The sequence below is a fragment of the Stegostoma tigrinum genome, chromosome 29, assembly GCF_030684315.1.
Source record: "Stegostoma tigrinum isolate sSteTig4 chromosome 29, sSteTig4.hap1, whole genome shotgun sequence".
In the NCBI taxonomy this organism is placed as follows: domain Eukaryota; kingdom Metazoa; phylum Chordata; class Chondrichthyes; order Orectolobiformes; family Stegostomatidae; genus Stegostoma; species Stegostoma tigrinum.
Genome location: NC_081382.1, coordinates 26029706 through 26160539, shown reverse-complemented (window position 1 = coordinate 26160539; position 130834 = coordinate 26029706). Strand labels below are relative to the sequence as shown.

The following is a 130834-nucleotide window of genomic DNA, read 5'->3' as shown; positions in this document are numbered from 1 at the left end:
GAATAAATTATAATTATTGACATTCATTTTCACACAGTGTGCAATAATGTTCATCACAATTGCTTTTTTCTTGCTCATGACTGTCAGAAAGGTAAGTTATCCCTCCTGATTCTTCTCAAACTGACCACACCATCTACCTCCAACATCTCCACCTTTGTTGAGCTGGCTGGATTACATTTGTCCAGTTCCATTTTTATCTATATAATTGTAGCCAGAGAATCAGCTGAAATGGATTGTCTTACTGCTCATGCATCATTAACCCAAAAGGAACTATCTATGGCCTCCTCCTATATTTAATATATGAATGCTCTAGTATGAGACAATTCAAACAGCTTATCAGGTTTCAGATGTTAGTGCAAACATAGAACATAGAACAGTACAGCACAGTACAGGCCCTTTGGCCCACGATGTAGTGCCGAACTGTTACCCTAATCCTAAGGTCCATCTAACCTCCACCCCTACCTTATATTGTCATCCATATGCCTATTTAATAGCCACTTAAATGCCCCTAATGAGGCCGACTCCACGACCCTCTCCGGCAATGCATTCCATGCACCTACCATTCTCTGAGTAAAGAACGTACCTCTAACATCTCCTCTATATCTATCTCCACTCACTTTAAAACTATACCCCCTCATAATAGCTACCTCCACCCTAGGAAAAAGTCCCTGGCTGTCCACTCTATCTATACCTCTGTTCATTTTGTACATGTCTATCAAGTCACCTCTCATCCTTCGTCATTCTAAAGAGAAAAGCCCTAGCTCCCTTAATCTTTCCTCGTAAGACCTTCCCTCCATTCCAGGCAACATCCTAGTAAATCTCCTTTGCACCTTTTCCAATGCTTTCACATCTTTCCTGTAATGAGACGACCAGAACTGGACACAATACTCCAGATGTGGCCGAACCTGGCTTTTGTATGACTGTATATTGTACTTTGTATATTGAACTGTCATCAATATCATCACCATCTCCCTTGAACCTCCCATTATTTCTATGTTGTGCAGGAGGAGCAGAAACTTGCTTCAAGGAAATATTGGGGAGATCAAAGTCTAAGTCTTTGTCTCCTGAGACAAACCCCAGCCATCAGCTCCATTGCCCTCCCTGACAATTGTCTGTGACTTTAACAGATTGCTTACAACATTGGTGTCATACTTGGCTCGAAGACGATCTTCTAACCACATCCTGTGCCATCACAAAAACCCACCTATTTCACCTCTGTAGCATTGCTCAACTTTGCCTTACCACAAATCATCTGTTGCTGAGATCCCCATCCACAACTTTGTTATTTCTAGATTTGAATGTGCTATTGCAATGTTAGCTGACATCTTATATATTGTCCTATGTAGTATTGAGGTTATTCAAACCTTTGCTGTCAGTGTCCTTACCTACCCTAAGTTCTGGTGACCCATCACCTTGGTGTTCGCTGACATACGTTGATGTCTGATAGTGTAGAGATTGGGTTTACAGAAAACCCAATGAGCCCCCAAGGATTGTTGTAGTGTAACCATGGCCTCAGTACTCATGTAACTGAGATATTGCCTAAAATTTAGGACAAAAGCAACTCTAAACAGAGATGCCTGCTGCCTTATCATCATGCATACGTTGTTAATAAATGTTATTTAAAGAAACACCTTGAGGTATGGCCTGAGCTTCCCTGAAAAACAGACAAAATCATACTAAAGCAGTAAACACCACTTCTATTTTAAATGTTTAATTTACATTTTACATTTTTTTATGTTCTGACCATTTCCTATCTCTGTAATCTCCTGTAGCCCTACTAATCCTCCAAGTTATCCGAGTTCCTCCAATTCTGCCCTCGTAAACACTCCAAATTTTACCATTAGTTGCTATGCGTTCAGCTGAAAGGCCAAAATCTCTGGGACTCTCCTCCTTAACTTTCTCTTTTTCTTCCTCTAATACATTTCTTAGAATGATTTGGATGTGAACATAGGAGGCATGGTTAGTAAGTTAGCAGATGACATCAACATTGGTGGTATAGTGAACAGTGACAAAGGTTATCAAAGAGTACAATAAGTTCTTGGTCAACTGGGCCAATGGTCTGAGGAGAGGCAGATGGAGTTTAATTCAGATAAATGTGAGATGTTGCAGTTGGTAAGACAAACCAGGGCAACACTTACACAGTTAATGGTAAGGCCCTGAGAAGTGTTGTCGAATAGAGAGGCCTAGGTGCAGGTATATCGTTCCTTGACAATGGTACCAAAGGTAGACTGGGTGGTAAAGAAGACATTTGGCACATTTGCCTACATCAGTCAGAGCAATGAGTTCTGGAGTTGAATCGTCACATTACAGCTGTAGAAAACGTTGATAAGGCCAAATTTGGAGTTACTGTATACAATTCTGATCACCCTGCTATAAGAAAGAAGTTATTAGGCTGGAAAGAGCACACAAAGGATGTACAAGCATGTTACCGAGACTGAAGTGTTTGATTTATAAGGAGAGGCTGGACAGCCTGGGACTTTTCTCCCTCGGGTGATCTTAAAGAGGTTTATAAAATCATGAGGGATATAGGTAAGGTGAATAGCAAAGATTTTTCCTCATGGTAGGGTGTTCCAAAACTAGAGGGCATAGGTTTAAGGTGAGAGGGTAAAGATTTAAATAGGACCTGAGGGCAATTTCTTCACACAGTGTGTGGTGCATACATTGGAACAATTTGCCAGAAGGACTGGTAGAGGTAGGAACAATTATAACATCTAAAATACATTTTGACAGGTGCATGGATAGGAAAGGTTTAGAGGTATATTAGTCAAACACAAGCAAATAGGACTAGTTCAGTTTAGGAAACCTGGTCGGTACCGACAAGTTAGGCCGAAGGGTCTGTTTCCCTGCTGCATGACCCTATGACTCTACATTGATCAAACTTTTGGTCATTTGTTCTGATAACTTCTTATGTGGCTCAATATCAAGTTTTGTTTGACACCCAAGTTGTGAAATGCTTTGGGATGTTTTGCTCCATCAAATACACAGAAATGGAAGTTGATGTTGATATTGTCTCAAGTTTTTTGGTTTAGGTGTTTGTTAAACCCCTACTCAAGCATTCTGATGCTGTCCTTTATGGCTGCCTCAGTCTGAATTCACGCCAATGGCTTATAAGTTGCCATATTTATGGCAAAAAGATTTCCTGACAGTCCATGGTGTTTTTTAAAGCATGTTGAAATTGAGTGCTTTTTAATTGCAAATCAGTTGGATAGGGATGACTTGTAATAAACATTACACAAAGATCATGCAGGCTTTCTGAAGAAAAAAGCTTTTTCAATGTAATTACCTCAACAGATGGATTTGGGAGGGAAGAACTGTCTTTACTGCATTATTTGACCCTTATTATTCACTTTCAAAGCTTTCAGCATGTATTTCTTGTGCAGATGATTAGGTTTCCAGCAGAGTTTGACTTTTGGCACTGTAATAAAATAGCCTCTTGAATGTATGATAGTGTAGGTAGGTGGTCTGGCCCTGTACCCAGGAGGATCAGCTTGATCTCGCTGTCTGCAGACTTCAGCAAAATGATAAGTATTTCCTTATTAAACCTCTGAAAACTGCTTATGCCAAATTATGTCATATTGTTGATGTTGCTGCTTGTCTGAGCCAGACTAAGAGTAGGAAAAACATTACAGGACAAAATCAAGGAAATATTCTTAAACACAAACAAAAAAAAATCAAGATTTTTAAGGATCACTTGGATGAATCTCTTCACTGTAATATTTAACATGGAGCCAGAAACTAACAAGTAGAAAAGTCAGGAAAAACATTCCAATGGAATTATCCACAGTGATTTTTATAATGCTAAGTGCTTTACTATTAAGTTCTAAATTTTGTAGATCTTCAAATGAAGGAAGGTATTTAATGGAGATAGGTGTTCTCTCCAATTGACTCGTACACATTGTCAATGCTATGAATCACATGACAGTACTTTCAACATCAGATTTATTTTGTCAGAGTCACCACATAGATTAATCTACACTCAAATAAAAGCAATGTGTTGCAGATACAGGATATCTAGAATGAAAATAGAATGTGAGAGAAACTCAGCATAGGTGGAAAGAGAAAGAGAGTTAACATTTCAAGTCCAATATGACTTTTCTTTGGTACACTGAACTAACATACACTGGTAATTTTCATATCAGCTCAATAGGAAGGCAAAACTTCACATTTTAAGGTCAGAAGTACTTCCCATTGGAATGTATAATGAGTTAGTTTTGTTGCAGAAATGCTGTTAAGGCTATTAGCATTCAACATTACTTATGTGGAAATTGGACAGCAAAATCGAGTAACAATAATGTGGAATCCTGCAGTTAGACTCACTGTTCAAATACTTCGAACGGCAATGAAATTCTGCACTTCAGAACTGGGAACTCAACACGCCAGAAAACAATCTGGATTGTCTACTCCATTGTATATACCCTATTAACAGCATGATTAAGTTTTGATTATTGTGAAACAACCTCTCTGGCACTGAGAGTCAACTGCCATAATTGTAGGATTACACTCATTCAGATTTTAGATCTGCTTGGAGCTTTTGAAAAAAAATAGAAAATAATTTTACATAATTTTTTTATTTTGATTTTTTTATGTCTCTGTCTTAATATCTACTTTCTTTCCCTCTCTATATTTTGCTTTCTGTACCCAATTCAGCATTGAATTAAATATTCTAACAATCAGTTTCTTTTTCAAACTCTTAGGTGTTCATTCATAATTTCTTAAACTGATCAGTTAAGGAGATGCATTGTTGCTTCAACTGTTGAAGTGGCTTACAAATGCTCTTTAAATACACTAAAGTATTTTTAGTTTTTACACTGGAATTTACTGCTGGTTAAATCAGGTTTAAAAATCTAAGGATAAGTGCAGGTGAAAAACTACCTTCTTCATCATCTCAAAAGCCAGAACTGGTGATAAAATAAACTGGGGAAGATTCACTGAGGAGATGTTAACTAAACAGCTATGGTTTCAGATTCAACTATAACTCAAGTACTGAGAGTACTTTTTAAACTGCGTATTCTTCTTCATCTTATTATACCAGACCCTGTCACATTCTTAAAACTCATTCATGTGTTTGTGTGTGTGCTGTTTTCTTTCTTGGATATATTGGTAATAAAATTCTTCCTTTATTTTACGTCAGAAAAACTTGCAATTGGGTCCTTGATTCTGATTCAGTGAGTACATTTTAATTAAAATGTGATATATGTGTGCAAAAGATCACACGGTATTATTGAAAAAATATTTTAAAAATCCTCTGGGCCAACATTCTTAGCAAGTATCAACAAAAAATGATTAACTGCCTCTTTAACTAATTTTATTCTTTGTGCGAAATGACAACTACTATGCAATAATTGACGATGAAATACTCTGGAATGCAATGACATTGTGAAAAATTACAAGAAGTGTATAGGCAGGATAAATATACATGATGTAACATGCTTTCAATTTATAGTAATTGAGCTCCGTTCAATTCACAAACTTAGTGAAATCATGAAATACAGATAGTCCTTGAAATCGACTTCAAAGTGCTGTTCAAAGTAAACTGTATTCTATGATCTCTAGGATAGGAGCACTTTACTATCTTCTTTATATTAACATATAATATATAATAGTCAATAGTTCATTCAGTCAGTGCGCTTATACTTTGCATGAAATGCAGAACATGTGACATCTGTTTGGTTGAAAGTGTTACATTACACCAATTTAGACATTAATTAACACAACCCGTATAGTACCACGTGCTGTGAAAAGTGACACTGTTTCAAACCAGTATCCTCCTCTCCACAAGTTGGCAGAGGCAAGTTGGTCTTATAATTTCAGTCAATTCAGCGTTTGCAGAATTTGTGATCTCAGTGTGCTGCTACAACCAGGTGTGCAGGGCAGAAATTGCTCCTTTCTTCTCAAAACCTTCCCTGCGGTTCGTTGCTCAAAGACTTTTATTTATTTTTAACATGCAGATATATCACATTTTAATTAAAATGTACTCACTGAATCAGAATCAAGGGCCCAATTGCAAGTTTTTCTGGAGTAAAATGAAGGAAGAATTTTATTACCAATATACCAAAGAAAGAAAACAGCACACACACAAACACATGAATGAGGTTTAAGTGACAGGGTCTGGTATGATAAGATGATGAAGAATACGCAGTTTAAAAAGTACTCTCAGTACTTGAGTTATAGTTGAATCTGAAACCACAGCTGTTTAGTTAACATCTCCTCAGTGAATCTTCTCCAGTTTATTTTATCACCAGTTCTGGCTTTTGAGATGATGAGAAGGAAGTAGGAAGAGAGAGAACGTTTTCTGGAACTTGCTGACATCAATCCATTTTCTTCCTCACTGACTGCTCTGCTGCCAAGCAATTACTGGAATTCGTTTTATTTCCAACTCTGGTTTTGTTGTTTTTCCAAGCTAAAAAATTGCAGGCAATGCTTTCATGTACAATAAGTGTAACATATCAAATGAAATTAAAACAGTAGATGCAAGTTTCTTGACACCTGACTGAGTTGACTTGCTTAAATGTCTTTAGGTAAAGTTTTTTTTAGTTCAGATGATTTTGTTCATTCCATGTTGGTCTTCTGAACACGCCTCAATTTGTTGTTAGGTGATCACTGCAGCCGTTTTACGTTCATGTTTCTTCCTTGTTTCAAATCCGTTTTGGTCCAGGATGGTCTCTGATATTAAAATTGGATGATGGAATTTGAAAACTCATAGCCGACTTTTTATGTCTATTGTCATGAGTTCACATATACATAGGCTGTCAGCTGGAATTGCTGATGGAAACAGCAGTTTGCATTCAATAAATTCGGCAGTCTGCTCATACTGATTGACGTAATTTGTGTTTCTAAGAATTGGAGGTAATTTGTTTGAAAAACTTGGTTTTCTATAATATTAACATAGCAATTAAAACTCATCCCATGATAGATGTATAAAATATGATTTTTCTGTGATTTATGAAGAACCCCAATTGTAGAGATATGACTTTTGGGGAAATTACAAATTAATAAGATGAATTGTTGCTGTAATTGGTGACTGTTCTTAAATTTTTTACTGCATTCTTAAAATTATTTTAGAAGACTTGTTGAAAGCAAACATGCTGGAAATGAACATTTCCAGGATCACTATACAACTTTACGTTCATATGTAGAATATCTGCTGGTAAAATAATCACCTTCATTTTCTTAAATATTGAAATTGTTACCGTACTAAACACAAATTCTGTAAGCAGCAAGATTTGGAGCTGGTCGAAAGGATCATTCGAACTCTCACACATATACATAAACAGTGCAGAATGATTAATGACATGTCAAAATTAATCCCATTGTGACCCGGCAAACATTTTCATAACCTTCTTAAAATTATGGCAGTATTACAAATTAGCTCACCAATTTTATAATGTAGCAAGTAATGATATAAAAAAAAGCATGATATTTAACATAGCCAGTGATTTTTCTGCTATTGGTCATTTGATCTGTCTTTGTTTGGAACCTCTTACTTTAAGTTTCAGGATGTTTTGATAGATTAGATTATAGACACATTCATTTCTTCCCAATAAAAAGATCTAATTGAATACAACCAAGTGTCATATCTTCCTTCCCATTTAAACTAAGGTAAGCTACTACAGGTTAAAGTTCAAATTGTGAAAATTAGGGATGAAGGAGGGTGATAAGGCAGCTAACATGTTAGTAAGACATTCCTTTCTTAGATTATTTTCCTTTCATAAACATAAGACTCTATAAATTTGGTTGTATAGAATTGCTGCAATTGTTACATTTCTAATAAAATGCCCAAAGGAGTGTAGAAACAACTTCAATACAAGTTTCAAAAGGGAATTGGATGAATATTTGAAAGAAAAAAGGAATTGTGGGGTTATGAGTAAAGATCAGAGAAGTGGAATAAATGGATGACACTTCAAAGAACTGGCACAGAAATTGTAGATTGTCTGACATCTTTGCTCTATAATTGTGTTAATCTTAAGTGAACATGAGAACTTGGAAAATGTTCAGGTCACATGTATTATACAAAAGAATTATGAGTACTCCTGTTTCAACTGATTTATGGAATTCTCATTTGACAGAATATTAGTTTAATGTTTGACAGATGGTGCTTAATGTTGTCTGCTCCTATCTTGGGTAGGGATATGGCCACTTCCTTCTCCCTATGCTGAATAAATTCTAATGAGCAATGGAATCTGTGTGAACTGAAGCTGATGTGTAAAATGTGTCTCGAATTGATTGATCATGTCCATGGTTCTCAAGTTTCTCAAGTTAGAACAGCCATGATCACAATTCTATTAGGTTCAATTGTTTTCTTGCTTAAATGAGAACCTGAAAGAAGACACATTTTTAACACTTTGCTTTAGCTTTAACTAAAAATAACTTTATTTTCTTATATTTATAGGGCAGGCTTAGGATTCTAACATGCTTTCTGAACTCAGTGGAAAATATATCGCAGAGTAATTTCACACTGCATTATACCACAAGATGCAGGGTTTTCCTGAACAACATCTATGCACTGAGTTCATCTTTCTAACCATTTTGCAGTTTATTAGTACAGTGAAGCTATGACTAGAATCACTGTTTTGTATTCAATTATTTTCCTATATAGATCAGGAATTGATTGTTCAACATCTAAACATACAATGCAGTGAAGATTAATGGGAATTGAAAAGAGGATTGAGAAGCCTTTCAATTCAGCAGAGGACAACTAGAAAAGAAGTAAGAGGTGGGGGGGTGGGGTAAGCTAGCTAGTAACATAAAAAGAGATTGCAAGAATCTCTTTAGATATATAAAAGATAAAAGAAAGGAAATAGTAAACATTGTACCACTGGAAAATAAGGCTTGAGAAGTAGCAATGGGGAAAAGAAATGGTGGAGGAACTGAATAGGTATTTTGCATCTGTTTTTATGGTGGAAGGCACGACTAGCATAGTAGAACTTTATGAGAGTCGGGGAAGACGTGAAGAAGAAAGTGCTGAGGAAGCTGAAAGATCTGAAGGTGGATAAATCACCCGGACCAGACAGACTACACCCCAGCGTTCTGAAGGAGACAGTTCAGGATATGGTGTTGGCAAAGGTGGTGATCTTTCAGGAATCACTGGAATGAGGGAGGGCCCTAGATGGCAGGAAAATAGCTAATGGCACACTGCTATTTCAGAAGTGAGGGAGGTAGAAGACTGGAAATTATAAGCTAGTTAGCCTGACCTTGGCTGTTGGTAAGATTTTAGTGTCTATTAGTTAAGAATGAGATTGTGGAGTACTTGAAAGTGTGTGATAAAAATAAAGCCAAGTCAGCACGGCCTTGTCAAAGGATGTCATGTCTGACAAAGCATGGAAACGGACCCTTCAGTCCAACTCATCTTCAACAACAAGGCATCCCAATCTAGTCCCATTTACCAGCATTTGGCCTATATTCCTCTAAACACTTCCAATTCATATCCCCATCCAGATACCTTTGTAATTATACCCGCCTCCATTATTTCCTTTGACCACTCATTCTTACAAGCCCCACCCTCTGTGTAAAAATGTTACCCTTAGGTTCTTTTTTAAAATCTTTCCCCTCTCACTTAAAACCTATATCCTCGAGTTCTGGATTCCCACATGCTAAGAAAACAACCTTGACTATTCACCCTATCCATGCCCCTCAAGGTTTTATAAACCTCTAAAAGGTCACCCCTCAGCCTCCGACGTTCCAAGGGAAAACAACCCAGTCTATTCAGCCTCTCCCCTTAACTCAAACCCTCCAGCCATGGCAACATCCTTGTAAATCTTTTCTGCACCCTCTCAAGTTTAACAACATCCTTCCCATAGAAGGGCAACCAGAATTGTATGCAGTATTCTAAAAGTGGCCTCACCAATGTACTGTACAGCCACAACATTCCATCTCTTATATTCAATGTTCTGACAATGAAGTCAAGCATATCAAACACTTTCTTCATTAACCTGTCAACCTGTGAATCCACTTTCAAGGAATTATGTGCTTGCAGCCCTAAGTCTCTTTGTTCAGCAACACTACTTGGGTTTCCAGAAGGCTTTTGAGAAGGTGCCACACAGGGGGCTGACAAATAAAAAAACCCATAGTGTCAGGGAAAAGATGCTGGTACGGATAGAGGATTAGTTGACTGGCAGAAGGCAGAGAGTAGGGGTAAAGAGGTCTTTTTAAAGTTGACAGCTGGTGACTTAGCGGACTTCCGCAGGGGTCAGTGTTGGGACTACAACAATTCATGTAATACATTAATGATCTGGAGGCAGGAACTTCAGGGCATCATTGTTAAGTTCGTTGATGATACAAAGATAGATGGAGGGACAGATAATGTTGAGGAGGTGAGTGGGTTGTAGAAGGACTTGAGTGTGTGAGAGTAGGCAAAGAAGTGACAGATGAAATACAGTAAGGGAAAGTGAGGTAATGCACTTTGGTAGGAAGAATAAAAATGGAGACTTTTTTCTAAATGGGGAAAGTCTTCAGAAATCTGAAGTGCAAAGGGACTTAGGAGACTTGGTTCAGGATTCTCTTAAGGTTAGCATACAGGTTTAGTTGGCAGTTAGGAAGGTACATTCAATGTTAGTATTCATTTTGAGAGGTCAAGAATACAAGAGCAGAGATATACTGCTGAGGCTGTATAAGATTTGGTCAGACCACACCTGGAATATTGGGAGTAGTACTGGGCCCCATTCCTAAGGAACGATGTGCTAGACCTGAAGGGGTCCAAAGGAAGTTTACAAGAATGATCCCATGATGAACAGCTTGTCATATGGGGAGCATTTGAGGACTCTAGGCCTGTGCTCAATGGAGTATGGAAGATTGAGGGTTTCTCACTGAAACTTAAAGACTACTGAGAGGCCTGGAGACAGTGGATGCAGAGAAGATGTTTCCATGAGTAGGAGGGACTCTGATCCGAGGGCACACCCTCAGAGGGAAGGGACAACCTTTTAGAGCTGAGGTGAGGAGAAATTTCTTCAGCCAGACAGTGATGGATCTATGGAACCCATTCTGCAGAAAACTGTGGAGGTCAAGTCATTGAGTGTGTTTAAGTCAGAGATAGATAGCTTTTGATTAGGAAAGTGATCAAAGGTTACAGAAGGAGGCAGGAGAATGGGGTTGTGAAACATATCAGCTGTGGTCAAATGGCAGAGCAGACTTAATGGGTGAATGCCCTAATTCTGCTCCAATACTTATGGTCTTGTCATCTATTTCTTTACTGCATGTCAGTAAGTTATCGTTATAGCACAGATCTTAGTGTTTTTATTTCCATTAACTATCAGCTAATAGGTCCTCTGGAATCTTGCATGTAGAAGGTGGAATGCTGAAGTTGGGGGAGGACCTCAAACTCCATGCAATTTGCTGACTCTTATGTTTTTTTAATTCACCCGTGGATATGGACGTCACTGGCTGGTCTGTCCCTAGTGGACCTTGAGAAGGTGGTGGTGAGCTGCCTTCTTAAACTGCTGCAGTCCATGTACTGTGGGTTAACTCATAATGTCCATAGGGAGGGAATTCCAGGATTTTGATCCAGCAACAGTCAAGGGATAATGATATAGTTCCAAGTCAGGGCGGTGTAGCTTGGAGGGAGATTTGAAGGCCATGGTGTTTCTGTGTATCTGCTGCCCTTGTCCTTCTAGGTGAAAGTGCTTGTGGGTTTGGAAAGGGCTGCCTAAGGATCTTTGGTGAACCTCTGCAGTACATCTTAGATAGTACATACTGCTACTACTGAATGTCAGTGGGGCAGGATATGGATTGTTGGAAATGTGGTGCCAATCGAATAGGCTGCTTTGTCTTGGATGTTGTCAAGTTTCTTGAGTGTTGTTGGAACTGCACCCATCCAGGCAAGTGGAGAATATTCCTTCACACCCCTGTCTTACAGCTTGTAGCTGATGGACTGGCTTTGTGGAGCAGGAGATGAGCTTGTCATTGCAGTATTCCTAGCCTATGGCCTGTTCTGTAGCCAATGTATTTACATGGCATGTCCAGTTGAGTTTCTAGTCAATGGCTGTTGATAGTGGGGTATTCAGTGATGCCAACACCATTGAATATCAAGGGCAGAGGTGGGTTGTCTCTTACTGGAGATGGTCATTACCTGGCACTAATGTGGTGTGAATGTTACTCATTATTCATCAGTCCAAGCTTGGATATTGTCCTGACCTTGATGCATTTGAACATGGATTGCTTCAATATTGGAGGAGTCACAAATGGTATTGAATATTGTACAGTTATTGGTGAACATCCTAATGTCTGACCTTATGATGCAGCGAAGGTCATTGATGAAGCAGCTGAGGATGTTCGGGCCTACAACATGTCCCTGCAAAAACTCCTGCAGAAATGTAGGAGCTGAGATGACTGACCTCCAGCAACCACAACCAGCCCAGTTCGTCCCCTCCCCCCACTGCACCACACAACCAGCCCAGCTCTTCCCCTCCACCCACTGCATCCCAAAACCAGTCCAACCTGTCTCTGCCTCCCTAACCTGTTCTTCCTCTCACCCATCCCTTCCTCCCACCCCAAGCCGCACCCCCATCTACCTACTAACCTCATCCCACCTCCTTGACCTGTCCGTCTTCCCTGGACTGATCTATCCCCTCCCTACCTCCCCACCTATACTCTCTCCACCTATCTTCTTTTCTCTCCATCTTCGGTCCGCTTCCCCCTCTCTCCCTATTTATTCCAGAACCCTCACCCCATCCCCCTCTCTGATGAAGGGTCTAGGCCCGAAACGTCAGCTTTTGTGCTCCTGAGATGCTGCTGGGCCTGCTGTGTTCATCCAGCCTCACATTTTATTATCTCATTTTCCTGTGTGTTAGGTATGGCTCCAAACAGCGGAGAATTTGCCTCCAATTCTTATTGATTCCAGTTTTGCTAGGGCTCCTTAATGCCACACTCAGTTGAATGCAACCTTGGGCTGTCGCTTTCATCTCACCTCTGGAATTCAGCTCTTTTGTCCATATTTGAACCAAGGCTGTAATGAGGTCAGGAGTTGAATGGTCCTCAAACTGGGAATCACTGAGAAGGTTATTGCTGAGCAGGAGCTGCTTGATAGCACTGTTGATGACAATCACTTTACTGATGTCTAAGAGTAGACTGATGGGGCAATAATTGGCTGAGTTTGACTGGCTTTTGCATACAGGAGAGATGCACAGTGGTGCAATGGTTAGCACTGCTGCCTCACAGCAACAGGTACCTGGGTTCATTTCCAGTCTTGAGGGACTGTGTAGATTTTGCACATTCTCCCCATGTCTGCATGGGCTTCCTTCAGGTGTTCTGGTTCCCTCCCACAGTCTAAGGATGTGCATGTTAAGTGGATTGGCCATGCTAAATTGCCCCATGGTATCCAAGGATGTCCAGGCTAAGTGGATTAGCCATGGTAAATGTGGGATTGCAGGGACAGGGGCTTTGTCTGGGTGGAATGTTCTTTGAAGGTTTGGTGTAGACTTGATGTGCTAAATGGCCTCCTTCTGCACTGTAGAGTTTCTATGAATCTAGGACATACCTAGCCACATTGTTGGGTAAAAGCCAGTGTTGCAATTACGTTGGATCAGCTTGGCTAGAGAAGTAGCAAGTTCTGGAGACAAGTCTTCAGTACTGCTGCAGAATGTTATCAAGACACACAGCCCTTTGCAGTATTCACTGCCTCCAGCTGTTTCTTCATATCATGTGAAGTGATCCAAATTGCCTGAAGACTGGTATCTGTGATGCTGAGGACTACTGGAAGATGCCAAGTTGGATCAGCCACTTCCCACGTCTAGCTAAAGATTGCTGAAAATGATTTAACCTTATCTTTTGCAGTAAAGTGTTGGGATCTTCCATAATTGAGGATGATGATATTTGTGAGGTCTCCCCCTCCAGTGAGTTGTTTAATTGTCCCTCACCATTCACGACTGGATGTGGCAGGACTGCAGAACTTAGATCTGAGTTGTTGGTTACGGAATTGCTTAGCCCTTGCACATATGTTGTTTGGCACACAAATAGTCATGTTTCACTAGGCTGACATTTCATTTATCGGTTTGCCTGATGCTGCTCTTGGCATGCCCTCCTGCACTATCTGTTGAACCAGGGTTGATCCCCTGGCTTGATGGTAGTGGTTGAGTGGGGGAAAAGCTGAGAAACAGGCTTGCAGATTGTGATGGAGTCAAATTCTGCTGCTGTTGATGGCCCATAAAGACTCATGGATGCTTAGCCTTGTGTTGCTAGATCTGTGTAAAGTCTGTCCCATTTAGCATGATGACAGTACCACACAACATAATGGAGCAGATTCTCATAGTGAAGGACATCTCAACAAGGACTGATACTGTCGTGGACAGATGTACCTGCAGCTGGAAGATTGGTAAGGATGAAGCCAAATAGGTTTTTCCCTCTTGTTGGTTCCCCCACCACTTGCTGTTGACCAAATCAAACAGCTATGTCCTTTAGGATTTAATCAGCTCGATCAATAGTACTGCTGCCAAGTGACTCTTAGTGGTGGACATTGAAAGCCCCACCTGCAGGCTTGGGCTTGTGGTAAGACAGGACATGTCCAGGGATGGTGATAGTGGTATTTGGGACATTAGCTGTAATGCATGATTCCATGAGAATGGCAATATATTTTGCACACCTGCCACCCTCAGTGCTTCCTCCAAGTGTTGTTCAACATGGAGAAGAGGGAGGTTGATGGATGCCTGTGTTTAACCTGAAGCCATGAGATTTTATCCTGGAGTCAATGTTGAGGCTCCCAGGCCAACTCCTTCCTGATTGATTACCACTGTACCCGCACCTCTGCAGGCTTGGGCTTGTGGTAAGACAGGACATGTCCAGGGATAGTGATAGTGGTATTTGGGACATTATCTGTAATGCATGATTCCATGAGGATGGCAATATAAGGCCATTGCTCAACCAGTCTGTGAGACAGCTCTCCCAATTTTGTCACTAGCTCCTAAGCATCAGTAAGAAGGAGTTTGCTGGCTCAACAGAGCTGTTTCTGCCTTTGTCTTTTCTTGTGCCTAATTCATTGCCATGTGGTCCATCAGTTTCATTTCTATGTTGATAATGATCCAACCGAGTGGCTTGCTGGAGTAATTCAGAGGGCAATTGAGAGTTGACAACATTACTGTGGGTCTGGAGAGATAGAGTCAGTCAGACCAGTTGAGGATGGTAGAGTTCCTTCCGTGAAGGACATTAGTTGGGTTTTTCTGACAATAAACAATGATTTCATGGACATCGGTAGATTCTTAATATTATTTTTGAATGCAAATTCTGCCATCTGCTGCGGCAGGATTGAACCTGGGTCCCCAGAAAATTATCTGAATTTCTGGATTAATAGTCTGGCAAAACCTCCTTTTGAAGTAAGACAGGAATGATTTGGATGTCCAATAGCAATAACTTTTTTTATGCTTGTACACCAATGAAATCTTAAATCATCTTCCAATTTGTCAATATATTCATTATTATGTTTGAAACATTGTTACATAGACTTATATTGAATTTTAAAATGTGTAAGTCATGAACAATGTTTCAACAACACTCAGGAAGCTCAGCACTATCTAGGCCAAAATAGCTCAATTAATTGATGTCCTATCCACCAAATTAGACATTAATTTTGTCCATAATCAATGCACAGTATCAGCAGTACACACTATATACAAGATATACCATGGCAATTTGCTAAGGTTCCTTCAATAACACCTCCTAAACCTCCAACCTCATATAGAAGGAAAGTGCATCAAGTGTATGGGGAAAACTGCAAGATTTCCTCTAAGCCACATGCCATCCTAATTTGAACTATATCATCAGTCCTTTACTGTCCATGGATTAAAGTCCTTGTAAAATCAAAATACTGTAAATGCTGGAGATCTGAGACCAAAACAAGGATGGAGAAACTCAGGAGGTTAGGTATCAGTTGCGGAGAAAGAAACAAAGTTAATGTTTCGAGTCCAATGACACTTTTAAATCTCAATGGCTCACCAGTACAATTCACTCTAAATTTTTTTTTATATCTTCTGTGCAGATCTCTGAAATCTGCACACGGCAGCAACTTCTGGAACTCAAAGTCAATGCTATGATCTGCATCAGCACACTGATAGCTATGCATGGAACATTGGAATGACTGCACACACACACAGCCATGCAGCTTAGAGGGAATGTTGCTCACGATCACATTCTCAAGGACAATCAAGGGATAGGCAACAAAATATTGGTCTGAACAGGAACACCCACACCACATGAAAAAATTGTAAAGAGAGTTGTTATTCTCTTCCACTAGTATATTGCATTAGCAAAGATGCACCACTGCACCTGGTTGATGAGAATACTTCTGCCTTTACAAATACATTTTGGAATGTGAATCAATGCTTCTACTTGGCTGTGGGGTGTAAACAGACTCCAAGTGGGATTAGTATCACAAATATACATGTCTGAGCTGGAAGCTGTGACAGCTGGGTTATGATAACACACAGTCCAAATATGTAATCTGTCATAATTCACTTGAAGTGAGTATTCAATTTTGGATCCACAACAAATCACAGTAAAATGTAACAGAAGAGTAACTCGATAATGGCTGTGATGCCTGAGAATGACTGAAGCTCATAGGAGGACACAGAGAGCCAGCAGCAGTCGTTTTACATTTTCTATCACTAATCCATGCACCTGGTAAATACTGTAGCAAATGGGAAAATTCTGCAGATGATACAGAAGCTATGGAATTCCAGAATTCCATAGTCATTGGATTTTTGCAGATTGTGTGATTTTGAGAGCTTTCTAATCTTTGCACCAGCTTTTTCTCATTGATTTGGAATATTTCATTCCGTACATCTTGGTAGGAGCAAGTAAATGTCCTTCACAAAAGCAGCATAGGTTGTTTTTAGATCCAAAAGCTGGGTTATCTCCCAATCCTTATTTCTCCCTTATCTTTGATAAGCTTATTGTATCCTTCTGTTCTGTTGAGCCAACAAATGCTAGCATATCCTTCAGTTTTCACCCTGCCCTTCCAAGAGTTGATGGAGAGACGGCCATCACTTCCACAGAGTTCCAGTCCTTGCTAGTGAAATAAAATTCAGCAATTTCAATCTATTTAAATTGAATCTCTACAGAAAGCTAATTGGTACTAATTTAGAAATTTCATTAAAGTGGAATTGGGACATGTAAGAATTCTGGACTGTATTTTCTCACCTTCAGGCAAAATGATTTTTTTGAGTGGGATTCAAGACACTTGAATCCACAGTCCACAGCAACTTTCCTCATGACATCTTCAGCTCTTCAACTTGTTGATTCTGCAACTGGCATCCATCTTGTGGAATCACATGGTAAAAGAGGTTGGAGGGTTGCCACTGTCAAAATGTTGCAATGTTCAGGCTGCTGGTGCCGTATTTGAAACACAGCCCCACTGTCCCTCCGATGTCCACATCAAATGTATACCTCATCAGACCTGCCTGACTGACCCTACTTACCTGTCTCCTAAGGGCTTGATTGTTGCTGCTGCTCTGACCCTTCTGCAGTCCAGCGGGGTCTACAACTTGCAGAGGCACTGATTGTACTGAAGAGCTAGTGACCACCTCAATCTCCTTTAAAATGCTATTTAAAGGCGCGAGAACCTTAACAGGCTGTTACCTGCCTGACTGGCTTTTAATTCCATTGTAGCTCCAGGAACTGGCTGTGGTTTTATGGCTAGTGGATAGGGCTACCACTGTGGTGATTAAAATGAACCCATACTTCCATATCTGTGAATCGTCAGTTTTTAAATGAATGTGCTCTGTTAAAGTGATGTTCACGTTCGTAATCTGCTCGCCCTCTCAAAATATGCTGTATCATTTTCTCCCATTATCTTGTACTTTCATCTCTTTTTTGATACTTAAAATGTAATTCTAAGTGAGCATGGTGATATAGAATTGTTTATACTAGTGATTTCCCCACATTATATGTTCTGAAGGGCAGGCAATCAAATTCAGTGGAACTAATCCTCATCCTTTCCACTGTTCTTTATATCCTGTTATCTTGTTCTGCGGAGGCAGAAGCTTGATTATTGGTCTGCATTCATCACGAGTGTTGCATGGGGTCTGTGTAATCCTCTTTACTAAGAGTAAATACCTTCTTAGCTGTGATTTTTGCAAGAATGAAAATACAGGCTACTGAAACTTCAAAAATAAAGTATAGGAAGTAGTCAAATATAGACTCAAATGTTTCAATGATTCGTTTCAATTACTTTACTTCATTGGGTTTTCTTTGCTGTTAACAAAAGGTAATGATGGCAGTTTATGGAATGAAACAGAAGCAAAAGTAGATTATCTTTGAATATGCTGTCACTTGCTAAATGAAATAGCTGAAAATAAACCTAAATGAATGATGAACTTTCTCATTAAAAAAAATGCATACTGATTTGTCAAGACCAGTTTATTTAAAAAAAACTCCCTCAGTTTGAAACATATTGACCTTTATAACTAAGCAAACATTTTCTACCGCATCTGCTAATTTTTTAACTTAAGAAATTATATGGTAAAAAATGATGTAGAGCATTTTAATTAAGTAATGCACAGTAGTTCTTCCTCTTAGTAATTTTTCAGAAATAGGATTTGTTCTTAAAGCAGTTTAATATATGAACTTGCCAAATAAAATACCATTTAGCATCAGATGAATTGCTTGACAGAATGTAGTGGCTGTATGGATTCGAGATTCTAAAATGGCAGATCAAGCAGAATTAGAAATAGGGTTTTTTTTCTAAAAATGTGCTCTTTCCTTGACTTCTAATGCTTTGGGGAAAAGAAAGGTCAATTATGCTAATCCAAAAGTAAAGCTGTCCAAAGCAAAGGTTTTAAAGAAAGCCAAAATGTAACAGCCTCCCTCATTAATGTTCTAAAGTGTTTGCTAGGAGATCTGAAATGCCAGCATGGAATGCTACTCCCTTCTACGTTCGTCTTCTCTGCAGAGAACAGCCTTGCCTACACTCAGCACTGTCTGCCAGTGGTGGGACTGTAAGGGTGGGTGGGGGGAGAAGAAAAGACAAATTATTTGTCACCTTGTCCCTTGACTTGACAATTTTAAGATAAGAATGAATGAATCTATTGGTCATAGAATTTAAGTGTTTATACATTTTATCAACCTAAGTTTTGGTGTATACTTTCTGGTGAGAAATCTCCTGCTATTTATTATTTGTTCACTTTTCTTTTGAAGACTTGGGAAGTTTATTCTGTATAGCAGTCACTTTTGTTTATTTTTTCTTGGCAGATCCCGTGTGTGTTAAAAGAACAATTGGGAAATTGAGTAATATTTTTGGATGTGCTTGAAACAACTGCAGATTTAATGTCTTATGTTAAATGTTTTATGTGCATTGGTGCTGATTGAGTGAGCTCAAGCTGATGATTCCAAGATATATCTATTCAGCAGATAAACAGAAATGATTATTGCAAACTTATTTTATATATCCACATTAGTGCTAATAATTGTGTTCTTTGATTTTTTTTGGATTACCAGTTTTGCATTCAGCAGATTTAAAAAAAAATTCAAATGGGAGCAAAAACAGAAATTGCTGGAAACTCTCAGCAGATGTGGAGAGCATTCAGAGTTAACGTTTCAGGTCCAGTGACCATTCTTTAGAACTGGAGATGGGAGAATGTTCTTGGTGTCAAAAAAGAAAGAACGTGCATTTATTTGGTACCTTTAACGAACAGGAGCACTACAGCCAATGTAACCATTTGAGGTTTAGTCAATATTATAATGCAAAAACCTAGGGTGGCTTTCCATTCCAGGAATTGGTAACTCAATATTAGGGCCAGTTCCAGGTCCCAACTCTGCATGGGGTGTTCCTAATTCCTAAAAGCTCAATTTTTAAAATGTCAGCCAATTAATGGCTGGGAGTGGGCTTGCTGTTTAAGGATGACAGCAGGCTCCCATAGATGGCAGGAATGTCTTTCAATACTGACACAATAGCAGTTCCAAAGGTCTAGGTTGGAGACTCCAATTCATTATGGACAGAAAGAGGAAGCCTCATGGTAGACAGGCACTCTGAAGAAAACTTCTGTTTCATATACGTTTAGGTTGATACAAATGAAATTGAAGGGTAGAACATATAGAGTTTTAATGGAGACTTGTTGCTCATGCTGTTCAAGGAAACTGAATCATGTGATATTACATCAGTTACTGTGATGACATATGTTTCAGCATAAACATATATTCAATTGATTATGTTTAAATAAAAATGTAAGCAGTTATGTTAGGTTTGAGTAGTGGTGTATCCCTTACAGATTAATTTATGGACCATCTTTTCCCTGCCCATATACAATCATGATGCACAGACTGTATTTTGTCCAAGGTACAAAAGTTTTCATGCTAACTAGAAATGACAGAGGCATTAACAGACCTTTTAATTGGCCTCAGTTGGCTACCCAGCGCTTGTGCGTGGATAGCCATACTGACCACAAACCAACCTCTTTAGAATTGGCAGTTTCCCTTGTGATAGTTCAGCTATCATTAATCTCGCTGTGATCACAGGGGTAACACAATGTAAGAGCATTAAGACAGGCAAGGACACCACAAAACAGCAACTGACAGAATATACAAGGGTAATTTTTGAGTTTTGATGGAATTTTGGCTGTTTCATTGGATAAAGCAATGGAATGGTTGTCTTGTGATGAGATCAATTTTGCATTTTGTCGTCAAGGGAATGTTTTTATGGGATATATCTGAGGGATGATGAGGTTTGGAACACGAGGAAATTCTGGATTGTGTTCACAGGAACTGATTTCAACTTAATTACAATGTCAGACTGGAATATGGATGTGCTGGCTATTTCCTGCTTTCCCTCTCCTTGTTCTGTGATGGTCACTGAATTACCAGTGGCAAAACACTGCCCTTATGATAGTCTTGATGTGGACAATGGAGCATCATAAATCTATATCTTCTCTCCAGTGACCACAGGAAGACTCCTCCAGATTACTGAAGCACGAGAATCATGCTTCAGCCTGCCAGTTCATGCATGGCAGCATGTCTCTCACTGCCAATGTGCTGACAATATGTAGTTGGATTACAATGGGAGCCAGTCTTAAAATGGCAAATCTTTGTTGCCTAGCAGCCACTTTTGGTTTTACCTGATGACTGAAAATTAATAGATCAGTCGGTTGGTGCTAAACAAACACATCATGTCTGCTGATATAACAAGGCGTGGAGCTGGATGAACACAGCTGGCCAAGCAACATCAGCGGAGCAAGAAGGCTGAGGTTTTGGGCCTAGGCCCTTCTTCAGAAATTCAGACCTTTCTAAAGAAGGGTCTAAGCCCAAAATGTCAGCTTTCCTGCTCCTCTGATGCTGCTTGGCCAGCTGTGTTCATCCAGCTCCATGCCTTGTTATACCAGATTCTTCAGCAGCTGTAGTTCCTGCTTTCTGAAACATCATGTCTGCTGCCAGGGTGTGGAGTTTGGCAAGGAAGATTTGAGTGTGGTCACATACCAATTGCACGTTAAGTGATTTGCAACCTTTATTTCATTACCAATAAAAATGTATAAGGCATTTTAATGAGCCAATTCAATCTCCTGGAATGGCTTGCCTGTACACATAACTTTGCTGAATCCCCACTGCCAACATCTCAGGAATAAGCATTGACCAGAAACCAACTGGATGAGCCTTAAAAATACTGTGGCTACAACAGCAGCTCAGAGGCTAGGAATTCTGCAATGAGTAACTCACCTTCAGAATACACAAACTGTCCAGCATCTACATGATACTGATCAGGACTGCGTGAATGAGTGCAGCTTCAAAAATACTCAAGATCTCTGATGCCATTCTAAAAAAAAGCAACACACTGGCAACGCAACTACATTCCCTCCCTCCACCACTGACATAAAATAGCAGCAGTGTGTGCCATCTATAAGCAATCAACCAAAGCTCCTTAGACAGCATCTTCCAAACCCATGATCACTATTATGTAGAAGGACAAAAATAACAGATGTCTGGAATCATCACTGTTTGCAAGTTTCCTCTCCAAACCACTCAGCATGCTAACTTGGAAATATATTACTATTCCTTCAGCTGGGTCAATATCCTTTCCTAACAGCATTATGTGTATGCCTGCAATAAATGGACAAAATGCAGCTCACCACCACCTTCTCAACAGCAACTAGGGAATGGCAATAAATTTAGACCCAGTATGCAATGCCCACATTCCATGAATGAAAGAATTATAAAAAACCCTCATTACTTATTTTTAAAATAAAATACTGATAGGTGTAAATGAAATGCAAAATTGATGAAATAGAAACAAAATTCTTCCATGCATCTCCAAACATTTTCTTAATTCTCAGCTACTGTCTGAATTAACTTTTCAGAGAAATTAAACGAACTGCATATTGCACAAATGCATTTTTAACTAAAATGATTAAGCTCCATGACAGAACACTATGCTCTCTCTGGTCATGAGCTTGGAGATGGACAGGGCATTTAATTAGGCAGAATGATAATATACCTGAACACTGCTGCCTGTTCATCTCCACCTCTAAACAAATTATAGGCAGAAGGATCCTGTAAAATCCCATTCAGCTGCCAACTGAAAGCCTTAATTGACCATTAAGGACATCAGCCCATCACCACAGAATTAACACAGCTGCAGGCTACTTAACTTTGTTTAAATTCATTAATCAACTGTGGTGAGGACCTGATTGAGGGACTCGATGCTGGTGAAAGGGTAGGGAGTGAAAGCTGCTGAGAGCAAACCCCGCACCGCACCCCACCCCACCCCACCCCACCCCCTGGCTCTTATTGCTGAAATCCTCTTCCCATGACTCTTATCTTGTGAAATTAGCCATGTCCAATTCAACATTATATCTGTGACTTGGGTCATTCAGTAATCCTGGGGTTCTTGTGCCAGTTCTTCTAGCAACACCCATTCCCTCCCCAGCAGCGGGGAGGTTGGCAACTCTTGGTAAATCATTTCCATCAGGATTTTGATTTTTTTTTAGGAGAAGGCCTATTTGTTAGTTTTGACATTCCTGATTTACTTATGGGTTGGTAAGCTTGACTGAAAAGAGTGAATCTTTTACCCTTCCAACCAACAGGTGAGAGTCCTGACATTTCAGTAAGATTACACTCATTGTGTTGACAAACAGTCACAATTCACCGTTGTTTTGGAATTTCTCGTAAGCTAATTGTACACAGAAAAGCAAAGCAATGGCTTTTTCATTAAAAGCACAGTAGAACTGAAGTTGTTAAATGATGACTATCTTTTGAATTCTTCTATCCTTTTCTGCAGGCACCACACAAAACTGACTCTCTTTAGAATAACTAACTAAAATATTCTGGGAAGCTTGAACTATTTTTGTTCATTGGGCATCATGCATATTTCTCCCATGAACATTTGGTCAATTATTTATTATGCATTGGTTTGTGCACAAATAAATGCATAGAGGTCTGTAGAAGGTTGCCAATATGTTTGGAGCATGTTATATGAATGATGTGTCATATTTGTAGCCCTTTATTACTGCTTTACTATTTTAAGCCAACTACCTCACTGTGTATCTATGGTTAGATGTACAAGAATAACATTCAGATTTCAACATGATGACTATGGTTACAGAGTATGTGAAATAAAGTATTGATAAATGACTATTTCAGACCTCCACAGCAGAGAAGTATGCTGATGAATACTGCATATCCAAATGCTTACCTCACTTTAAAACTTATTGGATTAGAACACTATTTACTGTTGATTGATGTTGCCCTGCAATATTGTGTAACAATCATGGGTCACAAGTGTTGGACTTTGCCATTTGACAAAACATTGGGGCTAACTAACATAATATGACAACTTTCTTGTTGGTTTTATTCTATTTTGGAATCTATTCAGTACAATATATAAAACTGTGTAGATAATTATTATGATCTCAGTCTGAAGTTGTTAATTCAATGTAATTGCAGAAGTCTGGTACACAGTCTAATGAACACCAACTTCTGATGGTGCACAGCTTACTGTTCTCATTAAAAGAAAATAGTGAATCCTGTGCACACAGTACCATGGTTGTGAACAACTAAAATGTTTAATGTTTAATGTTTTAAATAAGTTTAGCGAACCTTCTATCACATGGCTTCTGAACCTGGGATTAAATCATCCCATTGTATCATCATAATTCTGAATTTCTGAGGTAATCAAAAATCAACAAATATGTTGCAGTTAAAGATATTAGTCATTAACAACACAACATAATCGTATGATTTTTCAGGGCTTAATGGAATTTACAGTTCCCTAAAGAAAAGAAATTTGACAGTGACAAAATACTTCACATCAGAATTTGTGTACCAATTTTTATTTGGCTTCTTCAGATTAAATTGGATAGAAATACTCAATCAATATGAATTGCTTGAAATAATTTCTAAAACTGACAAACTGCATGTACAATGCAGAGTTTAAAGCATAGCACACAATAGCTGTAATCTTCCTACCAGCTGCATTAAAGCCAAGCATCAAGGTCAATTCTTGGCTAAAGCAAGCTGTGATAATGTGGTTGTTAACCTGAGCTTGCTTTTCGAAGTAGTTAATTTGGCTGATATTAACAGAATCTCAAAAGCAGGTCGAATGTATTCGACACAATTATCTTTCACGAGAGTCTATTAGCAGGGTCAAACTGGAAAAGAACAGTATCCGGAGAACTGTTGCAGCTTCCAGACTATTCATAACGGTAACTTAAAGCTCATTACATTCTAATTGGGAAATGGTGGTGTAATTAAAACGAACTGGAAAAGACTGGCACCAGTTCAATTTTGAACAATTTTTTGGTTCCAATTTCAGTTGTGTGCCAAAGCATGACCATGACTGCCAACTATCATCTGCTTAAGATACTCATGTAGCACTTAAATCTACTTCTCCAAGCTTATTTTTGGGTCTGCATGTTAGTCACAAGATAAATGATTAAAACAATACTTGTAAATGGTTCTGAATGGATTCTTTGAAACACCACATCCTTGTCATGATATCAAGGCTGCAGACATCTATGAAATGAATTATTCCTCACTTAATAAATTGTCATGTTTGTTCCTGATTTGGTAGTGATCTTAACTTTTTATAAATAACCTTTACTACACAACAATGCTCCTATACTTTCCTAGACCACAACATAAACCACTGGTTCATTATGCCTGTGATAACTCTCTGCAACAGCTGTCCAAATAATTTTGCTGCTCTTTGACCATAACCGTATGAATATTTCCTTGTCAAGTGTATGTCCAATGGTTTCTTATATTTACTGTTGAGTCTACTTCTACCAATTTTCCTGGGAGTGAATTCCAGATCATTATGAATCACTCTATAAAATAATTTCTCTTCAAACCAAAACTGGTCCTTTTGTCAATTATCTTAAATGTGCAAATTCCAGTTATTGATTCTCCTGCAAGTGGAAAGATTTCCCCTTCCTATAAAAACCCCTCAAACTTAAAAATCTTCATTAATTTCTTCCTTAATCATCCCTTAACTTCCTATGTAATCATCAGATTTTTAAAAGGAAGCACTATTGTTTGGTATGTGACAGCTTATTTTGGACCATTTGTACACTTGAAACACATGGTTTATGCTGAATATTCTGAAGTCCGGCCAAGAAGTTAGTTTGGTCAATGACAACATAGCGTTGTGGTTTCCATGTACTGGATCCAAAAGTATTTGATTTTTCTCTGTCATTCTTTCTGCAGGCAATAAGAGTAAGATTTTCGTTAGCATTTGACTGTGAACTGTCAACATGTCTCTCCTGGACACTCTGGTCCTCATCGAGTTCAGTTTCCAAGTCATGTATTGTTAATTCAACCGCTGAATGGTTGAAATGATTGTGCTTTGGTTGTGTTTGGTTTAGTCTGTTCTGGGGATGCTCTGATATTTCAGAATACTCATTTTGTTCTATAGAATAAACAGTAACTATCGGAACAGGAACACTCTTTCTTGCGCAGGTTAATCTTCTTTGCATCTGATCCCGGAGCCCACTACCAGGAGCAGATGCCCAGGCAGAATCTTTAACCCTGATTCCATTCTTATCTTCTTGCTTTGGTTTAGTACTTTTGCAATTTTGTTCTCTGTTTAAAACTCCATTGGTTATGTCAGGATCCTGTGAAACATCTGCAGATGGTTCCCTGTGAGATAAGTTAAAACAAAGATTTCTCAAATGTCAAAATACCAGCTTTATCACTATTCTATTCTTTTTCCAGCAATTTTCATTTACACTTATGTTATAGATATGATCCTGAACAGATGCATGCTTTGCTAAAATTTCTGAAAGGATAAAAGCTTAATTTGTCATTAGTGAAGTACATAACCATTCATATTACAAAGGCAAGGTCTCAAGTTCAATTTGTGCTGTGTGCTGAGTTAAGCTTTTATACATCAGAATGAAGATTGGGTGATAACTGGATCACATAACTCTGGACTTAGGAAGAGGCAGAATAGGGAGCCAGCATTTATGCTTCTGATTGCTATTCAATGCCATCAACCTTTCCATTACAAATTTGCTTATGTGAATTTTGCATGAGAACAGACTCAGTCATAAGAGCTTAGTGTTGACGGACTACTTGACTCTAGAAGCTCTTATGGCTGAAGCTGTACTCATGCAATAAAATACATAGATATCTACACTTCTTCACATGAAAAATAATTATTTTGCTAAGGTATAATGCTGCTGCCAGTACCCCTGGAACTAGCATGAATTTCACTTCTTCAGGAGAAGGCATGTATTTGTCCAGGTTTCATTTTGCTACATGTCCCTATAGATTAATACAGTGGATAAAATACATTTGCATTTTCAAAAGACTTTTGATTAAATACTACACAGTGGAATCATGACTAAGGTTAGAACAGGAAAGTTTGCAAAATACACAGCAGTTGTTAAAAGTAGCTATTCAAATTGGTGAGTAGATGTGTTCGACAAGGATCAGGGGACCAAGGCCGGGACCACGAGTTCATGATTTATATTAATGACTTAGACACAAGAATCCAAAGTGCATTTTCAAAATTTACAGCTACACTGAGCAGGGTTGTGCAGTTAATACAAAACAGGAATGTAACAAAATACAGGAAGATATTAAAGATTACAGAATAGACAATTAGGTGACAAATGAATTTCTTACTGGTAAGGGTGAGGTAAAGGTTAAAGATTTTAAAGGAAATAACATTTTGTACAAGTCTGAAGTGGCTAGAGAGGAAGGGATTGTGAAATATAGATGTACAAGTCATTGAGCAGATGAATAATTCAATGTTTAAAAATTGACTTCTCTGCAACTAGAAGACTGCTATAGCGTTTAGTTTGAGTAGCAATTAATTTTTAACATTTCAATTGATTTCACATTGAATGTTAACAGCTATTTTTCATTTTGCAAGTTTGTTCGAATGTTTTGCGACACAATATAATGGAATTGGTATTTTAAATTTAAAAAGGACTTTTATTATCATAAAATTTGTTTTTAAGAATGTGATATGACTTTTATCTAATTTCAAAATGGTTATCTCTTTTGCTTTACTTAAAAGGTTTTAACTAAAACACCAAACTACAGATATTTCTGTTAGATAAAACTGCACTTTAATTTTATCAGAACATTTTTGTTGATCTATCCAAAACAGTAAATGGGCCATATCATTTTGAAATGGTTTTCACTTTTAGAGATACATTTTAGTGCAGGAAATAGATATTGGAAAGTGTGGACAGGAAAACAACAAAATGTTATATTGCACTTACGTACTTACATCTAGGAAACCTGCAATAACTGATTATCTGATTTTTGTAACGTGTTAGTCATAACATTATCTTTTCATGCTGCCAGCTGTCAGGCATTCATACTTCAAATATAAAACAGGCATTCTCAACTTAAGGACAATAATATTTCTCAAATGCATGACACCCAAACAAATATTTTTCAGTTAATGCTACAATTTTTAACTTTGAGTTTTGGTGTATCTGACCTTGTACAAGTAGTCAGCTGCTGGATTCTGAGTATTATAAATCAGTTTTATAGGTTGCATTTCAGCATTATGGGCTATTGACTATCAAATATTTCATAACATTGTTTGATCAGCATTGAACTGTACTTTAGGTTCTTTCCAGCAAAATTGCAAAGGTAAGGACTAAGAATGGTTTACAGGCCAATAACATGCAAAGGCCATTATCCTTCTATTTTCTTTCTCCCCTAATCAAATTTGCATATTCCAAATCAGTGTTTCATGTTCTTTCAACACTCATGTTTGAAGATATGTCCTGGCATTAGAGTACAAAGTACTTCAACTTTGGCAGTTCAACATCATTTCAGGAAAAACAAGATAAAAATAAAAATTGGGGAATTACTCCCAATTGTTTTGCATGCATTGTCAATTGTGCTGAGCCTCAAGATAATTTTGTGGAAAACTTGGCATTTAGAAACTGTTAAATAGTTACTTGCAGTTAACATGTAGATGACCAGCATTTCCTCTCTTTGATCAAAATAAGACTAAGTATACACTTCCTTCTAGCTTGCTACTGAGAAACTTATGTTAAATAAAGGCCTTCATTCAGGGGATTCTGGATTTAACAACAAAAAAATTATCTTATTCTAATATTGCCAAACAGATTTAATTCATACAAAGATGTTGCATGAGCCAGTATGCTCCATTTTGTGTGCAAAACACATGAAATTTTAAAAAATGTCAACATGACTTCAAATTTAGTTTTATTTCAAATTTTCTGATATGACTTAAGATTGAGCTTGATGCTTAATTTAGAAATATTATACATGTGGGAAGATAGAATTTTGAATAAAGAATTTGTTTGAAAAATGATTAAAAAATAGTGACAGTTGTTATAGTGACTATTTGTAGTTACCTTTACTAATAGTGACATTCTGCAAAATTCCAATAAAGTAGTTACACAAGTATCAGTTGAAGTAATTTACCATTAATTATTTTTAACTAACCCTCATGTGAAAATTACTTTCAGTTTAAACATGATATTTAACTTGAATATTCAAGTCAACTCCAGTATTGCATCGAGATTATTATAAATCTTGTACTCCCAGAAATCGTTATTAATTTCAATATATCTTCCTTGAATCTACATCCTTCAGCATACTGCTTAAAACAAATTAAATATTAAATTGCTAGGTTTCCCGCTGAGCAATGTTAATACTAGATGTTATCATGTTACGTGTTTGCTCTATTTTTGTGTAATGATATCTACCTACTTGGAATATATATTATCAATATGTTCTTGTATGCTCATTGATACACTCTCTCTCCAGCTGTAATGTACTATAATCTACAGAGAACAAGGGTCAGAACTACTCCATATTAGAAAACTATCACCATAGGTTGAACAATAGTCTACAATACTGAAGAAAAATATTTTTCTCATTGCATCTGTGCTGGCATGTCAATAAAACACTCCAACCTAATTTTACTGCCTTGCTCTCTCCTCTTCGCCCTATAATTCTTTCTGTTTCAACTATTTATCATCCACTTGGTCTTCACTATCTTTATTGCTCCCTATGACAAAGTATTACATGTTGACACTTTTCTCTGTGTCAATCAATTCCTCTTATCCTACTCATTTTCTTGATGATAATGTTAAATTGGCAATCCATCATTACTGATTCCCTAAACAATATATTTCTAAATAGGAATTAGGAATCCAAATCAATTGGAGATAATCCCAATACGTCAAGCTTCATATTCATAGTTTTCATTCCTGGTATTATCCTGTAATTTACGATCTCAATGAAATTCCTGTAAAATACCACCAAGATTGTACTTGGCCTATCACCTTATACAAAGTTTAAAAATTATTTTTTAAGTCTAGGCCTCTGTTTCGTGCATTTTAACATCTTTTGTTTCAGCATGTACTACCAGCTTTATTCTTTTTATTCCCTCAGAACATACATGAAATAACACTTCTGAATGTTTAACAATCAACTAACACTGTTTTTCACCTAACACTTATCCTTTATTGTCCTCTTCATTGTCTGCCAAAACTCCTAACTTTAGTATTGTTTGCAGTTTGAACTTTGTGATCTCTTAGCTCGAGTCTTAATCGGGTTTACTGATGCCAAAAACAAATGTGGATCCAGCTCTGAATGTTTAGTATTTCATTTTCAAGCTTTGAGTATTTGTTTTACTTCGACCAACTAAATTTCGCTGTTGCCACGTTTCCTCTCATAGCAAAACTTGTAATCAGAATCTCTGGTATGCATTCTCTAGCTTCTTTTCATAGACTGGTGTGCCTTGGGACTTACTGTCTTATTGATCTGAATTCTATAAGTTTTTTTTTACTAGAACTGGTTCCTTTTCTTTAATTGTAAGTTGGCGACACTGCCGTACCAGGATTGTGCAACTGAGCCATAGCTGCCATGTTGGCTTCCACCATAACATAGGTGGAGGCCTCCTGATGTCTCAGTGCTGCAGTTGAAGATTACGTGGCGGTCATAATATTCCTGGCCACTGGCCTATCAGCTCAAGTTGCTGGCACGTAGGTAAAGATAGCTGCTACTGTGGATGCAGTTTGCAATGTTACATAAGAACATAAGAACTGGGAGCAGGAGTAGGCCCCTCGAGCCTGCCCCGCCATTTAATAAGTTCATGGCTAATCTTTTTGAGACTCGGCTCCACTTACCTGCCCACTCACCATGATGCTTAATTCCTTTACTGTTCAAAAATTTATTTGGCCTTGCGTTAAAAACATTCGGTAAGGTAGCTTCAACAACTTCACTGGGCAGGGAATTCCACAGATTCACAACCCTTTGGGTGAAGAAGTTCCTCCTGGCCTCAGTCCTACATCTGCTTCCCTTTATTTTGAGGCAATGCCCTCTAGTCCTAGTTTCACTTGCTAGTGGAAACAACATTCCTGCCTCCACTTTATCTATTCCCTTCATAATCTTTTATGTTTCTGTAAGATCTCCCCTCATTCTGAATTCCAATGAGCATAATCCCAGTCTACTCGGCCTCTCCTCATAATCCAACCCTCTCAACTTTGGAATCAACCGAGTGAATCTCCTCTGCACTCGCTCCAGTGCTAGTATATCTTTTCTCAAGTAAGGAGATCAAAACTGCACACAGTACTCCTGGTTTGGACTCACCAGGACCCTATACAGCTGCAGCATTGCCTCTGTTTTTAAACTCCCTTGAGCAATGGCAGACAAAATTCCATTTTCCTTTTTAATTAGCTGCTACACCTGCAATCCTACATTCAGTGATTCATGCACAAGGACACCCAAGTCCCTCTGCGCAGCAGCATGCTTCAATTTTTTTTACCATTTAAAACACAGCCAATTTTGCTGTTATTCCTACCAGAATGGATGACCTCACACTTCTCAACATTGTACTCCATCTGCCAGACCTTTGCCCGCTCACTTAGACTATCTATATCCCTCTGCAGACTTCAGTGACTTCTGCACACTTTGCTCTACCACTGATGTACCCTTTCACCTTTTGTCTTTCCTCCTCTATGCATGCCTCTGATCTTCCTGATGCTTCTATGGAAATTGATTTTGTCACTTTGATGCTGCTAGCTCCCATGTCAACGAATCTTATGGTATAGAGTGCAAGGACAATGATAGCCATTGGGAGGACTATCTTCACCCTGGATTGAGCCTCCAGTTTATCATGAAGAAAGTGACACAACTCTATCATGACTGCTTTGTGCAACACACTCTCGTTCAGTATTGTTCCTGGCTCATTGTTAGGCTGGAGTGATGCATCTGGAAATTCCTCGCTGATAAGGTTTTTTTCTGGAGATCCCTCATTCTTTACAGAGCTTCCCCTCACTGCCTCCTCCTTGGCATGCCATGCTTGTGTTATAGTGTATGGTACTGCAACTACTACCTATGTACCAATGTAAAGCATTACTTTCTGCGTTCGAGGTCTGCCTCAGAATTCCCCAAATTTTGCCTGAGCCAAAGCAAGTCAAAAAGTAACTGGTTGCAACCTGCTGAGTGGCCCTTTAAAGAACGCCAGAAAACGGCCCATATTGGATCGGGCTTTGCATGTTAAAAATACAATTATCTTGCTCTTTCAACGCCTTTGGGTACGTGCAGAGAATGCACCTGCAAACTATTACGCCTGTTCAGTAATGCTGTGTAGGATGTAGCCAGTGGTAATGTATGCATAATAAAACATCACGTAAACTTTTGTAGCAGAAATACACAAATGAATTTCATACCTTTACAACTTGCACTTGCATCTTCATTTATAAAAAACTGATACAAAACATGCACTAAATATATCAATCACTCCTTTTTAACCTCAACCGTGAGGCTTCCTCCACTGCCTGTGCTTAGGCCTGCCCTATTTCTATATTACTTGCTAGATTTTTATTAAAACTCTTATTATCTGCTTCTAAAATTATCCACTAGTGTTTTTCCGTTTTTTTTGGCCCTTTTGTAATTTCCTTTTACACCATCACTACAGTCATTTTAAATATATATTCATTGTATTTGTTAGCACTTTTAGTTGTAGTTTTGACAGACACTTTTTTTAAAAATGCTGGATTTTTAAAAATATTTTTGTACTTGGGTCAGATTACTCTACCTCACTGAATTTTTGCCTTTATGATCCAGCACCTTAGCTTTAGTTATTCTCCTCTGGTTTACATTAAACTTACTTTATGATTATTGCTTCTCAATTCAGACAAAGAAAATATCCCTGTGGTGAATCAATTTTAAGCCTTCGTTAAAATTACTAGAGATCTCACTGTAAAATTTGGGTGTATTGCATGTGTTTTGTTTGTTGAGAGATATGGAACTTGTTAACATCCTGAGAGAGAGAGATTGATGCGTTATCTCTATGCCACCAAAATCCCTGTTATGAAGCTGTAGTTCATTAGTTCTACCAGTTAGAGGGTAACAGACTGGAGAAGATGTCCTCTTATTTTGGAAGGTCTGACCTACACTGTTCTCCTCTTCTACCAAAGTAGACAGATATTCAAGTCTCTATCAAGTTTGAAAGGCTTGGCAATTCCTATTGTTTGCTACTAGCTGTCATGTCCATCGAGCTGACCACAAATTCTGTGGTGAATTGTAGAATAGAAAATACCAGCGATGGTCAGCTACACGTTGTGGAATACATTTCTTCACCCTCCCTGCAAAGCTAGAGAAAGTGCCCAGGAAGACTGCCAAAATTCACACATCAGTTGCATCTCCAATGTTTTCCATTTCATGGCTGGACACCAGGGTTGCACACAGTTCTGTCCTACTTAACAGAGCTTAGAAAGGATAGAACCTTCTGGAGTGTATTCTCCTCTGCTGTGCATATCATCATGATCTGCTCATGTTCCTGTGTCATTATGCTTGAAGGATGCCTGACTGTCTAATTCACTGATAAGGTTACTTATTACACCAATCTCTGCACTGATTTCTACAATGGATGCAACATTTGACAGTGCATCCTTGGTTGGGATTAGTTCCTCTGAGGAGCCTGTGTCCTCCATAGGCAATGGTTTGTATTCTTAATGTGAAGGATCTGAAGGATAGAAAGATAGGTAGAGTTAATCATGATGATTTTCTTAAAAAATGATGCTTGGAAGACTTGATTATATTGCTAGAGGAAAAGTATTGTCAGCTTACTGTGCTATTAGTTTTTTAGTAATGAAAGAGTTTAAGGTTAGATCAGTCAATCTGCTTGATTTTAAGCTGCAATCTCACTATCATCAATGTCTGTCAGTGTTATATAGGTCATTTAATATCAACGCTCCATTTCTACTAGGATCGTAGCAATATATGTTGTCTTTCACCAGTGCTGTGTCTCCCTTCTATTTTGTTTTCTCTTCTGGAAAAATTGCTTGGACACCATTATATGTGATGGCAGGAGATGTTGACCACTTGCAATGATTAATTAGTGTAAATTGAGGAAGGCTGTCAAGAGTAGAGGCAGACTGTAAAACTTAGGTGAGAAATTAATTCAGAGCAGCAGTGAAGAGGAATATGGAACACTTTTTAGGTACGAGGTATGTGGTATTGTTAGATGTGATTGGCGAGTGCATGAGGTAGTGTGAGGACTGGAATGAATGGTATAGGAGGGACAAGAGGGAAATAAAGTAGACTTATTACAAGAAATGGTAAAGAAGAATCTGTACCAAGCTTTCCTGAAGTCACTGAATCATTTTGAAGACTGGATCCAAGTCCTCAGTGTTATATTCCAGCTGCTGACTTTCTCTACACTCTAAACCCACATTCTAGTGGTGGAAACAGAACCAGTTTTCCAATTTAACTGGAATAATTCTGTTCTAGCCCTGACTGCAGCTTACAGATTAGTGCTAAGAGAATCTGTGGTCTACAAGTTTTTATTGCAGGTATGTGAAAGCTTTCCATGAGTAATGGCAATTCTTCAGGTTTCAGTCCTAGCTTACATCAGCATCCCTTGCTGTCAATGCATTGATACTTTAAGTTGAGCCTGGGGTCTCCGCAAAAATGTATATGTGGGCAGGATACCCACAGATGTGTTAACAATCTGGGAAACCCTGAAGCCTAATAAATAGAAAAAAAACTTTCCCATTAAAATCAACTAGGCATTTCTAGTTTTTCCCCACTTTAATCATAAAAAGCTCTATTTCCGTCTCCCCTTTAACATTTGATTTTCAATTTATCTAGGAAATTAGCTGATGTAGCCATATCTGATTACATGTAAACATACAAATAGCAGGGGTAGGCCTTTCAGACAATTGGATCATGGCTGATCTGACTGGAACCTCATTCTCATTTTTGCCTACCTGCATTTCATCTCCTTGTTTAACAAGAATCTGTCTATCTTTGCTTAAAAATATTCAAGGACTCACCTTCACTTATCTTTACAGGAGTTCCAAACACTCATAGCTCTCTGAGAGAAACAAATCACCAATTTCTATGCTAAATGGGTGGCTCCTGATTGTTTGAAACAGTGACCCTTACCTCTCATAATCTTTACATTTTCAATCAGGTCACCTATTAATATTCTAAACTTCAGTGGCTAGAAGTCTATCCCCTGTCCAAGCCTTCATCAAAAGAACCCAAAAATTCCACTTTTCATTTGAGTAAACAAACCTCATTTGAACTGCTTCACTGCATTTACATCCTTCCTGAAATAGTGCGCTCTCTCTGCACCGTATAGTTGACGTATAAACTCAATATTTTTGTTTCCAATTCCCCTCACGATAAATGATAACATTTTATCAGCTTTTCTAATTATTTGTTGTACTTGCATTCTAAATTTGCGATTCGTGCAGTAGCACAAACAGATTTGCATCTGAGCTCCGCAATCTCTCACCATTTAGATGAAATGCTTATCTTTTATTCTTCCTGCCAAAAAGGATAATTTTACAATTTCCAACATCATTTTTCAAAGAGTCAGATGTACAGCATACAAATAGGCCCCTCAGTCCAATTCATCTCTTCTGACCAAATATCCTAAATTAATCTAGTCTAGCATTTGACCATATGTCTCAAAATCCTTCCTATTCATATCATCCAGATGCCTTTTAAATGCTGTAATTGAACCAGTTTCCACCACCACCTCCGGCAGCTCATTCCACACATACACCACCTGCATGTAAAAGTTGCCCCTTAGGTCCCTTTTTAAATCTTTCTGCTCTTACTTTAAACCTATGCTGTCTATTTTTGGACTCCCCTACCCTGGAGAAAAGACCTTGGCTATTCACCCATGCATGCCCCTCATGATTTTATATACTTCTATAAGGTCACTTCTTGGCCTCTGATGTCCCAGCCTATTTGGCCTCTCCCTATAACTCAAACCCCATTTGATAGATATTTGCCTAATCACTGAATTATATAGCTTTTTATATGCTTATGTACTCTTCACAACTTACTTTTGTGCTTATCAGCAAACATAGCAACCATATCCCCCTTCCCTTCATCCAGGTCACTTATACACCGTTCATTTCACATTGCTAACCTGAAAAAGACCAACCTATGTCTACACTGCTTCCTGCTAGCCATCCAATTTTCTAACTGTGGCAAGATGCTATCCCACACCCAAGCTTTTGTTTTCTTTTCCTTTTAAAATCCTAGGATGAGGTCCACCAAGACTTGGGCACTTGTCAGCCTGCAGTGCCAACAGTTTGTTTAGCACCACTTCTCCTTTTCCATTTACTGATTTATCACTATTTCTGATGTTATTTGTAACTTCTCTTGATTTCCTTTGAAGAATGTACATAGTAATTATCTGCAACTGTGTACAATTAGATTTAACATGCAAAACAATGTAGAATGCATGACATGATGTTTTAAATGTGATTTGCCATTTAAATTGGTTTTGATAACCAGCAGGGAAACATACCTGTCTTGAATGTCAGAACAGATTATAGGCAAGAAGTGAATTTTTGTCAAGTCAAATCTGCTAGTCTATGAATGTCATAATGGTGTTACTGTAATTAACTCTCTAAGAATGTATCATAATGGAACTACTATTTAATGCCAAGGGGTACTGGTATAACAGTTGTTCCTTGTATTCTTTGCAAATACAGAAAATATGCTGGAAGATGTATTTGCTTCTTTCCTGGTGATAATTTATATTATGTGGTCCATTAAAATGTAGCATACAATTGAATTCACAACATGTAGATGAATGAGATATGTTAAAACTTTCACTTCAACTGTGCTTGGGAGAGCTTAAACCGTTAGCTATTATACAAGTATCAATACAATAGGGATCTATCTCAAAAAGGATATTTCTTTCTAACTTAGGTTTTCAGACTGCACTTCCAAATTTATTTTTTAGTTAGCTGATGATCACAATAAAGAACATTAAAACAAATAGGTACAATATAACCAAGTGTCACAGCAGATTATTTGGGTGCAGCACTTTGGAGAAAATCAAATTTCAGATGAAAGGTTAAATCAAGACTTTGTCTTGAGGTGGGCATTAAAAGATCTCAACACCACTTTGAAGTACAGCAGAAGAATACAGCCAGTTTCCAATTCAACATTTATTGCTAAATCAAATTTACTATACAGTCATTTATTTCACAAATTTGGGGACCCAGCTGTGACCAAGTTGGCTCCTGTGTTGCCCTTACACCAGGAAATATACTTCATACATGCCTAATTGTGTCTTAAACACTTTGAGAAGTTTTTGGAATGTGAAGGGAATATACATTCCTTTATCTCTTTTATTTGCAAACAAAAAACTTGCTAAGACAACAAGGTGGGGTGGATAAGCAGCAGGAAAGACACCCAGCTGGAAAAAACTCCTCAAATCCATCAATTAAAAATGATGGTTGAAACACAGGGTGATCAAGTGTTGTGACACTTGGTAGTATGGTAAAAGCTGAAAGAGGAAGGTTTTTTCCTAAAAAAAAGTAATAAGATTTACCTAGCGGTTGTGAACTCCTCCTCCTCTTGAATGTCATGGGTAGGCAAGTAAAAGTGAAGCGTTTCACGGTTATTTATTTCCGTTTTCTGAAATTCTGAATCAAATGTCACTGATGAAGCAGCTGTTTCACACGGCATTACTAATACAACTTCTTTCCTTGAAACATGGTCTTCGGCGTCATGTTTAGTACGTCTATTATCTCCTAATAAAATTGAACCAATGTATCAATTTTGGTCTGGACTTGTAGAACTATAGACTTCCCCTTGTGATATGAAAATAAGAGGATGAAGGATTATAATCAGAATTGAAGCAGGATTTGTGCTGTAACCACTGGTTATCAAAATGGATACTCTTAATTCTTTAGTTGTACCTCCACTAAATGAAAATTTGATTTCTCTCGCTGTCTTTCTAGATTATTCTGATATAAAGAGGTAAGAATCATCAATCCTAGAATGTTTTACTTCAAATAGTGAAAAGGATTGAATGATTTCTAATTAGTTGTCAGAGGAACTTGTTCCACCTTTCAATCAGATTTACGATTGATTTGCACTATATCTACAATCCATTTTCCAATGTCTTAATAAAAATCTATTGACTTCAGTCTTAAAGCTTTTATTTGACTCAGCATTTACTTCCTTTTGGAGGAAGAACCTCACAGTCACTATTTTGAGTGTAAAATAGCATCCTAATTTCACTCCGAATGTTAATCGCAAGATTATGTCCTCTTATTCTGAAATGCTTCCATTTCGTAAACTCAAGGGAACAGAACAAAACTTCTAATTTAACCCCTGAAGCCTTGGTAACATTTCTAGAAAGCATGTACAGTAGTCCCTGCCAAGGCAGAAATAAAATTCCTAAAATATTGTGGTCAGAACTGAACGCAATACTTCAGATGTACCATTTTTTTTTAGAAAAAGGGGAAAAAATGGTACATCTGAAGTATTGCTTTCAGTTCTGACCACAATATTTTAGGAATTTTATTTGAAAAGTTCATTACCGGGCAATTTACTGATCCTGTGCTCTAAGTGAAAAGCTGTGCAAAGCTTAAAATGCATCAGAAAAGTGGCACTACAGTTCTGCAGCTGTCTGTCTGTAGGAATCATGTTTGTCTTGATCACTAGTCAAGCTGGGAATTGGAAATCAATTTAATAATGTATTAAAACCTTCAAATATCCTATTATATACATTCCAGTTTTACATCTTGATTTGTTTCCTCTATGGTCAGCAAGTATCCAAGAAACTGGCTGTCAGCAAACACTGCCTTTGCATTTTGACACTTGTACAAGAGAACAAACAATAGTGATGTAAATGCAAGATTTTCATTAAGATATTGTATGAAGATTGTCAGTAGGATAGTTTGGTGTTGACTCTACAGAAAACAATCAGCCTTTTAATCACAAAGGATGGGGTTTACCAGCTCAATGCAGATGATTAGGAACATGGGGTTAGGCGAGGTTATGCTGCAACTCGATAAAAGTCTGGTTAGACCACACTTGGAATATTTTGTTCAGTTCTGGTCCCCTCATTATAAGAAAGATGCGGAAGCTTCAGAGAGTGCAGAGGAGATTTATCAGGATGCTGCCTGGGCTGGCGGGTAGGTCTTATAAGGAAAGATTAAGGGAGTTAGGTCTTCTTTCATTGGAGTGAAGAAGGATGAAAAGTGGCTTAATAGAGGTGTACAAGATGGTAAGAGGCAGAGATAGTGGATAGTCAGAGTCTTTTTCCTAGGGCGGAAGTGACTATTATGAGACTGCATAATTTTTAAGGTAATTGGAGGAAGGTATAGGGGAGATGTCCGAGGTAGGCTCTTTACACAGTGGTGGGTGCATGGAATGCGCTGCCAGCAGCGGTGATAGTCAGATTCTTTAGAGACTTAGAAGCGACTCTTGGATAGGCACTTGGAGGATAGTAAAATGTAGGGTATAGTGGGTAGCTTGATCTCAGTAGGATAATAGGTCAGCACAACATCGTGGGCTGAAGGGCCTGGACTGTGTTGTACTGTTCTATGTTCTTTGAAAGGGATGGTAACATGGCAGTGCAAGATGTAGGAAGTGGAGTTCAAAGTCTTGTCACTGACAGCCCTTAATTTCCTGAGGATGAAGCACACGGGGTTCTGGCCGTTATTGTGAACCCCATATTCTGTTGTTGCTGCAAAGTTCACCCTCTGATCTGTGAAGCCTAATGGTTTGGCCATAGCACAACTCCAATTCTTATAGTGTCTGTGGGAGGGCATTTCAACATTTGGCAATTGTTCAGAAAGGCAGGCCCACAATGTTCATTTGGATATCTGTCCTGCTAATATACCACAGTAATAATTTTATCACTTCTGCAGGGTTGGGTTATTTGTTTGGTTCCAAAAGTGATTAATGGCAGGTTCCTGTAAAATCGTGAAGGGAGCTTCTTTCTAAAAAAAAATTTAAATGTTCTGCAGTGGAATATAGAGTGTGAGTTTGTTAAAGTAAAGCTTCCGATTTGTTTTGAGTCAATGTTGGTAGCAGATACCAACAGTTAATATGCTTTTTGTTATTGATATTCGCTCTAAAGCATCAGTTATTTGAAAATATTGGAGATTTATCCTGGTTCTTGTTCTTTTTCTCTCTAGGCTGGATAATAATGATGTGACTGATTCTGGCAACAAGGATCTCGGTTCACTCACCATAAATCAATCTCTACGCCTTTTCCTGTGTTACAATATGGTAAACGTAACTGAAATAATTCCCAATTGAACATATTACTGGGAAATGAGAGATAATGGGGACTGCAGATGCTGGAGATTCCAAGATAATAAAATGTGAGGCTGGATGAACACAGCAGGCCAAGCAGCATCTCAGGAGCACAAAAGCTGACGTTTCGGGCCTAGACCCTTCATCAGAGAGGGGGATGGGGGGAGGGAACTGGAATAAATAGGGAGAGAGGGGGAGGCGGACCGAAGATGGAGAGTAAAGAAGATAGGTGGAGAGAGTGTAGGTGGGGAGGTAGGGAGGGGATAGGTCAGTCCAGGGAAGACGGACAGGTCAAGGAGGTGGGATGAGGTTAGTAGGTAGCGGGGGGTGCGGCTTGGGGTGGGAGGAAGGGATGGGTGAGAGGAAGAACCGGTTAGGGAGGCAGAGACCGGTTGGACTGGTTTTGGGATGCAGTGGGTGGGGGGGAAGAGCTGGGCTGGTTGTGTGGTGCAGTGGGGGGAGGGGACGAACTGGGCTGGTTGAGGGATGCAGTAGGGGAAGGGGAGATTTTGAAACTGGTGAAGTCCACATTGATACCATATGGCTGCAGGGTTCCCAGGCGGAATATGAGTTGCTGTTCCTGCAACCTTCGGGTGGCATCATTGTGGCAGTGCAGGAGGCCCATGATGGACATGTCATCAAGAGAATGGGAGGGGGAGTGGAAATGGTTTGCGACTGGGAGGTGCAGTTGTTTTTTGCGAACTGAGCGGAGGTGTTCTGCAAAGCGGTCCCCAAGCCTCCGCTTGGTTTCCCCAATGTAGAGGAAGCCGCACCGGGTACAGTGGATGCAGTATACCACATTGGTAGATGTGCAGGTGAACCTCTGCTTGATGTGGAATGTCATCTTGGGGCCTGGGATGGGGGTGAGGGAGGAGGTGTGGGGGCAAGTGTAGCATTTCCTGCGGTTGCAGGGGAAGGTGCCGGGTGTGGTGGGGTTGGAGGGCAGTGTGGAGCGAACAAGGGAGTCGCGGAGAGAGTGGTCTCTCCGGAAAGCAGACAGGGGAGGGGATGGAAAAATGTCTTGGGTGGTGGGGTCGGATTGTAAATGGCGGAAGTGTCGGAGGATAATGCGTTGTATCCGGAGGTTGGTAGGGTGGTGTGTGAGAACGAGGGGGATCCTCTTGGGGCGGTTGTGGCGGGGGCGGGGTGTGAGGGATGTGTCGCGGGAAATGCGGGAGACGCGGTCAAGGGCGTTCTCGATCACCGTGGGGGGAAAGTTGCGGTCCTTAAAGAACTTGGACATCTGGGATGTGCGGGAGTGGAATGTCTTGTCGTGGGAGCAGATGCGGCGGAGGCGGAGGAATTGGGAATAGGGGATGGAATTTTTGCAGGAGGGTGGGTGGGAGGAGGTGTATTCTAGGTAGCTGTGGGAGTCGGTGGGCTTGAAGTGGACATCAGTTACAAGCTGGTTGCCTGAGATGGAATGCGCAGTACACTGTTCAGGGCCACTCTTTACTCACCTTATTTATTTAAAACCACATTAATTGACTTCAACATAGTTTTGAATGATTATACATACACAATATACTGTTCATCAATAATCTGCTGAATAAGTTTTTCTAGTTCATCAGCTAAACTTTTAAATATTGATTTCAGATTCATTCTTGGGTGAATATAGGTTATGGCATGAACAGTTCTGCTACTTATTTGATCCAGAAGCCTTACTTCATTGCATGTTCCGCATTTGGAAGTTGGGGGTTTGGGAGACATGGCCAAGCAGAACAAAAGCAAGAAAGAGAAAATCTCTATTAAAATGTTTCTTTTTGAGGTGAAGCATATAGACTGTCCCATTCGGATCGAAGGAATCCAACCGGTGACTATTAGGCAAGCATATACTTGTTCATTCTTACAGCTTGTGCATTGAAGAAAAACAAAATCCAATATAATTGAGACATTCAGAACATGGATTTTTGTAATCTGAATTCTGGGAATAATTTGCAGCAGACAACTTTACTGCTCTACCATATTCGTTCAAGGGATTTAAGCCTAAACAGGGCTTGAATCTTTATTAAAAGAAACTTTGTCATTACAGCCACTGTGTAGAAAATTCAACATTTAGTTAAATGTATGAATTAATAAAATCTAACTTAAAGCATGATTCCCATGGTAACCACACTTTCTGGCAAATAGACTTTTAAAATAAATGTTACATTGGTGGTATTACCTGTAATATAAAACATACTCTCAACTGGCATTTTGTCTTTTGGATTTGTTGATCTGGAAAGGTATCTTCGAGATTCTGTTGTTAGTGTACATTGCTTCTTTATTGATGCTGACATGGAATTTGCATTACCCCTTATAATTAAAACAAATGGATAGAAATTATTTATCAGGTTTTAAAAATCATATGTTGCCTTCCAACAGAGGTAAGTTGTATTCATCTGTGGTTAAATGTACATACTTGCTTTAAAACTGCCACCAATGCCACTGTTAACCAGGTGCAAAAGCAACTCGATGGTAACCCAATAAACCTATCTTTTGTGTTTTATTTGTCCCTGTGAAAATAAATATAATCTCTACCAATTCATGATTTCATGCACAAAAACAAGTGTCATCAATTGTTGGAGAGTGTCAGTGATTTTTGTTTTTACATTTCTTGATTTAGATTTAACTGTACATGTTTCCATGTTTCAGTCACTTTAAAGCAGAAAGAAACTTGACAAGTAAGTACCGTTAAGTTACGAACACTTATAAATACTTGCTAGAAAACAGAATGCACTCCTATTGTTATTGTTTCCAAGAGGGTGCAGCCATCACTGAGACACAGCAATCCTTCCCAACAAATGTTGTTCAATTTCCCATCCTGCAGAAGTGGTGAGAAAGGGAGCAAATTGGATGAGTTGGCCCTGGAAAGATACCTGCTTCCTTCTTGGCACCTCACTAAGTGCTGGGTACGAAGGTTCATTGGGGATTTTCTTGACACACCAACAATTGAGGCTGTTAATGATTGATTTAATAGTCCATTAAGGACTTCAATTTCCTGAGAAATTTCCCAAGTGGCTGGTTTCTCAACTGTGTAGCCAAGGCAAAGTTCTGTGCGTTTTAGAAGGGAAGAACTCCATTTACTCAAATCTGGAGGCATTGGTAAGGGAATATGAGGTAGCCTCTGAAAGCAACTGCACTGCTCTTGCTTCTGATTCCCCTGATTTGTCTCTGTCTCTCTCTGTGACCTGTACCTTGTGAGAAAAAGAAACAGACCTATCATCTTGGCATTAGATTTTCTGAGGTGTAGACTTCACTCAGTTTATAGAATCCAGAAGTTACCAGTGTCTTACTGGCAGCACACTTTGGTGAGCTGGGACCTCACTGTCAGGGCTGTAATTCACCAAAATTCCTGCCAGTCAGCACCTAAGATGACTGGCATGTGATTTGGCAAGCTTTGTTAGCAGTGGATATGCCAAGTTAGTCGATACCTAACCATCCAGTTCTCATACCATTACTTTGAAGAAGGAAAAATCACATGCAAATATAAAATGCATAGAGAATGTATGCCAATTTGAGATTAGAAAAAAATGCAATATCAGTCCTCTTTTGGGAAGCTTGCAGAGTGTAAGCCCTTCATTCTTTCCCCCAGCAATTGTTAGACTTTTACCCAAGAAAAGCAAACTAACTATATGAAAATCAAACAAGTTAGAAGTATTCCCTCCCATCCGACCCTTCCAGCCCCAAAGTTCAACAAAGATTGATCCCTACGTGGACAGAACCTTTTATAGAATCCAGCCAACAATTGTACCTGTTTAATGTGAATGCAATTTTTTGACACACCCCTTTACCTGCCTTTAATATTTGGTTCCTGAAAAGATATCCTTAAGTGAAATCATCTTCATTGTTAATCTGTTTAAGCGATTTCCCCATTGTCCTGAAATGGTCTGTTTTTGGTTTTGAATATGTAAATAAAGGTTATACTAACTGTGATCAAATTTGCTTAAACCAAAGAGTTTTACTTTTGCATTACCCTGGTGATGTGTGAGGTAACTCTTCTCACATGGTCGATGCATTGTTTTTAACCCAATCATGTATTATATTCATGAGTTTTTATTCTAGGTGGCTTGGTCATTGCCATTTTCCTATTTCTCACTGACTTACAGACAGGCAGTAAAAGTGTAGAGGTAGCAAAAACTGCAGACGCTTGAGTCAGGCTAACAGTGTAGAACTGGAGGATCGCAGCAGGCCAAGCAGCACTAAAATGGCAGAAAAGTTGACATTTCAGGTCCTGAACTGAAATGTCAACTTCCCTGCTCCTCTGCTGCCTGTCTTGCTATGTTCCTCCAGTTCCATGCTGTTATCAGTAAAAGTGTAGGTTTGCCAAGCTGGAGGGCATGCAAGCAATTCTGTAAATTGTTCATCTAGCACCATATAACATGTCTAAGCTGTTCGTGGTTGCTTATCTAGTCAGTAATAATCTTTTACTTACAGGGTTATCTGGAACTACGGAAAGATCACATTATTTGGTGATGGACATGTGCCTGAAGATTTCAGGAATGAACAAATAAATAGGGCAATCACTTACGATATCCTAGATTACTCTAACCCCACAAAATTAACTGAAATTCTCCTCTTTCTGTTTTGGTGTAGGCAATGGCAAGAAAAGTGAGAAAATGTAGGGAGAATGAAAAATTCAGAAGTTCACCATTGAGAAAATGTTTGAGATTATCTTCCTCAGCCTTAAATGATGATTTCAAAACCTTGAAACTGCATGGTCAGTACGTTATTTCTGTTAATTTGCAGGTCATTAAAACCATTTCTCTTTAAATGGTACTTTCAATTTTCCTCACATTCTCCAAGAATTTAGCTGACATTTCGGGCCTAGACCCCCCTCCAGAGGGGGGGGGGGATGGGGAGAGGGTTCTGGAATAAATAGGGAGAGAGGGGGAGGCAGACCGAAGATGGAGAGAAGAAGATAGGTGGGGAGGTAGGTAGGAGATAGGTCAGTCCAGGGAAGATGGACAGGTCAAGGTGGGATGAAGTTAGTCGATAGGAAATGGAGGTGCCGCTTGAGGTGGAAGAAATAGGTGAGAGGAAGAACAGGTTAGGGAAGCAGGGACAAGCTGGGCTGGTTTTGGGATGCAGTGGGGGAAGGGGAGATTTTGAAGCTTGTGAAGTCCCACCTGAAGGTTGCAGGAACAGCAACTCATATTCCGCTTGGGAACCCTGCAGCCCAATGGTATCAACATGGACTTCACAAGCTTCAAAAGCTCCCCTTCCACCACTGCATCCCAAAATCAGCCCAGCTTGTCCCCACCTCCCTAACCTGTTCTTCCCTTCACCCATCCCTTCCTCCCACCTCAAGCCGCACCTCCATTTCTTACCTACTAACATCATCCCGCCTCCTTGACATGTCCATCTTCCCTGGACTGACCTATCCCCTGCTCTCCTCTCCACCTATCTTCTCTATCCATCTTTGGTCCGCCTCCCCCTCTCTGCCTATCTATTCCAGAACCCTCTCCCCATCCCTGCCCCCCCCCCCCCCCCCCCCCCCCGCCCCCGAAGGGTCTGGGCCCGAAATATCAGCTTTTGTGCTCCTGAGATGCTGCTTGGCCTGCTGTGTTTATCCAGCTTCACACTTTGTTATCTTGGGTATCCAGTGGCGGCAGCTCTTTTAATACCTGTTCTGTCCATCAGCCAAACTATTCCTTTACAGCCAAGTCCCTGATGTGTCATGGCCACCATCCTCATTGACCATCTGTCCCATGCAAATTGGCATTTACAAACACCAGCCTCAGTGCATCGTGATACTTTCTCAGGCCAAATCAACACCTTTCAACACTTGAACACTTTGTCACTGCCTTATTTCAAAAGTAATGTCACTGTAATCCAGAAAGACAGACTAATGTCCTGGGGAAATAATTGTGAAGCCTAGAATGAAAATGGTGAGACTTGAATTCAATGAAATAATATGGAATAAAACCTGGCCGATTTGGCGACCATGTAACCACATACGATGAGTGTAAAAATTCATCTTGTTCACTAATATCCTTTCCGAAAGGAAATTTGCTACCCCCTTCTGGTTGGTCTGGCCGACATGAGACTAAAGGCCTACAGTAATGCAGTTTTGACTCTTAACATCCCTATGGGCAATTATGAATGGCCAATAAATGCTGGCCGAGCAGGGCTTACATTCCATGGATGCATTTTAAAAGAGCAACTTTGGAGCTCAGACATCTGCACCTTGTGTGATTCTGCCAGATAACTTTGTGTGTCAAGACACAGACATCACCACAGAAGATGAATCTTGTGACTCTTAGCTTGCTTTCTTAGCAGTTACTCACTTACATTTACTTGGCTGCCTGCTTCCATATTCTTCAAATTGGCTTTCCAGGGTTCACCCACTGACTCCAACATTGTTTGGATTGCAACGTGGGTCAAGACTATCTTGGTCAAATGGCTTGGCCTCCTGCAGCAGTAAGAAGGATTGCTCTCCTTTTCCACCAGGCTGTCTACTAGCGACTACAGGACCCTGTCTGTGAAGAAGGGAGCAAGTTTTCCTCTCCTCTGGTCACCAAAGTACAGGAAGATAACAAAATGTGAAGCTGTCTGTCTTCTGTGGACTGACCTATCCCCTCCCTACCTCCCCATCTATACTCTCCTCTCCACCTATCTTCTTTTCTCTTCATCTTCAGTCCGCCTCCCCCTCTCCCTATTTATTCCAGAACCCTCTCTGATGAAGGGTCTAGGCCTGAAACATCAGCTTTTGTGCTCCTGAGATGCTGCTTGGCCTGCTGTGTTCATCTAGCCTCACCCTTTGTTACCTTGGATTCTCCAGCATCTGCCGTTCCCATTATCACAGCAGAGGAAGAATGTGATTGTAATCAACAGAATCACCAGGATGTTGTCTGGGATGCAGCACTTCAGCTATAAAGAGGGTGGCTCAACTTGGGTTGTTTTCTTTTGGAGCAAAAATTGAAGGGGGACCCTGAAGGAGATGTGCAAGATTGAGGGACGTGGACAGAATGAATGGAAAGCAGCTGGTCCCCTTTGTTGAAAAGTCAACAACAAGGGGCCATAAATTTTAAAGTGAAAGACAGGAGGTTTAGAGTGGATTTGACGAAAAACTTTATCACCCAGAGGGTAGTGGAGGTCTGGAATACACTGCTTGGGAGGGTAGTTGAGGCAGGAAATCTCAGACTTTTAAAAGGTACTTGGATGAGCATTTGGGGCCTATGGACTTGAAAGTTATGACACTGTGGGAAGGATGAATGTAGGTTGTAACATATTTTTGACAGTACAGACTTGATAAGCTGAAGGGCCTCTTCTGTATGATACGAATCTATGACTATTCCTACTTGCAGTGTCTTTAGTAGTGTGCAGCTGGCCTTTATATATAGTCAACAGAAATGTAAATGATGATGGAAAGTCGTAGTAGTAGGAATTTCTGTCTCTCCTGCCTTGTGATTCCCTGAGAAAGGGCCCTTACAGCCCAGTTGCTTAATTAATGAGGTGAAGAGCAGAAAGTTGCATGATAAAAGTTTGAGTCATGAATCTGTCAATAAAATACTTAAATTCAAAAATTCTCCCCAGTGTTATACCATGGATTATACCTAAAGAGTTTTACATTTCATTTTCACAAAATAGGTTGACTACATTGATCACTTACCATGCTGTTACTTTACCTAAATTTAGTTGAGAAGAATGAGGAGGCTGTTTAAGAGATGGGTTTTGATGTGCTTTAATGTCATACTTGTTCTTAATGGCAACTTTAAAGACTGTTGGCTTGAGCGGTTCCAAGCTGTGCACACATGTTACCGAAGAATCTAACTGGTTCTATAAAGGGAAAGAAAATTTCCTACTAAGTCCTGCTAATACTGGAAGTCAAACAATACCAGGTTATAATCCTACTAACCTCATCCCACCTCCTTGACCTGTCCGTCTTCCCTGGACTGACCTATCCCCTCCCTACCTCTCCACCTATCTTCTTTACTCTCCATCTTCGGTCCGCCTCCCCCTCTCTCCCTATTTATTCCAGTTCCCTCCCCCCATCCCCCTCTCTGATGAAGGGTCTAGGCCCGAAACGTCAGCTTTTGTGCTCCTGAGATGCTGCTTGGCCTGCTGTGTTCATCCAGCCTCACATTTTATTATCTTGGAATCTCCAGCATCTGCAGTTCCCATTATCCCAGGTTATAATCCAACAGGTTTATTTGAAATCACAAGCTTTGCGAGTGCTGCAAAGGTGAAGTGGATGCAAATTATACCTGCCTGAATGTTCTGAAGTTTTGCTGCCTGACCAACATTTAACTGGCATTTTTCCATTTTATATAATCCAATGCTACACTCAAACCAAAATGATGGGTTTTCAAATTGGCACAATGAATATTAAAATATAATTTTGCCATAAAATTCTATTTTTAGCTTGTTTTCATATGTCTGTGGTGAAGATGGTAAGAATCATAGGGATAGGGCGTTTTCATGATACTCAACTTATTCTTCTGTCATTAATTAAAGTTTTTTTTATTTTTATTACAAAAAACCACAACAATGTTTAGTCTTATGCAGAAAGCATTTCTTCAGAAGCTGCACTTTTTTAATGAAAAACACAGACAATGAAACCAAATTTACTGTTTTTACAGATTAAAGCTGACGCTTCAAGGCAAACTAGTGAATGAGCAGACATATAGTATGCTAGGAGCAGTATTTAGGTACATCAAAAATGAGGTGCCCACTTGGTGAAGCTATAATACTACAAACAGTAGAAGTAGCAAGCTTTTGACAGACCCTAAATGATCCCATAACCAGCAGACTAGATCAAAGCTCTGCAGTTCTGACAGATCCAGTTGTAAATGGTAATGGACAGTTGGACAACTTTCAGGAGGAAGCTCTTGAAAACATTCCCGTCATTCATGATGTGAGAGTTAAGCAAGTACGAAATCAAAAATAATATTTGCAAAGTCTTCACCCTGAAGTGCTAAGTGAGTGAGTGATTCATTTTGGTCCCCACCGCACTTTGCACCCCCCTCCTGAGGTCTCAGTATCACAAATACCAGTCTTCAAACACTTTGCTTTGAGATATTAAGAAACAGCTGAAGGCGCTAGATACAAAGTCTGTAGCCCTGACAATAACCAGCTGTAAAACTAAATTATGTGCTCTAGAACTAGCCACTCCCCTCATCAAACTGTTCCAATACAGCTAAACCTGGCAATGTGGAAAATTTGAGCATGTATGTCTTGTCTAGAAAAAGCATATCAAGTCTAAAGCAGTCAATTACAGCCTCGTTAGTCAACTCCCAATTATAACAAAGGAGAGGAAATGATATTCACAGCACTGTCAATCTGCATTTGCTCAAGACTAACTTGGCTCATTTATGCTCCTTTTTGGCTCCATCTGAGAGACTGAGCTCCAGACTTCATTACAGCCTTGCTCTACACGTGGACAGAAGAGCTGAACTACACAGGTGAAGCAAGAATGAATGCTCTTGATATCAAACCAGCAATTGGCCGGGTCTGTAATTGAGGGACCCAGGCAAAATTGATGACAATGGGAGTGGGAGAAAGCTTCTCCCTGGCTGAAGTTAGACCAGGCACAAAAAGAGATGGTTAAAGTTGTTGTAGGCTGATTATCTAAGTTCAACAATATTACCCTGACGTGACAATAAGAACTGCTGACTGATGAAGTCTGAGGTAACGCAGTATGGAGCTGGAGGAATGCAGCAGGCCAGACATCACGAGAGGAGCAGGAAAGCTGATTTTTCAGGTTGGGATCCTTCTTCAGAAATGGGGGAGGGGAAGGGGTTCTGAAATAAATAGTGGGGGGGGGGGGGGTGCTGGGCTGGGAAAGGTAGGTGGGATGGTAATAGCAGGTAGGTAGTGGTGGGGATTGGCCAATGAGGTGGAAGCAGCAGATAGGTGGGCGCATCCTGATTCATTTCTTCCAGTAATGTCCTAGGCTCAACAATCTTCAACAGTGCATCACTTAGGCTTTCTCTACAGTAAAGTCGGAAGCAGGAATATTCAATGATAATTGCACAGTTTTCAGCCCTATTGATAGAGCTGTCACTGTCTGGTTGACATTCAGCTGCACAACTATCGATTGAAATTCTGACCATAGCTATCCTGGGGTTCTCATCAACCAGAAACTGAACTGGACTATTTGTATAAATATTATTGCCACAATAGGAGATCAGAGGTTATGAATTGTGTGACAAGTAACTCCCCTCCTAACTAGAATTTCCTCTACTTACCTTAGTGGCTGTGCGGGCCTTCAAGGCCCCTAAACCATAGTGACTTCTGGAAATCAATGCTGTGATCGACATACGGACACCGATCACCGTGTGTGGAACACTGGAGTGGCTGCATACGAATGTAGCCACAAACTTTAGAGGGAATGTTGCTTCTAACTACTCAAAACCAATTCAACATTGATAAGTGACAAGTCAATGTTATGACAAATGCTGGTGATCACAGCAGGTCAGGCAGCATCCATGGAGAGGGAGCAAGCTAACATTTCAAGTTCAGATGATTCTTCATCAGAGCTTCTCTTCATCTGCTTGGATGAGTGCAGCTCCAACAACACTAGAGAAGCTTAACACCATCCACGACAAAGTAATTCATTTGATCAGCACTCCACACACCATCTTAAACATTCACTCCCTCCACCACCAGTGTACAGAGGCAGTAGTCTGTATCAAGCATGAGAGTGGTATAGATTTATAACATCTTATAGCAGATGTTTTATTAATTGGCACCTGTGGGACCAGGTGTTTGCCAATTGATCAAATATTCTGGATAATCAAGAGGTCCACATAATCAATGTAAAAACACACACTAAGTTAGAGATATGTAATTCAGGGGTACATACATCACTGTTATACTTTATTTGCAACATAAACTACTTAAATAATAATGCAACTTTGCCTTAAATAAAACTTACTGGCAGAGAGGCTTCTCAATCTCACCTTCACCTGATGACTCGAATATCATGGCAGATCGTGGTATTCAAGGAGAAAATGAACCAACTGTTGATATTTCACGTGACCATTCAATGGAACAAATAATATTTATGTGGAGACAAATGAACTAAAAGCTATAATAATAGATTTTGGTCTTAATTCTGTGAAAGTGAATTCTTCTTTTTAAAAGAGACGCTATTTTTGAACAGGAAGTTCAAATCTCATTTCAAAGATAGCATGTGGCTTAAACTTTTTAACACAGAGGGTGGTACACATATGGAATGAGCTGCCATAGGAAGGTACATTAACAACATTTATAAGGTATTTGGACGAATACACAGATAGGAAAGAGTTTTGAGAAGATTTGTAGCTCAGGTTGAGGTTCTGGATGTGAGTTTGCTCGCTGAACTGGAAGGTTAGTTTTCAGACGTTTCGTCACTTTTTTTTATTTGAAAAAATATACTTTATTCATAAGATGTACAAAAAATAAAACATTTATACACCTACCCAGTCATGCAAGCCGCTCCAGGTTACCCAGGGGGTACGTACACCAACTAAAGGAAAAAAAACAAACAAAGAAGAAAAAAAAACAAAACAAAGAAAATACCCTGGCAGTCGTCACCCCTCACAGTCCCAATTGGCCCCCTGACCAGTTGGGGAAGGCGCCGGCTGGGCCCAGTTACCAGATAGGGCCCTTTTTTCTATTCTGGACGAGGGGTTTCATACGGTGGTCTTTCCCCACCGCGCCTTGGGGGCGGCTGCCCCAAGCTTTAGCGCGTCCTCAGCACGTAGTCCTGGACCTTGGAGTGCGCCAGCCTGCAACACTCGGTCGGGGTCAGTTCTTTCAGCTGGCAGACCAGCAAGTTGCGGGCAGACCAAAGAGCGTCTTTCACCGCATTGATGGTGCTCCAGGTGCAGTTGATGTTGGTCTCGGTGTGCGTCCCGGGAAACAACCCATACAGCACGGAGTCCCGTGTCACGGAGCTGCTTGGGATGAACCTCGACAAATACCACTGCATCCCCCTCCAGACAACCTGCGCATAGGCACACTCCAGAAGGAGGTGATCTGTCCTCCCCGCAGCCACCTTGAGGGTAGCATGTGGTGGCGCAGAGATTCTGGGCATGCATAAAGGATCTCACTGGCAATGTCCTTGTGCTTGTTGGAAAGTTCTGGCGATGAGGTATTCTGCCAAACGACTTTGGCAGTCTGCGTGGGGAACCACACGACGGGATCCACCCACTACTTTTCCCGAAGGGTCTCGAGGATGCTATGTGCTGACCACTGCCTGATGGCCTTGTGGTCAAAGGTGTTTCCTTTCAAAAATTTCTCCACGAAGGACAGGTGGTACAGGACGGTCCAACTACTCGGAGCGGCAATGAGGCCAGGCCCATCCTTCGCAACACCGGGGACAGGTAGAACCTCAGTAAGTAGTGACACTTGGTGTTTGCATGCTGAGGACCTATGCACAGCTTGATGCAGCCGCACACAAAGGTAGCCATCAGGGCGAGGGTGGCGTTCAGTACGCCCTTCCCCCATTTTCCAGGTCTTTGTACATGGTGTCCCTGCAGACCCGGTCCATCCTCGACCCCCAAATGAAGTGGAAGATGGCCCGGGTGACCGCAGTGGCGCAGGTCCAGGGAATAGGCCAGGCCTGTGCCACATACAACAGTACCGAAAGACCCTCACACCTGCCAACCAGGTTCTTACCCGCGATGGAGAGGGACCGGAGCGTCCACCTGCCCAGCTTCTGCTTCAGTTTGGTGATACGCTCCTCCCAAGACTTAGTGCACACCCCAGCTCCAACAAACCAAACACCCAGCACCTTCAGGTAGTCTGTCCTGACGGTGAAGGGAATGAAGGAGCGGTCGTCCCAGTTTGCCAAAGAACATGGCCTCGCTCTTACCCCTATTGACTTTGGCACCCGAGGCCAGTTCAAACTGGCCGCAGATGTCCAACAGCCTACTCACTGACCGACGATCGGTGCAGAAGACGGCGACGTCGTCCATGTACAGGGAGGTCTTGACCTGAAGGCCTCCGCTGCCTGGGATAGTCACGCCCTACAGGCTCACGTCCTTCCTGATGGATGCGGCGAAGGGCTGTATGCAGCACACGAACAAGGCAGGAGAGAGCGGGCAGCCCTGCCTGACTCCAGATCTGACGGGAAAACTGTCTGATTCCCACCCGTTGATCGAGACTGTGCTAACGATGTTGGTGTAGAGCAGCCGGGTCCAATTGCGCATGCCCTCCCCGAACCCCAATTTGGCGAGGACGTCCCTCATGTAAGCATGAGAGACACTGTCGAAGGCCTTCTACTGCTCCAGGCTGACGAGGCAGGTGTCCACCCGCCTGTCCTGTACGTAGGCGATCGTATCCTTGATGAGCGCGAGGCTCTCAGCGATCTTCCTGCCCGGCACAGCACAGGTTTGGTCAGGGTGAATCACCGACTCCAGGACAGACCTGACCCGGTTGGCTATGACCTTGGCCAGGATTTTGTAGTCCACGTTCAATAGTGAAATGGGACGCCAATTCTTAATTTCTTCCCTCTCCCCCTTCCCCTTGTAAATGAGGGTGATGATGTCCTTCCTCATGGACTTGCACATTTCCCCTGCCCGAAGCGCACTATCGTACACCCCCAGCAGGTCCTGGCCGACCAGGTCCCACAGAGCGGAATACAGCTCGACCGGTAGGCGGTCGCTCCCGTGAGTCTCATTCCTCTCCAAGGACTTGAGGGCTCTGGTCAGCTCGTCCGGGGATATCAGCCGGTCCAGCCACTCCTTCGTGCCGTCGTCTAAGACCTCCGTGATAGACGACAGGAACGACTCGGAGGCCGTGCTGTCGGTGGGCTTCGTGTCATACAGTCCGGCATAGAAGGATCTGCTGGTCCTCAAAATGTCGGGCCGAGATGACGTCACCGAGCCGTCGTCCTCCTTCAGCCGGCTAGGCACAGAGCTCTCTCTGTGCACCTTCTGAAAGAAGAAACGCGAGCACGCCTCGTCCTGCTCCACAGAGCGGACCCTGGACCGGAAGATTATCCTTGAGGCCTCCGCGGCGAAGAGCGAGGCTTGCTGGCCCCTCACTTCGCGGAGGTCCTCAGTGACATAGACCCCCATCAACTGCAGAAGGAGCAGGTTCTGCACCCTTTTCTGGAGTCGCGACAGCTTTCCCTGCCTCTCTCTCACCTTCCGAACACCCTTGAGGACAAAGAACCTCTTGATGTTCTCCTTCACCGTCTCCCACCAGTCGCCCGGAGACTCCAAAGAGGGGTTTCACGGTTCTCCAACCGGCGTACTCCCTCTTAAGCTCCTCGACGTTCTCTGGGGTCAACAGAGTCGTGTTGAGCTTCCACGTCCCCCTGCCGGCCAGCTGGTCGTCCTGTAAGTGACAGTCGGCCAGCAGGAAGCAGTGGTCAGAGAAGAACACCGGCTCGACGCCGGTGGACCTGACCGAGAACGCCCGTGACACAAACAGGAAGTCTATCCTTGAGCGAATAGACCCGTCTGGCCGCGACCAGGTGTATCTCCACTACGCTCCATCTTCAGGGTGCTGAAGACGTCGAGCAGCTTGGCGTCCTTCACTGTGCCCATCAGGAATCTGGACGTGACGTCCAGTTGACTTCCCCCTACCCGCTGTCCCCACGCCGGATCTTCCATCTAAATCGATGATGCAGTTGAAGTCTCCACCCAGGATGACCGGCCTGGACGTAGCCAGCAGGGGTGGAAGCTGCTGCAGGACTGCCAACCGCTCACTCCGTACCGCTAGGGGGTACACGTTGATCAGTCTCAGGGGAGCGTTCCTGTAGGTGACGTCAGCCACTAGGAGGCACCCCCCCCCCACCACCTCCTGAACTTGAGAGATGGTGAAGTCGCACCCCCGCAGCAGAATAGCCAGGCCAGAGGAGCGACAGTCGTTACCCCCCGACCAGATCGAAGTCCCACAGGTCCAGGCGCCGGACCATTTCCCGTACCTGCTGAGGTGCGGTATCCCGCACTCATGCAGAAACAGGAGGTCCGCCTTGATGGTGGTCAGGTAGGCCAACGTGGATACACATCTTGCGGTGGACTTGACACTGCACACATTAATGCTCGCAACTCGTACCCCCATTGTGGGCAGTGACCGCAGTACCCTCCCCAAGTCCAAGATCCAGCCCCTCCATCTGTCCCTTCATGCCCATTGCCCGGGCTAACTGCTGGACGCTCTCCGGGCTGAGGAAACCGTCCGTGCTGCCTTCCGGGTGCCATCCCCCCCATCGGGGGTACGGAGGCAGGAGGGTCCGGCTCTGGGTCAGGCTGGGGACGCGCTGTTTCCTCCTTCCTGCCTGGAAGTTCCGAGGGGCCCTCCAGTGCCCCAGCGGCACGTGACTGGGTGTCGGAGGGAGCCTCAGGACGCCTCCCGTCACCTGGAAGCGTGGTGCTGCTTTCCTTCTCCCTGGAGATCTTTAACTTCTGCTTCAGGCGGGCCCTCTCCGAATCCCCCCTCGTCAGAGGGCCTCTTATAGCCCCCCGTAGCTGCCTCTTCCCACCTGATGATGGTTGCAGTTCCTGGGCCCGCCAACGGACCTTCCTCCTCACTTTCCGGACTGTCGTCCACTCCCCTGGGTCGCCTGTCGCCGCCTCCATCGACTCCGGGTTGTTGGTGGGGTGCGGAGCCTGCAGGGGCGCTGTGCTGGCCTTGGGCCCTCCTGCACGACCTGCCCCTCCTGCACACTAGTGGGGTCCTTGCAGGACCCTGGTGCCTTCCTCTCCTCCGGGGGGGCTGGCCCCGCATTGCCCCTGCCAGCGACCAGGGCGTAGGTGGTTCCCCGCCGCGGGCATGCCCTATAGAGGTGGCCCGCTTCCCCGCGAAGGTTGCAGCTTTTCTCTTGTGGGCAATCCTTTGCAAGGTGTCCCTCCTCCCTGCAGTTCCTGCAGATGGTGGCTTTGCAGTTGGCCGCCACGTGACCTGACCTACCACAAGCATGGCAGACTTTAGGTTGCCCTGCGTAGGTCAGATAGCCCTTGCTCCCGCCGATCGCGAAGCTGGACGGTGGGTGTACGACGTTCCCGTCCGCGCCCATCCTCAGCATCACCTTGACCTGCCTCTTATTGGTCCAGATGCCAAAGGGGTCCATGATGTCAGTTAGGTCCCCTTCCACCTTCACGTACCTTCCAAGGAAGGTCAGGACATCAACTGCTGGCACATGCGGGTTGTACATGTGTAGAGTCACCATACGGCTCCTCTGCTCTGGCATCACAAACAGCGGGACGGCGGTCAATACAGAGAGGGGGCCCTCACCTCCTTTCTCCTTGAAAACCTCCAGGAAGTGCTCGCAAAGCTTGGCACTCCTGAAGGTCACATCGTAAAAACCTCCTCCGGGGAATTCCTGCAGGCAGTAAATGTCCGCAGCAGCGAACCTGCAACAGTCCAACAGGACCCTCTTCACGAAGAAGGTGCGGTCCACAGGTGCACCTTCATCCACCTTCTTTACGGAAACACGGATGGTGTTCTGGACCCCCTGACCTGGGGCACGGGCACTTGCCGCAGCCATCATTGCAGGTTGGCTGCTCCCCTGAACCAGCGTTAGGCCGAAGCCAGCATTAAGATCCACTGGTTGCAAGGGTGCACAGCCAACCCGACGTCTTCCTTTCACCTCCAACACAGCACTCTTCTCCTCTCAGTCCACAAGAGAGTGGGTCTTTATTTTGTTCCAGATGTAAGCTGGTTCACTGAGCTTGAAGGTTTGTTCCCAGATGTTTCGTCACCATTCTAGGTAACATCAACAGTGAGCCTCCGATGAAGCGCTGGTGTTATGTCCCGCTTTCTATTTATCTGTTTTGGTTTCCTTGGGTTGGTGATGTCATTTCCTGTTCTTTTTCTCAGAGGATGGTAGATGGGCTCCAAATCAATGTGTTTGTTGATGGCGTTCCGGTTGGAATGCCATGCTTCCAGGAATTGATTATGTTACCTAGAATGGTGATGAAATGTCTGAAAACTAACCTTCCAGCTCAGCGAGCAAACTCACATCCAGAGATAGGAAAGATTTAGAAGGATATGGGCCAAGTGCAGGGAAATGGGATTAGCGTGGATGGACATTTTGGTCGGCATGGGTCAAAGGGCCAGTCTTTGTGCTGTAGGGCTCTATGACTGTATGACAAAATAGCTCCCTTAATTGGCACCACATTCACAAGCAGTGATTCCTTTTACTACCGATCAAATGGTAGCAGCATATAGAAGATGAACAAAATGCAGTGCAGAAAATCACCAAGCTTTTCGACAGCACCTTTTTACCTTGACGCACTACCATCTACAAGGATAAGGAAGATATATGGGAACTCCACTACTAGCAATTTCCCTCCAAGCACTCACCACCCTCACTTGGAAATTTATCACCATCCTCTTTGTGTTTTCTAACTAAGTATCAGCAATTAATGCTGGCTGAGCAAGCAATTCCAAATCCTATGCATAAAGAAAAAAAAGTATCACTCCTATCTTAACTCTTTAATTTCTTACTTAAATGACAAGGTTGCAAGCATTTCCTTTCTGTGACTTTCTTACCTTCATCAAAGGTGATTCTCTCTATTACTATCTGTTACTTTTGATTATTCCACGAAGAAACCCAGATACTGGCTACTTCATTGACTTTTACCAACTGAACTTCAAGAAATCCTATGTTTACGTGAATTGTGTAAGACTTAAAGTTTTTGAGAAGATTTGTAGCTTGGGTTGCGGATGAGGTTGTAAATGCTCGCTGAGCTGGTGGGTTTGGTTGCAAATGTTTTGTCACCTTGCTAGGTAACATCATCAATGCTCCTCTGGTGAAGCGGCAATATTCTATCCCACTTGTTATTTAAATGTCACGGTTTGCTGGAGTGGTTGTTATTACTTTTGGTTCTGTTTGTTGATGGAATGCTAGTTGGAAGACCCTGTGTACAAACCACTGAGAAAAGAACAGGAAGTAATACCAACCACCCCAACAAACCTAGGCATATCAATAACGAGCGGGACAGAACACCATAAGACCATAAGACATAGGAGTGGAAGTAAGGCCATTTGGCCCATCAAGTCCACTCCGCCATTTAAATCATGGCTGATAGGCATTTCAACACCACTTCCCTGCACTCTCCCCGTAGCCCTTAATTCCTTTTGAGATCAAGAATTTGTCGATCTCTGCCTTGAAGGTATCCAGCGTCCCGGCCTCCACTGCACTCTGCGGCAATGAATTTCACAAGCCCATCACTCTCTGGCTGAGAAATGTCGTCTCATTTCAGTTTTAAATTTACCCCCTCTAATTTTAAGGGTGTGCCCACGGTTCCTAGTCTCCCCGCCTAATGGAAACAACTTCCTAGTGTCCACCCCATCTAAACCATACATTATCTTGTAAGTTTCTATTAGATCTCCACTCAACCTTCTAAACTCTAATGAATACAATCCCAGGTTCCTTAGCCATTCATCATACGCTAAACCTACCATTCCAGGGATCATCCATGTGCCATGAGGCAGCAGTGCTAACCACCAAGTCACTGTGCTGCCCTTAATCCTCAATAGAAGCTAACGCACTGACACCTTCCAACAGATGGCGTTAGACCTAACTAGCCACCAAAAGACACAACCAATTCTCACTTGACTCACTACACATGGGGAACAAGGGACATGAATTCAACTGGGACAACACAGCCATAATCTCACAAACCAAACAGTGACATGCCAGGGAATTCCTAGAAGCCTGGTATTTCAACCAGAGCTCCACCAAAAAATACACTGCTTTGTCAACAGGGTCAAATTCAATATGAAACATAACGTGAAGTAATACCAATCATCCCAGCAAACTGAGACATACAAATAACAAGCAGGACAGAACACTGAAGCTTCACCAAATGCGCACAGACGATGTTACCTAATAGGGTGATGAAACGTTTGCAACCAAGCCCAACAGCTCAGTGACCACGTCTACAACCTCAGTTTTAAGGCTTTTTTCTTACTCTGAAGGCCTAGATGGCCAAAAAGATAAGCTGCCCTTCTGCTATCACAAAACTGTTCTACACAACTGAAACCAGTTGCAGCCAATGACATCCATAATTGCATATGCCAAATAGTGACACACCATGGAATTCCAGTGGAGCCGCTATTCCTACCAAAACTCAATTGGCAAACATTTTGAATTAGATCCTGTGTACAAACCACTGAGAAACAGAACTGAAATACCAACCACCCCAGTAAATCGAGGCATATAAATGACAAGCGGGGACAGAACAGTGACGCTTGACTGGACGGCATTGATGATGTTACCTAGCAGAGTGACGAAACATTTGCATCCAAACCTACCAGCTCGGCGAACATGTCTACAACCTCATCTACAACCCGAGATACAAATCTTCTCAAACTTTAAGACTTAAAAACTGCTTATATGGTTTAAGTTGACATAGGTTTTCTTAAAGTTCAGTTAATAAAAATCAATGAAGTAGCTAGTATCTGGGTATCCTATTGGAGTAATAGAAAATAATGGACAGTAATAGAGAGAATCACCTCTAATGAATATAAAAAAGTCATGGAAATGAAATGCTTGTAACCTTGCCAGTTAAGTAAGAAATTAAAGAGTTAAGATAGAAGTGACACACTTTTTCTTTATTCATAGGATATGGGTGTGTTGGCTCAGCCAGCATTTATTGCTGATAGTTAGAACACACAAAGAGAATGGTCACAAATTTCCAAGTCAGGGTGGTGACTGCTTGGACGGAAGTTGCAAAAAGTGGAGGTTACCATATGGTAGTGCCTCAGGATTAGAAGGTGCTGTTTAAAAGCTTGGTGAATTTCTGCAGTGCACCTTGTTCATTTTCTACGCGCTCCTGCCACTGTGCATCGGTAGTGAAGGGACTCAATGCCTGTGAATGTGGTGCCCACATAAGAGGGCTGTTTTGTCATAGGGGCATAGAGTCCTGCAGAATAGAGACAGGGCCTTTGGCCCAAACTGGCCCATGCTGACCAAAGTGTCAATCCATGCTACTCCCATTTCCCTGCACTTGACCCATGTCCTTCTAAACTTTTCTTATCTGTGTATTTGTCCAAAAGCCTTTAAATGTTGTTAATGTACCTGCCTCAATCATTTCTGCTGGCAACACATTCCAAATGCGTACTACCTTTTGTGGAAGAAACGTTGGCCCTCAGGTTCCTATGCATTCTTTACCCTCTTACCTTAAACTGATGTCCTCTCGTCCTCGATTTCCTAACCCTGGGAAAAAGACTGAGTGCATTCACCCTATCCATGCCTCTCATGATCTTATACATTTCTATTAGATACTTCCTCAGTCTCCTATGCTCTAAAGAAAAAAGTCCTAGGTGGTCCAACCTCTCTCTATAACTCGGTCCCTTGAGTCCTGGCAACATTCTTGTTAAACTTCTTCACTCTTTCCAGTTTAATAATATCCTTCCAATAGCAAGGCCAAATCTGAACACAATACTCCAAGTGCGGCCTCACCAATATGCTGTACAACTGCAACTCGATGCCCAATTTCTGTATTCAGTGCCATGACTGATGAAGGCCGATGTGCCAAAAGCCTTTTTCACTGACTGTCTACCTGTGACTTCACTTTCAGAGAACCATGCACCTGAACTCCAAGGTACCTCTGTTCCACTTCTTAAGGCCCTGCCATTCACTGTGAAACTCCAACCTTGATTTGACTTTCCAAAATGCAAAACCTCACATTTATCTGTATTAAACTCCATTTGCCATTTCTTGGCCCACTTCCCCCGCTAATCAAGATCTTCCTGCAATTTCTGATAGCCTTCCTCACTCTCCACAATACTGCCTATTTGGATTTGACCGACTGTGGCATCAAGGAGCCCTAGCAAAACTGGAATCAATGGGTATCAGGGGCCAAATGCTCTGGTGGTTGGAGTCATATCTGATACATAGGAAGATGGTCATGGTTATGGGATGTTAATCATCTCAGCTCCAGAACATCTCTGCAGGAGTTCCTCAGGGTAGTGTGTGAGGTCCAACCATCTTCAGCTGCTTCATCAATGACCTTCCCTCCATCATATGGTCAGAAGTGCTGATGTTCGCCAATGATTATGCAATGTTCAGCACCATTCATGACTCCTCAGATACTGAAGCAGTCCATGTTAACATGCAACAAGATCTGGATAATGTCCAGGGTTGGGCTGACAAATGACAGGTGACATTCATGCCACACAAATGCCAGGCTATGACCATCACCAATAAGAGACAATCTAACTACTGCCCCTTGACATTCAATGGTATTACCATCACGAAATCCCCCATTATCAACATCCTGGTGGTTACCATTGCCCAGAAACTCCTTGGACTCACCACATTATCAGAGTGGCTACAAGATCAGGCAAAAAAACTGGGAATACTGTGGCGAGTAATTCACTTTCTGACTCCTCAAAGACTGTCCACCGTCTACAAGGCACAAGTCAGGAGTGTGATGGAATACTCCCCAGTTGACTGGATGAGTGCAGCTCCAACAAAACTCAAGAAGCTTGACACCATCCAGGGTAAAGCAGCCTGCTTGACTGGCACTACACCCACAAACATTCACTCCCTCCGCCACTGGCTCTCAGTAGCAGCAGTGTGTACCATCTACAAGATGCACTGCAGAAATTCACCAAAGCTGCTAGACAACACCTGTCCATCTAGAAGGACAAGGTCGGCAGATATTTGGGTCAAGTGCAAGGAAATGGGAGTAGCGTGGATTGACACTTTGGTCGGCATGCACCTCCAAGTTCTCCTCCAAGTCACTCACCGTCCTGACTTGGAAATATATCGCCGTTCCTTCACTGTCGCTGGGTCAAAATCCTGGAATTCCTTCCCTAATAGCATTGTGGGTCAACCCACAGCTGGAGGAGTGCAGCGGTTCAATGAGGCTGCTCACCAGCACCTTCTCAAGGGCAACTACGGATGGGCAAGAAATGCTGGCCAGCCAGTGACGCCCACATCCCACAAATGAATAACAAAAAAAAATTGTCCTGGATTTTTGTCAAGCTTCTTCACTGGGATTGTATGTCCTTAAAGGAAAAGATTATTTTTCGTTCCAAATTGTCTTTTATATGTACTGTGTATATTATGTACATATAAATTTCTTTCCTGTAATAAACTATGTTCTTTTGTTAAGATGAGATTTACAGTATCATATAAACATGTTCAGAAACTGGCAACCATAGTAACCAAACTTCAAAACTAAAATATATGATGGAATAAGAGATAATGGGAACTGCAGATGCTGGAGAATCCAAGATAACAAAGTGTGAAGATGGATGAACACAGCAGGCCAAGCAGCATCTCAGGAGCACAAAAGCTGACGTTTCAGGCCTAGACCCTTCATCCCTCTGATGAAGGGTCTAGACCCGAAACGTCAGCTTTTGTGCTCCTGAGATGCTGCTTGGCCTGCTGTGTTCATCCAGCTTCACACTTTGTTATATGATGGAATAAGCCAGGTTTCACTCTGAGATATGACTTGTCTAATATTACCATAAGCTGGAATCATGATATAGGATATGCTGTGACAATGTATCAAGCCTTCTTCAATTGCAAATATCAATTTCACAACATCTGCCACCTAGAAGGCCGAGCAGCAGATGTATAGGAACATCACCACCTGTCGGGGCCATGACGATTTGTTATTTTTCACTACCCTTTTAAAACAAAAAATAAAAGTTAATTCAGACTGATTGGGAATTTCCCAAAGATGCTTGTATCCTAAAGTGTTGAAGGTGTTTGATTTTAAAATTAGAAATTAACTTCACTGTTGTTTACGTCTGGCAGGATACTAGCACGCCATGTTGTGCGTGCAGGAGGACTATACCGAGCTCATTGTTCATGGTGTAAACAACATTTCAGGTTGTTTTGATATATATTCTGCAAGGTTAGGTCACACAAATGCACTTAATAATCTCGCCAAGTCACTCAAAGGGGAATATGCATTCAGTCTCAGGAAGGATTCACACCATTGATGTGGTTGCCCATTGAAATGATAGGTAAAGGGTGCTTTTGACTTTCTTTTTAGCTCTTGCGAAGTCTGGGGAAGTACCGTGGTGAGAATTGAAGGAGGTTCAATATCATGATAATGGGAACTGCAGATGCTGGAGAATCCAAGATAACAAAGTGTGTAGCTGGATGAACACAGCAGGCCAAACAGCATCTCAGGAGCACAAAAGCTGACGTTTCGGGCCTAGACCCTTCTTCAGAGTGTATTGGTGCCTGGTTGGTTTTAGATGCTTGTGTTGCTGCATCCTGATAGGAGGTCAGAGGAATTTTGTGACCTGTCCTCACTGAGGCTGCTATAGGTGAGGGACCTGGATCTGCAATACCACAATAAGATTTCTGTAGCTTTCTTTGGTAGTTCTGTAGCTGAGGCTACAGAAATGGGAGCTTTTGTGGAAAGGGAGGAAGAAGAAGGCTTTCTTTGAAGGCCCTATCCATCAAAGGGCTTCAGGAGCTTGTCTCATACCGCTGCCTCAGCTAGGAGCAAAGTTTGAGACACTTGTGGTTCGCCAGAGGTGGTCACAAAACAATTCCACTTTCGTCAAAACATTCCAGTTTTTGTCACTGATCGCACTAGCCAAAAGATGATGGAGGTTCAGTGTGCCATGGCACCTTCTCCTTATATTCATAAAGAATTAGGAGTGAGCACATTTTTGCCATTGGTGTGAAAAGCTATCCACACGTTATTCCCTCACATGAACAGGGGGGATTACAAAGACTTCCACTTCATTACGGTGTAGTTGGTGTGTGACCACGCCCAGTCCAAGATGGTGAAAGGCACTATATCAATGCAAGTCAACATACAAGACTAAAGTGCTGGTAGTAGGAAAACTACCAATTTTTATTGAGAATGGGGATTAAAGAGGAAGGATTGGAGCCGCGTGCGAACTACCCTATTTCCGGGGGCTCGCATATACCTGTGTTTGCTGCGCTGCTGGATTCCCCCGAACTCTTCGGTAGTTCAGTAAAGTCCTCCGTCTCTGATTAATATCTGTGCATTTTTCCATCAGATTTTTCTCTCGAGGGAAAACTGTTTACATTTATCCAGCCGAGCTCTTGCAGCTCGAATAGCTGATTCCTCCCATATGGCTCGTTTACAGAATTCGCGCGAGCGTGTTCCATCGTCATGGCAACCATGCTCGCGCTTATTAACGGACTCACGGCTTCGCTCGATGTTTACTCCAAACAGAAGCGTTCGCTTTGTCGTATGCAAAATGACCTGCGCATTTCTTGACCTGGCGATTTGTGTACCGAATATGTAAGTTTTCAATTTAAAACTGATACAGAAAATATGTTTGGGTGAACTTGCTTTCACTGCTACGATAGAAACCCTCTACCCTCCACATTTTTTTGATCCATTAGCTAAATCTTTTCAGTATCATCAAATCTGTGCCGCAAAAGACCACCGGAATTTTCAAGTAGATATGTGAAAGTAGGACTATAATTATACTCGTGTGTATAAATAAATTCTGGTTCAGCCATGATGTCCATATCCCATGACTGAATTTTAAAAATTAGATTTGAAGACCTGCCCGAAAATGCGATTAGGAGATTGAAAAAAGTAAATCTCCAAAAAAAATCATTCTAAGGTCTTTCATATTAAACCGCAAGAGCATCAATATTCTGGAAATTTAATCCCAGCCCTTATTTATCTTATAAATTTTTTGTATACTGAGAATGTCTTGCACCAGAGTATTTGTATGTAAGTGCATTTTACGTAAGGAACTTGAAGCAAAAATACCCCATTGACTGGTCCACCTGCTTTAATGCCTTGATTCAATGCTGAGATATCAGAGAAAATGTTTTAGAATTAGACATTTTTAGAATTAATGTTAGATTTTATTGTCACATGTACTCAAGTACAGGAATAGTGCAAAGTGTACAGTCTCCATGTCCAGCACCAACCCTCCAAAGAGCATCCCATCCAGACCCAACCCTCTACCCTGACACTGCATTTCCCATGGTTAATGCACCTAACCTACACATCCCTGGACACAATGGGACAATTTAGTATGACCAATCTATTCAACCTGCACATCGTAGGGCAATGGGGGAAACTAGAACGCCTACTGGAAACCCATGTAGACACAGGGAGAACATACAAGCTCTACACAGACAGCTGCCCAAAGGTGGATTTGAACTTGGGCCTCATCAGTCTGAGGCAGTAGTGCTAACCACTGAGCTATTGTGCCAACCAAAGCTCAAATTACTCTGGAAAGGCAAAATACCTCAAAAATTGAACAATAAGTTACACAAGTAGACCAAGTTGCTACTGTGTATTGGTATTTTTGAGTGGTAATTTCTATTAGTAGGGTACTGTTAAGAAATTCTGCCTACACACTACTGAGCAATGTTGTGAATGAGTTTTAGTGTCAATGTGTTCCAGTTGGGAAGCCAGTATGTGACAGTTGGCTGATTGAATCAAACAACATGTACTTTCAGTTGTTTGTGGTAGGCTGAATACAGACCATACTCATGACTTCATGTGAGATCTTTTTAGGTAATGTCTGGAAATAAAATCTTCTTTTAGTGTTGTGCCCTATTCTTTCTAGACTGCACATAACTGTCAATGCTTCAACAAAATGGTAATTCTTCATTTGTTAGTCGAGATGATAATTGGTAGGCTGATCAACTGTGGCAGGCAACCCAATTCCTTCGCTTCCACCACGTCTGCTCGCAAGATGGGGTGATCCACTCCTGAACATCCCAAATAACCTCTTATTTCAAGGACCACAATTTCCCCACTTCAGTGGTTGAAAATGCTCTTGACCGCATTGCTTGCATTTTCTACACCTCTGCGCTCACATCCCCTCCCTGCAACAAAACAAAGATAGAATCACTCTTGTCCCCATGTATCACCCCACTAACCTCCGGTTTCAATGTATCATTCTCCGCCATTCCGCAGCTGCATTCTGACCCCACAATCAAGGATATATTTTCATCCCCACCCCTATCTGCCTTCCGTAGGGACCACGCTCTCTGCGACTGCACAGTTCCCACTAGCCCCACCACCCTGGCACCTTCCCCGGCAACCGCAGGAAGTGCTACACCTGCTCCTACACCTGCCCCCTCACCTCTAACCAAGGAACCAAAAAGCCTTCCACATCACTTGCACATCTGCTAATGCAGTCTACTGCATCCACTGCTCCCGATGTGGCTACAACTAGTAGTCATTACCGAAAGAAGCAAAATATATAATTGTTGCTGTTTTTTAAATTACCTGAATTCGAGGTTCAAATTAAATTATGTCATGGCTGATGTCTTTACAAATCAAGCTGGCTATGTAACTTATCAATAAAAACTTGATATTAGATGTGATTCTATAATTGGGCGCAACTAACTGAACATTGTTGAGTGTACCAATAGCTGTACTGACAAACAATTTAAGATAATCAATTGAACCCTGTAACTTTACATTAGACTACGTAATTTGGCATGATGTTTGACTTTATGATGACTGAGCTTGCAGCACGGTAGCTCAGTGGTTGGCACCGTGATTTCACAATGCCAGGGACCTGGGTTTGATTCCAGCCTTGGGCGACTGTCTGTGTGGAGTTTGCACATTCTCCCTGTGTCTGCATGGGCTTCATCCCATGGTCCTAAGACGTGCAGGGTATGTGGATTGGCCATGCGAAATTACCTGTAGTGTCCAGGGATGTTTAGCGTAGGTGGGTTAGACATGGGGAAATGCAGGGGTAAGGGAATAGGTCTGGGTGGAATGCTCTTCCAAAGGGTGGTGAGGAGTTGTTGAGCTGAATGGCCTGTTTCCAGACTGTAGGGATTCATTTTCTTCTTTGCACCAAGAGTGCCTATTTCCAGCTCTCAAACATTCCTCTAGTTCTACTTCTGCCTCAGCTCATCTGCACCTGAAACACTCAACTATCCTTTCATTAACTCTAGACTTGATAGTTCTAGTACACTCTCGGCTGACGGACCATGATATGCCCTCCACAATGACCTCCATCATCCAAAAAGGTAATCCAAAATGCTGCTGCCCTTGTACTTAGTTTCACTGAATCCATTCTTTAATCACCCTGGCCTTGCTGACTTCCACTAGCTCCTACTTAACCTGCTGGTGGATTGTAGTAAATCCATTAGACTGATAATTCAGTGACTGAGGCTATTACTCTGGAAACATATGGTGAAATTTAAATTCACACAATAAATGTGAATTATAAAGTCAGATTTATGTCGAACATGAAACCATTTTTGAAGTTTGGGAATGAGGTCAGTGTGGACTAGTTGGATTGAAGTGTCTTCTTCCATGCTGCATAACTGTATGACAATGATTGTTACATACAGTGATTTGATATGATTTGATTTATCTATTGTCACGTGTATTTTGTTACAAAAGTGAAAAATGTTGCATTGTGTCACCACTCTCTGGCGCCATCTTAAAATACAGAAAAATAAACCAAAATGTAGAATTTAAAAGCAGAAAAATAAAGAAAATGTGTTTGGCTTTACAGTCCTTCTTGTTAAGTGCTCTGGAATGGGCTTGGTGGCCAGGCATGAGTATCCTAAGCAAGATAACAAAGTGTGGAGCTGGATGAACACAGCAGGCCAAGCAGCATCTTAGGAGCACAAAAGCTGACGTTTCGGGCTGAGACCTTTCATCAGAAAAGGGGGATGGGGAGAGGGTTCTGAAATAAATAGGGAGGGGGGGGAGGCAGATCGAAGGTGGATAGAGGAAAAGGTAGGTGGAGAGGACACAGACAAGTTAAAGGGACAGGGACTGAGCCTGTAGAGGTGAGTATAGGTGGGGAGGTAGGGAGGGGATAGGTCAATCCGGGGAGTACAGACAGGTCAAGGGGGCGGGATGAGGTTAGGAGGTAGGGATTGGAGGTGCGGCTTGAGGTGGGAAGAGGGGATAGGTGAGAGGAAGAACAGGTTAGGGAGGCGGGGATGAGCTGGGCTGGTTTTGGGATGTGGTAGGGGTAGGGGAGATTTTGAAGCTTGTAAAATCCACATTGACACCATTGGGCTGCAGGGTTCCCAAGCGGAATAGGAGTGTTTCTGTAACCTTCGGGTGGCATTGTTGTGGCACTGCAGGAGGCCCAGGATGGACATGTCGTCTAAGGAATGCAAGGGGGAGTTGATATGGTTCGCAACCGGGAATTCCCCCTTGCATTCCTTAGACCATTCGCGAACTATTTCAACTCCCCCTTGCATTCCTTAGAAACTGCACCTCCCAGTTGCGAACAATTTCAACAGTGCCACAGCAATGCTACCCGAAGGTTGCAGGAACAGCAACTCATATCAGCATCCCAAAACCAGCCCAGCTTGACCCCGCCTCCCTAACCTGTTCTTCCTCTCACCTGTCCCCTCCTCCATCCTCAAGCCACACCTCCATTTCCTACCTCCTAACCTCATCCCGCCCCCTTGACCTGTCTGTCCTCCCCGATTGACCTGTCCCCTCCCTACCTCCTTACCTATACTCACCTCTACAGGCTCAATCCCCGCCCCTTTAACTCGTCTGTCTCCTCTCCACCTATTTTCTCCTCTATCCGCCTTCGATCTGCCTCCCCCTCTCTCCCTATTTATTTCAGAACCCTCTCCCCATCCCCCTTTTCTGATGAAGGGTCTCGGCGCAAAACATCAGCTTTTGTGCTCCTAAGATGCTGCTTGGCCTTCTGTGTTCATCCAGCTCCACACTTTGTTTTCTCAGATTCTCCAGCATCTGCAGTTCTCATTATGCATGAGTATCCTATCCAGTCCTGATGAAGTTCTTGGCCCGAAAAGTCGACTTCCTGTTCCCCTGATGCTGCGTGATCTGCTGTGTTCCTCCAGCTCCACATTCTATTGACTCTGACTCCAGCGTCTGCAGTTCTTGCTATCTCTGAATGACTTATAACCCCACTGCAAAGCCTTTTCCAGGGATGGCCACCTTGAAGAATTTGTCCTCCTCCCTTTGGAAATACCTCAGCCAGAGTCCAGATGAAGGGTCTAGGCCTGAAATGTCAACTCTCCTGCTCCTCTGATGCTGCCTGAACTGCTGTGTTCCTGAGCTCCACACTATATCAATACCGACTCCAGCATCTGCAGTTCTTTTTCCCATGAGTATCCTACGCTGTGCCACTGCTACTGGAACAAAAGTCACCAATCTTTAGCGCCATTTCGTTTCCAGCAAAACCTCATTGCTGTGAGTTCTTGCTGGACCTCCACAGTGCAGACGCTGCCAATGCCACTGGGTACCACACAGGCCAAACTCGAATCCACTGCCACCATGAGTCTGTTTCAGGCCCGCTACACTGATGCATCTGCTGCCAGTGCCACTAGGTCTTGTACTGGGCCCAACTCACCTCCACTGCCACCTTCATGAATCTGCACTAGCTGCTGACACTGCCCAGAACACAAACTTGCTTCTGCTGCAGCAGCTATGAGTCAGCATAAGAACTGCCTCGTCAATGCAGAAACCATTGGGAACCCAAACTTGCCTCTGATGCCAAGAGTCTGTGCAGGATCCATGTCCTGCCACCGATGCTGTTACCGCAACAAGGAATAGAAGATAAAACAGAAAGAGAGAGAGAAAAAATAAAAGAAATGAAAAGGAGAGTACATGAGAACTTTCTTCAGATAGAGCATCACCTTCAGGATCCTATAATACAGCACAGCCCCATTGGTAAAACTGCACAGGCAGGATTTCTTTGTGACCAATCACCAGGATGAGGAGAGATTGCACAATATTCCCATCTACAATGATAGAAGAGCCAGTACATTGGTGCAAAAGAAGTCTTTGCACCATTTTCAGTCAGAGTTGTTGAGTGAACTACTGGGAATTCCAGTATTATGAATGCCAATTCACTTCATGCCATATGACATCAAGAAAATATTAAAACCACTGGATACTGCAAAAGCTATGGGCAGTGACAACAATCAGACAATAGTACTGAAGATATGGGCTCCGGGACGAGCTGTGTCCCCAACCAAGTTGTTCCAACACAGCTACAACATTGACATAAACATCACAATGTGGAAAATTATTTGGGTATGGTCTATTGACAAGAAGTGGGACAAATTCCAACGCAGCCAATTACTGCCCAATCAGTCTATTCTTGATCATTCGCACGAGTATAAATTTATATCCCGAGGGCTGCAATGGTTCAATAAGGCAGCTCACCACAATTTCTTAAGGGTAATTAGGGATGGGCAGTAAATACTAGCCAGTAATGTTCACATGCTTTAAGCAAATAAAAATCACCTTTGTTTTTGAATCTCTCCGTGTCTACCTCACTCCCAATCTCCCATGTGCCTAACCCTAGAGAGCAGCACATTCTAGAACTGGATAAGTGTTATGAACTAGAAGTAATTAATGACCTTATGGTAAAGGCACCACAAAAGTAACAGTGATCATAACATAATTTACTTTCATCTTCAGTTCAAGGGAAGGAGGACTAAGTGGATGACTAATGCCTTAAACTTAAATGAAGACATTTATGAGCGTATTTAAAGTGAACTGAAAGATTAGGTTAGGGATAGGTCAAAAGAGATGCAATAGAAGACATTTAAAATATTTTGTAACATTCCAGCGAGAAAGAAGGACTCCAGGAAAAGGATGAATTGTAAAGAAATTTCAAGAGAATATCAAATTAGAAGAAAAAGAATACAGTTACATGAAGATTATTGGCAGGTTAGAAGATTGGACATAATATGTAAAGTAGCAAAAAAGAGGCTAAAAAGGAAAATAAATTAAAATTCAAGAGAAGGTTAGCTATAAGTATAAAAAGAAAATAAGTTTCTAGGGATAAAGACAGTCTGTCCACCGGAGTGAGATTCTAAGAATTAACAATGGGAAATAAAGAAAGAGCAGAAGCAATGAACAGATATTTTGGGGTGGAATCTTGTAGTGACCTGAATTACATGGGCTATAGCGCGATTTGTGGCAATATCAGATAAGAAGTGCAGCAAGGTCTGTCTCAATGTTGAGAGCAACTCATGACATTTTCATGCATTTGCCAAGAGGCGAGGCAAACTTTTCACTAGACCGTTGTCGGTTGCCAATTAAGGGGCATTATAACTTGTTAAATACCTTGTTATGGCCACAACTCACCTTATAATATTCAGCTTCCTATATTACCAAATATCATGAGCTGGCTAGATAGCTGGTCAGAGCAGGTGGCAACAAGGAGCTTATATTTTGGTCAGCACCAAACAGCACCCCAGGGCATGATGCATGGCCATGAGCCATATGCAGCCTTCATCCACGGACATTGTCACAAAAACATAGAAAATAGGAGCAGGAGTGGGCAATACAGCCTTTCAAGCCTGCTGGGCCATTCAGTATGATCATATCTGATAATCCACCCCCTTGTTCCTGCTTTCTCTGCATACCCTTTAGCCCTAAAAATTGTATCTAATACCCTCTTGAAAACATTCATAGGCTTACCACTCTCAGGGTGAATAAACTTCTCATGTCAGTCCAAAAGACCTATGCCACATTCATATTTGCCAACCTCTCGTCGTGCTGATACCTCTCTGATTCACTTGCAGTCTACTTAGGAAGCATAGAATTGTATTGCAGGGTGAAACTAGTATTCAAAGGCTGCTGCAAGGACACTTTACACATATGAACTAGCACCCAACTCACAGACTGCACCAGACTGCATGTCATGACTGTTCGTTATCTGTCTTAGTGATCACTGACTTAGCATTTACCTGCATGTTTGCCGTATCACGCCCTACCTTACTTTGTCATGTCTAATAGTGCAGTCAAACAATCAGCCAACTTGCCTTGTTGGTCAGCAGTCCTCATTCAAGGATGCTTACAAGTTGCTTATGATATTGTACTACGCTGTTCTCATAACTGCACAATGTGCAGGGTACAGTTGAATGTGTCCTTGCAATCTGGGGAGTAGGTCATGGCCAGTGCTGTAGCTCCTTAGTGGCCAGTTCAGGGGATACAACTAATGGGTTGGGGAGAAGTACTAGCATCATTTATGGGTCTGGCCACTTTATGTCCATGGCTTGATGAGTTATGTTGCCCAGGGAATGGGTCTCAGTTAGTCTGTCCACAGAAACTAAGGGGAAAGGTTTTGGAGGGTGACAACCATCCAGACCCAGCAAACAGAAACACTCTGTCTCTTCTGTTTCTGAGTGAAAAAGCAAAAAACAAGTATATTACAAGAAAGAATTCTAATAAGTCCAACCAATCAACTATTGAACTAAAGAACAGATATTGTCTACAGGCAATAGTGTGTGATCATTGCTAAAATTAAAATAACCCTGAGAGGTTATTCCTTACCTTGTGGTCTGTACTTCTTATTTTCAGAATTTTGTTTTCTCTGACAGTACTGTTACCACCAATAATGTGTGTTAAACTGCATGTCTTTGTCCCTCTTATTTGTGAGTTTGTGTGTATTCTGGGTTTCAAGGAGGTATAATTTACGTTACCGTGTAGTAGACCAGTAATCCATTCTTCTTTCTTTGATGTCAGTTAGAGAATAAATGTGTTTACAATAAATTTAATAATTTTCCTGTTAATGATTTAACCTTTTGTGATGCTTTTATCCCAAATAGCAGCCAGTGAGGCAAATTACTTATTTTTGTTGATTAAATTGAGTGTTTATGATGGCTTGTGGAATATTGGAGCCCAGTTATTGACACTCTCTTCCCAGTAACAAGGTTGTGAGGGAAACTTTTGGAGTGGATGTTGAAAAAAATGTTTACCCTTCTGGGACAGTCTAGAATGAGGGGACACAATTTAAATACCAGTTCTCAGATAAGACAAAGATGCAAAATTCTTTTTTTCTCTCACAGCAAGTCATGATTCTGTGGAATTCTCTTCCCCAGCGAAGCAGTGGAGGCAGGGTTATTGAATATTTTTAAGACTGAGTTGAATAGAATTTTGATTGACAAGGGAGCCAAAGGGTAAGGGATAGACAGGATTGTAGACACTAGTCTTGGCCTTATGAAATTGTGGAACAGGGTCAAGAAGCTTATTTACCTACACCTGATTCATATGCTCCTATATTTTATTGGAAACAAAATGAAAATACTTAGTCTCATTGATAAACTTAGACTTATGATTATTTTTGCTTTCAATGTATTTAAATTTATCTCTTAACACTTGTGCGGTTCTGATCCTCGATATGAGAAAATGCTTAATATCCCTTCATTGCCTGGGAGGGTGTTGGTAGAATGTAGGTATATCAGGTAGCTACTTTTTATGTCCTGTCACCAGATGAGATTGAAAATGGACTCCAAAGAGGAAGGATCTTAAGCCTGGAGCATTCCAACTAACTTCTGTTTCTCCAAAATTTTGGCTGATTGGCCAAGCATTTCCAGCTTTTAACGTGTTTGTTTTAAAAGTTCCACTTGTATTTTACTAATTATTTCTGGGTAACATAGTTATCTTTTCAATCCACAGGGGGGTGCTGTTGTAATTATCAACAACAAAATTCTGCAAATGACCTCAATTGATACTTTTTCAAAATTAGTGATTCATTGAAATATGTTATTTAATTTTGAAAGTAGATGTGTTAGTAGATAAATGCAATCTGTAGAAGTACCACAGATAAAAATTTGTTTACACATTGATTAATCCTATGTAAGGATACAGTTTCATTTCAGTTACGAGATAAGACTTTGTTAATCATTGTGGTGGTGACCACATTAAGTTCACAATTGCTTAATGTGAACAATCCAGTTCTAAACTGTTAACTTTGCCCGATCTGTTTCAATCTTCCTTTTTATCAGTGTAACACATTTGATTTGCTTTTACGTCATAAAATTGTGTGCTGTTATTGTTTTCTTGTTCTTTGTTCGAACACATCGGTATGAGATATGTTGGTCTTCTGTTCAACTGAAACTAAATTGAGATTGTCCAAACTTGTTTCACATAGCATTTTGGCAATCTTCAGAGCAGAACCATTACCAGTCCAAACTGAATTAAGATTTGGATGCAGGAACATTGCCTATTGAATTAAAAAGATGCTAACAAAATGATGCTTACATTAAAATAATTGCAGCAGTCTGTGGGAAGAAAGAGACATGTAACGAATTACAAATCAGCATCTATTTCTGAATGGTTCTACTTTACTGTTGGTCTAGTAAAAATGGGATCTTGGTGTCAATCTCTCGATGAGTTTCAAGAAATTCCTGCATAGCCATTCAATCTTGGAAAACCAGAAAAAGAACAATTGAAAAAGTAGAATTTCATTCCTGTAATAAGTCATTGTAAGAAGCTTTTTAAATTTAAAATTAAAATTTTGTTAACTTTTCCTTTCTTGCTCCTTTCCACTCTCCCTCAATCTATACTCTTCTTCCCTCTCTGTTTATTATTCAGATGTAATTTAACACTAATTCATCCTTGTTTCCTTTTCCATTCTACATCTGCAGCACATTTGGAAAACCATAATATAATCAAGCTGAATCAGCATGGCATAACAAGAGGGAAATCGTGTTTGACTAACTTATTTGAGCTTTTCAAGGAAGTCTGAGCCAAAATAGCTGGTGGGGAGCCAGTAGATATGTTGTATTTAGACTTTCCAAAGGCATTCACCAAGGTTCCTCATAAATGCTTAAGTCATTAGATAATTGCCTGTGTTTTCAGAGGTAGTATATTAGCATGGATCGAGAATCGGTTAATGGGCAGGAAACAGCTGATGGGAGTAAGGGGTTCTTTTCAGTTTGGCAACCTGTAACCAGTGAGGTTCCACAGAGATCAGTGCTGGGACTGTAAATATTTACAATATATATTAATGACTTGGAGGAAGGAAACAAATATACTGTAGCCAAATTTGCAGACATAAAAATAGGTGGAAAGCTAATGTGAGAGGGTCATAAACAGCTTACAGAGACATGTTGATAGATTAAGTACATGGGCAAAAAGTTAGCATATGGAGTATAATATGGAATGATGTGAATTTGTTCATTTCGGAAGAGAAATGGTAGAACAGTGTTACGTAAATGGAGAAAAACTTCAAAAAGCTACAACACAAAGGCACTTGAGCCTATGTGTGCACGAATCACAGAAAGCTAGCACACAGGTGCAGCAGATAATCAGGAGGTTTAATGTAACTGTAGTGATTGTGATGAGGTCAGCCAGCTGGATATCACTGAATATGAGTTCCCTGAATAGGAATCTGTTCCAATCAGGGAGCCTTGGCCAAAAGGTAAAAAGAGGAGTTTCAGAGATTCTGGCAAGCTGATAGCTGATGTTGAAGAGGCAGTATTAAAGTCAAGGACTGTTCATGTATAAATAAAAGATGACTTGGTGGTCTCTGTGGAGTTATTTTAGCAATGGCGAGAGTAAGGCACAACCCCGAAGAAACAGTTGTCTTTGAGTCGGTGTAAACATTTCTTACGTCATGCCGTTGCTTAGGAAGTTTGACTCATTTGACCCTGCCTCCGAGGACTGGGCCTGTTATATGGAAAGAATGCTTTATTTTTAGCAGGCAAACAATATCATGGCAGATGAAAAGCAACGAATAATTCTCCCAACAGCCAGTGGAGCCACAGCCTTTTCTGTTATTAGGAGCCTGATTTCCCAGAGGCATCAGATACTAAAACTTTTCATGAATTGATAGATATAGTGAAGAAGTATTACAACTCTAAGCTTCCTCTGATTCTGACATGCTATCGTTTTTACTCAGTAATTTGAGAACCGGGGAATCCGTGTCAGGATTTTTAACCAGGTTAAGATGACTGGCAGAAGCATGTGACTTTGGTTTAACCTCTAACGAGATGCTTAGAAACCATTTCATATAAGGGATTAATGACGTAACTGTGCAAAAACGCCTACCAATGAAGCCCAAGTGGACTTCAAACAGGCACTACAGTTGGCTTTATAATTAGAAAATGTAGCAAGTGGAGCATATCATTTGCAGGGTTTTCCAATGGAGGTGGACACCCTTGCCAGTCTGACTGAGTTTGGGAAACACCGCTTGAGTGAAGCTAATTGCATAGCCTCACTTAGGACATATTTTTTCAAAGGAACTCTAGGTTAGCCCACTGCAAAACCCCAGAACAAAGCCAAGCCTCGGCCAAGTGGTTAAAATTTTCTTTAGGATCCTGACCAGTAAACCTTGTAGTTGCTGCTGGCTTGCAGACCCGAGACAGTTAAAGATCCCTACCAGACCTACACTGAGTAAGATAACTCATAGGCTGGTATCCATGAAGGTATCCAGGAGAGTTCATACCTTGGAAAGTCCATCAACATGTGGTTTGGAACAGGTGAATTGCTTTGAAACATTTAATCAGAACCAATGTTGGTAAAGTGTTGGAAAAGGTTATAGGGGATAGGATTTATAATCATCTAGAAAAGAATAAATTGATTAGGGATAGTCAGCACGGTTTTGTGAAGGGAAGGTCGTGCCTCTCAAACCTTATTGAGTTCTTTGAGAAGGTGACCAAACAGCTAGATGAGAGTAAATCGGTTGATGTGATGTGTATGGATTTCAGCAAGGCATTCGATAAGGTTCCCCACAATAGGCTATTGTACAAAATGCGGAGGAATGGAATTGTGGGAGATATAGCAGTTTGGATCGGAAATTGGCTTGCTGAAAGAAGACAGAGGGTGGTAGTTGATGGGAAATGTTCATTCTGGAGACCAGTTACTAGTGGTGTACCGCAAGGGTCGGTGTTGGGTCCACTGCTGTTTGTCATTTTTATAAATGACCTAGATGAGGGCGTAGAAGGATGGGTTAGTAAATTGGCAGACAACACTAAGGTTGGTGGAGTTGTGGATAGTGACAAAGGATGCTGTAGGTTGCAGAGAGACATAGATAAGCTGCAGAGCTGGGCTGAGAGGTGGCAAATGGAGTTTAATGCAGACAAGTGTGAGGTGATGCACTTTGGTAGGAATAACCAGAAGGCAAAGTACAGGGCTAATGGTAAGATTCTTAGTAGTGTAGATGAGCAGAGAGATCTTGGTGTCCATGTACACAGATCCTTGAAAGTTGCCACCCAGGTTGACAGGGCTGTTAAGAAGGCATGCAGTGTTTTAGCTTTTATTAATAGAGGGATCGAGTTCCGGAACCAAGAGGTTATGGCGCAGCTGTACAAAACTCTGGTGTGGCTGCACTTGGAGTATTGTGTACAGTTCTGGTCACTGCATTATAAGAAGGATGTGGAAGCTTCGGAAAGGGTGCAGAGGAGATTTACTAGGATGTTGCCTGGTATGGACGGAAGGTCTTACGAGGAAAGGTTGAGGGACTTGAGGCTGTTTTCATTAGAGAGAAGAAGGTTGAGAGGTGACTTAATTGAAACATATAAAACAATCAGAGGGTTAGATAGGGTGGATAGGGAGAGCCTTTTTCCTAGGATGTGACGGCGAGCACGAGGGGGCATAGCTTTAAATTGAGGGGTGAAAGATATAGGACAGATGTCAGAGATAGTTTCTTTACTCAGAGAGTACTAAGGGAATGGAACGCTTTGCCTGCAACGGTAGTAGATTCGCCAACTTTAGGTACATTTAAGTCGTCATTGGATAAGCATATGGACGTACATGGAATAGTGTAGGTTACATGGGCTTGAGATCGGTATGACAGGCGGCACAACACCGAGGGCCGAAGGGCCTGTACTGTGCTGTAATGTTCTATGTTCTATGTTCAATCAAAGTAAATATCTGGTTAAATGGTCATCCAGTTCTAATGGAAGTCGATACCAGCACGGACGTATCAGTGATCACAGAATAACGAAATGTGGAGCTGGGTGAACACAGCAGGCCAAGCAGCATCTTAGGAGCACAAAAGCTGATGCTTCGGGCCTAGACCCTTCATCAGAAAAGGAGGATGGGGAGACGATTGTGAAATAAATAGGGAGAGAGGGAGACGCAGACCGAAGATGGATAGAGGTGAAGATAGGTGGAGAGGAGAGGATAGGTGGGCAGGTGGGGAGGGTATAAGTCAGTCCGGGGAGGACGGACAGGTCAAGGGGGCGGGATGAGGTTAGGAGGTAGGAGATGGAAGTGCGGCGTGAGGTGAGAGGAGGGAATAGGTGAGAGGAAAAACAGGTTAGGGAGGCCGGGACGAGCTGGGCTGGTTTTAGGATACAGTGGGGGGAGGGGAGATTTTGAAGCTTGTGAAACCCACATTGATACCATTGGGCTGCGGGGTTCCCAAGCGGAGTATGAGTTGCTGTTCCTGCAACCTTCAGATGGTATCATTATGATCACAGAATCAGTTTTTAACAAAAGTCTCTCTGGACTCCTACCCTTAAGTCTACGCAAGACCTTTACTAGGCTGAGAACCTATACCAGGGAACCTTTACAGGTTAAGAGTACAACTTCAGTTCTGGTTTCTTATGAAAAACAGCTCATTCAGTAACCTGTGAGAGGCTCGGATCCAAACTTGATGGGGAAAATTAGTTGTGAGAGATTCACCTACATTGGTTCAACTTTTTTTTATTAGAAAATGGCTGCCTGAACAAAGTCCTAATACCTTGAGGTCTTCTAGGAATGTTGAGGGACTATCAGAGCAGCCAAGACCACCTTGCATGGTGACTATGAAATAATTCCATGATTTTCCAAGGCCTGCCTATTGCCATTTGCCTTATGAGCAAAAGTAGGGCAGAAATCAGAATGCTGGAAAGTGAAGGAATCATTAAACTAGCCCATTTTACGGAATGGGCAGCACCAGTCATGGTGATTGTGAAGTGGTCATATTTGGACTCAGGAAGTTCCACCAATACTTCTGTGGCCGAAAAATTTGTGATAATCACAGACCATAAACCCCTACTTGGTCTGCTTAAAGAGGAAAAGGCCAGCAATAGATTTGGGCTGCATTCATCAGTGGGCTGCAATACTAACTGCTTATATTTACACGTTAGAATGCCACCTGGGAGGCAGAGTAGTGATTGCAGATATATTGAACTGTCTCTCATTAGCAGATACACCAACAGTTGTATTCCCAATGGAAGAGTCTGTAATAATATGATATTTTCTGGACACACTCTCAGTCACAGCTGATAAAATCAGACCTTTGGATGTGGAAAGGTCCAGTCCTGTCAAAACTAAAGCCACAGGTGGTGATGGGGAAACCAAAGGGCCAAATTTTTTAAACTATTAACAGGGAAGAAAATGAATGAATTCACATTTAAGAAGTATTAAATAATACGATATGGATATCTTTTTAATATCAGTTTTTGGTTCTGGGCATTTGTGCTACTTGTTGTCCAGGTTCAGTAATTTTATAAACAGAAATTTCCAACAGCCAAATGAGCATCAAAGTTGGATTACAATTGTCCAATTTATTGTCCAATTTCTTAATGTATAAATATATCATTTAAAATGTATGTAAGGAATTAGTGATATGTTGCACCAGGAGCAGCTATTTTTGCTGGCACTAGACAAGGATTCACTAAATGTAAAATCTTGGACAAAACCTGATTACGGATAAATTCCAATTCAATCAATGTTTATAAGCATTTTCAAGGTATCATTTGATTTGATTTGGCTTCATGAAAATACAAATATTCCATACAAATTGTGGATACTCCCAAAGACTTCCTTTTCACAGTTCTCAAAATGCTTTTAGTAATATTCTTTCTTGGGGTGTGGTTGATGCTGGCAAGGCCACAGTTTTTCCTGTCCCTAATTGCCTTGGAACTGAGTGGCTTGCTAGCTATTTCAGAAAGTAATTAAGTGTGAACCACATTGTTCTGGATTTGGAGTAAGGCTAGCAAATTTCCTTCCCTGAAGGACATTAGTGAGATTGATGGGTTTTTAATAACAATCAATGATAACTTCTTGGACATCATCACTGATACTGGCTTTATGTTCCATATTTATTTACAACAGCTCCCAGTGGGATTTGAACCAATGCCCCCAGAGCCTTAGCCCCTACATTATTAGTTTACTAGTCCATTGAAATTGCACCATCCTCTCCCACAAACAGATACAGCAGCAAATACAAATGGACTTTTCAGTTGGCACTTCAATTACCAGTTATTTTATGCAATGTTCGTGGTCTGTTGTTTTAGTCAATTTATAGTTACTATTCAGATCTTTTTATTCCTGCTCAGCCCTGGAGTCATAACTTATTTTCTACTAACAAATAAATATACCAATAGGCTTTGGAAAAATATAAAATACTTCTGATGAATTATATGGGATTTGAATATGGGAGACAAAAATTATTCCACACACGTAGACCAAAGGGAATGGGATTTTAGCAGTTAGTTAGGAGTGCCAAAAATACATAGTATGCAGAAAGAATATTACATAGTGGAATCATAACCTGTGTATCTGAATGGGTTCCAGCTTTTAGAATAGGTTGAAATCACCATAAAAGCAGCAGATTGTATTATTTTCATGAATTGGGGACAGGAAGGATCCCCAGATCTGTATGTATGCATCTAGGCAGAACAAGCACACATTCAAAAGAAGCAATTGAAGTTTAAAGTGCCAAAAGCTATTGCACAAGCCAATCTCTTAAAGCCTTTGAAGTTAAACCATCACTGTACTTTAAAGGCGTCAGGTCTAAAAGTTGTAAGCATCTACCTCCCAGTCATTCCCAGTCATTTACAAGGAAGGCAGTTAAGATTTGCCAGCAATGCTAACGATGGAAGCTTGGAATGGGGAATGGGGGTCGACGGTTATTGCACAGTCATTCACGCAGTACTGTTCATGATACATGCACACGAGAGTTAATGATCTGGGGATGAAACCCAAGCCTAAGCAGGCCAAACCTTCTGATGTGTAAGACCTTCTTCACAAACCAATTATGAAGAACAGCAACATAAAGATTCAATGTTATAAAACAAATACGTTCAGGATGGTAAGGTTTGTACATCACAACTCACTAGTACTCCAAGTAGCCCCAAATGTTCATGCTAAGTGATTAGTTCACAAATTCAGCTACTATCAGGTTTTCTTTAGCCTGTCTGTCTTATCTACTACTCCACTGGTTCACTTAGCATCGGTGTTTGCTCCTGCAACAAATTGCAGGTCAGTTGTATCAGATAAGAGATAAGATGCTGCTTGGCCTGTTGTGTTCATCCAGCTCCACACTTTGTTAACAGGGGTCAATGACAGGCAAATAGATTCACATTGTTTTGCATTCATATGTCAAACAGCACAATGTTGAGATGCCGAGCACAAACAGTGTTAGGAAACAGAATAACTGGTCATGGGTTATTGAGGTTACACCTCTCCTCCGTGCACAGGTGAAGGCAAGGCAGGCTTTCACTCAAGACAGAAGCAGTCTAAAGAGGGCCCATTGTTTGTGATCACAGTCAGTAATTCCTGCAGGAATTCTCTTACTATTTCAGGAGCTGCCACTATGCTTACATTCAGCACAACTCCCAGGTTCCTCAAATGTTTGTTCTCCTGATATCATTTAAAGGCCGTTGTGGGTGATAGAGAAAGCATGACTAATGAAACCAGTGCAGAACCCTCAAACTAGTGGTGAATAGTAGTATAATCCTGGCAGGCATCCACGAAGACCATCATTCAACAGAAAATTGGTCTTCTGAAGATGATCTTCAATTGCTTGGACTATTTAGGAGAAGAACACCAGTACTTTCTGGACAGGATCTGAAGACTATGATTGTTTGCTGCGCACTTCATGACCTCACTCAATGATGCATTGAGAACGTGGAAAAGGGGAAAATAGCAAAGTCACTTATCTTCTTAGATGAGGAAGGATAGGAATCTGACAGAAATGCTGCAGGAGCCAACACCAATGCCAAGTGAACCAGTGGAGTAGTAGATAAAACAGACAGGCTAAAGAAAACCTGATAGTAGCTAAGTTTGTAATCCTAATCCAAAAATAAAATAATCTAACCTACATTCCCCTCAATTCACTGCTGTCCATGTGCATGTCCAGCAGTTGCTTAAATGTCACTAATGACTCCGCTTTCACGACTACCACTGGTAAGCTATTCCATGCGCTCACAACTCTCTGGGTGAAGAACCTCCCTCTGACGTCTCCTCTATACCTTCCTCCGAACACCTTAAAACTATGATCCCTCGTGGCAGTCAATCCTGCCATGGGGAAAAGTCTCTGGCTATCGACTCTATCCATGCCTCTCATTACCTTGTACACTTCGATCAGGTCACCTCTCTTCCTCTTTCTCCAGAGAGAAAAGTCCAAGCTCAGTCAACCTCTCCTCGTAAGACAAACCCTGCAGTCCAGGCAGCATCCTGGTAAACCTCCTTTGCACCCTCTCCAAAGCCTCCACATCTTTCCTATAATAGGGTGACCAGAACTGGACACAATATTCCAAGTGTAGTCTCACCAGGGTTTTGTAGAGCTGCAGCAAAACCTCGCGGCTCTTAAACTCGATCCCCCTGTTAATGAAAGCCAAAACACCATATGCTTTCTTAACAACCTTATCCACTTGGGTGGCAACTTTGAGGGAGCTATGCACTTGAACACCAAGATCTTGCTGTTCCTCCACACTGCCGAGAATCCTGTTTTTAATCCTGTATTCAGCATTTAAGTTCGACCTTCCAAAATGCATCACTTTGCATTTATCCAGGTTGAACTCCATCTGCCATTTCTCAGCCCAGCTCTGCATTCTGTCAATGTCTCACTGAAGCCTGCAATAGCCCTCGATACTATCAACGGCACCTCCAACCTTTGTGTCATCAGCAAACATACTAACCCACCCCTCAACCTCCTCATCCAAGTCATTTATAAAAACTACAAAGAGCAGAGGCCCAAGAACAGAGCCCAACGGGACGCCACTCAGCATTGACCTCCAGGCAGAATACTTACCATCTACAACCACTCTCTGCCTCCTGTTAGCCAACCAATTCTGAATCCAGACAGCCAAATCTCCCTGTATCCCATACCTCCTGACTTTATGAATGAGCCCGCCGTGGGGAATCTTATTAAATGCCTTGCTGAAGTTCATGTACGCCACATCCACTGCTCGACCCTCGTCCACCTGTCTCGTGACTTCCTCAAAGAACTCAATAAGATTTATAAGGCATGACCTGCCACTCACAAAGCCATGCTGACTCCCTTTAATCACGCTAGCTTTTCCAAATAGTCATAAGTCCTATCCCTCAGAATTCTTTCCAGAAGTTTGCTGACCACAGACGTAAGACTGACTGGTCTGTAATTTCCAGGGATTTCCCTATTCCCTCTCTTGAAAAGAGGAACAACATTTGCCTCCCTCCAATCTTCCGGTATGACTCCCATGGAGATTGAGGAAGCAAAGATCTTTGCCAGCGTCTTAGCAACCTCCTTTCTTGCTTCCCGCAGCAACCTATGATAAATCTGGTTTGGCCCCCCCCGGGAACTTATCAATCTTAATGTTTGACAAAATTTCCAGCACATCAAATTCCTCAATTTTGATCTGTTCAAGCCTGTTTTCCTGCTCCTCAATGCTCTCATTCACAACAAGGTCCCTTTCCTTAGTGAAAACCGAAGCAAAAAACTCATTCCCCTATCTGCTCAGACTCCACACACAAGTTCCCTACACTATCCCTGATCGGCCCTACCTTCTCCCTGATCATTCTCTTATTCCTCACGTCTGAGTAAAATGCCTTCGGGTTCTCCCTAATCCTTCCTGCCAAGCCTTTTTTGTGCCCCCTCCTGGCCCTCCTCAGTCCACCTTTGAGCTCCTTCTGAGCAAGCCTGCAATCGTCTAAAGCTGTGCTAGACCCTTGCTTCCCCCACTTGCGTACGCTGCCTTTTTCTTTTTGACAAGAAGCACCTCTGTACCCGTCATCCAAGGCTCCTTAATCTTACCCCTTCTTACCTGTCTCAGAGGAACAAATTTATACATCACTCGCAACAACTGCTTCTTAAACAGCCTCCACATGTCTGCTGTGCCCTTTCTGTGGAACAATTGTTCCCAATCTGTACTTCACAACTCCTGTCTGATAGCGTCATAGTTTCCTTTACCCCAGTTAAATATCTTCCCCTGATAACTGCTCCTTTCCCTTTCCATGGCTATGGTAAATGTGAGGCTGTTGTGGTCACTGTCGCCAAAATGTTCTCCCACCATGAGATCTGACACCTGTCCTGGCTCATTGCCGAGCACCAAATCCAAAATGACCTCTCCCCTCATCGGCCTGTCCACATACTGAGTAAGGAAACCCTCGAAAACACACCTGACAAAAACGGCTCCATCCAAACCATCTGCACTAAGGAGGTTCCAATCTATGTTGGGAAAGTTGAAGTCACCCATAACAACAACCCTGCTACGTTTGCACCTTTCAACAATCTGCCGGCCTATGAGTTCTTCGATCTCTCTACTGCTATTTGGGGGTCTGTAGAAAACTCCCAGTGAGGTGACTGCTCCCTTGCTGTTCCTAACTTCCACCCATACTGACTCAGTCGATAAACTTTCCTCGGCAACCTCAGCCCATACCACCTCAGTATACGAGTCCTCATCAAAGGTTCTTTCAGCCACCGTTATGCTGTCCTTGACCAACAAAGCCACACCTCCCCCTCTTTTACCACCTTCCCTGACCTTTATGAAAGATCTAAATCCTGGAACCTGCAACATCCATTCCTGACCCTGGTCTATCCATGGCTTCGAAATAGTCACAACATCGAAGTCCCAGGTACCTATCCAAGCTGCAAGCTCACCTACCTTATTCCGGATACTCCTTGCATTAAAGTAGAAACACTTCAATCCAGCTTGCTGTCTGCCAGCACACTCCTGTGACAGTGAGGTCCTGACCATGTCCTCCCTACGCTCATCCTCCTGTGTATTAGGACTACACCTCAGTTTCCCATCCCCCTTCTGAGCTAGTTTAAATCCACCCAAATAGCACTAGCAAATTTCCCACCCAGGATATTAGTCCCCCTCTGGTTCAAGTGGAGACCGTCCTGTTTGTAGAGGTCCCACCATCCCCAGAATGAGCCCCAACTGTCCATGTACCTGAAGCCCTCCCTCCTGCACCATCCCTGCAGCCACGTGTTCAGCTGAAATCTCTCCTTGTTCTTTGCCTCGCTATCACATGGCACGGGTAACAAACCAGAGATAACGACTCTGTTTGTTCTAGCTCTCAACTTCCACCCTAGCTCCCTGAAATCCTGCCTGACATCCCTATCCCTCTTTCTACCTATGTCGTTGGTGCCTATGTGAACCACGACTTGGGGCTGGTCACCCTCTCCCTTCAGGACCCCAAAGACACGATCCGAGACATCACGGACCCTGGTGCCTGGGAGGCAACACACCAACTGTGAGTCTCTTTCGTTCCCGGCAAACCTTCTATCAGTCCCCCTAACTATTGAGTCCTTAATGTTCTGCTGCTTGCATCAACATCTCCATCAGCTCATTAATGACTGAACCCAGAGCCTATTAAACTCAAGAGTGGTCGGTTCTCCAGGAGTTTTCAGAGTGTCAGAGACATTGACCAATGCTCTACTCATCAGAATTTAATCCTGAGCCCACTCTAGATATTTACCTACTCAGGTGAATTTCTGTGCACTGGTAGAGATTGGGTTGAATTCTTTGATTATACATCCTCTGGGTGTCCAGCTGTTGTTTCTCAGATGTGTCTTCTGAAAAGTAGGGAAAAATGGGCTTGTGAACTGGTACTGTTTATCTTTTGGCGTTTTATTGGCTCTGTTTTCCGGAGGGTTCAGAGATAAACATAAAGATTTACTCATCTCTTTCGATTCCTCCCACTTCCTACAGACAAAGGGGATGGCCATGGGTACCCGCATCGGCCCAAGCTATGCCCGCCTCTTTGTAGGTTACGTGGAATAGTCCCTCTTCTGCACCTACACAGGCCCCAAACCACCTCCTTCTCCGTTACATTGATGACTGTATCAGCGCTGCCTCTTGCTCTCCAGAGGAGCTCGAACAGTTCATCCACTTCACCAACACCTTCCATCCCAACCTCAAGTTCAACTGGGCCATCTCCAACACATCCCTCACCTTCCTGGACCTCTCAGTCTCCATCTCAGGTAACCAGCTAGAAACCGATGTCCATTTCAAGCCCACTGACTCCCACAGCTACCTAGAATACACCTCCTCCCACCCACCCTCCTGCAAAAATTCCATCCCCTATTCCCAATTCCTCCGCCGCATCTGCTCCCAGGATGAGGCATTCCACACCTGCACATCCCAGAGATCCACGTTCTTCAAGGACCGCAACTTTCCCCCCACAGTGGTCGAGAACGCCCTTGACCGCGTCTCCCGCATTTCCCGCAACACATCCCTCACACCCCGCCCCCGTCACAACCGCCCCCAGAGGATCCCCCTCATTCTCACATACCACCCCACCAACCTCCGGATACAACGTATCATCCTCCGTCACTTCCGCCATCTACAATCCGACCCCACCACCCAAGACATTTTTCCATCCCCACCCTTGTCTGCCTTCCGGAGAGACCACTCTCTCCGCGACTCCCTTGTCCGCTCCACACTCCCCTCCAACCCCACCACACCCGGCACCTTCCCCTGCAACCGCAGGAAGTGCTACACTTGCCCCCACACCTCCTCCCTCACCCCCATCTCAGGCCCCAAGATGACCTTCCATATCAAGCAGATGTTCACCTGCACATCTGCCAATGTGGTATATTGTATCCATTCCACCCGGTGTGGCTTTCTCTACATTGGGGAAACCAAGCGGAGGCTTGGGGACCGCTTTGCAGAACACCTCCTCTCGGTTCGCAACAAACAACTGTACCTCCCAGTCGTGAACCATTTCCACTCTCCCTTCCATTCTTTAGATGACATGTCCATCATGGGCCTCCTGCAGTGCCACAATGATGCCACCCGAAGGTTGCAGGAACAGCAACTCATATTTCGCTTGGGAACACTGCAGACCAATGGTATCAATGTGGACTTCACAAGCTTCAAAATCTCCCCTTCGCCCACTGCATCTCAAAACCAGCCCAGTTCTTCCCCTCCCTCCACTGCATCCCAAAACCAGCCCAGCCTGTCTCTGCTTCCCTAACCTGTTCTTCCTCTCATCCATCCCTTCCACCTCAAGCCGCACCTCCATTTACTACCTACCACCTCATCCCGCCTCCTTGACCTGTCCATCTTCCCTGGACTGACCTATCCCCTCCCTACCTCCTCACCTATACTCTCCTCTCTACCTATCTTGTTTTCTCTCCATCTTCGGTTCGCCTCCCCCTCTCTCCCTATTTATTCCAGAACCCTCTCCCCATCCCCCTCTCTGATGAAGGGTCTAGGCCCGAAACATCAGCTTTTGTGCTCCTGAGATGCTGCTTGGCCTGCTGTGTTCATCCAGCTCCACACTTTGTTATCCTGGATTCTCCAGCATCTGCAGTTCCCATTATCACAAGATTTACTCATGTTCTAATGCATCAGCCTTACCAAAATCTTTATTAAAGTGTTGGTGCTTGATATACAGCTGGAAGTATCTGTTTGCAGGCTTTCTAGGATGATGAGATCATCATGAAACATGGCTTCAGGATGAACACTTCATCCCATGCAAGCCTTTGTTGAGAAACCAGTCAGTATGGCTTCTCAATATCCTGATCTGATCAAAATGTCAACTTCACTTTACTGTCCACTTCCCATAAGCTTTGATTCATTTGTGGATCAGACCTCCTCAGAATTTAATGTTTCAACAAAATCACCTCTCATTCTTCTAAACTCCAACCTCCTCAAGCTTTGTGCATGGGAAAGCCTCTTCAACCCAAGAATCAACCAAATGAAACGTCTTTGAACTGCCACAAATGCAAGTGTATCGCTTTTGAAAAACGGAAAGTAAAACTGTACACAGTACTCTATATATAATTTCATGAATGCCATCTACAATTATAGCAAAACTTCCCTATTTCTATATTCCATTCTCCTTGCAATAGAGGTCACCATTCCATTTGCCTTCCGAATGACCTGCTGAACCTATATTCTAACCTTCAGTGAATCATGTAGTGTACACCCAGGTGTCTCTCTATTATAGACTTCTGTAGTTTCTTTTCATTGAAATAATATTCTTTTTTCTATTCTTATTATGAAAGGTGTAAACCTCATATTGTCCTTTATTGTAGTGCATCTGCTAAATTTTGCCCACACTTAACTTAGCCTTTGTTGTATGATGAATCCTCACCACAGTACATCATTGGGTGAGATCCATCTGGTAGATTTGCTACCATCATCCCCTTTCTTGGCGAGGATCTACAGGTCTTGCTTGGTACAGAATGGTAGAGGAAGACCATTTCATAGTTTAATGAGATGAAGCTCTTACCTTGAACAAGATGTAACTTATTGCATGATAGATTCAAGTTACATTAGTAAGATACGCATTGATATGAAGATTATGAGAGGCCCAATGTTAGGTCTTACTCTTCTGAGGTCAAAAGCCATTCCATCAACACAGTCTACATGACACTGTCATAATGGGTAGTGCTTAATTCACTTCTCAACATTATCAGACTCTTTCATCCTTATACAACTGTTTCCCCAAGCTTTTTTTTAACCATCATTGATATAAATACATTTGTATATATTGCATTTACCACTGGCTCATCTTCTTCAAAATCTCTGACTTCGCACTTCGGCAATCTGAAAGTTTTACTATTCTGCCAGAATGTATTCTCTTTCCTCATAGAAGATTATTATCTCTGAGTTGAAGACTGTTAATTTTCGACAACATGAGGTCTGCAAATCCCTTTAATTTGGAGGACCATTTTTCTCTTGGGTTTCCTTCAGTAAGAACATCTTTCCTGCGGAAATGGGCAATTACACCATTAGCATCAGGAGGATCTCTTAATTTCATGAATTTTCTTATTATGAAAGTCCCCTGGCAATCCCATTTCAACTGGTACTTTCTTTTTAGCAATATACTGGATTTCTGATCTTAAATGTCTTCTTAACCATGTCTTGAACCTGTGGACATCATTCTCCCATTTCATAGGTGGCTTACCTGGAATTACATTCACCACATCCTCAACTAATGTGAACCCATTGTTATGCTCAGTCTGTTGTGTGTTCAAGTGTTTAGACTTTTTGTTTCAATTTGTGATTAGTTTAGATGCTTTCATTCACCCTCCAGGATAGCATTACTAGTCAAACAGGAATTATTCATGTCCTCAGTTGTCCTACTCTTGAGGATTGCTTTGTACTTGGTAAGATGCAGTTTATTGCATGATAGCATCCAGGGACAAGTTACAGTGAAATGATAGGCAATGTTACTAACACTTTGAGAGAGAGCTTGGTGTTAGATCTTACTCTTTGCATTTCAAAGTGCTCCCCTATCTGAGCCAGTATCATAACGTAATATTGGATAGTTCGTAATGTGGACCTCAGCACGAAGTCTTTTCGACCCTTACATCATTCTACAGCATATTACATTCTCAATGGTGGAAAGAATTCAGGGGAAGTGTGGGTAAGTAATGGATGTGAAAGTAATTTGTGTAATGCTGCTCCTAGTGGTAGCATGCAGGCTACTTGAAGAGTTGAAACTCAGGAGGTGCTTATACTTCTGCAGCATGTGGTCCTTGATTGCATCTAAATGTACTGAGTTTGTGTGATCATGATATCACTGATGTCATTGGGCATTGGCCAACAATATGTGGAGAACATTTTCCTTATTCATGCCTAAGCAGTGAGCATTGAAGAGCAAAATTGGGCCTGTTCGATGGTTACTTAATGCGAGTCTTAACATTGCAACTGGGGCTCTTTTGACTTGCTTGTGTTTAGATTGAATTGGAGGGTTCTTGGGCAATAGTGGTAGTGTCCCTACCTCTAGTCAGGAGGATTGGATTCAAATGCCACCAGCTCCAGAGATGTGTCATAACATCATTGAACAGATTGATTGAAAAATACATTTTGGCTTAGTTAGCAGAAATACTTTGGTGGTTTTCTGGAAGTTCACAAAGTCAGAAAATGGCCATTATACATTGTGAAGCTGTTCACTCATTTCTATGTTATCTGCTTGAAGAAGAAATTCACATGGTGTCATATGCCACCTTTTCCCATAGCATTGCTCATTTGTCCTTTTTAGATGATAACCCAATCCCCCCTTGAATGCCCTAATTGTACCTGCCTCCAGCACATTCTCAGACAGTGCATAAAGACCCTAACCTCTTGTTGCAAACAGATGTCTTTTCCCCATGTCGCATTGTTTCTTTTGTCAATTACTTTGAATTTGTACCCCCTGGTTCTCGATCCTTCCACTCTATATACTCTGTGAAGACATCCTGATGATTTTAAATACCTGTATCAGATTTTGTCTCTACCTCCTCTTTTCCAAGGAAAACAGTCCCAACTTATGAACATACGAACAAGGAGCATGACTTTCTATTCAGTGCCTCAAGACTGCTCTGCCATTTAATCATGGATGATCTAGCCTGAACTTCTCCAAACTATGTTACTGAAGTTCCTTTTTCCTAGGACCATTTTCTTGAACAGTTCCATCCTGATGAGTTTGTATATATTTTAATCTGTTTCACTTAAGTGAGACTTCCTACATTTTGCAGATCAGGAGGAATTCAGAACACTGCCATACAAAAAAGATATACAGATGATTCCCTTGATTGAACATTTTCTGCATTCTGTGCGCAGCATTCCAGATGCAGTTATAGCCAAATAACTGAAGTGTAACCTCTGTACTTCTGTGTTCAATTCTCTTGTGATAAATGAAAGAATTCTATTACCTTTTGTATTTATTTTCTGTAGCTGCATAGTAATCTTTTGTGATTCATTCATGATGACGCACAGAACACTTTCAATTTCAGAACTCTACTGTCTTACTATTTAGATCATATGCTTCTTTATTTTTCCTGTAAAAATGGACAATTACCCATTTTCGCAAATTTAACACACCTATTCATATTTACATAATTTGCCTTTTTGTAGTTCCTTACATCCTCTTCACAACTTATTTTGTTGCCAGCAAAATTGTCAACCATTCCTTCTGTGTGTCTTAAGATATTTATATAAATTCTAAACTGTTGAGGTCCCAGCCCCAGTCTCTGTGGTATACCACTTGTTTCATCTTACTAACCTGAAAAAGAATCAGTTGTGCCTACTCTCTGCTCCCTGTTAGCCAACCAATCTTCTATCCAAACCAAAATGCTACCCTCCATACCATGAGATTTTACTTTCTGCAATAACCTTTTATACCCTCACCTGGCCAAATGAGATATCAGCAGCTGCAGTGGGCCTGGTGGAACCTGCTAACTTCCAATGGTGGAATCTCTACTGGTCTTGGTTGATGCCGTTGGGCAGTACTGAAGCCCTAGCTTCAGCATGGGTAACAACAGTTGGCTGGTTGAGAGACAAGAGCAAGGGCACTGGTGGAGTGATTGCCATAGGAGCATGAATTATGTCAATCTGAGAAAGGCAAATTGCCACTACCATTCACCTGAGACAGCATCTCAACAATCTTTGCAATCTATTAGAGCACAGTTTCTGGACTGCTTTGAAAGTGTTGTAGGCCCCTTCAAGTACTGAGATCTGGAGCCCTGATATTGGTGCTTGGATGGCAGTTGCAAGTGATCTCGTAACATCTGTCTGAACTTACATTGTACTACTGAAACATCCGAATAATTCTATGCATACAGCAATGGAAACCAGATGGAAATAGGAACTGTAGCATCATTTGTCTATTTGACCATGCTGTCATTTTAGTGCACGTCAGTTTCATGCTGGGAAGGATGAACTCCAAGCTGTGCCTGTTACTTTCTGCCATGGTGAAGTTGGAATCCTTAAATTCCTCGTCAGTAAATTATCTGACAGTTCTATTAATGTATCAACCATCCTTGTGTACATGTTCATCAACATTTTATTATAGTTTAACACAACAAGATTTTCAGTGTTCTCTGAAGCAGAACTAGAATGCAGACTCATCCTCCACCAGGAAGTTTGCAGGACTTATCCCTGCAGTCCAAATCATACCTAGTAACTCACAACTTTTAGATCCTGACTCTAAGTTTAGCTGCATGTCAGCATATGAGCTGGTGACTTTGTGCGTTACGTCAAGTGATCTCAGGGGTCTCTTCCAAGTCCTTTCCTCCATCAGACTTCAGGATCTAAATATTTGGAAGTTCTTAACTATCCAAAAATGCAAAGCTTAAAAGGTGTATGGAAGTGAGGGAATGCAGGAATGAGGAAAAAAAAATTAGAAAGCTCACATTCACTTCACCTGTAGTTTTCATTGCATGGTATCTTTCAGGATGAAGGTGCAGAATAAATGGAGAGAATGCCTAAAGCAGCAACTTACCTTCATCCAGGATTGACTGCTGCTGCCGAGGCTATGTGCTTTTGGCACTGCCACCCATTGTCCTGAGATATTATATGCACAAGATTACTGAGAGGATGGATTCTTGAAGATTTTCCACTAGTTATCTACTTCTCCCTTCTGCTGTAAATGAACTTTGTGGAAAGGAGAGGATAGTGTCAGTGACTGTGCTACTGTGTTTGGATGATGTGCCTGCCATTGATGAATAAAGCTAGAAGAATGTGGAGGCAGTGAAAGATGAGTGTGAGGTTTGCTGCATGGGTAAATATTTGCAGGTGAGGTGTATGAATGTTAGGAGTGCTGCCTATGTGTCAACATATGTTGCTGGGTATGAACTGGAGGGGTAGTGAATTAAACAAGGTGACAGCTGTGTCATGTTGTGGGTCAGAGATATGATGTCCAAATACATTCACTCACCTGGACTGAATCAATGAGGTCATTAAACCTTTTGCAGCAATGTCATCACAGTCATAGACACAGTGTTTGATTACTGAAGGTCATTGCGCCTGCTGTATTCTCTTTCTGAGTTATTTTTGAGGGATTTCTAATCCCTACTAGAAATATGGCCTTTTTTGGCCTTGACCTCGCACCGTATGAGTTCAGACTGGCACTGTTAAATCAAACAGTCCTCATCCATCTGTGCCAGTAGTGTTACTGAATGAGCCTACAGTGCATTGCAACCAATTTTCTTCTGTGCTTTAAACAAAACGTTGCCTGGAGAATATGGTTCCTTTCTAATATTGCCTGATATAAGCAGGGACTACCTGCATTTGAAGTAAGAGTCCAAGGCTACGTGGGAGTCACTTATGGCCTTGCTATAATCATTGCAATGAGTTAGGTAGATGAATCTTGCATCTTACCCACTTTGTTTCCAATGGGTAAGTCATGTTGTGAAACGAGGACCCTGCACTAAAAATCAGGGCATAAATCAATAGCAAAGATTCCATGGCAAACTTTAAAATGTAGGCAGCCTGCCTTGTGTTACTGGAGACCTGTCTTCTAAGCTGTGTCTAAGTATGTCTGTGCAACAATTATGAGGGTTCATTTCAGGCTGTTCACGAGTTGTCCTTTAGGATGCCACGCTTAAAGGTACCACACATTGAAATAGACTAGCTGTGCTCAACAAAGAAAATTTAGAAGAATTGTTAAGCACTGGCCAAAATAAATTTTTCAACCAATAGCAACAAATCTTTTAAATAGGTCATTTATTGTTTCACAGCATCTAGGATCATTTTATGTGCAAAATGATTGTTGTCTTTGCTAACATAACAACACTGACACTACCTCAATGTTTGAAAAGGTTTAAACATTTTTATGGGAAGTGATCTAATGCTGTATATATGCAAGTCCTATTCAGTTGCATTTTCACAATTGGGCTTTGATCCATTAATCCATCCTTCCTTTTTCCAGTATTCTGCTGAGGAGCTGATAATTTAGGTGGATACCAGCTTAGATCTTGAGTAGTTACATTGTAGTGTAAAAGGAAGTAATAACTGCTTATTGTATCTGGTGATCAGGATGTACTGGATTTGGTGCAAACTACAGAAATCTGTGTGTGATAAGTTTTGGTTGGGTTCCATCCTGATGAGTTTGTATATATTTTAATCTGTTTCACTTAAGTGAGAGTTCCTACATTTTGCAGATCAGGAGGAATTCAGAACACTGCCATACAAAAAAGATATACAGATGATTCCCTTGATTAATGAAGGATTACCTTAGATCTTCCTTGATGCTCAATGAAATTGGGCAATATTGCTTATCTTAATAATAGGAAACAATCATATTAGTGAATAAAAATTGTGAAATGGAGATCAAAAAATAGCTTACTTTTACAGCTGGATGTATGTGATTTATTTTTAATTTGATTCCAAACTCACGCTTGCATAACTATGGTTTTGGTCAAATATATTTTAGTTGAGAGTTTCGAAAAATAACTTTTTTCTTGTCCACACCCACATGGAATTTCCTAACTGTTTTTGATCTCTGTTCTTGGCAAAGGTATTAATTTTAATAAACATATGAGTTAGTTTTGTTGTTAAAATGTACAGATAGATTTTCAAAAAAATTTCAGATGTGGATATTTAGCAGTACCATTTTTGAAACAGTTTTATGTGCATTTAATATTGTGCAAACTTTAACAATTGTAGCAAGGTATAATCCAATGACATATAAAAGCAACATATAATTACACATGGCTTAAATCATCGAAAAATGTGAATTGATTCAGCATTCAAATATTCCTTAATGGCCCATCTTTTCAAAAGAACACTTGTACTTTCTTTGCTGCTATAGCCCCACCCCTGTGAAACTTCAGAATAGATCTTAAACATGCGACCCATGCCCACTAATAAAAGGATCATAGTTTTATAGGAAATAGCTGGTTCCAATTTGGAGTGGAATAATATTAGAAGTGACAAGCTGAAACAGAACAGAAAATCAGAACAACCTATTTAAATTCAGTTCAGGAAGTTGTTTTAATCTTTGAGAAAATATGATCTACCTGAATCAATTGTTTTAAAATTGCTGGATATTTTGCTTGGAGTCCAAAATCTTCACAACAAAATTGTTTTGTTCCAGTTTTGTTCAAAATTCCAATGCTGACATCCTTAGAGTGTGAAGACCGAAGAAGAAAAATTACACTTCAATAGTACCTATTGTAGCCGTACTAGCAGACTTATGCCTGTCGTGGCAATTCTAGACAGCAGCCTGCTGTACTATTTTATGTTCCATGAATATTTAATACCCAGATCTGCCTTTCCATGACCCAAATCCTGCTATCATCTGAACATCACAATACCACAAGGCAATTTATGCCTGTAATACTCCTGTCTTATTAAATCTATACCCTGTATTCACATACATGCAGTGTAACCATAATTTCACATTCATTTTCTCCCTTACTCTTACTCTACCCATTAACTTACTATTTTCTATTTTAGCGTTATCTGTCTCTCACAGGCAAGGAAAACTAAAAAGGTAAGGGCGGCATAAAACTAAAAAAAAACACACAACCATGCCTTTCTGGACCACTGCTCTTCTTCCTGATCTACCACTTCCCATTTTGCCATTTTCTCTTGCCCCTGTCATCTACCTTGCGCATTTGACAACCATTTTTTTGTTGACAATCAAGTCACTGCACTGCTATTCTCTTCCCTTTATGAAAACACACCATCTACCAATGTGAGGCCACAATTGTCATGCTGCTACCCTCTAACATTCCTCACCTCCTCTGTGATAAAGCTGAAACTGATAGTAGGGCAACAGTCTCATTAGTAAGTAAGGCCTGGTTGTGGTATATTTCTATGTTTTACGGTACAGTTCAAATCAAAGTTGGAAATAGCCAACAGACAAAAGTCTTTTCAAACGATTTCAAGTTGAGAAACACAATGTGCGGTAAATGTGTGAAAAGTGTGAATAAATCTGCATACTTTTGGAATATATAAATTGCTCACCCTTTGAGATTGTGTTACGTAGTCTAGCATTACTCATGTGGTTGCATTTTTATTTCATTACCAAATTCTTTTGGGTTTTTTCCATAATATTTTTAATGGAATTTTTTCAGCCTCTGATCATTATTTTCTGCCTATAAAGGCATTAATGAAGAAGACCTGAGGCTGTGAAGCAGAGGGGGTAGGACCAACTTGAAGATGTGACATTGGGATAAAGGTAAGTAATCCATTTATTACAGCAGCAATTGCCAGTACTGTATATATAACATTTAATAATGAAGCTTGACTTGGTTTATACGTTATACAGTAGAACAAACGTTAACATATGTTCCAAACCTGTTGAAGTACATGCAAAATTAGTTTGCATATTTGTTTTGTTTACAACATTATACTTATCCTCAGGGAAGAATTTTATACACGATGTTGAAATATAGAGCATTTCCTGGAAACATTACACATTGCTTCAATAAGTAGAGTCTAGCAAACTTTTCTGTTGAGTGTGTGTGGCTTGACCTTTTGTGCTGCCTAACGGGACAGAAGCTGACAACTGTTTGTTGTATTGAGACCACTTTAAAAGCCACTTGGGGATGCAAAATTTTCCATGGCTTTTACTCTTGTTTAATCTCCAGAAACTTCCATTTTAATTTTCCATTCTTCCATTGTCCCTTTATTTCCTTTTCCCCACTGCTTTTAAGATTTTTAATTGATCAGATAAGGACATACAGGTAGCTAATAATTCTGTTGAAATACAGTCTTCAGCAATCACAGAAAGAGGCCATTATGTGCGTTGCATCTGCTGTCATTCTCTGAGAATTTTTGTGACAATCTCCTGCCATTTCTTCATAACCCTGCACATTGTTTCTATTGAAATAATCATAATGACTCAACTGAATTTGCCTCCAACACATTTCAAGGCATTGAATTCCATATCCCTAACTACTTGCTGTGTGAAAAATCTTTTTCAAGTCACATTTGCTTTTTTTGTAAAGCACTTTAAAACTGCCCTCTGGTCCCTGATCTAATTACAAGTGGGAAGTTTCCTCTTAGCTGCCCTGTCCAAACTCCTTATGATTTTGAAACCTTTTTCAAATCTCCTCATTGTCTTCTATTCTCTCAAGTAAACAACCCCAACTTCAGCAACCTTTCCTCAGAATTGAAGTGTCTCATTCCCAGAAGCATTTTTGTTAACCCCTTCTGCAACCTCTCAAATTCATTCACATTCTTCCTATTATGTGGCACCCAAAACTGTACACAATATTGCAGCTGAGATCTAACTTTTATAAGTTCACCATTAACTCCTATTTATGAAATCAAGAATACTGTATGCTGCTTTGTAAATGGTGGCAAGCCTCTCAGATTTCCATGCAGATTCATTCCTCTGTATTCTTTCCACTAGCTGATGGTTTATATATAACACCACAATGTTATCACACTCTTCTTTTCAGCTGTAACCAAATCAGTTTTGTCCTTAAACTCTCTTAAACATCCTCTTTCTCCAGTACCGCATTTATCACCCCAACCAAAATTGCCAACCCTTCATCTTTTTTCTTTTGTTTTTCGTTTTTCTGAACATTTTATAACCAAGGTTGACAGTCAGAACGCTTTTCCCAAAGTTGAAATGTCTAATGTTAGAGGGCAAGCATTTAAGGTAAGAGGGAGAAAGCTTAAAGGAGATAACACAGTTTGGAGCTGGAAGAATGCGGCAGTCTAGAAAGCCTCAGAGGAGCAGGAAAGTTGATGTTCTTCAGAAATGTCAACTTTCCTGCTCCTCTGATGCTGCCTGGCTTGCTGTGTTCTTCCAGCTCCATACTGTATTATCTCTGACTCCGGCATCTTCAGTTCTTGCTATCTCTGAGAAAGTTTAAAGGAGATGTGCGTGGCAAGTTTTTTTTACACAATGAGTGGAAGGTGCCTAGAATGTGCAGCCAGGGGTAGTGGTAAAGGAAGATACAATAGTGGCATTTAAGGAGCTTTTAGATAAGCGCATGAATGTAAGGATATGGACGATGGGCAAGCAGAAGACGTTAGTTTAATTTGGTGTCATGTTCTGCACAACATCATGGGCCAAAGGGCCCGTTGCTATGCTGTACTATTTTATGTTCCAGGAATATTTAATACCCAGATCTGCCTTTCCATGACCCAAATCCAGCTATCTCCAGAACATCACAATACCACAAGGCAATCTATGCCTGTAATACTCCTGTCTCTTTAACTTTATACCTTGTATTCACATACATGCAGTGTAACCATAATGTCGCATTCATTTTTTCCCTTACTCTTACTCTACCCATTAACTTACTATTTTCTATTTTAGTGCTATCTGTCTTCACAGCCAAGGAAAGATAAAAAGATAAGGACAGCATAAAACTGAAAAAAACACGAACATGCTAAAATAAATGCACAGATCCTGGCAAATGAGAAAGATATAAAGACCTGAAAAGGGCAAAGCAATTTATGAGAGCTATAAAAAGGGATTATGATAGGAAAACATCTAGCGAGATCACAATCAAAATGAAGAAATCTTTTTGTTACATAAAGGGAATGTGGGTGATAAAGAGCAATGTTGGCCCAGTAAAGTATGAAAATGTGGATATTGTCAATAACCCTAGGGAAAATGACAGACATGCTGAATAATTACTTTGTCTCAGTATTTACAATAGAAAAGGAGGATAGCTTACTTGAAGTCTCAAGGAAAATGATAGTCGATTGGGAACAGGGCCTGAATAAAATTAATGTAAGTGAAATATCTATATGAGGAAATTAATGGAAATAAAGAGTGGAAAATCCTCAGATCCTCCCGATTTCCATCTGAGGGAGATAAAGGAAGGAGAGGGGCATATTGTAGCTGTCCCAAATATAATCTTTCAGAGTTCCCTAGACAAAAAAAGTCATCCCCTGGATTAGAAAATTGTGTATGTCATTCATTGCTTTAAGAAGGTTGCAAAAGGAAAACCAGGGAATTACACACCAGTTAGGCTCATATCTGTCAAAAAATTCCCAAAGAACTGCAGATGCTGGAAATCAGAAACAAAACAGAAATTGCTGGAAAATCTCTCCAGGTCTGGCAGTATTGGTGGAGAGAAAGCAGAGCTAATGTTTCAGGTCCAGTGACCCTTCTTCAGAACAGCATTTTGAGTAGATCAGGGTCCTTTCTTGATGGTATGAAGTTAAATACAGCAGATGTCTAAAGAGACTTGAGAGTTCAGGTGCATAGATCTTTAAAATGCCACAAACAACACAGAAAATAATCAAGAAGGCTAATGGAATGCTGGTCTTTATATCAAGAGGGCTAGAGTACAAGGACACAGAAATTATGCTACGGTAATACAAAACTGTAGTTAGACTCCATTGGGAGTGCTGCGAGCAGATCTGGGCACCACATCTTAGGAAGGATGTGTTTGTCTTGGAGGGAGTACAATATAGCTTTACAAGAAATTCACCTGGACTTCAGGGGTTAAGTTATGAGGAGACATTATAGAAATTCAGCCACTTTTCTCTAGAATTTAGAAGATTAATGGGTGACTTGAGTGAAGTCTTCAAGATAGTAACTGGAAAAGACATGGTAGATAAATGATTTCTACTGGTTAGGGATTTGAGAACAAGGGTGCAGAGTCTGAGAATTAAGACCAGACCATTCAGGAAAGATGTTAGGAGGCATTTCAACACACAAAGCATGGTAGATGTTTGGAATACTTCCACAGATGGCAGTGGATGTAGGATCAGATGTTCTTTTGTTGGCATGGGTATGAAGGGATATGGGCTAAAGGCAGGTTAAAAGAGTTATGTCACAGATGAGCCATGATCTCTTTCAATGGTGGAGCATGCTTGAGGAGCTGAATGCCCTATTCCTGTTCATATGTTTTGTGAACCCTGGTATTATTTTTAAATATTTTTTCCTGGTTTCCAAATACACAGCTGAGTTAGTTTAAACTCTTCTCAACAGCACAAGCAAAACAACTGCAGGGAAGTCAATTCCGACTCTATTTAGATGTAACCCATTTGGCTTGTACTGATAATGGGAACTACAGATGCTGGAGAATCCAAGATAACAAAGTGTGGAGCTGGATGAACACAGCAGGCCAAGCAGCATCTCAGGAGCACAAAAGCTGACGTTTCGGGCCTAGACCCTTCATCAGAGAGGGGGATGGGGAGAGGGAACTGGAATAAATAGGGAGAGAGGGGGAGGCCGACCGAAGATGGAGAGAAAACAAGATAGGCAGAGAGGAGTTGCAGTGGGAGAGAGATTCCCTGAGGTTGGTCCGAAGGGAGGAGGGTAACTTCTTCAGGTTAGGCATCCAGGGATGCCTAACCTGAAGAAGTTACCCTCCTCCCTCTGGACCAACCTCAGGGAATCTCTCTCCCACTGCAACTCCTCTCTGCCTATCTTGTTTTCTCTCCATCTTCGGTCGGCCTCCCCTCTCTCCCTATTTATTCCAGTTCCCTCTCCCCATCCCCCTCTCTGATGAAGGGTCTAGGCCCGAAACGTCAGCTTTTGTGCTCCTGAGATGCTGCTTGGCCTGCTGTGTTCATCCAGCTCCACACTTTGTTATCTTGGCTTGTACAAGTACCATCTTCTCAAAGTAAAGGTATTCCTCTTGGTCAAGCTACCCTGCCATACCTTAACTTATACTTTTAAGTATGCTTACTTACTAAAGTTTTACTTACATTAACATACATTAACCTTACTCTTGTCCTCTTGACTAAAAGCTGGAGATTAGTAGAAAGTTGAAATTCTTTACTGTTACAATCAGCTCTTTCACCTGTTCCTGAAAAAAACTTCTTTTTTGCCTTGCATCTGTTTAGAAATGTTTGTATTTTTAAATTACTAAAGTTGAAACATAGTCTCTAATAACAGCTGCTTAATAACCAAGGTATGTATGACTTGCCTGTGATGTTACTCTTAGACATTTTCTCTTTTCCTCGTATTGATTTATCTGGTGCCTACTAATTCTCTGCTCCCGTCAGAAAGTGTTTTCTGAATTTTACTTAAGGAGCATCAGAGGAGCAGGAAAGCTGACATTTTGGGTCTGGACCCTTTTTCTGGAGAAGCGTCACACAAATGATATTTGCAATGAAATTCCTTAAAGGACGTGATTATCTTAGTCCCTAAAATTTCCTGCAATTAAACAATGGCTGGAATATTTTACAGAAGTGCAAGCTTGTCTCCACTGAAAAGATGAGGGAAACTCTGCAAGGCCAGGAGGTTATAATCAAACTTAATAGCTATCAGGCTGTACCTTACTTGAAATTTTGGGTTCTGCTTCCATATGGCAGATATGCTGACTACCAGAGTTACCAGATAGTCAGATAGCGAGTTTTGAGAAGATTTGTAGCTCAGGTTGAGGTTCTGGATGTGAGTTTGCTCACCGAGCTGGAAGGTTCGTTTTCAGACGTTTCGTCATCTTTTTTTTATTTGAAAAAATATACTTTATTCATAAGATGTACAAAAAATAAAACATATTACACACCTACCCAGTCATGCAGGCCGCTCTGGGTTACCCAGGGGGTACATACACCAACTAAAGGAAAAAAACAAACAAAGAAGAAAAAAAACAAAGCAAAGAAAACACCCCGGCAGTCGTCAACCCGCACAGTCCCCGCTGGCCTCCTGACCAGTTGGGGAAGGCGCCAGCTGGGCCCAGTTACCAGATAGGGCCCTTTTTACCATTCTGGACGAGAGGTTTCATACCGTGGTCTTTCCCCACCGCGCCTTGGCGGCAGCTGCCCCAAGCTTTAGCGTGTCCTCAGCACGTAGTCCTGGACCTTGGAGTGCGCCAGTCTGCAACACTCGGTCGGGGTCAGTTCTTTCAGCTGGCAGACCAGCAAGTTGCGGGAAGACCAAAGAGCGTCTTTCACCGCATTGATGGTCCTCCAGGTGCAGTTGATGTTGGTCACGGTGTGCGTCCCGGGAAACAGCCCGTAGAGCACGGAGTCCCGTGTCACGGAGTTGCTCGGGACGAACCTCAACAAATACCACTGCATCCCCCTCCAGACCTCCTACACATAGGCACACTCCAGAAGGAGGTGATCGACAGTCTCGTCCCTCCCCGCAGCCACCTCGAGGACAGCGTGCAGTGGCGCAGAGATTCCGGGCATGCATAAAGGATCTCACTGGCAGAGCCACTCTCACCGCCAGCCAAGCAATGTCCTTGTGCTTGTTTGAAAGTACTGGCGATGAGGCATTCTGCCAAACGACTTTGGCAGTCTGCGTGGGGAACCACACGACGGGATCCACCCTCTCCTTTTCCCGAAGGGTCTCGAGGATACTACGTGCTGACCACAACCTGACGGCCTTGTGGTCAAAGGTACTTCCTTTCAAAAATTTCTCCATGGAGGACAGGTGGTATGGAACGGTCCAACTACTTGGAGCGTTCCGCGGCAACAAGGCCCGGCCCATCCTTCGCAACACCGGGGACAGGTAGAACCTCAGTAAGTAGTGGCACTTGGTGTTTGCGTACTGAGGATCTACACACAGCTTGATACAGCCGCACACAAAGGTAGCCGTCAGGGCGAGGGTGGCGTTTGGTACGCCCTTTCCCCCATTTTCCAGGTCTTTGTACATGATGTCCCTGCGGACCCGGTCCATCCTCGACCCCCAAATGAAGTGGAAGATGGCCCGGGTGACCGCAGCGGCGCAGGTCCAGGGAATAGGCCAGGCCTGCGCCACATATAACAGTACCGAAAGCCCCTCGCACCTGACAACCAGGTTCTTACCCGCGATGGAGAGGGACCGGAGCGTCCACCTGCGCAGTTTCTGCTTCAGTTTGGTGATACGCTCCTCCCAAGTCTTAGTGCACGCCACAGCTCCACCAAACCAAACACCCAGCACCTTCAGGTAGCCTGTCCTGATGGTGAAGGGGATGAAGGAGCGGTCGTCCCAGTTCCCGAAGAACATGACCTCGCTCTTACCCCTATTGACTTTGGCACCCGAGGCCAATTCAAACTGGCCGCAGATGTCCAATAGTCTACTCACCGACCGACGATCGGTGCAGAAGACGGCGACATCGTCCATGTACAGGGAGGTCTTGACCTGAAGGCCTCCGCTGCCTGGGATAGTCACGCCCTTCAGGCTGACATCCTTTCTGATGGATGCGGCGAAGGGCTCCACACAGCACACGAACAAGACAGTAGAGAGCGGGCAGCCCTGCCTGACTCCAGATCTGACAGGAAAACTGTCCGATTCCCAGCCGTTGATCGAGACTGCGCTAACGATGTTGGTGTAGAGCAGCCGGATCCAATTGCGCATGCCCTCCCCGAACCCCAATTTGGAGAGGACGTCCCTCATGTAAGCATGAGAGACCCTGTCGAAGGCCTTCTCCTGGTCCAGGCTGACAAGGCAGGTGTCCACCCACCTGTCCTGTACGTAGGCGATCGTATCCCTGATGAGCGCGAGGCTCTCAGCGATCTTCCTGCCCGGCACAGCACAGGTTTGGTCAGGGTGAATCACCGACTCCAGGACAGACCTGACCCGGTTGGCTATGATCTTGGCCAGGATTTTGTAGTCCACGTTCAATAGTGAAATGGGACGCCAATTCTTAATTTCTTCCCTCTCCCCCTTCCTCTTGTAAATGAGGGTGATGATGGCCTTCCTCATGGACTTGCACATTTCCCCTGCCCGAAGCGCACTATTGTACACCTCCAGCAGGTCCTGGCTGACCAGGTCCCTCAGAGCGGAATACAGCTCGACCAGTAAGCCGTTGCTCCCGGGAGTCCTATTCCTCTCCAAGGACTTGAGGGCTCTGGTCAGCTCGTCCAGGGATATCGGCCGGTCCAGCCACTCCCTCGTGCCGTCGTCTAAGACCTCCGTGATAGACGACAGGATCGACTCGGAGGCCATGCTGTCCGCGGGCTTCGCGTCGTACAGTCCGGCATAGAAGGATCTGCTGATCCTCAAAATGTCGGGCCAAGACGACGTCACCGAGCCGTCGTCCTCCTTCAGCCGGCTAAGCACAGAGCTCTCTTTGTGCACCTTCTGAAAGAAGAAACGCGACCACGTCTCGTCCTGCTCCACGGAGCGGACCCTGGACCGGAAGATTATCCTGGAGGCCTCCGCAGCGAAGAGTGAGGCTTGCTGGCCCTTCACCTCGCGGAGGTCCTCAGTGACATCGACCCCCATCAACTGCAGAAGGAGCAGGTTCTGCACCCTTTTCTGGAGTCACGACAGCTTTCCCTGCCTCTCTCTTGCCTTCCGAACACCCTTGAGGACAAAGAACCTCTTGATGTTCTCCTTCACCGTCTCCCACCAGTCGCCCGGAGACTCAGAGGGGTTTCACGGTTCTCTAACCGGCGTACTCCCTCTTAAGCTCCTCGACATTCTCTGGGGTCGACAGAGTCGTGTTGAGCTTCCACATCCCCTTGCCGGCCGGCTGGTCATCGTCCAAGTGACAGTTGGCCAGCAGGAAGCAGTGGTCAGAGAAGAACACCGGTCCGACGCCGGTGGACCTGACCGAGAACGCCCGTGACACAAACAGGAAGTCTATCCTTGAGCGAATAGACCCGTCTGGCCGCAACCAGGTGTACCTCCACTGCGCTACGTCTGCAGGGGTGCTGAAGGCATCGAGCAGCTTGGCGTCCTTTACCATGCCCATCAGGAATCTGGACGTGACGTCCAGTTGACTCCCCCCACCCGCTGTCCCCATGCCGGATCTTCCATCTGCATCGATGCTGCAATTGAAGACTCCGCCCAGGATGACCGGCCTGGACTTAGCCAGCAGGGGTGGAAGCCGCTGCAGGACGGCCAACCGCTAACTCCGTACCGCTGGGGCATACACATTGATCAGCCTCAGGGGAGCGTTCCTGTAGGTGACGTCAGCCACTAGGAGGCGACCCTCCCACCACCTCCTGAACTTGAGAGATGGTGAAGTCGCGCCCCTGCAGCAGAATAGCCAGGCCCGAGGAGCGACAGTCATTACCGCCCACCAGATCGAAGGCCCACAGGTCCAGGCGCCAGACCATTTCCTGTACCTGCCGAGGTGCGGTATCCCGCACTCCTGCAGAAACAGGAGGTCCACCGTGACGGTGGTCAGGTAGGCCAATGTGGATACACATCTTGCGGTGGACTTGACACTGCGCACATTAATGCTCGCAACTCGTACCCCCATTGTGGGCAGTGACCGCAGCAACCTCCCCAAGTCCAAAGTCCAGCCCCTCCATCTGTCCGTTCATGCCCATTGCCCGGGTTAACTGCTGGACGCTCTCCGGGCTGAGGAAACCATCCGTGCTGCCTTCCAGGTGGCATCCCCCCGTCAGGGGTACGGAGGCAGGAGGGTCTAGCTCTGGGTCAGGCTGGGGACGCGCTGTTTCCTCCTTCCTGCCTGGAAGTTCCGGGAGGCCCTCCAGTGCCCCAGCGGCACGTGACTGGGTGTCGGAGGGGGCCTCAGGACGCCTCCCGTCAGCTGGAAGCGTGCTGCTGCTTTTCTTGTCCCTTGAGATCTTTAACTTCTGCTTCGGGCGTGCCCTCTCCGAATCCCCCTCGTCAGAGGAGCTCTTAGAGCCCCCCTGTAGCTGCCTCTTCCCACCTGATGGTTACGGTTCCTGGGCCCGCCGATGCATCTTCCTCCTCTTTTTCCGGACCGTCGTCCACTCCCCTGGGTCGCCTGTCACCGCCTCCATCGACTCCAGGTTGTCGGGGTCGGGGGGAGCGGAGCCTGCAGGGGTGTTTTGCTGGCCTTGGGCCCATCCTGCGGGGCTGGGCCCTCCTGCACGACCTGGCCCTCTTGCACATTAGTCGGGTCCTTGCTGGGCCCTGGTGCCTTCCTCTCCTCCGGGGGGGCTGGCCCCGCATTGCCCCTGCCGGCGACCTGGGCGTAGGTGGTCCCCCGCCGCAGGCATGCCCTATAGATGTGGCCCGCTTCCCCGCAAAGGTTGCAGCTTTTCTCTTGTGGGCAATCCTTTGCAAGGTGTCCCTCCTCCCTGCAGATGGTGGCTTTGCAGTCGGCCGCCACGTGACCTGACCTGCCACAGGCATGGCAGACTTTAGGTTGTCCTGCATAGGTCAGGTAGCCCTTGCTCCCAACGATCACGAAGCTGGATGGTGGGTGTATGACGTTCCCGTCCGCGCCCATCCTCAGCATCACGTTGACCTGCCTCTTACTGGTCCAGATGCCAAAGGGGTCAATGATGTCAGTTAGGTCCCCTTCCACCTTCACGTACCTTCCAAGGAAGGTCAAGACATCAACTGCTGGCCCCACGCGGGACATAACACCAGTGCTTCGTCGGAGGCTCACTGATGATGTTACCTAGTATGGTGATGAAACGTCTGAAAACGAACCTTCCAGGTCAGCGAGCAAACTCACATCCAGATAGTCAGATGGCTAACAAATTGCCAGTTTCAGCAATGTCACTGGGAGGTACAGCAATCAGTTGCAGTTGGAAGCCATTGAGGACACATGACTACAAGGTAAGAGGCGTGGTTTTACCAATATCAGGTAGGCAGATCCTAGCGAGAGATCTGGGGCTTGTGATGGGAGGAAAGGGGTGACAAGGAGTGACTGTTCAGGTCATTCATTGGAGAAAGTGTGCCAGAACAGGAACGTGTCCGGCTGAACCTGCAATGAGCCAACAGGATTTACATGGTAGCCTGGCTGCATGGTGAGCCACAATTTTCCCTAGAGCAGATGGGCCATTGATAGATAATAGGCATGCTGTATCAGCCATACCACCCAATTTTAAGTGTAGTCCTCTTTTCCTCCCACCCACTGGCTTTTTTCTCAAGGGCTGCGTGCAATTTCAACTCATAGTTTTCATGTTTACCATGAGGGAAGGTTTGAACATAAACGGGTGCAATTTCTACTGAGAGGAGAACTTAGCATAGTTTACGATTTTTAACCTTCTGTTTTAATGATCAATGTTTTAAAAATTAGGTTGTTGTCATGCAATATGTCATGATAAAATTGCATTACCAATCGTGGTAGTGTATATCTCTTTGGACAGAATTTTCTCAGGCCCTAGACAATGTGGGAGAATTGTGAGAATTCCAGTGAGGCCTTATTTTGATGCTGGTGGGAAATAGTCTCATTTTCCAACACAGTGCTAGACATCAAAGCAAGATTCTTCCTCGTGAGTGATGAAAGGCCTATTAATAAGAATTATTGCTCATTATCACACACATTACTGCTGAATTTTGCCTTGTAGATATTGAGGTTCCTATTCTCCCATGTGTCCAAAAGAAGTTGGATACCTAGAATTCCCAATATTGTGAATATTTGGTGTTTCCAGCTCACCACACTTCCTTCAGACCCAGCTTCAACGTCTCAAAACGCATTCCAGGACAGGAACTGGAGACAGCAAAACACTGGCATCTGATATGTGTCAGCCTAACCACACCATCCTAACACATCTTCAGCCCACTTACATGATGTTTCTACACTATAATGCTGCACTTTCAAATGCTGCTGCCTCCACTTTCCCTGCTTCTTTAATAACTTATGCATTTTAAGAAGGACTCAGAACCATAACATTTAAAATGACAAGCTCTTTTATCCAGAAAGAAGTTATTCTCCAAGACAGCAAGCCAGACTAAACTGTTTCCCTCCAAAATGGTCAATGATGTCTTGTTGATATCATGGGATTGGACTCTTAAAGTGACAGTCCAACATACATAAATATACAACATTATATACATATACACTGTGATGATGCTGTCACTTTAAGAAGTTATTTAATCCTTTTTTGAAGAGAGGTTGTAAGGCAGATGTACCAAGTTGACTACCAGATCATGCTTATGTCATTCAGAACCAGATGACTTTATTTCTAAGCAGGAAGGCATATTTTTTCCTAAAATTCTTGAAATTTAAGGAACGATTTCAACTATACAGGAAAACAGTTACCATTGATTGACTTGACGTATGTCAACAACAAGATGATTTTACTGGTCCAAAAGAATGTTGGCTGAACCCAGAAGGAAATGCTAATCAATTGAGGTCAGTGGTGGAGCCACTATCTGAATCCGCTGGAGTTCTCTCATTACAGTCAGAGAGTATAACTGTTCAAAAATGCACAATAATGGAATCAGACAAAATAATGACATTGGCTAAAAGAACATTATGATAGAAGAAAACCTTCACCGAAATCTACCTTTTGACAAAGTCAAAAAAGGAAGGTTTCTACTTTCAAGCACTGGTTTGTTTCACTTGCGTGTTTCAAGGAAATCAAAACCACATCAGACAGGACAGCAGTTTAACATGAGCACCAACAAGGCCTGGAAATTTTGGCAAACATCTTCAGCAGCAAATGTCTTCACCAAAACATATTCAAGAAATAAAAAATCTGCCAGTGGTGCAGAATAATTGAGAACAACGTCAGAATAGATTATCTCAAGTAAATGATCATCAACTCCTCCTAATCAAAAAGTATCTGTAAATTCAAAAATGGAAGGAATAATTTTAAACTTCATATATTTGCCTAGTGATTTGTATAAGGGTTAAATGAAAGGAAAATAAGCTTACTGGGAGATGTATAAGCCATCTGGCCTGAAAGGGTTAACTCAGAAGTTTTAAAATAGCTCCACCCACTGATATATAAAAGACTATATCTGGGAGGAGCTGGTCAGTTGTTCAGTTAGTTCTTTAGGCAGTCAGCCTGATAGTCTATAGACTATGTAGCTTTGTTAGTATCTTATAGGAGGTAACAATGGCTTTTACGCAATATTAATGAGATTATTATCAATCAATAATCTATTTCTTGTTCCTCAAATATATTTGCCTTCTGCCAAAAACTTATTTGTTGTTAATCCCTTATCACTTAACACTAATAAACCCTGAGGGTTTTTATTATAAGAAGCATTGATGACAGCCAATTTATCCCAAGAATATCCAAGGTGAACCAGGTGCCAGCTGTGGGCATCACTTAGAATACAAGGTACGAGTCAGGAGGTGATGGACTATTTTTCACTCACCCGAAACAGTGTGGCTGCAACAACGTTCTAGAAATTTTGACACAGTTCAGCAAAAAACAATTCATTTGATTGCCATACAATTTATTAGCTTAAACAGTTTGATCCTCCATCACTGCTGCACAGTTAACACCTGTGTTTACCACATACAAGATGCACTGCAGCAACTCACCAAGTCTTCCGCCACCCTACCTTCCAAACTTGCAATGACCTAGAAGGACAATGACAACGGTTGCAGCACTGCCACTTGCACATTCCCTTACAAACCACACACCATCATTTGTGTATTTGATAATGATGGTGGACTGTCCTTCTGCATTCTGATCATGTGACAACATCATGATGTCATCAGCCATTCTTTCCAGGAAACAATGTAGTCTAAACTTGCAGGTGTAAAATGAACACCTCCTTAATAAAGCTCCTGCTATAAAACACTTTGGCGTTTTGGTCCTTGTGGAATTGGTGAAGATTAGAAACGACTTCAAGACTCACCATGTAACTCTACTGATTTGAAGGAAAACAGAATTCTAGTCCTAGCTGCAGATCTTGGAGGGACTTCAATTTAAAAAAAATGGAAAGAAATCAAAAGAACTACTGCGACATTGAATCAGATAGAATGCGAGACAGAAAAATGAATTTGCCCCAGAGAAGAGGTGATCAGTACAGAAGAAGCTCACCACTTGCTCTACCCTGAAGGAACACTGAGAGTAATGAACACCTACACAGAAATATTTCAAGCTGAGGAGCAGATCACCCCCCGCCCACCAAATAAAAAGAACAAGTAGCTTCAGGAATATCTTGTCTCAATAGGGAAGAATCAATGTGGTGCTAAAACTTTTGCACGATGCACTAAGCTATGTAGGCCCTTTCCATATTTTGAAAAAAAAGCCTGGAAATTTTGGCACAATAGGATCATATGATGAAAATACGGAGAGCTGGAACTTCTACAGAGTCTTCTACATATTCCTTTATTTTGTTCAAAGTAACAAAATTGAAGTAGATATAGTTGTCCCTGCATTCCTGACTAATATTGGGGGAAAAACTTTTAACTTTCTGAGCAGTCTGGTACACCCAGAGAAGCTGAGTTCCAAAACTTATGAAAAAGTAGTAGGATTCCTATGGAACCATTTTCACTAAAACCATTGGTGATTGATGAAAGATTCAGATTTCACAAATATAGCCAGCAAATGGTGCATCTATTTCCCAATTTGTAGCAATTTTAAAAAGGTTAGCAGAATTCTGTGAATTTGGAAATGACTTAAATGATGCTTTCAGAGGCACACTGGTGTAATCCAGAAGAAATTACTGATTGAAAGAAATGTAGATTTAGGGAAGTGTTGCAAAGTTGGGTGGAGTACTTACAAATTGGAATGCAGGAGGTTAGAATTTGTTGGTGAAAATGATAGAGGGGAACGAAGCAGTGTGTGGTCCCTTTTATATAAAAAAACTGCTTTGTCTGTGCTTGGAAATTGCACCGAGATTGTAAGAACTGCCGATGCTGGAGTCTGAGATCAGTGTGGAGCTGGAGGAGCACAGCAGGCCAGGCAGCATCAGAGCAGGAAAGCTGACATTTCGGGTCGGGATCCTTCAGAAGGTCGAACCTCAGCTTTCCTGCTCTGATGCTGCCTGGCCTGCTGTGTTCCTCCAGCTCCACACTGTGTTAGCATGGACTGAATAGATAGCCTCAAAAAGTGAAACAATTGTATCAAAAAGCTTCAGCAAAACGGCAGTCTTGTTTTGACAACAAGTTTGAATTTGGCCAATTAACTTAAACCAAGAACTCAGCAATTCAAAGCCAACTGAATTTAAAAACCGATGCCATTTAAAACCCTGAAATCAATCACATTATAAGAATTTGTGTCAGAGGGGATATATAAGACAGCCTTTTTTTTTGAAGGTCAAGGGGAGAGCCAAACTTCGACTGCAGCAAAAATACGTCTGCTATCTGAGAGACAAAACTGGCTTTCACACAAAACCATTTAGCTCTCGAAAGACCCATCAAAAATACCAGGGCAGTTTTAGCTCAAAGTCCTCACCAATGAAATTACAGAAATAAAACATTCCTAACAGTAGAATCGTTGGAAAAAAGGCATTTGTGGTGAAATGGAGAAGGTAGAGTGTTCCAGAAGACACAATCTGTGTGAATTTGGTGAGATTAAGTTTTAATTTATTATTTTCTTATTAATTAGGTTTATATAAATGGGATAATAAAATGTGAGGCTGGATGAACACAGCAGGCCAAGCAGCATCTCAGGAGCACAAAAGCTGACGTTTCGGACCTAGACCCTTCATCAGAGAGGTGCTCCTGAGATGCTGCTTGGCCTGCTGTGTTCATCCAGCCTCACATTTTATTATCTTGGAATCTCCAGCATCTGCAGTTCCCATTATCTCTTATATAAATGGGACTTGTGTTTATTTGAACAGCATTCCAGTAAAATTTAGTTCACTTAGGAAATAGTACTTGGGGGACACTGTTCGATTTGTTAGTATCTCTTCAAATCTTTTCATTGTTAGAGTTAAATAAATAAATGGTTACTTGTTACTTATAAAGTGGAGATCAGGGATATTCTTTCCTTTAACCAATCTTTTAACAGGTTATGAAGGGTGAGGTGAGCTTCTCTGGATGTTTTGGATTTAATTATTAGAAGGGAACCCCTACTTTCATCATAACAGATTGGGCTTGTGTGTCAATTTAATTATCAGAGGGATTTGACCTTCACTGCCTTCCTAACAGAAGGCACTAGATGGAACTAGCAGCTGAAAGAACTCAATAGCTAAACTTGAGCATGAGAATTCACAAAATGGTGGCTGTGAGATAGGTACCAAAAACAGGAAACATGGTAGCAAATTGTTGCTATAAAGAAGCTGTATGTAGAAACTGTGCAAGAAAGTGCATATTGCACAGCTACATTCAGGGAAGAAACACAATTTGTCTTTACTCATTGTCAAAGGAAATTTTCCAGGTTTATTGGAAAGAATGTAATTGTAGAAAATCCAACTCAACAGGCTGAAGTAAATTTATTGTCAAATTCTGAAACTGATCTATTACAATTTCTAGAGAAACTTACCATTTGTTTTCAATGGGGATTTGGGAAGGATGGAAATGATCTCTGTCAAACTGAAAATCAGGATGAGAATCATACAAAATGTTGCAATGCTAGATCAGAGCCTTATGTACTCAGACTAAAGATTGAGGCAGAATTAGAGAAGCTGGTCAAGAAGGGAGTTCTTGAATATGTAAATGTGTGGGGTTGGACCATGCCTATTGTACCAGTGACGAAGAATGATGGATTCGCAGTTTTAAGATTACTATTAATCTGCTATTGTGTGCTGAGCAATACCTTTTACCTTCAATTGATGACCTATTTGCTGGACTAGCTAGTGGTGACTTTTCAATAGAACTGACCATAGTCAGGCCTGTCTCCAGATGAGTGCAGATTTTGAGTCACAGAAATGCTTGACAATTGTAGCACATGAAGGATTATTCAAATACAGGAGACTTCCATTTGGAATCACATCTGCATCTGCATTATTCTCATGTGCCATGGATCAGAGTTGAAGTCGATTGGAAGAAATCCAGGGTTACCTAGCTTGTGCAATTAATGTGTCTAGTTTGTCCCAAATCTTGCAAATCTTCTCAAACCATTGTACAATTTATTATACCAAAACAAGAGTTGTAAATGGGAAGATAAACTTGAAAGAACCTTTATGCAAGCCAAAGAGATTTTATTAAAGTCCAGAAGTCTTGACCCATTTTGTTCCAAAGTTACCATAAGACAGAGGAGCAGAAATTAGGCCATTCAGCCCATTGAGTCTGCTCTACCATCCAATTTTGGATGATAAGTTTCTTAACCCCATTCTCCTGCTTTCTCCCCATATCCCTTGATCCCCTTGACAATTAAGAAACTGTCTATCACCGTCTTAAATAGACTCAACCTTCTTTGGAAATGAATTCCATAGATTAACCAATCTCTGCCTGAAGAAGTTTCTCCTTATTTCTGTTTTTAAAAGCCTTCTGTTTATTTTAAGGCAGTGCCCTGGAGTCCTAGTCTCTCCTACCAATGGAAACATCTTCCAAATATCCATTCTGTCCAGGCCATTTAGTATTCGGTAGGTTTCAATTAGATGACCCCCCCCATCCTTCTAAACTCCATCGAATATAGACCCAGAGTCCTCAAGTGTTCCTCATATGTTAAACTTTTCATTCTTGGGACCATTCTTGTGAACATCCTCTGAACCCGCTCGAGGGCTAGTACATCTTTCCTGAGATATGGGGCCCAAAACTACACACAATACTGCAAATGTGGCCAGACCAGACCCTTATAGAGCCTTAGAAGTGCATCCCTGCTTTAATTTCAAGTCCTCTCAAAATAAATGCCAAAGTTGCATTTTCCTTCCTAACTATTGACTCAACCTGCAAGTTTACTTTGAGAGAATCCTGGACAGAGCTCCCAATTCTCTCTGCACTTCAGCCTTCTGAATTTTCTCGCCATTTAGAAAATAGCCCGTACCTCTGTTCTTACCAAAGTACGTGACCTCACAATTCCCATGTTGTACACCATCTGCCACTTCTTTGCCACCCTCCTAACCTGTTCAAATCCTTCTGTAGCCTCCCCGCATCCTCAATACTACTTGTTCCTCTACCTATCTTTGTATCATCTGGAAACTTAGCCCGAATGCCCTCAGTTCCTTTGTCTGGATCATTAATAGACAAAGTGAAAAGTCCCAACACTGACCCTTGTGGAACACTGCTTGTCACCGGCTGCCATCCTGAGAAAGACCCTTTTAACCCCACTCTCTGCTTTCTGCTAGAGAGCCAATATTCTATCTATGCTAGCACCTTGTATCTAACACCATGGGCATTTATCTTATTCAGCAGCGTCCTGTGCAGCACCTTGTCAGTGGCCTTCTTGAAATCCAGGTGGATATCATCCATTGGTTTTCCTTGGTCTAACCTGCTCGTTATTTCCACAAAAAATTCTAACCCATTTGTTAGGCATGACCTCCCCTTGATGAAGCCGTGCTGACTTTGCCCTATTTTACCACGCACTTCCAACTATTCAGAAATTTCATCTGTCACAATGGACTCTAAAATCTTACCTACAACCAAAGTTAGGCTAATCAGTCTGTAATTTTCAGTCTTTTGCCTTAATCTCTTTTAAAACAGGGGTGTCACGTTAGCAATTTTCCAGTCCTCTAGGACCCTCCCTGCCTCCCTCGCAATTCCTGAAAGATCACCACTAACGCTTCCACTATCTCCTCAAGAACGCTAGGTTGTAGTCCATCTGGTCCTGGTAATTTATCCACCTTCAGGCCATTTAGTTTTTATGGCACCTTCTCCCTGGTAATGGCCACCATACTCAGCTCTGACCCCTGACTCTCCCAGATTTCTGAGATATTACTTGTGTTTTCCACTGTGAAGACTGACGCAAAATTAATATTCAGTTCCTCAGCCATTTCCTTGTTCCCCACTACTATCTCTCCAGCATCACTTTCTAGCAGTCTCATGTCCACTTTTGACTCTCTTTTGCCTTTTCTTTGTCTAAAGAAACTTTTACAGTTGTCCTTTATATTACTGGCTAGCTTACCCTCATATTTAATCTTCTCTTTATTTCTTTATTGATGCCCTCTGTTGGTCTTTGTAAGCTTCCCAATCCCCTGGTTTCCCACTGCCCTTCGCCACATTAAATGCTTTCTCTTTAGCTTTTATGCTATCCCTGATTTCCGTTGTCTGCCACAGTTGCCTCATCATCCCTATACCATGCTTCTCTTTCCGAGGGATGAACTTTTGCTGTGTCTCCTGAATTACTCCCAGAAACTCCTGCCATTGCTGTTCCACTGATTTTCCTGCTAGGCTCCTCCCAGCCAATTCTGCCCAGCTGTTTTTCATGCCTCTACAGTTGCCCTTATTCAGCTGTAATACCATTATATCTGATTCTATCTTCTCCCTCTTAAACTTCAGCGTAAATTCAATCATGTTATGATCACTGTCTCCTAAGGGTTCCTTTACCTTAAGCTCTCATATCAAGTCTGCCTCATTGCACAACACCAGATCTAGCATTGCCTGTTCCTTAATGGGCACCACCACAAGCTGCTCCAAAAAGTCATCTTGTATTACTGCAACTAGCATCCATATGGAATGAAGATAGTGAAGAAAAACAAATATCTTGCATCAAGATTGTTCAATAAAGCAGAAATAAACAATGCACAGATACAGAAGCTGTAAGTAGCAGTTTTGGCATGAAACAATCCTAACAATACCTGTACAACTAGGGATTTACCTTACTTACAGACTACCTTAACCACATTAACCACAATATTTGGGCCTCATAGAAGGTTACCTTGTCTAGCAGCAAGCTGTGTTCAGAAATGGGCATGGTTGCTATAAGTTAACATTTATACACTAATGGTATCAGTAACCAACTTGTATGGAAATGCTGATGGGCTCCTGAGGTTATTTTTATCAAATGAGTTAGCTGAGGAGAAGGTGGGAATAGGTGCAGCTTGCACAAGGTCTGTAACTTACCTCCAATAACACATTACACCCATGAGAATGACCAGAAAAACCATGCAAAGAACCATATTCACCTTACTGGATCTTTTTGAAGGGAAAATATTTTTAATAGTGGTTGATGTAATACTATATGGTCTGAAGTTGCCATCATGAAGATAGCATTTTAAGAGAGAACTATTGAAAGACTAGTGAAGATTTTTGTTAAATTTGGTTATCCAGAACTTGTTCATGATAATGGCCCACAGGTTATGTCACAAGAGTTTATGAACAATCTGAAGCAGAAAGGAAAACAACAAAACTGATCAGATCCTTATCACCGACCAATAAATGCTTTGGTATAAAGGTTTGTTTAGACAATGAGACATTCCTTAGAGTAACTTGAGAACAAGGATCACAATCCAAATGACTGAGCCAATTTTTGTTAACAAAGCAGAACACAACTGACTTGATGACTCAAAGTTCTCCAGCGTTGTTGCCAGTTGTGAATGGCATTTTATTTGTTGAAACCACCCATGACAAAAGACGTTGACAGGAAATGACAGAATCAAGTTTTCCAATTGCAGACAGAACCGCACATCACATTTTCCAAAAAGCTTAAGAAGTGTTGGCAAGGAATTACATGACTGGCACAAAATAAGTACCAGCCATCAATGTAGTACTAACTGGTCTGGTCTCCTGCACTGTACAGATAATGTATGATGGAGTATGGAGAAGATATGCAAATCAACTCTTAGCAATCAGATTGAATGTGCCAAAGACAACATTAATCAAAGCTCTACAAATAACTGTGCCAAATAAAGACCTGGATGTACCTGAGGACAGAACAGTAACTGGGGCATCTGAGGAAGACAGTATCTTAATGGCACATATCATGTCAATTTGCATATCTCCAAACATTCAGCCATCTCAGGAAGAGACAATGACAGATGATGTTCCCAATACACTTGAAACACCAGACATTAAAGCCAATGAGAAAAATGAGTAGACTGGTGAGGTGTGCCGACAGTCATGCGTGAATCGATGTCCTCTCAAATGTCTTAGCAACTCGTCTGTCACATATGATTGTAAATACTGTGAATGTTTCCATCGCAAGGACCTCTGATGTAAAGAGGGAGGAATTTTGTGTATTTAGTGAGTATAATGGACTGTCACTTCACAAAAGTCAAATCTTGTGACATCATGATGATGCCAACAGCCATTTTGGGCAGAAAATAGCTTTGTTTAACATTGCTGCTTATAGACTGAATACCACCTCAAACACTTTGATCCGTTTTGGGAAGTATATTTGGGAAGTAACAATCCTGATTTGACAATATGTTGCCATTATTTCACTTTTGCTGGGTTGAAAATCTGAAACTCCTTTCTTAACAAAGGTTTGGACATCTACATCAGTTTGAGATGCAGCTCATGATGCAGTTCAAGAGGAGGCTCATCTTCTTGAGGCAATTAGGGATGGACAACAAATGCCTGTGTTGCCAGAAATGCTCGCATGAAGTTTTTTTTTAAAAAGCAGATATTAATTTTGGAGCTTCTAGGTTATTAAAACTTAATCAGGATTCCCTTTTTCTGATCACCATTTTTCAATCCAAAGCACAGCAATAAATTTGTTGTGATACAATATTGAAAAAGGCTGTGATAATGTCAGAAAAAAGAAACCCTGCAGACTCCCATCCCCAGTTGAGACATAACTTTCACTCAGAGTTGAATTGTAAAACCTTTTCAAATGCATCAATGTTACTCCATAACATGGAGGAACTTTCACACAGAGAGTAAAGAAGCTGTGTATCCAAATATAAATAGAGAAAATAGAAATTGGAGCTAATGTGAACTTTCATAGAAGTGTTTTGAAATGGGTGACAGTTTGCTCATGGTCATTCCTCCATACCTCTTAGATCACATCAATAATAGGTAGGAATGGTTATATTATTCTGGCAGCTCTAGCTTATAGCAGTGAGAGATGTTTTGAAAATAAGATGAGGCTTTCAAAATTAAGGTATTCTTTATTTGGGTGCATGCCTGGACAAAATGAACAGCAAGAGGTCAGGGTGAAAACCAGCTACAGCGTTGACTTCTGTTTCTGCAGGAATACTGCTGAGAGAAGTGCAAAAAGAGAAGAAACTGAATATAGAATAGAAAAGTCCAAATAAGTTTACTTTGTTAATTCTGTGCATATATTTTAAATTCTTTATGGCTCCTCGATTGAATCTAAATTTCTACTAGTTTGTTTCCCGAATTATTTTGGTGTACTCATGCTAATGTGACTGCACAAAAAAAGCAGCAATGAAATAACAAACAAAAAATTGCCTGCAAGTAAAGTTTAATAATAATCTGTGATTACAGTCCTTATTATTTAATAGTTAGTGTTGACTCAAACGTTTGTTTCACTGATTTTTTTTTCATGTCTGATTCTAGTTCTCTTTATTTGGCTTAGAATAAGCTTTCAAAACAATAATGTTCTAATGTTTTATTTTGAAGGTAGTGTTTATTTCTGCTGTTTTGAAGCTACACCATCAGAAACCTTCTGTAGAATTAAAGCACATTATTTTTCAATCATGCAAAGATGTTTTGTTGGTAGAGGTTTGGCTTCTCCAAATGATTGACAAAATCAGCAAGAATTTTAAAACTACTTAACAATATTTCCATTTTACTGTTATCAATTGGCCAAATCAGCAAACTAGAGTTGTTGCGCAGAGCCATATCTAAACTACCAGATGCTGAATTTCTGTGTTTTTGTCTCAACCTAGTGTTCAGGCTCAGGGTTCTGAATCATAACAGAATAAGGATTGTGGGAATTTGTATTAGCTAATTTTTATATCCTTGCTGCAATCTTAAGATGGAAGCGTAAGTATTTCCATCTGGAAACCTGCTGTGTCCTTACTTTCCATGATGTTTACCCATTCTCCCAGCAGTTAACTACAGTTTGGCAAAGGGTATTACAAAGTCTTGGGGACAAGGGAGTTGTGTTCCCAACCTAATGTAAACCCTCTGATGAAGGGTCTAGGCCCGAAACGTCAGCTTTTGTGCTCCTGAGATGCTGCTTGGCCTGCTGTGTTCATCCAGCCTCACATTTTATTATCTTGGAATCTCCAGCATCTGCAGTTCCCATTATCTCTAATGTAAATTCTGCCCGTTTAACATTGATCTATTGATTGATCAACTTCCAAAGCTCTCCTAATGTACTAAAACATGAAGTGATTATTTGTCTTAAAGGTTTGTTTCTTAAAATCTTCATTTGTTGTCCTCTCACTTATTCTTATAATAGATGATTTGCCACTTAAAACATATTTTCAATATTTGTTTAGGATATAAAATAATATACTCAAATAAAAGCAAAATCCAGCTATTGGATATCTGAAATAAAGATAGAAAATACTGGAGAAACTCAACAAGTTAATGTTTGAGTCTAATAATTCTTCTTCAGAATTAAGATAGTTTACCTTTTGCTGCAGTTTTATTACTTGCGTAATAATTCAAAGATATAGCTTCTTTGTGCTTCAATCAATAGTCAAAGCAGGACTAAATTGTAATTTTAGGGATCAGAAGGCTCGTCACTATCCTGTTGTTTCATAATAGGTGCCAATTTATTGTATTACCAAACATGAAGATAATTGTGATTGTCGGAGATTGACATTGCAGTGTGACTGCAGGACACAATGTCACACCTACAGCCTGAGTCATCAGCTCTCTTGGCAAATTTTAATTTGATTTAAATGGCGGAGTGAACTTGATGGGCCGAATGGCCTTACTTCCACTCCTATGTCTTATGGTCTTATGGTCTTAAATACATAGCTTGGGCTTCAAACAATTAACCATGTCTGAAAGTCAAAGGGGATCAGTTCAGTGTTGGGAAGGCGAACTGTGGCCAATCAATCAACGGTCTCATCTGATCTCCACCTAGGAAGATGGCCAGGGTTAATCAGGTGCTTGGCCCTATTACAGTGTATAACTTCTTGTCCTTGTAGTTTTGGAGTTAGGCCATGGTCATTCCTCTTTGTTAAATGCAATCATTCTGGGGATAAAAGAGAGATTAGTTAGGGTGCTGTGGGGTCACCGGCCTTGGAACTGTGCCACTTTTAGTTGTGGTGGTCCTGCCAAGCCATTCCAGGGATTGTTGGGCCATAGTCAGTCTTTGAAGGTAGATTGAACATAAAGAGTGAGAAGCCTTATAGAGTTAGAACAGTACAGCACAGGAACAGGTTCTTCAGTCCATGATGTTGTGCCAAACATGAAACCAAATTAAACCAGTCCCTTTTGACTGCCCTTGGTCCATATTTCTCCCTTGCTCGTATATTCATGTGCTTATCTAAAAGTCCTTTAAACTGCCTCCACCTCGACCCCTGGCAACACATTCAACACTCCTGCCACTCTTTTTTTTAAAAAAGTTTGTCCCTCACACCTCCTTTGAATTTTTCCCCCATCTTAAATGCATGCCCCTGAGTAATAGACATTTCAACTCTAGGAACAAGATTTTGACCATCAAACCTGTCTATACATTTCATAATTTTTGTAGGCTTCAATGAAGTCTCTCCTCAGCCTCTGCTTTTCCAGAGAAAACAACTTGAGTTCTTCCAGACCTCCTTATAGCACATAGGGCCTCCTGCACTGCCACAATGATGCCACCCGAAGGTTGCAGGAACAGCAACTCATATTCCGCCTGGGAACCCTGCAGCCATATGGTATCAATGTGGACTTCACCAGTTTCAAAATCTCCCCTTCCCCCACTGCATCCCTAAACCAGCCCAGTTCATCCCCTCCCCCCACTGCACCACACAACCAGCCCAGCTCTTCCCCCCCACCCACTGCATCCCAAAACCAGTCCAACCTGTCTCTGCCTCCCTAACCGGTTCTTCCTCTCACCCATCCCTTCCTCCCACCCCAAGCCGCACCCCCAGCTACCTACTAACCTCATCCCACCTCCTTGACCTGTCCGTCTTCCCTGGACTGACCTATCCCCTCCCTACCTCCCCACCCACACCTTCTCCACCTATCTTCTTTACTCTCCATCTTCGGTCCGCCTCCCCCTCTCTCCCTATTTATTCCAGTTCCCTCCCCCCATCCCCCTCTCTGATGAAGGGTCTAGGCCCGAAACGTCAGCTTTTGTGCTCCTGAGATGCTGCTTGGCCTGCTGTGTTCATCCAGCCTCACATTTTATTATCTTGGAATCTCCAGCATCTGCAGTTCCCATTATCTCTGCATCCTGGTAAACCTCTTTTGCACCCTGTTCAAAGCCTCCACATCCTTCCTCTAATGTGGCAACCAGAATTGAATGCAATATTCTAAGTATGGTTGAACAAAAGTTTTATAAAGCTGCAACGTGACATCCTGACTGTTGTACTCAACTGCCCAACCAATAAAGGAAAACATGCCATATGCTTTCTTTACCACCCTATCTACTTGTGAGGCCACTTCAGAGAGCTGCGGACCCAAACACCAAGATCCCTCTGTATATCAGTGCTGTTCAAGGTCCTGCAATTAACTGTATATTTTTCCTTAACATTTGATTTTCTGAAGCACAGCACCTCACGCCTACCTGGATTAAACTCCATCTGCCACTTCTCTGCCTGTATCTGCAACTGATCTATATCCCACTGTGTCCTTTAACAACCTTCTACATTATCCACAATTCCAGTGATCTTTGCATCATATGCAAACTTACTAACCCACCCATCTACACTTTCATCCAAGTCATTTATAAATATACAGCAGATGTCCCAGCACAGATCCCTGCGGAGCACCGCTAGTCATGGACTTCCAGCCTGAAAAATACCCGTCCACCATCACCCTCTGCCTTCTATGGGCAAGCTAATTCTGAATCCAAGCAGCAAAGTCACTGTGGATCCCATGCATCTTAATCTTTTACATGAAGGACTTTGTCAAAAGCTTTACTAAAATCCATGTAGACAACATCCACTGCTCCATTCTCATTGATCACCTTCGTCATCTCCTCAAAAAATTTAATCAAGTGAAACATGACCTGTCCTGCACAAAGACTGCCCCTAATTAGACCATGCTTTTCCAAATGAATGTAAATCCTATCCCTAAGAATTCTCTCCAGTAATGCCTTAACCATTGATGTGAAACTCATTGGCCTGTAGTTTCCTGGATTATGCCTATTTCCCTTCTTGACAAGAGGAACAGCATTAGTGACTCACCAGTCCTTTGGTACCATCTCAAGTAGCCATTGAGAATAGACTTGGATAACACAGGGGCAATAATGGTTGTTGGATGTACTGGGGCATAGATGTTTCAAAAGAAATAAGGAGGGAGGTAAGAGGTGGGGGAGTGGCATTGCTAATCGGGGATGGTATCACAGCTGCAGAAAGGGAGGTCATTGAGGGGCGGTTTGTCTACTGAGTCAGTATGGGTGGAAGTCAGAAATGGGAATGGAGCAGTCACTTTATTGGGAGTTTTCTGTAGACCCCTCCCAATAGCAACAGTGACACTGAGGAACGACTGGGAGACAAATTGTGGCAAGATGCAGAAGTAATAGGGTTGTTGTCATGGGTGACTTCAGTTTCCCTAATGTCGACTGGAACCTCCTAAGTGCAAATAGTTTGGATGGAGCAGATTTTGTCAGGTGTGTCCAGGAAGGATTTCTAACTCAATATATAGATAAGCTGACTCGGGGTGGGGTGGGGGGGAGGCGGCGGTGGCGGAGTGGGGGCGGGGTGCATGCATAATGGATTTGGTGCTTGGCAGTGAACCAGGCCAAGTAACAGATCTCTCTGAGACGGTATTTCGGTGATAGTGGTCACAACTCCCTGACCTTTAGCGAGGGTATAGGAGCAGACAGTTAGAGGAGGGGGAAATTACAATGCTATTAGGCACGAACTGTGGAATATAAATTAGGATCAGATGTTGATAAGGGAAATGCACAATAGAAATGTGGAGGTTGTTTAGGGAGCAGTTGCCACGTGTACTGCATAGCTTTGTCCCACTGAGGCAAGGAAAGATGGTAACATGAAGGAACGTTGGATGACAAGACATGTGGAACATCTAGTCAAGAGAAAAAAGGAAGCTTACTTAAGGTTGAGGAAGCAAGGATCGGACAGGTCTCCAGAGTGCTACAAGGTAGCCAGGAAGAATGGACTTAGGAGAACTAGAAGGGGGCATGAAAAAGCCTTGACAAGTGGGATCAAGCAAAACCCCAAGGTGTTCTATGCTTATGTGAGGAACAAGAGGATGGTCAGAGTGAGGGTAGGGTCAATCAGGGACAATGGAGGGAACTTGTGCGCAGAGTCAGAGGAGGTGTGGACATCCTTAATGAGTGGATAGTATTCACCAGTGAGAGGGACCTTGTTGTTTGTGAGGACAGCATGGAACAGGCAGATATGCTTGAACAGGTTGATGTTAGGAAGGAGGATGTGCTAGAAATTTTGGAAATTATTAGGATAGACAAGTCCCTTGGGCCAGACAGGATATACCCAATATTACTGCAGGAAGTGAGAGAACAGATTGCTGCCCCTTTGGAGATAATCTTTGCATCTTCACTTTCCACTGGAGTAGTACCAGATGATTGGAGGTTGGCAAATGTCATTCCCTTGTTCAAGAAAGTGAATAGGGATAATCCTGGGAATTACAGACCAGTCAGTCTTTCTTCTGTGGTGGGCAAATTATTAGAGAGAATTCTGAGAGATAGTATTTATGATTTAGAAAACCACAGTTTGATTAGAAATAGTCAGCATGGCTTTGTGAGGGGCAGGCCATGCCTCACAAGCCTCATTGAATTCTTTGAGGATGTGACAAAACACATTGACGACAGAGCAGTGGATATGGTGCATATGGATTTTAGCAAGGCATTTGATAAGGCTCCCCATGGTAGGCTCATTCAGAAAGTAAGGAGGCATGGGATTCAGGGAAATTTGGCTGTCCAAATACAAAATTAGCTGTCCAACAGAAGACAGAGGATGTTAGTAGATGGAAAGTAGTATTCAGCCTGGAGTTCGGTGACCAGTGGTATTCCACAGGGATCTGTTCTGCGACCTCTGCTCTTTGTGATCTTTATAAATGACTTTGATGAGGAAGTGGAAGGGTGGATTAGTAAGTTTGCCAATGACATGAAGGTTGGTGGAGCTGTGGATAGTGTGGACAGCTATTGTAGGATGCAATGGGACATTGACAGGATGCAGAGCTGGGCAAAGAAGTGGCAGATGGAATTCAACCCAGAAAAGTGTGAAGTGATTCATTTTGGAAGGTCGAATTTGAATATAGAATTCAAGGTTAATGGCAGGATACTTGGCAGTGTGGGAGAACAGAGGGATCTTGGGATCCATGTTCATAGATCCTTCAAAGTTGATAGGGTTGTAAAGAAGGCATATAGTGTGTTGGCTTTCATTGGCAATGGAATTGAGATTAAGAGCCACAAGGCTATGCTGCAGCTGTATAAAACTCTGGTTAGACCACACTTGGAATATTGCATTCAGTTCAAGTCACCTCATTATAGGAAGGATATGGAAGCTTTAGAGAAGGTGTAGAGGAGATTTACCAGGATGCTGCCTGGACTGGAGGGCAGGTCTTCTGAGGAATGGTTGAGGTAGCTAGCGCTTTTTTCATTGGAGCAAAGGATGATGAAAGGTGACTTGATAGAGGTGTACAAGATGGTAAGAGGCATAGATAGAGTGGATAGTATTAGACTTTTGTCCCAGGGTAGAAATGACTATTATGAGGGGGCATAATTTTAAGGTGATTGGAGGAAGGTATAGGGAAGATGTCAGAGGTAGGTTCTTTACACAGAGAGTCGTGGGCGTGTGGAATGCATGGCTGGCAGTGGCAGTGGTAGTGGAGTCAGATATTTTAGAGAACTTTAAGTGACTCTTGGATAGGCACATGGGTGATAGTAAATTGTAGGGTATGCAGCGTTGTTTGATCTTTGTATGATAATAGGTCAGCACAACATCGTGGGCCAAAGGACCTGTTTTTTTAAAAAAATACAAAGTTCTTGACCAAAGCACGAGCAATCTCCTCTTTTGCCTCTCCCAAAACCTGAGGTAGATACCATTGGGCCCTGGGAACTTATCTACGTTAATGCTCTTCAAGAGACACAACACCACTTCTTTCATGATCTCAAAATGCTCTAGAATATTAGTGTGCTCCTCATTAATCTCACTATCTTCCATATCCTTATCGAAAGTGAATAGTGTTGCAAAGTAGTCATTTTAGGATCTCGCCCACATCTTCTGCCTATAAGCACAAGTTCCTTCCTTTATCCTTGAGTGGTCCTATCTTCTCCTAGTTATCTTCTTGTCTTTAATGTACGGGCAGAAAGCCTTGGGATTCTCTTTAACCCCACTTGCTGAGGTAATTTCATGGCCCCTTCTTGCTCTCCTAATTCCCAGGTTAACTTTCTTTCCTGCTTTCTTCATATTCCTTATGGGCCTTCTCCAATTTTAGCTTCAAACCTTACATATCCTTCTTTTTTTTTCCTTTACACTAAATTCAAAAGCTCCCTCATTATCCAAAGGTCCCTTTGCCATCCTTGTCCTTCCTCCTTACTGGAACATATCAGTCCTGAACTTTGACTCCCCCCTTGTAAGCTTCTTGCTCTAAGGGAGCCCCAGTCAATATTGGGGAAGTTAAAATCACACAACTATTACATCTTTCCATAATCTGCCCACATGTTTGTTCCCCAATATCTGTTGGGAGGCCTATAATGTGATGCTGCTAGAGTGACTGCCCCATCTTATCTTTGAGTTCTACCCATATTGCCTCAGTGGATGAGCCCTCCAATATGTCCTCTGAGTGCAGATGTAATATTCTCCCTGATTTAATAAAGTAACTCCTCCACCTCTTTTACCTTCCTCTCTATCTCATCTAAAGCAACAAAACCCTGGAACATTGAGCAACTAATTCTATCCCTCTTTCAACCAAGTCCTCTGTGAGCGGGGGTTTGGGGGGGCGGGAGGTGGGGCACAACATCATCATCCCTTGTACTGATCCAGGAGCTAAGCTCATCTGTCTTACCTATAACAATCATTGCACTGAAATAAACACACCAGTCCATTAGCCCCATTATATTCATTTATCTGTCTCTACCTGTCCTTCCTTTCTGACTTTCTGGTCCTAACATCTACCTTCCCCTCAATCCCTCTACTTGCTGCTCTGATTCCCAGCCCCCTGCCACTCTAGTTTAGGTCCTCCCAACTACCTAATTTGCCTGTGAGACTATTGGTTCCCCTCCAATTTAGGTGCACAGGTCACCCCTGCTCCAGAAGATGCCCTAATGTTCAAAGAACCTGATGCTTACCCCCGTCACCACCTTCTTAGCCATGCATTCATCTATGCTATCTTTCAGGGACACAAGACTGCTCTCTGACTTCTCACATCTGGCAGGAAGAGCTCACCACTGTCCTAACTGCCATAAGTGCCCCTTTACATTAAGAAAGGTAAAATAATCTTATCGATTTGAAGTCTGGTGAGTCCAAGGAAAAGTGGAAAGCTGAGGTTTGATGTTTGGGTGCAATGGACTGTGTTGCCAGGGAAATAATTATCATGAAAGGCTGCAATTCAAGACAGAAAAATAGGACTTATAGAGCATGGGGTGTTTGAGAAACTGTGATGTTTGAGGATTCTTACCAGTCACAATCACAGTGGCCTCAAAATGAAGATGTAAACTTATGCTTGTTATTATCGCTTAGAGCTCCATATTAAGGCATGACATTATCCTTGCAAAGCCTCCTTAGCACCCTCTGTCAGGGCACAGCGTGATACTTCATAGTGATTGATGTGAGAGATGAGGAGAACCATTACTGATACACTGATCTATTTTTGAAATTCCCTACAGATTGACACGCTAACACACTGAGGTGGATCCCATTTTTAGAGGAATCTTTGTGGCCTTTTTGCAACTCCCACGAAAGCAACAAAGGAGAGAGCAATTGTAATGTGGTCAACAAGTCCAACAAGAACAGCAAGTTTCAGTATCTACCTCACCTCTTCCAGAGGGTGAAGAGTCCTCAGGGTGATGAAGGAGAATGACCGGACCCTGAATCTGCTGACCTTGCTGTCATTATTTATAGCTTTTGGAAACCCAGTTCATGCAGGCAACTGAGATGTCTCCAGTGATCATCACCAAACAGTGTCATCTGCGAAACAGGACTTACGCTCAGAAGAAATAGGTAGCCATCCTATTAAGGCTACATCTGCCTTGAATGTTTATATTGCAGATTGTTCCAAGAAGCAGCTAGGGACCTGTGTAGTATCTTCTAAATCTCAGCTCACAAATGCACTCTGATTTTATTTATGCTATTTTCTCCAGATTATACCAGTTTTTTTCCTTCTCCCAAGATGAAGAACATCAAGCTCTTCAGGCAGTGGGATCCTCTAATATTCCTGGCCCTCCCAGCTCAACCTACATCACTTTGAGAGAGCCCAATCATCAACCTGCAGAGCTTGTCAACTGAACAAGTATCCATTCAATCGATGTTCAACTTACCTATGACCAATGCTGACTATTCTTCTACCAGAGCCATCTACCAGGACTGTAGTGAACAGATCATAGCCTTCCTTAAATGAGGTTTTGAAGCCTAGACCATCCCAGGTATGGTTTTGCAGTACAACCAAGAAATCATGTGCTATATCGTTGTGATATTCTGTGCTATTCACAACTTGACCTGACAAAAAGAGGGATATCCTGGATGCAGAGGAAATGGGGAATCAGCAGGATGAATATTGGGACATTGAACAAGACAGGAAGTCAAAAGACCATGAATTCCAAAGATGAGGTGAGAATGACAGCTCTTGGCATCAAGTCAACACTTGACGGAGTGTGGTATCAAGGAGCCTGAGCAAAACTGGAATCACTGGTAATTAGAGAGCAACACCTCCATTGGTTGGAGTCATATTGGCATATAGGAAGATGGTTGTGATTGCTGAAGATCAGTCCTGTGATGAATCCATGAGTTCCTCAGGGTAGTGTCCAAGGCCCAATCATCTTCAATTGCTTCATCAATGACCTTCCCTCCATCATTAGGTCAGAAGTGGGGATGTTCACTGATAATTGCTCAATATTCAGCTCCATTCACAACTCCTCAGATCCTGAAGCAGTTCATCTTCAAATGCAATAAGATTTGCACAATATCCAGGCTTGGGCATGTGGCGAATAGCATTTGCATCACACAAATGTCAGGCAATGACCATCTCCAAAAAGAGGCAACCTAACTACTGGTCCTTGACATTAAACAGTGTTACCATCACTGAATCCTCCTATTAATATCCTGGAGGTTACAATTGACCAGAAACTGAACTGACTCACCTCATAAAAAACAGTAGCTAAAGAGCAGGCCGAAGGCTTGGAATGCTGCTGTGAGTAACTCGTCTTCTGACTCCCCAAAGCCTGTCCATCATCTACAAGGCACAAATTAGGAGTATGATGGAATATTCTCCATTTGCCTGGATAAGTTTAGCTCCAACAACACTCAAGCTTGACACCATCCAGGACAAAGCAATCCACTTGATTGGTGCCACATCAACAGCTTCCACTCTCTCTGCCCCCATGCTCAGTAGCAACAGTTTGTACTATCTATAAGATGCACTGCAGAAATTCACTAAAGATCCTTAGACAGTACCTTCTAAACCCACTACCACTACCATCGAGAAGGACAAGGGCAGCAGATACATAGGAACAGCGTCACCTGCAAGTTCTCCTCCAAGACCCTCACCATCCTGATTTGGGAATACATTCCTGTCAAAATCCTGGAACTCCTTGCTATTGGCATTATGGGTGTACCTCCAGTGCAGGGACTGCCAGTTCAAGAATGCAACTCACCACCACCTTCTCAAGGTCAACTAGGACAGGCGATAAACATTGTCCAGCCAGTGATACCCATGTCCCATGAGTTAATAAATTAAAAATGGAGGCCAGACTGATCCTACTCAAATTTGCTTCCAGGACTAATGAATTGGGTTTGGACTTTCTTTCATTGTGTAACTTTCTGTTGGTTTATGACAAGCTGTCAATGGTCAGTTCACAATACTGGTGGTGAATTGCAATACTCATGAATCTGGTTATTTCTACGGTTCTTCAACCTTTCTATTATTGAAAGAAAATGTCTTCTTATCCATTTATTTATATGTGTTGTATTTTTGAGTGATCCCACTTTCAAGTATCTAAACTTTACAGGTCCCCACTATCCAGGAAAAAGAAGCAATCAGTGAGATAGAGTAGTAACATTGCATGGTGCTGAGGTAGATTTTCAGGCTTCAGACAGCATATGATATCTGAATTCTGAAGGACAGTTATGCCAGACTCAAAGCATTAACTGTGATCAGAGATAATGGGAACTGCAGATGCTGAAGAATCCAAGATAACAAAGTGTGGAGCTGGATGAACACAGCAGGCCATGCAGCATCCTAGGAGCACAAAAGTTGACGTTACGGGCCTAGACCCTTCTTCAGAAAAAAAAGCCCTAGCAGGGTATTGTGTACTGTTACTATGACAAATTACCATGCATAAAGGTACTGATGGAACTTATTCATACCAAACATGACCGCCAAACCTTCCTGCTCTATCTGGGAATATTTGCATTCTGCATCGGCCAAAGTTTGAGAAGCATGCACTTTCTGGCGTTCCTCTCCCTTGTGCTACTGGTGAGCCAACACTACACTAATGACGTATGGGGAGGCATCGCATGTCAGTACTGCCTCTCACTTCAAATTTTAGTGGGTCAACACCTTAGATGATGACAGCTACTTTTTCACTTCCCTAAAGACTGTTTCTTAGCTACACGACCATTTCCAATGTTGACCATCTTTCAATAGCACATGTAAGGGTGCCAAGATGGAGGCCAGGTTACATATTAATTTTCTGTAATTTAGTGACCCAAGGAAAGACCTAAGGTCTGGTACAGATGTGAGATCCAGGGCTCCTTTGATTATCCTCACTTTATCCTCCAATGGGTGTATCCCAGTTTTGTCAACTCTGTAACCTATGTAGGTCATTTGGGGTCCCTGCAACACACATTTTTCCCTTCCAAGGTGCACAGCTGCCTAGGCAAAACATTTAAGTATGATGTCCAAGTTTTCCAAGTGCTCTTTTTTGGTCTTCCCTGTTACTAGTACATCACCCAGATAAATGACGACCTGGGATAGCCCTTGTAAAATGTTCTGAATTGTCCAATGGAAAAGGGTGCAGACTGATACCCCAAATAGCAATGTTGAATGTTGGTACAAACCCTTCATGGGTATTAAATGTGGCGACCCTCTGGCAATTGTCATCTAGTCATAATAGCAGGTTGGCGTGACTCTGTCCAGCTTCATGAAGGACAGACCACTGCCAATTATGTGTACAAGTCCTCAATTAGAGGGATTGGGTATTTATCCAGCTGCAAGAAGTGGTTTACTGTTTGCTTAAAATCTCCATCTTGGTTGACCAATGCTGCCCATTTCACAAACTGCAATGTTTTAATGATTCCTTTGTTTTCCAGCCTCCTGATATACCCCTCTATTTTTACTCATAAGGGAACTGGCACTTGCAAAATCACAGAATTCCTTCCTGGTCGACATGTAAAGTGGCCTTGACCCTTTTAGTAGTTCCTAACCCTTCCTGAAAAATCGTCTGGATATTTATTTATGACTTCACTCAGGCAGCCATTTTCTAATTAATAACATTGAGCCAATCAAGTTGAAACTTTCTCAACCAATTCTGTTCCGTCAAGTTTGGGCCTGAGCCTCTTACTTCAACCAGTGGCAACTACAACTGCTTCTCATAGGAGACCAGAACTGAAGTCGTACCCTTAATCTAAATTCCCTGGAGTGTGTTCTCAGTCTGGCCACAGTCTTGCATAACCTTAAGGGTTGGAGTCTAGAACAAATCTTGTTAAAAGACTGGTTTTGCAACCACTGATACAACTGCGCTAGTATCAACCTTCATGAGAACTGGGTGACCATTTAAGCAGACATTAATTTTAATTGTCTGATTTGGGATATTTATAACCAATTTAATTGTTCCAACCCACATGTAAAGTGGGTTAAACTTCCCAGAGTGTGCACTCTCCTGGATATCGTGCTATGAGTTCTCTTAGTCATGTCAGGCCTCGTAGGACTCTTTTGTTGTCTCAAGTCTGTATATAGTAGTTAAGAACAAAAAAGAACATTCTGAAGAAGGGTCACTGTATCTGAAACATTAACTCTGTTTTCACTCCACAGGTATTACCAAAACTGCTGAGTTTTTCAAGCAATTCTGTTTTTTTGTAATAAAGAACACCCTGGCAGATTTCTCAATGAGTACATCAAGGAAAAGGAGCTCATTTTACAACTCCATTTCAAACGTTGTTCCCTTTTACATTGTTAGTCTTGTAAATTGTCCTAATGAGTACAGGGCAAAATGCTTCAACAATATGTATGAATTTTTAGCAACATACAAATATGGCTTCATTATACTCATTGCTGTAGAATGTTAGAGCATAGATAATATGATTTCAGATATTTTATATATTACCAAGATAACTCCACTTTTGTTTGGCTAAACGTTTTGGATAAATTCCAAGGATGAAGAAGCATGCCCACTTGAATCTAATCCCTAGGATATTTCAAAGCAAATGAATGAGATCTGCACTTTCCATTTATGCAACTACGTAATTGGTTTGAGAGGGTCACTTGTGAAGCTTTATGTACAGTGAAGGATGTTGACTCTATTCCACGTAATTTGGACATGATAAACAAATTGAGTTTGGAAATTTCTGATATTAGATACTAAAGCAAAATGTTTTAAGAAATGGAAGAAACCATCTCACTTAAGAAGTGTTTTCCTTCCAGAAGATGAATAGGGGTAAGTAGTGTGACCTCTCCCAACATATCTGCTTCCTGATTCGTGTTTGGAACATTGAAAACTGTCATATCCTTAATATGATTAATGTTTGAATGAAAACTTCCTGTTTACAATACATATTTAATTGTTGTAAATGAATCTGCTGAATTATAGTTTCCTTTCAGGTTCACTGCATCTGCTTTCAATCTATCCTGTGCTTTGAAAATCCTTACTTTGATGCCATTTGAGAAATCATAGAATTCCTACAGTGGTGAAGCAGGTTATTTGGCCCATCAAGTCCACTTCGACCTTGCAAAGTGCATCCTACTCAGATCGACCCCCCCCCCCATTCTATCCTTGTAACCTTGC

The 130834-nt window shown here is 42.0% G+C and overlaps 1 protein-coding gene and 1 long non-coding RNA gene across 3 annotated transcripts; one reads left to right on the top strand and one right to left on the bottom strand.

Moving 5' to 3' along the window:
- Positions 1–24202: 24202 nt before the first annotated feature.
- On the bottom strand, positions 24203–63886 carry LOC125465474 (uncharacterized). Its single transcript, XM_048559064.1, has 5 exons — positions 63715–63886; positions 47534–47700; positions 42104–42234; positions 37217–37418; positions 24203–26037 (listed from the first exon to the last, which is right to left on the bottom strand). The coding sequence occupies exons 1-5, from the start codon at positions 63802–63804 to the stop codon at positions 25428–25430; spliced, it is 1200 nt and encodes a 399-aa protein (XP_048415021.1). The 5' UTR covers positions 63805–63886; the 3' UTR covers positions 24203–25427.
- A 67-nt stretch (positions 63887–63953) lies between these two features.
- LOC125465477 (uncharacterized) lies at positions 63954–130624 on the top strand. Of its 2 annotated transcripts, none has more exons than XR_007250253.2 (3): positions 63954–64055; positions 95460–95534; positions 125504–130624. It is a non-coding gene; the product is annotated as an uncharacterized LOC125465477 (long non-coding RNA). The 2 variants fall into 2 exon arrangements; XR_007250254.2 differs by having other exon boundaries at positions 95431–95534.
- The last annotated feature ends 210 nt before the right edge of the window (positions 130625–130834 follow it).

Coding starts and splice junctions, on each gene's coding strand:
- LOC125465474 (XM_048559064.1), bottom strand. CDS start 63,804: ATGGAAAAATGCACAGATATTAATCAGAGACGGAGGACTTTACTGAAC. Junction 42,235..47,533: donor TTAGGTAAAGTAACAGCATG/GTAAGTGATCAA, acceptor TTTAATTATAAG/GGGTAATGCAAATTCCATGT. Junction 37,419..42,103: donor GAGTATGTTTTATATTACAG/GTAATACCACCA, acceptor CAATTTTATTAG/GAGATAATAGACGTACTAAA.